At 43.4% G+C, this 123,536-nt stretch overlaps 5 protein-coding genes and 1 long non-coding RNA gene across 11 annotated transcripts; 3 read left to right on the top strand and 3 right to left on the bottom strand.

Annotated features, from left to right (window-relative positions):
- Positions 1-6,200: 6,200 nt before the first annotated feature.
- LOC110496588 (glycoprotein (transmembrane) nmb) lies at positions 6,201-22,740 on the top strand. Of its 3 annotated transcripts, none has more exons than XM_021572565.2 (12): positions 6,201-6,386; positions 7,134-7,271; positions 7,372-7,515; positions 7,644-7,817; positions 8,637-8,798; positions 13,082-13,393; positions 13,630-13,695; positions 13,824-14,066; positions 14,255-14,354; positions 14,511-14,728; positions 21,422-21,512; positions 21,634-22,740. In XM_021572565.2, the coding sequence occupies exons 1-12, from the start codon at positions 6,317-6,319 to the stop codon at positions 21,737-21,739; spliced, it is 1,824 nt and encodes a 607-aa protein (XP_021428240.2). In that variant the 5' UTR covers positions 6,201-6,316; the 3' UTR covers positions 21,740-22,740. The 3 variants fall into 3 exon arrangements, with proteins under 3 accessions (XP_021428240.2, XP_021428239.2, XP_021428241.2); XM_021572564.2 differs by having other exon boundaries at positions 7,372-7,536; XM_021572566.2 differs by having other exon boundaries at positions 6,232-6,386; positions 7,160-7,271; positions 7,372-7,536.
- A 4,248-nt stretch (positions 22,741-26,988) lies between these two features.
- Positions 26,989-64,789, bottom strand: LOC110496587 (insulin-like growth factor 2 mRNA-binding protein 3). 3 transcript variants are annotated; one of them, XM_036953345.1, is made up of 17 exons: positions 64,768-64,789; positions 60,888-60,948; positions 54,619-54,667; positions 50,141-50,192; positions 49,870-49,933; positions 49,056-49,337; positions 48,140-48,274; positions 37,186-37,308; positions 34,570-34,705; positions 34,060-34,191; positions 33,747-33,815; positions 32,108-32,233; positions 31,959-31,997; positions 31,663-31,737; positions 31,251-31,382; positions 30,954-31,067; positions 26,989-30,206 (listed from the first exon to the last, which is right to left on the bottom strand). In XM_036953345.1, exons 3-17 carry the CDS (start codon positions 54,628-54,630, stop codon positions 30,096-30,098), a joined length of 1,602 nt encoding a protein of 533 aa, XP_036809240.1. In that variant the 5' UTR covers positions 54,631-54,667; positions 60,888-60,948; positions 64,768-64,789; the 3' UTR covers positions 26,989-30,095. The 3 variants fall into 3 exon arrangements, with proteins under 3 accessions (XP_036809240.1, XP_036809238.1, XP_036809239.1); XM_036953343.1 differs by lacking the exon at positions 64,768-64,789 and adding an exon at positions 61,901-62,705; XM_036953344.1 differs by lacking the exons at positions 33,747-33,815; positions 64,768-64,789 and adding an exon at positions 61,901-62,700.
- Positions 64,790-65,038: 249 nt separating this feature from the next.
- LOC118941192 lies at positions 65,039-69,080 on the top strand. The gene is made up of 3 exons (XR_005037516.1): positions 65,039-65,862; positions 68,441-68,472; positions 68,593-69,080. It is a non-coding gene; the product is annotated as an uncharacterized LOC118941192 (long non-coding RNA).
- Positions 69,081-73,034: 3,954 nt separating this feature from the next.
- On the bottom strand, positions 73,035-79,169 carry tra2a (transformer 2 alpha homolog). Its single transcript, XM_021572562.2, has 9 exons — positions 78,978-79,169; positions 77,250-77,377; positions 76,938-77,082; positions 76,390-76,449; positions 75,929-76,117; positions 74,539-74,654; positions 74,054-74,248; positions 73,738-73,808; positions 73,035-73,630 (listed from the first exon to the last, which is right to left on the bottom strand). Exons 1-9 carry the CDS (start codon positions 79,011-79,013, stop codon positions 73,620-73,622), a joined length of 951 nt encoding a protein of 316 aa, XP_021428237.1. The 5' UTR covers positions 79,014-79,169; the 3' UTR covers positions 73,035-73,619.
- Positions 79,170-89,139: 9,970 nt separating this feature from the next.
- On the bottom strand, positions 89,140-93,417 carry LOC110496585 (coiled-coil domain-containing protein 126). 2 transcript variants are annotated; one of them, XM_021572560.2, is made up of 4 exons: positions 93,094-93,417; positions 90,236-91,012; positions 89,850-90,082; positions 89,140-89,719 (listed from the first exon to the last, which is right to left on the bottom strand). In XM_021572560.2, the coding sequence occupies exons 2-4, from the start codon at positions 90,459-90,461 to the stop codon at positions 89,708-89,710; spliced, it is 471 nt and encodes a 156-aa protein (XP_021428235.1). In that variant the 5' UTR covers positions 90,462-91,012; positions 93,094-93,417; the 3' UTR covers positions 89,140-89,707. The 2 variants fall into 2 exon arrangements, with proteins under 2 accessions (XP_021428235.1, XP_021428236.1); XM_021572561.2 differs by having other exon boundaries at positions 89,840-90,082; positions 93,094-93,415.
- A 127-nt stretch (positions 93,418-93,544) lies between these two features.
- fam221a (family with sequence similarity 221 member A) lies at positions 93,545-122,566 on the top strand. Its single transcript, XM_021572559.2, has 7 exons — positions 93,545-94,579; positions 95,212-95,385; positions 100,500-100,690; positions 100,853-101,059; positions 101,221-101,358; positions 101,787-101,884; positions 122,216-122,566. The coding sequence occupies exons 1-7, from the start codon at positions 94,515-94,517 to the stop codon at positions 122,354-122,356; spliced, it is 1,014 nt and encodes a 337-aa protein (XP_021428234.2). The 5' UTR covers positions 93,545-94,514; the 3' UTR covers positions 122,357-122,566.
- The last annotated feature ends 970 nt before the right edge of the window (positions 122,567-123,536 follow it).

Raw genomic sequence — 123,536 nt, 5'->3', positions numbered from 1 at the left:
TAATGAACACCATTCCAACTAGGCAGAAACGAATGGGTTGTGGATTAAGTAAGCAGATAAGGTAGTTAACCTATGGTTGAACCGACGAAACTTAGCTCTGGGGTGTTTTAGATAAGACAGTGAGTGCATTCTTAGGTTATGTTAATTAGAACTGTCAGCTAAGTGGTGATCGATAATGTTGAGGGGTCAAAAGTTAATTCAGTTGTGTTGTGTGTCCTGTGTATGTGCTAGGGGGGGTCAGAATGAACTTTTAAAGTTCCCTTTGTCCCGGTCGAGAGGAGGGGATTCTGTTAAGCAATGAAATGACGTCATGTTATTGTATATAAACTGTTGCTCGTGGTAACGTGGCAGCGCACTCCGAGAATAAATTCTGTTACCTATAATTGATAAGACTGGTCTCCGTCTATTTTATGCAAACAAGAATCTTACAAATTCTCATAAAATAGATTAAGGGAATTAAATTAATGAAAACACATTGGTATAATTAAATTACAGTAACAGTGGCCCAGCCAGAGCCCGGACTTGAACCCGATCAAACATCTCTGGAGAGACCTGAAAATAGCTGTGAAGAGATGCTCCCCCTCCAACCTGACAGAGCTTGAGAGGATCTGCAGAGAAAAATGGGAGAAATTCCCCAAATACAGGTGTGGCAAGCTTGTAGCGTCATACCCAAGAAGACTCGAGGCTATAATCACTGCCAAAAGTGCATCAACAAAGTATTGAGTAAAGGGTCTGAATACTTATGTAAATGTGATATTTCAGTTTTTTTGTTTGAATTCATTTGCTAAAATGTCTAAAAACCTGTTTTTGCATTGTCATTATGGGGTAGAGGGTGTAAATTGATGAGGGGAAAAAAACATTTAATCAATTTTAGAATAAGGCTGAAGGGGTCTGAATACTTTCTGAATGCACTGTATGTTGAAGAGGGTGTGGCTTAAGCTGCGTCCCTGTCTCAGCCCACAGTCCTGTGGAAATAAATGTTTTTTTTTGCCAATTTTAACCACACACTTGTTGTTTGTGTACATTGATTTTATAATGTCGTGTTTTTCCCCCAACACCACTTTCTATCAATTTGTATAGCAGACCCTCATGCCGAAGCTTTTTTGAAATCAACAAAGCATGACAAGACTTTGCCTTTGTTTTGGCTTGTTTGTTTGTCAATTAGGGTGTGCAGGGTGAATACGTGGTCTGTCGTAATTTGGTAAGTACATTGTTTTCACTGAGGAAATGTACACGTCTGCTGTTATTGATAATACAGATGATTTTGCTGCTGTTGACACATATCTCACGGTAGTTATTGGGGTAAAATGTGTCTCCACTTTTGTGGATTGGGGTGATCAGTCCTTGGTTCCAAATATTGGGGAAGCTGCCAGAGCTAAGGATGATGTTAAAGAGTTTAAGTATAGCCAATTGGAATTTGTCTGTATATTTTATCATTTAAATTAGGATACCATCAAACCCACAGGCCTTTTTGAGTATGAGGGTTTGTATTTTGTCCTGGTAGTTCATTCAATTTAATTGGAGAATCCAGTGGGTTCTGGTAGTCTTTAATAGTTGATTCTAAGGTTTGTATTTGATCATGTATATGTGTTTGCTGTTTGTTCTTTGTTAAAGAGCCAAAAATATTGGAGATGTGGTTTATCAATACATCCCCGTTTTGGATAGATAACTCTTTGTGTTTTTGTTTGTTTAGTGTTTTCCAATTTTCCCAGAAGTGGTTAGATTCTATGGATTCATCAATTACATTGAGCTGATTTCTGACGTGCTGTTCCTTCTTTTCCCGTAGTGTATTTCTGTATTGTTTTAGTGATTCACCATAGTGAAGGCGTAGGCTCATGTTTTCTGGGTCTCTATGTTTTTGTTTGGACAGGTTTCTCAAATTCTTTCTTAGGTTTTTGCATTCTTCTGTTACGGTGAGTGAATGAGGACCCAAAAGCGAACTAACTTAAACAGAGCTTCTTTAATAACCAAACTGTGGTAGGCTCAGATAGACCGGCAGATTCCGACAGGACAGGACAAGGTTACAGCAAACATGACGATAGTCTGGCTCAGGCATGAAACACAACAAACAAGAATCCGACAAGGACAGGAACAGAAACAGAGAGAGATATAGGGACCTAATCAGAGGGAAAAAGGGAACAGGTGGGAAACGGGGTGAATGGGTAGTCAGAGGAGACAAGGAACAGCTGGGGGAAAGCGGGGGAAAAAAGGTAACCTAATACGACCAGCAGAGGGAGACAGGGTGAAAGGAAAGGACAGAAAGACACAACATGACAATACATGACATCTTCATCACACCATTTGTCATTGTTGTTAATTTTCTTAGGTTGTCTGCTTGAAATGTTTAGATTTGATAGGGAAGCTGAAAGGTCAAATATACTGTTAAGATTTTCTACTGCCAAGTTTACACCTTCACTATTACAGTGAAACATTTTGTCCAGGAAGTTGTCTGTTTTTTGGTAGGTTTCCACACTACTTTCCTTCCAACAATAGAATTTCTTAATATAATTCTGTTCCCTTGGCTTTGATGCCTCATGATTGAGTATTGAAGCCAGAAGAGGACTGGCCACCCCTCATAACCTGGTTCCTCTCTAGGTTTCTTCCTAGGTTTTGGCCTTTCTAGGGAATTTTTCCTAACCACCGTGCTTCTACACCTGCATTGCTTGCTGTTTGGGGTTTTAGGCTGGGTTTCTGTACAGCACTTTGAGATATCAGCTGATGTAAGATGGACTATATAAATACATTTGATTTGATTTGATATTGCTCTGTTCAAGTAGACTGTGATTTTGCTGTGATTTGATAAGGGTGTCAGTGGGCTGACTGAATGCTCAGAGAACCTGGGTTGAGGTCAGTGATGAAATATTCTACACTACTACTGCCAAGAGACGAGCTATAGGTGTACCTACCATAGGAGTCACCTCGAAGCCGACTATGTACATACCCAGCGTATGACAGATCTGCAGGAATTGTGACCATTTTTTGTTGATTATGTTGTCGCAGTTGTGCCTAGGGGGGCATATGTGGGAGGGAATGCTGTCACCTCCAGGTAGGTGTTTGTCCTCCTGTGTGCTGAGGGTGTCAGGTTCTTGTCCAGTTCTAGAATTTAGGTTGGCACAGACTAGTACATGTCCCTGGGCCTGGAAATGATTGATTTCCCCCTCCAGGATGGAGAAGCTGTCTTCATTAAAGCATTGGGATTCTAGTGAGGGGATATAGGTAGCACTACAGGAGGACATTGTTCTCTGTTGAGATAATTTCCTTTAGAATTTCTAGCCAAATGTACAATGTTCCTGTTTTGATTTTCAATAGAGTGAGTTAAATCTACTCTATACCAAATTAGCACACCCCCTGAGTCCCTTCCCTGTTTCACACCTGGTCGTTTGGTGGATGGGACTACCAGCTCGATGTAACCTAGAGGGCAACCAGTGGGTCCATCTCCTCTATACCATGTTTCTTCCAGGATGACAACGTCTGTATTCCTGATTTTTTGGTGAAGTCCAGGTTCCTGCTTTTTCGACCAAACGCAGATGACATAGTGAAGGCTTTGAGTTCCATAAAGTGTACAATTTTGCTAGTCATGTGGTTTGGCCTTAGACCATTAAGTGTGCTCTCTCCCCCCTATCTCTACCCATCTCTGTCATTCTCTCTCCTTCTAGCTCTCTCAGGCACACCTCCTGACTATTTCTATTGATTTCTATTGAGTTATTTGTATTATTCTCTGAGATTTAATGTAGGGGATCATTAAATAAATGTACCTACATTAAATCTCAGAGAATAATACAAATAATATTTGTTTTTGGTCCTATACGATCCCAGGTCATATTTTGATTGATGAAGGATGACACATTGAGTCTGACTGAGAGGAAGGGTGATTAGATTGGATGCTTATCTTGTCAAAAACTATGTTAGTAGAGTATAATTTAAAGGTTCATCAGACACCACCACGTGATGGCTGGACTGTTGCCCAAATGATTGACTATATTGACGAGAACACGCATAGTAGGTAGCCTACTCAACTTCACTGGCCTACCAAATCATCGTCACCATCATCATTAATCAATCATAGACAATTTCTACTCCAAAACTGTCAGGAATTCAGGACTCTTTCTAGAGCTCTGACCTGAAGATCACGGACATCATGATTCAACCTTGTTTTTTTCAAAGTTCCCAGTTGTATTGAAAGCACCATAAATCAAGAGAATGCCAGACGTTGATGTCAAAGTTTGATGACAAAATATGTCCTCAAGAAGAATAGCCACGAGACCTTCCTGTTCAAGAGAGCACAGCACAAGGTAAGTACAAACATGTATTGAATGCTGTTGCATAAAGTATGTAATATGCCAGGGAGATACAGTTGAAGTCGGAAGTTTACATACACTTAGGTTGGAGTCATTAAAACTAGTTTTTCAACCACTCCACACATTTCTTGTTAACAAACTATAGTTTTGGCAAGTCGGTTAGGACATTTACTTTGTGCATGACACAAGTCATTTTTCCAACAAATGTTCACAGACAGATTATTTCACTTATAATTCACTGTATCACAATTCCAGTGGGTCAGAAGTTTACATACACTAAGTTGACTGTGCCTTTAAAAAGCTTGGAAAATTCCAGAAAATTATGTCATGGCTTTAGAAGCTTCTGATAGGCTAAGTGACATCATTTGAGTCAATTGGAGGTGTACCTGTGGATGTTTTTCAAGGTCTACCTTCAAACTCAGTGCCTCTTTGCTTGACATCATGGGAAAATCTAAATAAATCAGCAAAGACCTTTTTTTTATACCTCCACAAGTCTGATTCATCCTTGGGAGCAATTTCCAAATGCCTGAAGGTACCACGTTCATCTGTACAAACAATAGTACGCAAGTATAAACACCATGGGACCACGCAGTCGTCATACCGCTCAAGAAGAAGATGCGCTCTGTCTCCTAGAGATGAACGTACTTTGGTGCGAAAAGTGCAAATCAATCCCAGAACAACAGCAAAAGGACCTTGTGAAGATGCTGGAGGATACAGGTACAAAAGTATCTATATCCACAGTAAAATGAGTCCTATATCTACATAACCTGAAAGGCCGCTCAGCAAGGAAGAAGCCACTGCTCCAAAACCTCCATAAAAAAGCCAGACTACGGTATGCAACTGCACATGGGGACAAATATGGTACTTTTGGAGAAATGTCCTCTGGTCTGATGAAACTAAAATAGAACCGTTTGGCCATAATGACCATCGTTATGTTTGGAGGAAAAAGGGGGATGCTTGCAAGCCGAAAAACACAATCCCATCCGTGAAGCACAGAGGTGGCAGCATCATGTTGTGGGGGTGCCCCCCTCCTGACCTAAAACAATATTAAATGTCAGGGATTGTGAAAAACTGAGTTTAAATGTTTTTGGCTAAGGCGTATGTAAACTTGTGACTTCAACTGTATGTATACTGTAGCTAAGAAAGTAATACTAAATGTATGTTGTGTAATAAGTTGTTAGTACCCTATGTGCCTCACCCAAATAATTTGGTCCCTTTCCCCCTCATAACTTAGCCTACTGTTCTGACTTGGTGGTTCACATGTAGCCTATAGCCTGTTTTAGAGAAATGTAATGATTGAATATTGTAAGAGCTTTCATTGCCTGCTTATATGCCCCCTTTATTTACCATACTGTTCTGACATGTTGTACAGGGAGAATACTGTAAGAATGGTCCATATTCTGAATTCTGTTGCTGTATATTTCAAAAGTGCTGAACAAATAGTTATACTGATTACATCGGTCCTAGCTTGCTCATTAATGTCTTAATCGAAATTACCTCTTACCCGCTCGTCGTCCCCTTATGCCATACATCTCAATTGTCAGTAGAAAATACATTTGTTTAAGCAAGTCAGCCATATCAGCTATGTTTTTTTTAAAGGCAGTAAATGAGGCTGAATTAATTGTTTCCCTGCCAGACAAGGCTCTGCTGATAGCCAGGTGTGGTGCAAAAAATATATACATTTGGCATGCATCTACAACGTTGTTAATTTTTTCGCACTACTAAGATTTACATGCTAAAATCGCCACTGAACGGGACAGGACAGAGCAGAGGGGTGGGGACTGAGACGGTTCACATGAAGCGCGCGACCTGATGAAGGATGAGATGCATCTTGTTATTAACGTCATATGTTTGCGCGTGCATGCATCCCTCTATTAAATTATGGAACTCCGGGCACGCGGGGGAAGGAAGGGAGAATAGGTGCGCGTGGGAGCAGTTATGTGTTTGGGAGGGTCCGCGTGAGCAGCAATATCTTTGGGGTTGTGTGGATATAGTTGCAGCTTTTTCTCCAGGTAGAAATGGGACGTTTACATTATGTCTGTGTTCTGGCTTGTACTTTTTTCGTTTCTCAAGCCAATGGACTCAAAAGTAATTAAAGTTTTAGTTGCTTTTGGGGTCTCAGCTGTACCTATCAAACAGGTTTGTGGTATAGGATGCTTGGATGCAGATTAAGCATAATTTGTTGTCAAATGAAGAATTTAAATAACATAGGGATTATTGTAAACCTACAATCTTGTTGATAATTGTTATGCGGATCGTTGTATATTTTTTCCATTTAGCCTATAAAGGTTTAATAATGCAATCAGTCAACTCTTTCAAATGACTAGGCTATAGGTCGAAATAATTTCACATGGGCTATGCATGGAATTGAAATGTATTGTAATTTTTCTCCGTTTACAAATGACGTTTTTCAAGTAAAAATGAACGCTTCGGACTAATTGTTTTCATCTGACCTTGGTCATCCTCTAAGAATGTCAGAGAGGTGCGCGAGCTGTTATTGCGTTGCCAGTATCCACGCGCTTGTCTTGTCAGTCTCAGTCCCATGAGTCCAATTATGCCATTTACGCGCGTGCACTAGTAGATACGTCTTGTGAATATGGTTTCCTCGATAGGTTTTCCAACAGTATACAGAACATTTTTGAACACAATATCTATTGTAGTCTGTGTCTAGAATATGACCGTTTTTAATGGTTAGGGAAATAGGCTGGTTTCAACGAATTCATACAATAAGCTTACATTAGAGCGCTCACATTAGGCAGCATTTTCCAATATACGTTTTTAAAAGTACAATTTGAGTCTATAAATTTCAAAACAAACATTTACTTTCTCTCTCAGCTTACCGAGACATGTTCCCTCATAAGCATTCAGTTTCGATGAAGTTTCCACCAATCCCTGGCTGGAACCCAGACAGTAACCCATGGGATGACTATCTTTACCCACCCTTCAGTCCCAAGGAACTAACCCGGAGGAAAGGTGAGCACCACCACTGACCTTGTCAAATTATGCAAGGAAAGTTTATAACGTTCCTCCTTTAAAACATTTAGCTATCCACTATTTTCACACACCTATCCAGGTCAGCCCATCAAAGTTCGCCTGACCAGTGACAGTCCTGCGATCATTGGCTCTATGGTGTCATTTACGGCCAAGCTAGAGTACCCACCTTGTCAGAAGGAGGATGCCAATGGGGAGCTTGTGTGGGATGAGCATTGTCCGGATGGTGAGGAGCTGGAGGCCTCAGGTGCTTCCCACAAACCACTCTGTGTGCATGCACACACATTTGCGTGCCACAAAAATGACAATATCTGATAACTTCTGTATTGACTAACTCTCCCGTCTCCTGGTCAGCTAACGGTCAGCTGAAGCATGGCTATGTGTTTAACTGGACCTCCTGGCTGGATGACTACGGCTTTGGAAAGTGTACTGACCTGAAGAGATGTAACGTCTTCCCAGACGGGAAACCCTTCCCTCAGAGCAACGACTGGAGACACAAGGGCTACGTCTATGTATGGCACTCCATGGGTAAGTCTCACTCAAACACAATCAGTCACGGACATACTCATGCACACAGTCATAAAGTAACACACACATGCACGCACAATGTCTTCAATTATATGTGCTCTATCAAAGATGCACTATGCAGAACTCGCTCTGCCATTTCCTGGTTGCTAAAATTCTAATAGTTTGCCTAAGTTAGAGCATTGGGCCAGTAACCGAAAGATTGCTGGATCGAATCCCCGAGCTTACAAGGTAAAAATCTGTCGTTCTGCCCCTCATGCAAGGCAGTTAACCCACTGTTCCCTGGGCGCCGAAAACGTGGATGTCGATTAAGGCAGCCCCCTGCACCTCTCTGATTCAGAGCTGTTGGGTTAAATGCGGAAGACACGTTTCAGTTGAAGGCATTCAGTTGTACAACTGACTAGGTATCCCCCTTTCAATTAATGTGACAAATTAATTATTTCAATTAATGTGACAAAACAACAGTGTAGAGAATCATTGTACCATCTAAACCGTGGTGAAATATATTTTCCATAACCAATAATGTTGTGTTTTCAGCTGTTTGAAGCTGGTGTACAATACCAAAAGTAAAAGACGCAAAAACAAAGCATATAAATTGTGCACGTTGAACAAATCTGCTTCTTAGACTTGCTTTCAATAAGAATGACAGATCTGTAACTCACAGTTGTAAAAAGTATCATATTGCAGCTTTAAAGGTGGGGAAAGGTGAGGCTGCAGGTGCTGAGAGAGATGGAGATCTGCTATTGCTGTAACTCTCTCTGCCCTCCCTCTCCACCTCCCTCCCTCCATCTCTCTCTCTCCCTCACTCCCTCTCTCTCTCAGGTCAGTACTCTGAGACGTGCGATGGCTCCTCTTCCACCCTGACAGTGAACACCAGTGACATCACTCTGGGGCCGGAGCTGATAGAAGTCATGGTGTACAGGAAACGTGAGCGCAGGAAGTACAGCCCCCTGGCCACAGACAAGACCGTCTTCTTCGTCACAGGTGAGTCCCCTGTATACACTTCATGTCTACTCCCAAAGCATCAATGGGACAGGTCTCAATCCACAACCTTTCTTCCTCCCATCTACTATCGTTTCTTCCCGTTGTACATCTTATAGGACACCAAGCCCTTAGTCAGGTGGAGCTTTAGTGTTTTTTTGCTTTCGCTTATTCAAAAAAAAAATTGACAGTCAAGAACAAAGGCCGGCGGTGTGTCCCAAAAGGCACCATATTCCCTATATAGTGCACTAATTTTGACCAGACCCCTATGGCTGTAATGTACTATGTAGTGCACTACACTCTTAGAAAAAAGGGTTTCAGAGGGGTAAAATAATACATTTTTAAAAAGAATAAAGCGTATAAAGAACTTAAAAAGGTTATTTGGCTGTCCCCATAGGAGAACCCTTTTTGTTTCTAATTAAAACCCTTTTCGGTTCTAGGTAGGATCCTTCTGTGAGAAGGGTTCTATACGGAACCCAAAAGGTTTTTTTCTACCTAGGGTTCTTCAAAGGGTTCTCCTATGGGGACAGCCAAATAACCTTTTTAAGTTCTTTATATGCTACATTCTTTTTAAAAATGTATTATTTTACCCCTTTTTCTCCCCAATTTCATGATATCCAATCGGTAGTTACTGTCCTGTCCCATCGCTGCAACTCCCGTACAGCCTCGGGAGAGGTGAAGGTCGAGAGCCGTGTGTCCTCCGAAACACAACCCAGCCAAGCCACACTGCTTCTTGATACAACGCCCGCTTAACCTGGAAGCCAGCCGCACCAATGTGTGGGAGGAAGCACCGTACACCTGGCGACTGTGTCAGCATTGCGCCCTGGCTACCACAGGAGTCGCTAGTACGCAATTGGACAGGAACATCCCTGCCAGCCAAACCCTCCCCTGACCCGGACGACGCTGAGCCAATTGTGTGCCGTCCCATGGGTCTCCCGGTCGCGGCCGAGCCTGGACTCGAACCGAGCCTGGACTCGGTTCTCTAGTTGCACAGCTAGCACTGCAATGCAGTGCCTTAGACAACTGAGCCACTCAGGAGGCCACTACATTCTCAAAAGTATGTGGATACCCTTTTCAATTAGTGGTTTCAGCTATTTCAGCCACACCCGTTGTTGAGCACACAACCATGCAATCTCCATAGACAAAAATTGGCAGTAGAATGGCCCATACTGAAGGGCTCATACTGAAGAGCTGCCCCGGTCAACTGTAAGTGCTGTTATTGTGAAATGGAATCTTATAGGAGCAACAACGGCTCAGCCGCAAAGTGGTAGGCCACACAAGCACACAGAACGGGACCGCCGAGTGCTGAAGCTGAAAAAACGTCTCACCTCGGTAGCAACACTCATTTCGAGTTCCAAACTGTGTCTGCAAGCAACATCAGCACAATAACTGTTTTGTCTCATGAAATGGGTTTCCATGGCCGAGAAGCCGCACACAAACCTAAGATCATCATGCGCAATACCAAGTGTCGGTTGGAGTGCTGTAAAGCCTGCCGCCATTGGACTTTGCAGCAGTGGATAGGGCTGTTGCAGTGACCGTTTTACCACCACACCGGTGGTCACGTGTCATGAAGGCAATCAAATTCCAAGTGACTGTTTAGTCATGGTAATTAATTAGGCTTCTCCAAGCTCTGATGCTGCTGCTAGTCGTTAGTAACAAACTTAATAACTGCCTGGTACTCAGCACTCTATTGTCCCTCTAATTACCCTGATATCAAAGCAAATCTAATCAAAAATCTAATCAAACACTTCCTGAGAGCCCATGAGCTCATGTTGAGCATGAGTGATGGCCTCGACTAAAAATAGGAGGATCCCATCAGCTTTCTATACGCTAGACCTACTATATTTATTTCTCAACTTTCCTAATATTAAGCACATTGTTTATATTTACAACCGGAGTATAGCCTACCTGGCCGGCATAAAAATGAACCATATGAAAAGCATCCTCCATTCGCTATTTAAGTGTATAGATTACATGTATTTTTTCCTGCTGCCCCTGCTTCGAGACAGGTGCATGATAATGGTCCATTGTAAATCAAAATATATTTCACACATATATAATTTAATATATGTAAAGACTAGATTAAATCAAGAATAGTCTGATGGGTGACAATATTAGCCTATCACTTGGGAATTAAATATTATCACTTGTGAACAATGCCCAGCTTAAGAAACAATGCCTTTTTTTGGGCAACTTTTTCGAATCATAGTGGCACACCTCATGTAGCCTAGCCCATAAGCCTACATGTTTTGATAAGGTTTGTATCACAACTAAAGTGGCCAAATAACTTCTTAAAATGAAGCACATTCATCCACTTTACAAGGGGTGTAGAGCCTAACTGGCATGCATAAGCATCGTGTGAGTTTCAAGTTTGAGGAAGATCATTTTCACCATAAAAATGCACCTTTATAATGAAAGCATTACATGCATAATTGCATTTGTGGTCACCTTCGATAATGGTGTTTTCTGCTAATGGTACATCTGCCCTTATAGCCTACTACCATGTGCGTTATAATGTGAAGAATAGCCTAATAGTTAATCAACATTTTAAACTAAACGTTCGGATCTGTTGCGTCAGCCACATTGCATAAAAATTATTTTGAAGCTAGTAGTTGTATTAATTTGGGATCTATTGCATCCCTCAACTGTCCCAGACTATGTTTGGAATATTAATTTCTCGCACAGAGTAGAATAGGTTGACTTTTGTACTATGGGGGAATAGTAGATTGACATAGGCTAGTGTTTATTGCTTTTCGTTAGGCCTACTCATCTTGTTGGCTGAAGAAAAGTAAATGCTGACAGTTCTTCTAATATCTTCAATTTGCACCTCGGAATTGGATAAGGAAGCGCACAGTTGTATCCCCGATGTGTCTGTCTTCACTTGTAGCCTGTGAGAAAGACCCGATCATGTGATGGAGAGCCATATGAGTGGGAGGTGATTCGGAGCGCTCAGCACTCAGGGAGAAGGGCACAATGTCAACTGGCTGCAAAAGGCAAGGATTTTTTTAGGGTGCATTACGGCCACACAAAGGTGATAACGCCATGAAATTCGAGGCATTATCAAATCCTTGTCAAGTTGTGAATGAGTGACTGATGTAGTGTGTACAAAAAACAAAGCGGAGCTCATGCCTTTCAAGCAACTTTTTTCAAATCATCGTGCAGCCTTACAATGTATTAAAAATCTAAATATATAGCCTAATGTTTGTAGAACACCTAAAGTTACATTAATAACTATAAATTAACCGCTCAACACAGAATGTGCACACTCCCTCAAATCGTTTGGAGAAAATGTCCTTTCTATTTTATTCAGCTTTGTTCAATTGTATTCATACTATAAATTAATGCCATTATTCTTGTCTACTAAATTAACTAGTGTATCCCACAGCCATATGGCATAGCCAGATCAGGGCCTAACATTTAAATTTGACAAAATTTTGCGACCACCACAGCCCTAGCAGTGGAAACACGTTCTCTTGAGTGATGAATCACGCTTCACCATATGGCAGTCCAACAAACAAATCTGGGTTTGGCGGATGCCAGGAGAACGCTACCTGCTCCAATGCAAAGTGCCAACTGTAAAGTTTGGTGGATGAGGAATAATGGTTTGGGGATGTTTTTCATGGTTCGGGCTAGGTCGAATGAAGGGAAATCTTAACACTTCTACAGCATGCAATTACTTTCTAGGCAATTCTGTTCTTCCAAATTTGTGGCAACAGTTTGGGGAAAGCCCTTTCCTGTTTCAGCATGACAATGCTGACAATGCGCAAAGCGAGGTCCATACAGAAATGGTTTGTTGAGATTAGTGTGGAAGAACTTGACTGGCCTGCACAGAGCCCTGATCTCAACCCAATCGAACACCTTTGGGATGAATTATACCGCTGACTGCGAGCCAGGCCTAATCGTCGAACATCAGTACCCAACCTCACTAATACTCTTGTGGCTGGATGGAAGCAAATTCCTGCAGCAATGTTCCAACATCTAGTGGAAAGCCTTCCCAGAAGAGTGGAGGCTGTTATAGCAGCAAAGGAGGGACCAACTCTAATAAGGCCCATGATTTTGGAATGAGATGTTTGATGAGCAGGTATCCACATACATGTAGTGTAGCTCCTTTTTTCCCCCTAAAAGTGTACGTAGCGAAAAGGGTGCCATTTTGGAAGCAACCATAGCCTGTCTCTTACACATGAGATGGTCCTTCCTCAGAGGGACGCAGAAGTACAGAAGAGAATGTATAGCTGAACGGATGCGTCATGTCTGAGCGTTTCTCATTAACCCTTACCCCTTCACAGACAAGATCCCAGTGGCGGTGAATATTTCCCAGAAGGAAGCATCCAACCTGTCGGCGAGCGTGTTTGTGCGTGGCGAGGACGTGGTGTTCAGTGTGTCTGTTCACGACCCCAGTAACTACCTGAAGACTGCCGATGCCGTCGACTACATCTGGGACTTCAAGAACGGCAACCAGCTGGTCACCCATAGCAACGTGGCCACGCACGCCTACAGCGCGGTCGGCGAAGTTAACGTGAAGCTGATGGTGGAGGTGGCGATCAAGATCCCGTGCCCCCCGCCAAAACCGATGAGTGTTACTACGCCACAAACTACAGGTGCACTCGAGTCACACACCTCACTTCAGAGGATACTACAGGCACACAAATCTAGAAGAAGGTATGTACATAGTACACACAATAATGAGCTTCACCTGCACCGTACTACTGCCACACATGCCTGGAATAAGGTATGCACCGTTGGGGGATGGAGCATGTTTATTTTGGACTGATTGAGCAGCAGCCTCATGTCCATCTTTGGAGTGTTGTATCATATCTCTTTTTCTCTCCTTCAGCGGCTCCTACACCTCCCACTGGCACTCACTCCATCACTAGCAAAATGGAAACAACCCATGGTTATGGTAAGAGTTAACTCTACAATGTGTATTGAATAGAAGTGTCTGCCAGAGTGTATGAGGAAATGTTTTCTCGTGAGTTTAGTTCTATTCAGTTGACATAAACTGTCCAAATTCGACTGTCTCGTTTCCAGTGCCAGTCACCACTGCCAGACCCACCTCCAAGGGCCCCAACACACCTGTTCCCGGGACAACAGGCTTCCAGACGACAGAGCCCCTCCCCTCGACGGTGGCTGATTTGACCCAGGGGTTCAACCCGACCTCGCTGCTGCCTGCTGTCCCCACCCCTATGGCCCAGCTCCATCACAGACACCTGGCGGCCACCGACTGCTTCCGCTACCTCTACGGAACTTTCCAGACCAACATCACCATCATCGGTGGGTGCATAACAATGGGATGTCAAACTGATGACAATCAGTGAAGTTAGATAGTCAGTCAGTCAGTTAGCCCCTCAGTTAATCACTTATCAGTCTATACAAATATATAAAGCTTGTACATTACAGATTTGGCTGATGAGTTCATGCGCACTCGAAAATGACATCACTTGGGCTTTACCCTATCACAGAGCACCTAATCAACAGCCAGCCAGCCAATCGAATCGTGGACGTGTCTGCTGCCAAGGTGACCAACACTGACATCAGCTTCCTGGTCAAGTGCCTGGGCAGGTGAGTGGAATACAATTACACATTGCTAATGCAACCCTCAGAAATGTTTTGGGGACTAGTGAAAAATGTAATTTGTGAATATTAGCACACAAACCACTCCATAGTTTCCCCATCCATCTACCATAACCACCTCTCTACTTCTCCTCTCCCCCGTAGCACTCCCACCTCAGCCTGCACCATCGTGTCGGACCCCTCCTGCCGCCAGGTCAGGAACATCGTGTGTGACGACGTGCCTCCGTCTCTGGGGTGCGAGGTGCGCCTGCGGAGGACCTTCCTGGAGCCGGGGATCTACTGTGTCAACATCACCCTGGAGGATGCCAGCAGTATGGCCCTCGCCACCATCACCATCAGCAACACTGACCCTGACACACCCGGTAGGTCACAGGGAAAAACCCTGAGGTACTATTGGCAGTGTTGCAGGCGGACTACTTTACACACGTCTGTCAGATCTCACAATGTCTGGATAGGTATTTAGCATAATTAGCTAACCACATCTGATACAGCATTCTGATGCCAGACTGTACAATGTCTGCTGCAATGTTGTGAACATGTGGATAAGTCCAAGTCGTAGTTGGGGGTTTAAATAAATAAATACATTTATAGGGGACAATGCACAGTAATCAACATCAATATTACAATAATACAACATCCATGTCAATGTGCTGGGGTTAGCCAAAAGATCATTTGCACCTGTAGTCAAGGGCAGCTAAGGACAATTATACAGCCACAATACAAATACTCAGTAAAACAATACAAAATACAAGTATATTACATACAATAATATATCATTCTAACGACAACAACAACATTATTATCAACTGTCATCTCACATATGAGGTAGCACAGATAACTCATGCGCACAGGTTTGGATAGATTTTAGCCATGTTTTCAATTCAAATTTAAAAGTACAATAATCAGTGCAGCTTCTCAAGTCCATATTGTAGCTCTAACAGAGATGTTACTGTGTGGAAAAGGGACAACACAATTCCCTCTAGTTACTACCCTTGTTATCCTGGAGGTGCTTTCCTTGAGCAGGATATGCCGGCATAGGGGTGGAGGGGCAAGACCATGGAGCATCTTAAAGACAAGGCTTGCATCTAAGTGCTGCTTAAAGCTATTCAGACTAAATAAATTATGTTTGTAAATGACAATGGTGGGAACTGTTTGGTTTGTTATAAAAAATCGTAAGTGTTTGTTTGTAGAGTGATTCAATTGGTTTCAGACTAGTAGCTCCTGCTTGTGACCAGCATGTGAGGCAATATCTCAGGTGTGAGAAGATCACAGCATGCATATATAGTTTGGCATTCTCCAGAGGAAGGAAAGGTCTTATAAACCTAAAGTTGGATCATCCAAACTTGACCGTGTTGACCTTCTTCACATGTTTCTTAAATGTCCAAAATGACACCAAGATACCTGAAGTTAGACACAACTTTCAGATTCTCCCCATTAACAAGAACAGCTCGTTGGGAAAAATCTATGGATTTCTTAGAGAAGTACATACAAACAGTCTTAATATTTAAATGCAGGCAAGAATTAGTCATCCATTTAGAAACATGTACCATAGCTAAAGTTAACTTGTTAACAACCAGTTGTCAATTGTTTTGAGTGTACATACAGAACTGTATCGTCTGCATACATCTAATCAAAATCAAAAGTATTTATAAAACCCTTCGTACATCAGCTGATATCTCAAAGGTCTGTACAGAAACCCAGCCTAAAACCCCAAACAGCAAGCAATGCAGGTGTAGAAGCACGGTGGCTAGGAAACTCCCTAGAAAGGCCAAAACCTAGGAAGAAACCTAGAGAGGAACCAGGCTATGAGTGGTGGCCAGTCCTCTTCTGGCGGTGCCAGGTAGAGATTATAACAGAACATGGCCAAGATGTTCAAATGTTCATAAATGACCAGTATGGTCAAATAATAATAATCACAGGCAGAACAGTTGAAACTGGAGCAGCAGCACGGCCAGGTGGACTGGGGACAGCAAGGAGTCATCATGCCAGGTAGTCCTGAGGCATGGTCCTAGGGCTCAGGTCCTCCGAGAGAGAGAGAAAGAAAGAGAGAAAGAGAGAATTAGAGAGAGCATACTTAAATTCACACAGGACACTGGATAAGACAGGAGAAGTACTCCAGATATAACAAACTGACCCTAAACCCCCAACACAAACTACTGCAGCATAAATACTGGAGGCTGACACAGGAGGGGTCAGGAGACACTGTGGGCCCCATCCGATGATACCCCTGGACAGGGCCAAACAGGAAGGATATAACCCCACCCACTTTGCCAAAGCACAGCCCCCACACCACTAGAGGGATATCTTCAACCACCAACTTACCATCCTGAGACAAGGCCTAGTATAGCCCACAAAGATCTCCGCCACGGCACAACCCAAGGGGGGGCGCCAACCCAGACTGAAAGATCACATCAGTGACTTAATTAACCCACTCAAGTGATGCACCCCTCCTAAGGACGGCATGAAAGAGCCCCAGTAAGCCAGTGACTCAGCCCCTGTAATAGGGTTAGAGGCAGAGAATCCCAATGGAAAGAGGGGAACCGCAGAGACAACAAGGGCGGTTCTTTGCTCCAGAGCCTTTCCCTTCACCTTCACACTCCTGGGCCAGACTACAATCAATCATATGACCCACTGAAGACATGAGTCTTTTCTAAGACATGAGTCTTCAGTAAAGACTTAAAGGTTGAGACCGAGTTTGCGTGTCTCACATGGGTAGGCAGACCATTCCATAAAAATGGAGCTCTATAGGAGAAAGCCGTGCCTCCAGCTGTTTGCTTAGAAATTCTAGGGACAATTAGTAGGCCTGCGTCTTGTGACCGTAGCGTATGTGTAGGTATGTACAGCAGGACCAAATCAGAGAGATAGGTAGGAGCAAGCCCATGTAATGCTTTGTAGGTTAGCAGTAAAACCTTGAAATCAGCCCTTGCCTTGACAGGAAGCCAGTGTAGGGAGGCTAGCACTGGAGTAATATGATCAATTTTTTTGGTTCTAGTCAGGATTCTAGCAGCCGTTTTTAGCACTAACTGAAGTTTATTTAGTGCTTTATCCGGGTAGCCGGAAAGTAGAGCATTGTCTAACCTAGAAGTGACAAAAGCATGGATACATTTTTCTGCATCATTTTTGGACTGAAAGTTTCTGATTTTTGCAATGTTACGTAGATGGGAAAAAAGCTGTCCTTGAGACAGTCTTGATATGTTTGTCAAAAGAGAGACCAATCCCTCCCTAACCCGGACGACGCTAGGCCAATTGTGCGTCGCCCCACGGACCTCCCGGTCGGTTACGACAGAGCCTGGGCGCGAACCCAGGGACTCTGATGGCAGTACAGCGCCCTTAACCACTGCGCCACCCGGGAGGCCCTGAATTGTCAGATTCAACAGAAGATCTCTGTTTCTTGGGACCTAGAACAAGCATCTCTGTTTTGTCCGAGTTTAAAAGTGGAAAGTTTGCAGCCATCCACTTCCTTATGTCTGAAACACAGGCTTCTAGCGAGGGCAATTTTGGGGCTTCACCATGTTTCATTGAAATGTACATGTTTCATTGAAATGTGTGTCATCTGCATAGCAGTGGAAGTAAACATTGTGTTTTCAAATGACATCCCCAAGAGGTAAAATATATAGTGAAAACGATAGTGGTCCTAAAACGGAACCTTGAGGAACCTTTCGACTCTGTCCAGAGTCGAAAGCCTTGGCCAGGTCGATGAAGACGGCTGCACAGTACTGTCTTTTATCGATGGCGGTTATGATATTGTTTAGTACCTTGAGCGTGGCTGAGGTGCACCCGTGACCAGCTCGGAAACCGGATTGCACAGCGGAGATGGCAAAAATGCCGGCGAATAATTTTAAAAAGAGAGGGTCCAGATTGTCTAGCCCAACTGATATGTACGGGTCCAGGTTTTGCATCTCTTTCAGAACATCTGCAATCTGGATTTGGGTGAAGAGGAAGCTGGGGAGGCTTGGGCAAGTAGCTGCGGGGGGTGCGGAGCTGTTGGTTGGGGTAGCCAGGAGGAAGGCAAGGCCAGAGTCTTGTCTCATTGAGTCTTGTCTCATTGCTGCAACTCCTGTATGGACTCGGGAGATGCGAAGGTCGAGAGCCATGCTTCCTCGGAAGCCAGCCGCCCCAATGAGGAAACACCGTACACCTAGTGTCCTGCCCGGCCCGCCACAGGAGTCGCTAGTGCGCAATGAGACAAGGATATTCCTGCCGCCCAAACCCTCCCTAACCCGGACGACGCTAGGCCAATTGTGCGTTGCCCCATGGACCTCCCGGTCGCGGCCGGTTACGACAGAGCCTGGGCGCGAACCCAGAGTCTCTAATGGCACAGCTGGCACTGCAGTACAGCGCCCTTAACCACTGCGCCACCCGGGAGGCCTTCCCAGCTTCATTTTGAGCATTTTTCCTCTTATTCTTTTTCTTGGAATGAGAGGTCACTGTTGCAGACTCTGGCTCACCAGGTACCAACTCCAATGTTTCATTCACTCCGTCTTTGTTCTTGGGAGCCGAAGAATTACCGTCTTCAACCTCAGTCTCACGTTCAGTCATTTCAGCTGAGATATGTGATATGTCTGCCCTACTCATGGGGACAGGATTGTTCTCCTGCACATAGTGTGAAAAAGTTCTCTATGCACCTTATGTTGTCTAGTGTAGTAGGACTGTACTCTACCATCTCCTGACCCCCTCTAGTGTGGGATTGTGTCAGCCAGTCCTGTCTACACACAGGACCTTGTTCATCATAAAATATTTAGTGAGGGCCCACCCTTACAGACTGTGTTATAGGAATGATGGGTGCTGCTTCAACATATACAAAACGATCTCCATTGGAGCAGTTTGTAAATTGACCCTTGTATCTTATCATGCGCCTCATCACTCTCCACATCACCTTACATCCAGCTTTAGCCAGAAACTCAGTCATAACACTATCATCTGCTGATTCAGGTAGTTCTTTAATGTTGACTTGAATGGAGTTCTGGTCAGCCATGCGTGACTTCAAACTGAACAAATTATTCTCTTTGAACACAACATGTTTTCCTTTGACTGTTATTCCTCTGAACAAAAACGTTGCTCATCCTTACTGAGAATATACAGTGGGGAGAACAAGTATTTGATACACTGCCGATTTTGCAGGTTTTCCTACTTTCAAAGCATGTAGAGGTCTGTAATTTTTATCATACGTACACTTCAACTGTGAGAGACGGAATCTGAAACAAAAATCCAGAAAATCACATTGTATGATTTTTAAGTAATTAATTTGCACTTTATTGCATGACATAAGTATTTGATCACCGACCAACCAGTAAAAATTCCGGCTCTCACAGACCTGTTGGTTTTTCTTTAAGAATTCCTCCTGTTCTCCACTCATTACCTGTATTAAATGCACCTGTGAACTCGTTACCGGTATAAAAGACACCTGTCCACACACTCAATCAAACAGACTCCAACCTCTCCACAATGGCCAAGACCAAAGAGCTGTGTAAGGACATCAGGGTTAAATTGTAGACCTGCACAAGGCTGGGATGGGCTACAGGACAATAGGCAAGCAGCTTGGTGAGAAGGCAACAATTGTTGGCGCAATTATTAGAAAATGGAAGAAGTTCAAGATGACGGTCAATCACCCTCGGTCTGGGGCTCCATGCAAGATATCACCTCGTGGGGCATCAATGATCATGAGGAAGGTGAGGGATCAGCCCAGAACTACACGGCAGGACCTGGTCAATGACCTGGAGAGAGCTGGGACCACAGTCTCAAAGAAAACCTTTAGTAACACACTACACCGCCATGGATTAAAATCCTGCAGCGCACGCAAGGTCCCCCTGCTCAAGCCAGCGCATGTCCAGGCCCGTCTGAAGTTTGCCAATGACCATCTGGATGATCCAGAGGAGGAATGTGAGAAGGTCATGTGGTCTGATGAGACAAAAAATAGAGCTTTTTGGTCTAAACTCCACTCGCCGGTGTTTGGAGGAAGAAGAAGGATGAGTACAACCCCAAGAACACAATCCCAACCGTGAAGCATGGAGGTGGAAACATCATTCTTTGGGGATGCTTTTCTGCAAAGGGGACAGGACGACTGCACCGTATTGAGGGGAGGATGGATGGGGCCATGTATCGCGAGATCTTGGCCAACAACCTCCTTCCCTCAGTAAGAGCATTGAAGATGGGTCATGGCTAGGTCTTCCAGCATGACAACGACCCGAAACACACAGCCAGGCCTACTAAGGAGTGGCTCCGTAAGAAGCATCTCAAGGTCCTGGAGTGGCCTAGCCAGTCTCCAGTCCTGAACCCAATAGAAAATCTTTGGAGGGAGCTGAAAGTCTGTATTGCCCAGCGACAGCCCCGAAACCTGAAGGATCTGGAGAAGGTCTGTATGGAGGAGTGGGCCAAAATCCCTGCTGCAGTGTGTGCAAACCTGGTGAAGGACTACAAGAAACGTTTAATCTCTGTAATTGCAAACAAAGGTTTCTGTACCGAATATTAAGTTCTGCTTTTCTGATGTATCAAATACTTATGTCATGCAAATGAATTACTTAAAAATCATACAATGTGATTTTCTGGATTTTTGTTTTAGATTCCGTCTCTCACAGTTGAAGTGTACCTATGATAAAAATTACAGACCTCTACATGCTTTGTAAGTAGGAAAACCTGCAAAATCGGCAGTGTATCAAATACGTGTTCTCCCCACTGTATATACGCCAGAGTGCACATACTCCCTGTACTGACCTCAAGTGGTTTGGATGAATTTCCTGTATGAGAGTGTGGTAGAGCTCCTCCTCCTTATGGGGTTGGCTATATCCTCCTCCTTTGTCAGGATTTCCCTCTCCATGATAAAATAGGTAAAACAGTCTCCTTTGGGGCATTTCGACCCAAAGGAGTCTGTCTAGGTTTTGTTTAATAGTGCTTGTGCTAAGTTTGCACCTGATACTAAAGTACTTTCCTTCTCTCCTGGTCTCATACCTACATCTCTTCTTTGCACTCCTTTCTACTTCTTTCCCTTCCTCTCCTCGATCCAACTCTCTATCACTGTCCATTTCCCTTTGTTTTTCTTACCACCCTCCCTTTTGTAGTGTCTAAAGCTCCTCATGCTGCAGAGGTTGTCCTCTCCTCCAGTGCTATCCTGGTAGCCATCTTTGCCTTCATCGCCTTCATAGTCTACAAGTAAGTCAAGCCACAGTGTTCCACACACACGTCTATCACCAAGCTTCCCTTACTCATGATCTCTCTCCTCCCTCTCTATGCCATTTCTCTGTCCTCCTCTTTCCCTCCCTCTCTCCCCTAGGCGCTATAAGGTCTACAGACCTATAAGGTCTACAGACCTGAGGGAGATCATATTCCCCACCAACGAGGAGAGTCGCCGCCTGCTGACGGACAGACGCCCCGTGTAGACCCACCGTCGGTACTACAGAAGGGAAGCAGAACGAAATAAAACAAATAGAACTTACACTTGTCTGTCAGTTAGGATATTGAGTATCTGTTCTACATCATACATTTCTATCTGAATGTTCTGTAACATTATATAATCCTGAACAGGCGCAAGCGTTTTTACTTAGAGGTTCTTTAGTAACAAATTATACATTTAGCACATTTATAAATGCATCACAAAGATTATACATATACCAATAACCAAGAGAACTTCTTTACATTTAATTTTGTCAAAGTAACACTGTTAATAGGTAAGATGTGCTGGAAAATATTAATATATTTTCTGTTTAGTTCACTTTGTAGTAGAAAAGCACAAGTATGTGGCAAATGGCAAGAATTAAGAGAAGTTGAAGCATGTGGCAAATAGCAAGAATTAAGAAAAGTTTGCAATAAAGCTCAGTGTTTTGAAGTTGGGGCGGGGCAGTGTTTAAGGCAGTGCTGGAGTGTATTCATTCCACCGATTCTGTTGCAAAACGTTTCTTAAACTGGGGCTGGACCTACCTGAATTTGTCCAATAGACACTCGTTTTGCTCTGTTTGCTTCCATTTGGTTCTTAAACTGTAAACAGTTTCTGTAATGAATACACCCCTGGTGTGAGCGTGATAGTAAGGCCCTTTCCCATTTCAATCCCTAGCTTCTTCCCCTAGTCTTTTCAGATCTGTGAACTCCAAAGAGAAATGGGGCTAGGAACTCAAATGGAACTGGGCCAAATGGAACTGCTTTGAAGTTAAACGGGTCTAATGGTTTTGGAAATCAAATTTAGTAAATATCTTTGCAGACTTTTACAAGCCTAACAATGTGTTACTTTTAGAAAATGTTCAAATATTAGATTTATAAAAGTCTTTAACTGTACATCCCACTGCCCATTCTCTAATGTGCATATCATTTACATTTGTTGCACGAATGTACTGAATTGTAGTCATTTAGTTACTATAAAAGCCATCCTTTCAAACCAATCTAAAAATGTAATTTTGTTCTGGAAAGATTCAAATGAAGATTGTGAACTAACCACTGTTTGTGAATATACTGGTAACATCTGTAGCCTACCGATCTGCATGTGTCTTGGGAGTAGGGGGGGTAACAAGTGATGAAACGAGTAACCGGATTTAAATATAATTTAAAGTTGGATTTTTGACACTACTACACTGTTGCAGTAACTGACCACCGAACACAGTTGCACTGGGGCTAAAGTTAGCTGAAGTTTGTACTGGCTTTAGAGAACCGAACTACAGATTACAGTTCATCATGCTCCATAGACACATGACCAAAAGTATGTGGACATCAAATATGATACAACACTCCAAAGATGGACATGAGGCTGCTGCTCAATCAGTCCAAAATAAACATGCTCCATCCCCCAACGGTGCATACCTTATTCCAGGCATGTGTGGCAGTAGTACGGTGCAGGTGAAGCTCATTATTGTGTGTACTATGTACATACCTTCTTCTAGATTTGTGTGCCTGTAGTATCCTCTGAAGTGAGGTGTGTGACTCGAGTGCACCTGTAGTTTGTGGCGAAGTAACACTCATCGGTGTTGGCGGGGGGCACGGGATCTTGATCGCCACCTCCACCGTCAGCTTCACGTTAACTTCGCCGACCGCGCTGTAGGCATGCGTGGCCACGTTGCTATGGGTGACCAGCTGGTTGCCTTCCTTGGAGTGCCAGATGTAGTCGACAGCATTGGCAGTCTTCAGGTATTCTTCAGGTATTTACCGGGGTCGTGAACAGACACTGAACACCATGTCCTCGCCACGCACAAACACACTTTCCAACAGGTTGGCTGCTTCCTTCTGGGAAATAGTCACTGCCAAAGGGATCTTGTCTGTGAAGAGGTAAGGGTCCGTGGTGATTTTAGCATGTGAACTCTTGGTGGGGCATACTCCCAAAATATGTTTTATGCATGCCAGCAAAGCCACTACACTAAACAATACAGTGGGGCAAAAAAGTATTTAGTCAGTCACCAATTGTGCAAGTTCTCCCACTTAAAAATATGAGAGAGGCCTGTAATTGTAATCATAGGTACACTTCAACTATGACAGACACAATGAGAAAAATCACATTGTAGGATTTTTTATGAATTTATTTGCAAATGATGGTGGAAAATAAGTATTTGGTCAATAACAAAAGTTTCTCAATACTTTGTTATATACCCTTTGTTGGCAAGTCTTCACAAGGTTTTCACACACTGTTGCTGGTATTTTGGCCCATTCCTCCATGCAGATCTCCTCAAGAGCAGTGATGTTTTGTGGCTGTTGTTGGCAACACGGACTTTCAACTCCCTCCAAAGATTTTCTATGGGGTTGAGATTTGGAGACTGGCTAGGCCACTCCAGGACCTTGAAATGCTTCTTACGAAGCCACTCCTTCGTTGCCCGGGAGGTGTGTTTGGGATCACTGTCATGCTGAAAGACCCAGCCACGTTTCATCTTCAATGCCCTTGCTGATGGAAGGAGGTTTTTACTCAAAATCTCACGATACATGGCCCCATTCATTCTTTCCTTTACACGGAGTGAGATCTTGCGTGGAGCCGCAGATTGAGGGAGATTATCAGTGGTCTTGTATGTCTTCCATTTCCTAATAATTGCTCCCACAGTTGATTTCTTCAAACCAAGCTGTTTACCTATTGCAGATTCAGTCTTCCCAGCCTGGTGCAGGTCTACAATTTTGTTTCTGGTGTCCTTTGACAGCTCTTTGGTCTTGGCCATAGTGGAGTTTGGAGTGTGACTGTTTGAGGTTGTGGACAGGTGTCTTTTATACTGATAACAAGTTCAAACAGGTGCCATTAATACAGGTAACGAGTGGAGGACAGAGGAGCTTCTTAAAGAAGAAGTTACAGGTCTGTGAGAGCCAGAAATCTTGCTTGTTTGTAGGTGACCAAATACTTATTTTCCACCATAATTTGCAAATAAATTCATAAAAAATCCTACAATGTGATTTTCTGGATTTTGTTTTCTCTCATTTTGTCTGTCATTAGTTGAAGTGTACCTATGATGAAAATGACAGGCCTCTCATCTTTTTAAGTGGGAGAACTTGCACAATTGGTGGCTGACTAAATGCTTTTTTGCCCCACTGTATATTCATTGCACCGTAACGGTGACAAACGGTGCCCACAAACTGTTAGGGCCTACATAAAGCTGTCCCAATTGCAGTTCCAACACCTTACCACTGCTACAGCTAGCTATCAGCGGAGCATTGTCTGGCAGGGAAACAGTTCATTCAGCCTCATTTACTGCCTTTAAAAAAAACAGCTGATATGGCTGACTAGCTTAAACAAATATGGTTTCTACTGACAATTGAGATGTCGAAACTAATGGCAAAGGGGACGACGAGCGGGTAAGAGGCAATCCGTGATTTCGATTAAGACATCAATGAGCGAGCTCGGATGGACGTAGTAAATATAACTATTTCTTCAGCACTTCTGAAATGTACAGTGAGAGAATTCAGAACATGGGCCGTTCTTACAGTATTCTCCCTGTACACCAAGTCAGAACCGTAGGATAAATGAAGGGGGCATATAAGCAGACAATGAAAGCTCTTACAATATTCAATGACATTTCTCTAAAACAGGCTTTATAGGCTAAATGTGCACCACCAAGTCAGAACAATAGGCTTAGTTATGGGACCAAATTATTAGGGTGAGGCACATGGGCTACTAACAACTTACTACAAAACATACACTTAGTATTACTTTCTTAGCTACAGTAAACATATCTTCCTGTTATATTACGTAATTTATGCAGCAGAATACAAGACATTTTTGGACTCACCTTGTTTTGTTGTGCTCACTTGAACAGGAAGGTGGTGTGGCCGTCCTTCATGGGCAAATTTTGTCATCAAACTTTATCAAAGTCTGGCATTCTCTGGATTTATGGTGCTTTCAAGACAACTGGGAACTCAGAAAAAAACAAGATCTAATCGTGATGTCAGTGATCTTCAGGTCGGAGAGTACATTAACTCCTACCCTCCGTTTTTTCCACTGGCTGCCCCACCACCACAGAAAGCACTGAGCTAGGCTGAAACGCTTGCATTTTGGAGCTGCCTTACTCCAGAAAAAAAAAAATGTATGCCGCTTTATTAACTCAATGATAGTTTATTTTTTTTTACATTGTTTGCAAACTGATGTGATATGTATTAATGGCAAAATAACACGCAAAACAGGCTAACTTATATTTATTTGTTAAACAGGTGGAGCAGAGCCACTGGTAAGGATTAATGAGAAACACTCAGACATGATGCATCCGTTAAGCTTTACATTCTCTTCTGTGTCCCTCTGAGGAAGGACCGGCTGATGTACAAGAGACAAACGGATTGCTTCCCTAATGGCACCCTTTTCGCTACTTACACTTTTAGCGCATTAGTGAGGTCGATGACTGATGTTGGGCGATTAGGCCTGGCTCAGTCAGCATTCCAATTCATCCCAAAGGTGTTAGATTGGATTGAGGTCAGGGCTCTGTGCAGACTAGTCAAGTTCTTCCACTCCGAACTCAACCATTTTTTTGTATGAACCTCGCTTTGTTCACAGGGGCGTTGTCATGCTGCTTACTCCTGGCATCCGCCAAACCCAGATTCGTCCGTCAGCCTGAGACAATGAAATGTGATTCATCACTCCAGAGAAGGCTTTTCTACTGATTCAGTCCAATGGCGGCAAGCTTTACACCCCTCCAGTCTACGCTTTGCATTGCGCATGGGGATCTCAGACTTGTGTGCGGCTGCTAGGCCGTGAAAACCCATTTCATGAAGCTCCCGAAGAACAGTTATTGTGCTGATGTTGCTTCCAGAGTCAGTTTGGAACACTGTAGTGAGTGTTGCAACAGAAGACAGAATTACGGGAGCTTGTGTGGACTACCACGTCGCAGCTGAGCCGTTGTTGCTCCTAGAGGTTTCCACTTTACAATAACAGCTGACCGGGTCAGCTCGAGCAGGGCAGAAGTGTGAAGAACTGACTTGTTGAAAAGGTGGCATCCTATGAAGGTGCCATGTTGGAAGTCACTATGCTCTTCAGTATGGGCTATTCTGCCAAGTTTGGTGTGGCAGAAATAGCCGAATCCACTAATTTAACTTTTGTATATAGTGTTCTTTCAGGCTGAGGAACCAACTAGCATCAAGTTGTAGAATCCTGAACTTCCCCTTTAACAAATGTTAAGTTACATTTTATGGCACCTTACAGATTGAAAAACCATGAGGGAAAAAAAGACGAGTGAAAGACGTGGGAGCCAATTTCATTTTTTTGATTTATTCAGAGGCATTTGACAAGTTGAGCTGTGAGGGGGGTGAAGGGGCAGAAGCATGGTCGCAGGGAGGGGGGCATCATGCTTAAACCAGAACACTTTTCCAAAAACTGACTCCCAAACCCAGTCCCTCTTTCCCACACAAAAAATGATTTTCCACATTACACATCCAGGAAATGCTAACCGAACAAATCGTTATCAAATCAGTAGGCCAATGTAGCATCCGTAAAGACATAAAAAGGTAAGAAAGAAGACTGGCTTAGTATTTATTTTTAGTCTCAAACCAGAAACAAAGGCAGGTCCTTTTTTTAAACATTTGTTTGTTACTTATTGTCCAGTCATTGAATCCAAAAACTTCAAACCGGTGAATTTGACCTTTTTTTCCACGAAAAACCCAGGCAAGAAAGTTCAACACATGGAAGCCACACCATCAAAAAGAAAAGCAAAATCTTGAGGATTTACAATCAATTAAGCTAGAAGAGTGTGTGTGTGTGTGTAACATATATATATAATATATATATACACACACACTGGCAAAGGAAATATCTGATAACTTTTCCATTATTCGTTCAAATTCTAAAGAGTACATGATTTATTTATTTTCATTAATATCTTGGAAATCAGAAAGGGGACAGTGGGAGAATAACCCTAAATCTAACAAATAGAAGTTTGCCTCTAATTCAAAATGTATCTAAAGAGGTAGATAAAAAATAAAACGGGTGGAGAAAGGGAGGAGGAATAATAATCGTCACTTATGCCCCTCGTGGACATCAGCGCGAGGTTGAACCACGTGAGCACGCACGAGTCCATGCAGAGAAGTGTTCCTGGGGGGACTGAGGTATCGCAGCGAGCGCGTGGGCGCTAGGCGGGGTGAGGGCGCGTGCCACCACAAACCCCCCTCAGCTGAGGTAGACAGCGTTCTACTGTGGAAGCATGGATACACACGAGCACTTTTACCACAATCAAAACATATTTACATTCTGCATGAAATCAAAAAAAAGGAAAAACTTGGGTATTTTGTTATCGGTTTTTTGTAACTATTTTTTTTTTTTTTTTACTTATCTTTCCCATCCCAATCAAGGTCAATTTAGTACATTTTCTTGTGTGCATCTTGGATTTTTGTGATGAATAACAATTGAAACTCACTTCAATCAAGATTACAGCTGCTGGTTAAACAAAACTCAACCTTTAGTTAACATAGCTTCTATAGCAAAATAAGCATCCATCAGTGTGACTCCCCTTACTTTCACCATGCAGTGAATGACACTAACGTAGACCAACTGCGGCTACTGGGGCCACCACACATGGCCAAGCTTCCTCTATGAAAAAACCCTAGTCAGGCTGTGGACTGCACTTCAGCCTGTCACAAACCTGGGATGACTTCCAAATGGCACCCTATTTCCCCATGTAGTATACAACTTGGAGCACTATAAGGGAAATGGGGTACCATTTGAGACTAGGATGATGTAATAAAGCAGGTAAGGCCTAAGCAGGTAAAAGAAATACAACAGAACAGACAGTGCTGCTCTAACATGTCCATTTCTATGGCGGCTACAGAGAGAGAGAGAACTCAGTGTTCAGGCCCCTCCATTTGTGTGCTACCCATTGCACTTCCAGGAAGGCAAAAGGAAAAATCATTGTGTGAAAAATGTAACGTACCGTCAACAATAAGAATGTCAGAATCCCAAAACTAAACAGCATTGCTGCAATATGTACGGTTGGCATTATTCAGCATTACTCTAATATATTCGTTGTTTGTAGTTTTCATTAGATGGTGGATACACCTCAGGAAAACTGAGGCAATTTCTTCTCGATACTCCCGTCAGCAGCCAACAGTTTGGTGCCAACTCTGCCCTGGGCTCTATGTACAGAGACTTTATGAACAGGGCCACCGTCGACAGACACCTTGTACACGTTGCCGCCGCCGGAGAGCGATAGAGTTGAAGGCAAGGTCAGTTGGCAGCTGACCAAATTTTAAATTTTCTTAAAAAAATAAAAATGTTCAATAACTATTAGCTTTATAAAGTATACAAAATACCACAAAGCAAAATAAAAAAGAAAGGAACATTTTTTTCATATATATAATTATTTTCTTTTTCTCTTCATCTTCTTGAGGTACTAGAGATCCTGAGGTAGTTCAGTACAATGCATATTAAATTGGTTTTCCTGGCCAACACCATTCAACACGTCCCTTAAGTGTTAATGACAGTGTTATCCTCGCCTCTAAATATATTTTATATATCTATAAAATGCATCCGAATTTATAAAATGCCACTATCAATAGCAGGACAGGGGTGCCCTGTTAGACCACCACCGGGGCCCCTGTCCAATCAAACACCAGAGTATTACCCCGAGCCCCGCCCCTCCATCTAAACCCCTCCCCCTAACCTTTCTCCATCCTACAAGGACTCAGAGCAATGCCTTTTTCTTTCCAAAGAAAACTCAGGAGAGAGTTTCAACCAACTAAACAAACACTTCATCCAGGGCAACAAAAAAAAGTTAAAATAAAAAGGTAAAAACAAAAGTCTAAATTAACAGCCGTCATCAACATGTGAGGTGGTTGAGTGTGTTACCACACCAGGGAGGTGACAGGAGGGAGTTCATTATTATTTCTTCTTTGTGTTTTCTAGTGTACCAAAAAAACAACATTAAAACAAATAAGGAACTAATCAGGACCGAGGTGAGGGTGAGTGACAACGTTGGAACCCTCAAGTACATTCTCACAGAGATGCAGACAGGTGTGGCGATGGGTTGGGGGGGGTGTAAGGTCTCTTATCCACGCTGTGGTGTCGGCCCGGGGGGGGGGGGGGGGTTAGTGTTGGTCGAGGAGATCGTCGAGAGGGGGGGGGTGGGGGTGTAAGGTCGTCGAGAGTGGGGGTGGGTGTGTAAGGTCGAGGAGGTCATCGAGAGTGGGGGTGGGTGTGTAAGGTCGAGGAGGTCGTCGAGAGTGGAGGTGTACAGTTGGGTACCCATGACCCTTATCCCCTGAGATGAGCGCCTTGTCCCTGCCTGTGTTTCCCCTCCGGTCTCTGCTCTGGTCTGTCTGTCTTCGGGGGCGGTTCTGTCACTGGCCCCCCCTGGGCGCCCCCCTCTACTTCCGGGAGGGGCGGGGGAGAGGTGGTCCCTCCCCGCGGGGTGAGGGTTTGGGCTGCTGTTGCCGTCTCACCTGGGACAAGATCTCCTGGATCTTCCTCTGGGCCAGCTGGGGAGGGGTAAGAGGGCAGAGGTCAGGACATGTCATCTGACAATGACATGCACACATCCATTGCGTCTAAGGTGATGAGTAGAATTAAGAATTCATCAAGCAGCAAGGTTAACAACAGCTGCAACTGCAATAGCACCCCATTCCCTTTATTACAGAATGGCACCCTATTACTTATAAATACACAGGGTCCTGGTCAAAAGTAGTGCCCTATATAAGGAATAGGGTGCCCCTTCAGATGCAGCCATTGATTAATGCTACAAAGAAGTGAAGCAGTATGGTGGACAATCCTTACATAGCAAGCAGCCATTGTATACATTTTACACCCCCCATTCACCCTACAGTCCACAACCTTACACTCAGCTTCATTCATACTGTGCCTATAGCATGAACTAGCCTTTTGGCTCACTAATCAGAGCTGACTGGGATGAATATGAACTCATTCTCTCTCCCCGTCAGATAGAAGACACCGCCTTGCCCAGTGGCAGAGGGGGAGGAACATCCCGTAATCATAGCTCCTCCCATCTGATCCCTTCAGAACCACATGAAGTGCAGAGGGGTATATATGGAATTGGGCAACAGTATTAGTACTGTAGTGAAATTATTCCAGACAGATATTTTAATTAGTTTTACGCTCCGTTATTTAATTTCCTCATGTTTGTTTTTGATCTACTTCATTTGTTATTGTTTTACTGTAAAGTGAGTTGCAATTTAATTGCACTTTAAAGTTTGATTAGTGTAACATACCTGGCTTGCATAGAAGTGTCCAGTGATTTTGACGATGACCTGGTCGTTCTCGTCAGGTGTCTGGTCTCTGGGGACCACCACCTCAGCACTGGTCAGGTTCTGCAACTCATTCACCTGAGGGGGGGGGACGGAAGGAAAGTGAGAAACAGTAAGCGAGAGAGCGAGCGAGAAATTAACAAATTAATAAGTATTTTATATTATGGCCAAAGTAATAAGTGGTGTTTTCAATTATTCTGCAGCAGAACTTAGACATTTTGCAATAGCTAATTGATCACACACAGACCGGCCTCTGCCTACCGTTTTGCCTCCCTTGCCGATGACACGTCCAGCGGCGAAAGAAGGCACCTTGATGTGAGCCTCTAGCTTCACCTCCTCCTTCGGCCCAAAGAAGTTCTCCTCCTTTAGCTTCCCAAAGATACGACCCTGAGCCTGGAACAGGGCAAACATCACACACTGGAGTCAGAGGAAATTACACAACCCTTGATTGAAGCTGCAGAAGCATCTTTATCAAACTGTAAATATATGCTTTATTTGAGGTTATTTACTTGACATCAATCAACATTTCTGCAACTGTACCAGAATTAGCCAGCTAGCTAATTTTCAATTGTATAGACTGTGTTTTTGGGAAAAAGGACCACACTTTTCTCTGGTGCGGTGGGCATTGGACAGAAATAGCATGGCTGGAGAGCACAGTCCTGAGGGCTCCTACCTTGAACTGGGCCTCTGGTGGTCCAGCAATGATCACCATCCTCTGCTTGGTGTCCATACCTTCTGGAGGGGCTACCTGACAGGAGGAAAATGACATGTGTTAACACATCTGCACACACATTTTACTTGCTCTAATTACTGCCCACTGCGTCACTTCACCCCATCAGGGACGCATCACAACAGCCTGAAGGAGGCGCCACCCAATCCCAATCTGAACCCAATTTGCACTTCTGAGATGATTGATGGTATAAGCAACAAGACAAACTCATCTGAATGTTTGAAACAAAAATAAAATACCTGGTTTGCATCTACGACACTGACTTCATCTGCACTGATCTGAAATGGAGGGAGGGGGTGGGGATGGGTGAAGGAGAACAAATAAGACGAGAAGCTACTTTAAGTTATTGAGACGCAGCTCAAACCCTCCTGTGAGTTAAGTCCCTCACCTTGATGGAGGCTCCGGCGTAGCGCGACAGCTGCTTGATGTGTTGACCCTGTTTTCCGATGATCGCTCCGACCGCCAGCGCCGGGATGAACAGATGGACCGTCTCCGACTCCGGCTGCCCCTGGCCCTGTGGAACAGTAGAGGCCACAGGACAGTAATGAGATCCCAGTCAGACCACAACAGAGCAATTCTGACCGCAGGGATACCACAATCAGGCCTGGCAAACCGCGATAGGAGCCCAGATAGTGACCAAGCAACAGATGCAGCGGCACAGGAAGAAGGATCTCACAGTGGCTCGCATCCCAAACGGAACCCTATTCCTTATTTAGTGCACTACTTTTGACTATAGCCCTATAAGCCCTGGTCAAAAGTAGTGCACTATACAGGGATTGGGGTGCCATTTGGGACACAGTCATGGAGCCTAGAAGCAGAGCTGATGGGAAGTTTCCTAAGTGCTTTATTAACAAAGTTGTACCTCATATTTACCAGTCAAATCTAGGCCAATTCAAATCCCTTCAGTAGCATAGAGAATCACAATACACTGCATAACCATGAAAGAACTGAACATACAGTAATGAAGAGGTTGAACACAACTAAACAAATCACAACTTCCAATGGAGTGTGTCCCAATTATCTCTCCTTTCTCACCAAGTGAGATCTTGTTCACTTCCTGTTATGAATTAGAAAGAAAAAGACTGATATGGAAATTCCCTCCTGCCCATGACAATACCAATTCAATGCTTTTAAATTTGTGGGAAGTAGTGATCGAGTGCACATTTCAGGAGGAATGACAGATTATTGGGACGCACCCCGGGCATAAGAGAACCACCCCAACTCTAGAAAGATGCACAAATCTGTAGCATCCAGTGCCTAGTTCAGGTAAACACAGCATTCCCAGAGGGTTCTCCATTTCTCTGCAGCAACTGAGCACATCTAACTAATCCACACAGTATATGGATGTACCACTGATAATCCCTTTCAGATGGAAGTGAGTGAATGCTTGGCTCTGCTCAGTCACTCCTCAGCGCTTCCAAAAAGACACTGTAGAACAGACTGTATTGAAGAGAAGCTGTAGCAAACTGTCCGCTCACTTCGCATGGCTGGTGTTAGAGAAAAGTGGGTGAGATCTTTCAGATGAGGGGGCAGGAGGTATTAATATTATACATTTAGTGCACACATGGCTCTGGTTGAAAGTAGTGCACTATATAGGGAATAAGGTGACATGTGGGACAGAGCTGCTGGTTTTAATCTAGAGGATGTCATCAAATCATTACACTTCAGTCATCCAAATCATGGGTCACATTCAGAAGCCTGCAGATGGGAACAAACTTTTTCAAGAGGCAGGTCCAGATTAAACTGTTCAATAGACAGGTGTCCGCTTGAAAACAATTGCGCCCATTTGTAACCTTCTAAACACGCAAAGGTGTTCAATAACTGCTCTTTTGTCAGCTGAAGACTTGAGGGCCCAACTAAACCCAGCAGACACTGGGGCCCCCCTTCCCAGCAGGTTTCAGAGTAATGAACTTAAACGTGTTGTGCCCTCCCTAGAGGTCAAATGTTACTGCGAGCCCTACCTCGTTACCCTATCCGGCAGCGAGCAGCCAGAAGCCGTGCAAAGCACTGTGGGAAGGGAGACTTACAGAGACGGGCTGGCTGCTCCCCGACAGCACAGACGCCCAAAATGGCCCTTCACCCCCGAAGGAGCTGCTCTATAGGAGAGAATAACATGAAACCAAGTCACTGTCGTGCCCCCAAATGGCTTCACTAAGGAGAGAGGAACACAGACAGGGTCACTGAAAGATCCAAAATGGCTTCAGTCGGAGGTTGGTCTGTTTTAGGTTTCTTCTTGCAGAAAGTTCCAGTAAGGAGGGGGCCATCTTTAAGCGTCACCAAGAGGCCCTGTGGAGTAGACCCAGGGAGGTAGGCAAGGTGGGGAAAGGTCCAGACACTCACCCCGAATGAATAGCCACCCTGGGCACCGGGAGGTGGGACGTTGTGTCCCATGGAGGGGCCCATACCTGGAGCACCACCAGGGAACAAACCCAAGGCATTCAGGTTGAGTCCTGGAATCAGGTTAGACTGGAGCTGGGGATAGACAGAGAGAGAGATGGACAGAGGAAGAGAGAGACAGAGAGAGAGATGGACAGAGGAAGAGAGAGAGAGAGAGAGATGGACAGAGGAAGAGAGATTTACTACCAGACAAAAGGAACTAGAACAAAAACCGATCTCAGGGAAACCGCTCAAATACATTTAAAGGCTGAGGGACGGCACACGCAGGTCCGTAGCTAAACATCACGTTTCTATACCTTCACTGTCATTTCAGTGATAAGAAACAAATCTCCCAGGTTGCGTTCCAAACGGCACCCTATATAGTGCACAAAAGTAGAACACTGTAGGGACACTATGGATTCTTTGGTTCCACCAATACAGCGTGCCGTGCCCAGCGTGAGAACAAGGACCTACATTCATAGCGGCCACGTCGTTCTCATACGACTCCCTGACCTTCTTCATGACTTCCTCCTCGGCACGGGAGCAGGCCTCAATAGAACCCTTCACTGTGATGGTCCTCTCAGGGTTGTACAGGGTCAGGTCCTGGAGACTGAAGGAGAAGGACAGCCATTACCACCTTGATCTCTAGTGGATGTGTGTATTGTGATGGGAGACTGACCTTGTGTTCGTTATACCTTAGAGACATGAGGATTTTGTAATTGGTGTGTTAGTGGGATTATTTTAGAGGTGAATTTGACAAGACTAAAATGTACGCGTGTGGCATCCAGTCATTTTGATAACGTGATGACAATGGCTTGTGTGCATCAGTTAAGGGTGTACAATGGCGACCTGTCATTCAGGGCAGGTAGGTCAGTGTCATTGTTTGCAAACTATGTAAAAAAACAAAACAAACAAAGATCCTTGAGTTAATAAATCTGCATACGATCATGGTCTCTTAAGGCAGCTCCAAAATGCCTAGCTTAATGCTTTCTGTGGTGGAGGGGCAGCTGCCGAAAATACAGTGCATTGGATTTGGTAATGTTCCCTCGTTGCTCTGTAATTGGCTCAATGTTGTGTCACTCATGGGGATACTACGTCGCCGCAGAATCTACAGAATCTAGGCAGTTCAAGCCCCCTTGGGTGCAGCCCTAGACTTACATTAGAAGTGGCTATCCAAGATATCCAGGCATTGGTCACAGATAAAATGACATCAAATCATGTCATCTACCATAGCTTTGATTAGACTGATCAGGTCAACATCATACTTTCAGAACCTTAGCTAGCCAAGCAGTCATCATCATGAATCCTTGTCATATGAAGAGAAATTATAAAAATCGGTGCTCATTGGCCATAAACATTACACAGCAAGTCAGAAATCACAAATTCAACAATGAATGGTTTGGAAGGAATCAGCAGCTAACTGCCAACAAAGCAATCACTATTTTGCTTCCCTTGCCTGCTATGTCTAAGGATTTTAACTGTCCGAAATGGTCTCTTCTCCGAGGTTAAAAGGATAAACATTCACATGCAACACCATGGGCCAGAAAAGGTTGAATATATTAGCCATGCTGTCAATCCAGATTGACTTCTGCCGTGTTCAAAACTGGGAACCTGGGGGGGGGGGCGGGGTAGCAGCTCCGACTGGGAAAATACATTTTGAACGATCATTGAACACAGAATTCCAAGTGGGAACTCAGGTCTCGTTCTAGAGGTCTGACTTTCCAACCTGAAGAACACCGAAATCATGATTCAACCCCCCCACACACACAGACTGCTGCACACTGCACAAAGGTCGAGTCCAAAAAGTGGTCTTGTATGTTGCCGCATAAATTACGTAATGCCAGGGAGATACGTATACTGTAGCTAAGAAAGTAACACTAAGAATGGTGTAGTAAGCTGTTAGTAGTCCATGTGTCTCACCCTAAGAATTTGGTCCTCTCCACCTCAGAACTTAGCCAACACGGTTTTGACTTGGTGGTGCACATATAGCCTTGGCCAGTTTTACAGAAATGTCTTAGTTTACAATTGTAAAAGCTTTGTCTACTTACATACCCCCATTATTTATTATTTTCTGAATGTGTACAGGTAGAATATTGTAAGAACACCCCATGTTCTGAATTGTCGCTGTCCATTTCAAAAGGTGCTGAACAAATAGGCATAGGCTTATTGTAGTCCTTAGCTTGCTCAGTGTCATCAAAATTACAACTTGCCTCTTATCCACTCATCATTCCCTAATGCCATACTTTGTCCATCACAATTGTTATAGGTCTCATTAGTATATCTCATTTATTTGTCAATGTTGGAATTATATATTTCTTTGTGTATTATAAAAAGCTCATGTGCTTTTCTAAACGAGGGGGGAATACTATAATGTTGTTGGGTCTGTAACCATGTTTGCCAGTGAGTTCAGTAATAGACCCATGTAATTCCAGTTGATATTGCTAGGGTTATTTGTTTTGTACAATGCGCTGTCTATTAAAGTGGATCCTTGTGATTGTATTGTCCTTCTGACCACATAGGCCTAATAAAATACTTAAAACAGTAAGCTAGGTAAAGTTAAATTCAGCAAGATGGAGGCCTTATCTGAACGAACACCTGAATTTCTGTCTGTGTCCATCGCAGCTCGTTTGCTTGCACTTGCTTATAGCGTACTTAAAAGTGTTAATGATAATAATCATAATTTACTGAACAAATGTAATGTTTGTGTATGGTTCAAAAGTCAACTCATGTCAGCATTCGTTATTAAAGGAGAATGCAGTTTTATGGCGTTACATATCTCCAAGGAGTCAGACACCATAATTTAAGCAAGTCTGCCATATCAGCTATGATATATATATATATATAGGCAGTAAATGAGGCTGAATGAACTGTTTCGCTGCCAGACAAGGCTCCGCTGATAGCCAGGTGTAGCGGTGGTAAGGATTCCCTCCATGGTGCTGAAAAGAAAGCTCTGCTGTTGGGACAGTTTTATGTAGGCCCTAACAGTTTGTGGGCACCGTGTCATGTTATAGTACATGCTAAACACGCCATTATTATTTCAGTAGTCAGAGAAATTAGAAATTCTGATTCTGGGACGTGTGGTCTTCTTACGGGGAGATGGTGATCTTGGTCTCTGTGTCCACTTCAATTTTTTTTAGGTTACGTCCTTCCTTCCCGATCAGTCGGCCCACAAAGTTGTTGTGAGCCAGAATCTTCAGTGGAATCTCCTCAGTACTGTTGATAGAGAGGAGAGGGAGAGCGAGAGAAAGACAACAGGAGTCAATTGTTCAAGTCGAAGAATAATTAAGTGGAACTGACGTTTTAGCAACATGAAATCTTATTCAAATCTGATCATATACTTGGTTAACATTCTGACAAGTGAGCAAATCGTCATTTTCACATTTTCATAAATTCATCGAATGTTTGGGAATGACAGAGCAAGGCATTTGTGAAAATTCCATAGCAATATAGAGGGAAAGTAGCCCTGCGGTTAGACAATGAATAGACACTGCAGTAAATAAAACCATCCGTCTTGTCCAGGACCGGAGTCTATGTAGACTGGTAGGCCACAGCCAATCGTGACTTTAGATTAGAACACAGTCGCCAAAAACCACAATATCACAAGTCCTCTTACATTTGGGAACTTCACAGTCCTATTGATCAAACAATGAAAAGGTAGTCTCTCTCCCTCAGAACAGGTGTTTTTAAAGCTGCCCAAAGAGGACATTTATGGGCAGAGGCAACTCATTCCACTCTGAGGTTCCAGTATACAAGAAAGTACCTTTCCCAGCATTACTCCTGAACCTGTATAAGCACATATCAGCAACACCTGATCTGGTGCTGTGATTGTGTGCATCCCTAACATGGGGAAGTAATCAGATATCTGGGCGCGGAACCATAAATAATTCTGTAAACCAAACCCAGTCTAATCTGGGACACCCTGGCCTCAGGCAGCCAGTTGAGTTCCTGAACGCAGCTGTATCTGGAGCTTCAGCTTAGATAAACCCCCAAACCAGGAAGTACTTGCATAGTCAAAATGGCATAGAATGAAGGCAGTAGCTAGCACTCTCATGGAGTCCTTATCAAGCAGCTTGGACCTTGTAGCCAAAAACGTAGTCCTGGCATTAACCTTCCCCGTCCTACTGCAGCTTCCCTGGCAATGCATGCAAATTGTCCCACGGTTTGACAACTGAATGGGAACTTGCCAGCTCTCCCACTTGATCGACCACTGCTAACTCTGGATAAGTCGTTCAGGGTCAGCATAGCTACTGTAGATAGCAAAGTGATTCAGATGTCTTACTAGCAACCCAATTGACATCTGCATCCCTTCCTGTAGCCACCGAAAAACAATGAGGGGGGAAAAGTTGGTCACACCCCCACTACGTATTTTTAGCTTGCTAAATAAATAATGAATGCAAAATTGCTGTATAGTGCACTCAATATATCTTGTAGTTGAGTAGCCAGCCTACTGTAGTAGCCAGCCTACTGTAGTAGCCAGGCTATAATATGCGGCTGTAATATGTAACAGGTTTCTCCTTTGCGGTGTTTTGTTGCAGGTCTAGTTCTTTGCTTATTCATCTTCAAGCTGTAAAAACTGAATCCAGGCAGCAACATTTTAATAGCCTAGCAAGGACTGTGGCATGTATCTGTACACCTTACCTCCGCTGCATGCTAGAAACCGGACACACGAAAGCAGCGCAATTGAAGTTGCCGATGCGAGCGAATCAGGCTGTAATTTCATAAAGTATATGACTCAACTGTTGACTAACTTATACTCGCTTATGTGTCCTATTGTCCTTTAGTAGTAATTTAAACTCGCATGTGAATCCTAAATCTTTCAAAGTGTCGGCAACCAATATGAAATTGTTCTGGCTGCATTTTCTGCATGCTACAGTAGTGACCCTTTGGCACAGAACCTCGTCATGGACATTTAGCCTACAACACGTTTAAACATTTGGTCCGGTAGAAGAGTCAGTTAGTGCTCTGGCTGGCTCGTGTGTGTCTGGGAAGAGGGTTGTGTGTGGCAACGCAATGCCCATTGGTGTGCAACAGGTTGGCAGTGCTTGCTGTGACTTGTAGTGCAGTGCAGCGCAATGGTAGCGGGCCAAAATGAATTAACCAAAATCATTGCCGGTGTTGTGCCGAAGACCGAGTAACCAAGACTAAGGAGATGATTGTGGACTACAGGAAAAGGGCCGAGCACACCCCCATTCTCATCGACGGGGCAGTAGTAGAGCAGTTTGAGAGCTTCAAGTTCCTTGGTGTCCACATCAAACTAGAATGAACCAAACACACCAAGACAGTTGTGAAGAGGGCACGACAAAGCCTATTCCCCCTCAGGAAACTAAAAGGATTTGGCATGGATCCTGAGATCAAATCAAATTTATTTTATATAGCCCTTCGTACATCAGCTGATATCTCAAAGTGCTGTACAGAAACCCAGCCTAAAACCCCAAACAGCAAGCAATGCAGGTGAAGAAGCACGAAAGGCTCTACAGCTGCAACATCGAGAGCATCCTGATTGGTTCCAGCACTGCCTGGTACAGCAATTGCTCGGCCTCTGACCGCAAGGCACTACAGAGGGTATTGCATAAGGCCCCAGTACATCACTGGGGCCAAGCTGCCTGCCATCCAGAACCTCTACCCCAGACAGTGTCAGAGGAAGCCCCTAAAAATGGTCAAAGACCCCAGCCACCCCAGCCAGACTGTTCACTATACTACAGCATTGCAAGCTGTAACGGAGTACCAAGTCTAGGACAAAAAGGCTTCAACAGTTTTTACCCCCAATCCATAAGACTCCTGAACAGGTCATTCAATGGCTACCCGGACTATTTGCACCTCAATTGGCCCGACCAACCAGTGTCCCGCACATTGTTTAACCAGGCTATCTGCATTGTGTCCGGCCACCCACCACCCCCTCCTCCTCTCTGTTCATAATATATGCAGTCACTTTGTACATGTAGATATGGTTATACTACCTCAGCCAGACTGACTAACCGGTGTCTGTAGCCTCGCTATTGTTATTCACTGTCTTTTTACTGTTTTTATTTCTTTACTTACCCATTGTTCACCTAATACCTTTTTTGCACTATTGGTTAGAGCCTGTAAGTAAGCACTTCACTGTTGTATTCGGCGCACGTGACAAACATTGATTTGATTACTTTAAGACATGGTCAGTCAATGCGGAAAACTTCAAGATCTTTTAAAGTTGTTTCAAGTCGCAAAAACCATTAAGCACTATGAAACTGGTTCTCCGGAGGATAAGTTCATTAGAGTTACAAGCCCCAGAAAATGCTTCAGAGTTCAACTCTATGAATCAGGTCTACATGGTCAAATTGCTGCAATGAAACCACTACTAAAGGACACCAATAAGAAGACACATGCTTGGGCCAAGTAACACGCAATGGACATTAGACCGGTGGAAATCCGTCCTTTGGTCTGAGTCCAAATTAGATTTTCCAACCACCGTGTCTTTGTGAGATGCAGCGTAGGTGAAAGGATAATCTCTGCATGTGTGGTTCCCTCGGTGAAGCATGGAGGTGGTGGTGTGATGGTGCTTTGCTGGTAACACAGTCCGATCTAAAAAAAATATTCAAGGCACACTTAACCAGCATGGCTACCACAGCATTCTGCAGCGATACGCCATCCTATCTGGTTTGTGCTTACTGGGACCATCATTTGTTTTTAAACAGGACAATGACCCAGCAGACCTCCAGGCTGTATGGGCTATTTGACCAAGGAGGAGTGATTGAGTGCTGCATCAGTTCACCCGACCTCAACCCAATTGAGATGGTTTGGACTGCAGTGAAGGAAAATCAGCCAACAAGTGCTCAGCATATGTGTGAACTCCTTCAAGAATGTTGGAAAAGCATTCCAGGTGAAGCTGGTTAAGAGAATGTCAAGAGTGTGCACAGCTGTCATTGGGGCAAGAGGTGGCTTCTTTGAAGAATCTCAAATATTTTCATTTAACACTTTTTTGGTACTACGTGAATCAATGTTTGTTATTTCATAGTTTTGATGTCTTCACTATTATTCTACAATGTAGAAATTAGTAAAAAGAAAGAAAGAAAAAGCCTTGAATGAGTAGTTGTTTAAACGTGTCACTGGTATTGTATATTAATCATGCATTGAACTGCATCCATCTATTCTACCAAGAATGCCTGATTATTTTTTTTAACTCTTGTGAAGTAGGTTTTGAAGCATCAACTGGAATTTGATATTTTTGACATAGTGGGGAAAGTAGTCAGAACCTTTGACTTTCTCCACATTTTGTTAGATTATAGCTTTAATCTAATGTATTTATTTATTATTTTAAATCCCCTCAATCTACACACAATGAAAAAGCTAAAAACAGGTGTTGATACATTTAAAAAAGCAATCACATTCAAATCAAATTGTATTAGTCACATGCACCAAATACAAACAGTGAAATGCTTACTTATGAGCCCCTAACTGACAGTGCAGTTTCAAAAAATACAGATAAGAATAAGATAAGTAACATAATTAAAGAGAAGCAGTAAAAACATTCTACATTGTAGAGTCGTGCCGGTAAAGAGTCAATGTGCGGGGGCACCGGTTAGTCGAGGTAGTATGTATGTAGAGTTAATTAAAGTGACTATGCATAGATGACAGCAGAGAGTGGCAGTGGTGTGGAGGGGGGGGGGGGGGGAGGGGGGGGGAGGGGGGGGGGGCAGTGTGAATAGTTTTGGGTAGCAATTTGACTAGATGTTCTAGAGTCTTCTGGCTTGGGGGTAGAAGCTGTTTAGAAGCCTCTTGGGACCTAGACTTGGCACTTCTTGCCGTGTGGTAGCAGAGAAAACAGTCCATAACTAGGATAGCTGGAGTCTAGCAATTTTCAGGGCCTTCCAGATACTGCCTGGTATAGAGGTCCTGGATGGCAGGAAGCTTGGCCCCAGTGATGTACTGGGCCGTACGCACTACCCTCTGTAGTGCCTTGTGGTCAGAGGCCGAGCAGTTGCCATACCAGGCAGTGATGCAACCAATCAGTATGCTCTCGATGTTGCAGCTGTAGAACCTTTTAAGGATCTCAGGACCCATGCCAAATCTTCAGTCTCCTGAGGGGGAATACGTTTTGTCATGCCCGCTTCACCACTGTCTTGGTGTGTTTGGACCACGTTTGTTGGTGATGTGAACACCAAGGAACTTGAAGCTCTCAACCTACTCCACTCCCAGTCGATGAGAATGGGGGTGTGCTCGGTCCTCTTTTTCCTGTAGTCCCCAATCATCTCCTTAGTCTTGATCATGTTGAGGGAGGGGTTGTTGTCAGTGAGCAGGCCTACCACTGCTGTCTCAACTGCAAATGTAATGGTGTTGGAGTCGTGCAGCCATGAGTGACGAGGAAGTACAGGAGGTCCTGCCATCCAGGACCTCTATACCAGGCGGTATCAGGAAGGCCCTGAAAATTGCTAGACTCCAGCTATCCTAGTTATGGACTGTTGAGGATCAGCGTGGCGGATGTGTTACCTACTCTTACCACCTGGGTGCGGCCCATCAGGAAGTCCAGGATCCAGTTGCAGAGGGAGGCGTGTAGTCCCAGGACCCTTAGCTTATTGATGAGCTTTGAGGGCACTATGGTGTTGAATGCTGCGCTGTAGTCAATGAATAGCATTCTCACATAGGTGTTCCTTCTGTCCAGGTGGGAAAGGGCAGTGTGGACCGCATCTGTGGATCTGTTGGGGCCGTATGCAAATTGAGGTGGGTCTAGGGTTTTTGGGATGATGGTGTTGATGTGAGCCATGACCAGCCTTTCAAAGCACTTAATGGCTACAGACGTGAGTGCTACGGGTCGGTAGTCATTTAGGCAGGTTACCTTGGTGTTCTTGGGCACTACGGTGGTCTGCTTAAAATAGGTTGGTATTACAGACTCGGACAGGGAGAGGTTGAACATGTCAGTGAACACTTGCTAGTTGGTCAGCACATGCTCGCAGTACACGTCCCTCTGGGCCCTGCGAATGTTGACTTGTTTAAAGGTCTTCCATTGGCTGCGGAGAGCGTGATCCCAGTCTTCCGGTACGGCTTGTGCTCACATGCATGTTTGTGTTATTTGCCTTGAAGCGAGTACAAGTAGTTTAGCTCGTCCAGTAGGCTCATGTCACTGAGGAGCTCTCAGCTGTGCCTCCCTTTGTTGTCTAATGGTCTGCAGGCCCTGCCACATCCGACGAGCGTCAGAGCCGGTGTAGTATGACTCAATCTTAGTCCAGTATTCATTCACGCTTTGCCTGTTTGATGGTCCGGCGGGCATAGCAGCATTTCTTATAAATTCCCAGGTTCCACACCTTGAAAGCGGCAGCTCTAGCCTTTAACTCAGCACGGACGCTGCCTGTGATCCATGGTTTCTTGTTGGGGTATGTATGTACGGTCACTGTGGGGACGACGTCATCGATGCACTTATTGATGAAGCCAATGACTGATGTGGTGTACTCAATGCCATTGGAGGAACCCCGGAACATATTCGTCTGTGCTAGCAAAAAAAAACAAAAAGTCCTTTAGCTTAGAATCTGCTTCATCTGACCACTTTTTTTATTGATCTAGTCAGTCAGTGGTGCTTCCTGCTTTAATTTTTGCTTGTAAGCTGGAATGAGGATAGAATTATGGTCAGATTTGCCAAATGGAGGCCAAGGGAGTTCTTTTCCCTCTGGTTGCATTTACATAAGTATTCAGACCCTTTACTCAGTACATTATTGAAGCACCTTTGGCAGCGATTAGTCTTCTTGGCACACCTGTATTTGGGGAGTTTCTCCCATTCTTCTCTGCAGAGCCTCATGCTCTGTAGGGTTGGATGTGAGCGTTGCTGCACAGCTATTTTCAGGTCTCTCCAGAGATGTTCGATTGGGTTCAAGTCCGGGCTCTGGCTGGGCCACTCAAGAACATTGAGACTTGTCCCGAAGCCACTCCTGCATTGTCTTGGCTGTGTGCTTAGGGTCCTTTCCTGTTGGAAGGTGAACTTATCCCCCAGTCTGAGGTCCTGAGAGCTCTGGAGCAGATTTTCATCAAGGCTCTCTATACTTTGCACTGTTCATCTTTCCCTCGGCCCTGACAAGCCTCACAGTACCTGCCACTGGAAAAACATCCCCACAGCATGATGCTGCCACCACGTTTCACTGTAGGGATGGTGCCAGGTTTCCTCCAGACGTGACGCTTGGCATTCAGGGCAACGACTTCAATCTTGGTTTCATCAGACCAGTGAGACTCTAAAGGTTCCCTTTGGCAAACTCCTAGAAGGCTGTCGTGTGCCTTTTACTGAAGAGAGGCTTCCGTCTGGCCACACTACCATAAGGGCCTGATTGGTGGAGTGATCCATTTAAGAATGATGAAGGCCACTATGCTCTTGGGGACATTCAAAGCTGCAGACATTTTTTGGTACCCTTTCTCAGATCTGTGCTTCGACACAATCCTGTATCGGAGCTCTACGAACAATTCCTTCGACATCATGGCTTGGTTTTTGCTCTGATGTACACAGGGAACAGTGGGACCTTATATAGACAGGTGTGCGTCTTTCCAAATCATGTCCAATCAATTGAATTTACCACAGGTGGACTCCAAGTTGTAGAAACATCAGGGATGATCAATGGAAACAGGACGCACCACAGCTCAATAAGGCTCCATGGATTGACTAGGAATTGAAAGACTATGGTTGAAAGAGAAGGGGCAAAAGGAGTGGCTAATAAGTCTGGCTGCATATCGAGATATGTAACTAACAAAACAAAAATAAGAATATTATGAAGCCAAGATCAATGATATAATGGAAAAAAAACTTGCCTACTTTAAATGAAATGTGCAAAAAGACAAATTCAACTCATTCTTTCATCGAAACAGATGGCTTATTCATTACAACACCATTTGATGTTGCCTATTATTTTAATGATTACTTCATTGGCAAAGTGGGCAAATGTAGGCAGGAAATGCCAACGAACAGTGAGCCATCGTATTCATGCATCAAAAAAAGAATGAAAGAAAATCATTGAAAGTTTGAATTTTGTAAAGTTAGTGTGGGAGAGTTGGAAAAATTATCAATAATAACAAACCTCCTGGCATTGACAACTGAGACAGAAAGCTACTGAGAATGGTAACTGACTATAGCCACTCCGGTCATATCTTTAATCTGAGCCTAGAGGAAAGTCTTTGTCCTCAGGCCTGGAGGGAAGCCAAAGTAAATCCAGTTATCCTAGAGTGGTAAAGCGGCCTTTACTTGTTCTAACAGCAGACCTATAAAGCTTCCTGCCAGCTCTTAGTAAACTGTTAGAAAAAAATGTTTTTGGACCAAATAAACTCAGCAAAAAAAGAAACGTCCCCTTTTCAGGACCCCATCTTCCAAAGAATTAGTGAAAATCAAAATAACTTCACAGAGCTTTGTTGTAAGGTTTAAACACTGTTTCCCATGCTTGTTCAATTAACCATAAACAATGAACATGCACCTGTGGAACAGTCATTAAGATACTAACAGCTTACAGACGGTAGACAATTAAGGTCACAGTTCTGAAAACTTACTACACTAAGAGGCCTTTCTACTGACTCTGAAAAACAACAAAAAGATGCCCTGGGTCTCTGCTCATCTGCGTGAATGTGCCTTAGGCATGCTGCAAGGAAGCATGAGGACTGCAGATATGGCCAGGGAAATAAATTGCAATGTCCGTCCTGTGAGACGCCTGAAACAGCACTACAGGGAGACAGGACGGACAGCTGATCGTCCTCGCAGTGGCAGACCACGTGTAACAAATGCACAGGATTGGTACATCCAAACATCACACCTGCGGGATAGGTACAGGATGGCAACAACTGCCCAAGTTACACCAGAAACGTACAATACCTCCATCAGTGCTCAGACTGTCCGCAATAGGCTGAGAGGCTGGACTGAGGGCTTGTAGGCCTGTCCTCACCAGACATCACTGGCAACAACATCGCCTATGGGCACAAACCCACCGTCGTTGGACCAGACAGGACTGGCAAAAAGTGCTCTTTACCGACAAGTTGCGGTTTTGTCTCACCAGGGGTGATGGTCAGATTTGAGTTTATTATCGAAGGAATGAGAGTTACACCGAGGCCTGAACTCTGGAGCAGGATCGATTTGGAGGTGGATGGTCATCATGGTCTGGAGAGATGTGTCACAGCATCATCGCACTGAGCTTGTCGTCATTGCAGGCAATCTCAACACTGTGCGTTACAGGGAAGACATCCTCCTCCCTCGTGGTACCCTTCCTGCAGGCTCATCCTGACATGACCCGCCAGCATGACAATGCCACCAGCCATACTGCTAGTTCTGTGTGTGATTTCCTGCAAGACAGGAATGTCAGTGTTCTGCCATGACCAGCGAAGAGCCCGGATCTCATTCCCATTGAGCACATTTGGGACCTGTTGGATCAGAGGGTGAGGGCTAGGGCCATTCTCCCCAGAAATGTCTGGGAACTTGCAGGTTCCTTGGTGGTAGAGTGGGGTAACATCTACAGCAAGAACTGGTAAATCTGGTGCAGTCCATGAGGAGGAGATGCATTGCAGTACTTAATGCAGCTGGTGGCCAAACCAGATACTGACTGACTTTTGATTTTGACCCCCCTTTGTTCAGGGACACATTGTTCCATTTCTGTTAGTCAAACGTCTGTGGAACTTGTTCAGTTCATGTCTCAGATGTTGAATCTTATGAGTTCGCAATGCTATTTCTCTGGAAACAAATGAACAGACTTTCAGCATGCTTATAAAGAAGGGAACTCAACATGTACTGCACTGACAAATGACATTGGTTGAAAGAAATTGATATGAAGATTGTGGGAGCTGTACTGTTAGATTTTATAATATTGATTAGAATATTCCGCAACAGTACCGCCGGGCAACTCTCTTGGCCCTCAACTCTTTTCACCATTGACCTGCTACTGGCAATAAACAAAGCCTGCGTGTCCATGTGTGCTTCAACCATATATGCATCAGCAACCACAAGAGTTGGTCAGTTTTGTAATGGGTGGCCAGTAATAAACTGGTCCTGAACATCTCTAAAACTAAGACATTGGATTTGGTACAAATCATACTTTATGTTCTAGACCTCAGCTGAATCTGGTAATGAATGGTGTGGCTGTTGAACAAGTTGAGGAGACTAAATTACTTGGCGTTACCTTAGATTGTAAACGGTCATTGTCAAAACACCCAGATTCAATGGTTGTAAAAATGGGGAGAAGTCTGTCTGTAATAAAGACATGCTCAGCTTTTTTTAACACCACACTTCAAAAAGCTCAGAAGGCTCTGGTTTTGTATCATCTTGGTACTTGTCCAGTCGTGTGGTAGAGTGCTGCAAGGAAAGATCTAGTTACACTACACCTGGCCCAGAACAGAGCGACACGTCTTGCTCGTTATTGTAATAAGGCTGATAAACACAATGCATGTCAGTCTCTCTTGGCTAAGAGTTGAGGAGAGCCTGACTGCATCACTTCTTTTTAGAAATCCCAAATTGTTTGCATTGTCATCTTGCTCAGATACACACTTACCCCAACCAGATATGCCACCAGGGGTCTTTTCAGAACAATTTCAACAGAGTACAGTATTATATAGAGCCATTTTTGCATGGAAATGTTTTATTAACCCCAGATAAAGCACCACCTCACAACGCCTCTCCTCTATTTGACCTAGATAGTTTGTTTGTACGTATTGATATGTAGGCTACATGTGCCTTTAAAAACACATATGCAGTTCTGTCCTCAAGCTGTTCTTGTCTATTAATGTTCTGTATAATGGCATGTTTCATGTTTTGTGTGAACCCCAGGAGTAGCTGCTGCCTTTACAGCTAATGGGGATCCTAATAAAATACCAAAAATGTTGAGTCACATAGAAAAGGGTCTGAATACCCATTTTCGCTTTGTCAATATGGGGTAGTGCGTGTAGAATAATAAGTCATTTTTTGTATAAAAAAAAATAATCAGTTTTAGAATAAGACTGTAAAGAAACAAAATGTGGATAAAGTTAAGGAGTCTGAATACTTTCCGAATGCACTGAGTTGTGATTGTTTCATATTGCCAAAGTAATTAAAAGGCTGTCACGTGTCTATGCGCATGTGTGAACTCACAACTTGGTGTCGAGGGCCTCCTTTTGCATGATCTCCATGATGGTTCTGCAGGCGTTGGAGCAGCCCTCTGGGGTGGAGTGGACCGTGATGGGCTTCTCTGCCGCTCCCGCATTCTCCTTCCTGTGGATGTCGATCCTGGTGAGGTGCAAGAGAAAGATGAGGAACTAGGCAAGTCAGTTAACAGATTCTTATTTACAATGACGGCCTACCTCAGCCAAACCCAGATGACGCTGGGCCAAATGTACACCGCCCTATGGGACTCCCAATCACGGCCGGATGTGATACAGCCTGGATTCGAACCAGGGACTGCAGTGACGCCTGTTGCACTGACATGCAGTGCCTTAGACTGCTGCGTCACTCGGGAGCCCAAGTTTAGAAGGGAAGAAACGCATTGTTTTTGTCACCTTCTAAACAGCTAGAGTGTGCACAGCCCGTCTCGATATCAGCCGGTCTCATACTATTCCCTACCCGAGATTGGGGTTCAATCCCAGCGTCCACCCTTCCTACTGGCTTAATCTCACAGATTCACTGAAGATGGGTGGAACTGTTAAAGTCCATCTTTTTCAACTTGAAATGCCTTAAGAGTCACATCAATTGGTAGGCTGAGCCTAAATCAATAGAGTATGATTATTTATGTGAGAGTGAGCTTTATATTGCCAAGCCAAGGGAATCATAAAATGTATTTACATATGGTCATAAATCAGGGCCAAGTTCAGTAGCCAAATATTGTGGAAAGTTGCAGATAGAAACGTATTGAAAAGTGCCAACATAATTCCTAATTCTACATGTAAAAGAGGGGTGTTTGACCTACATGCTGTATTTCTATGTGAACATTGCACAACATTGTGTCCTGCGGAACGCACCCCAGCATACTGTTGGGTGTATACTGTGTACATGATCAGGGACGTAGTCCTACTTTGAGTGCGTCTGTTTGGTGATGTTGCGAATGGTGGCTCCCTCCTTGCCGATGATGGCTCCTACAAATTGCGTTGGGACGAGTATCCGCAAGGGAACTTCCGACTGCAGTTTGGGGCGCGCCCCCATGCCCGGAGAACCTGAGCGGGGAGGGCCACGGGGGACAAAGCCCCTCCTACCCCCTCCCAGAGGTGGGGCGTCAGCGGTGGCCATCTCGTCGGGGATGTACGACACCTTCAGGGCAAAGTTCTCCATCAGGAAGCCATTCAGCTTCTCCATCGCCCTGGCAATCAAACAAAGAAACAGCAGTCAGTCACTGTCACAGCATTGATAATAGAAAGCTTTCCGTCACAGAAAAGGAGAAACTTGCTTGACCCCTGTAGATACTGACGCAAGTTTGAGATGTTATTTTCTCTCTATACCACTACTGAAACAAGATCTTGATTAAGGCATTACAAGAATCAGGTGTATTATTGCAGGGCTGGAACAAAACTTGCTCTACAAGGCCAGGACTGACTGTTCTGTGAACTGCTCTGAAGGGTCATATTCATTTTCATACACCGGCCACGCCCACTTTATCAGGAAAGGCCGGCGTTCCACACACACCAGAGGGCAGCAGTGAGCTAGCATCTCTCTGCCAGCACGTTACTCCTATATCAGCAACTAATTAGGCGTGACTGCTTTAGAGGGTGAGGAATCAGGTGAACTAACAAAAAGGGAATCAATACAAATGCAGTGTGGGGAAATAGTGTAAACCACTCATACAAATTTAGTTTGACTGCACTTGCAGAATGACAAAGAAAAGGTGTGCTTACTGTCTAGCCTGGTCCTTAGCACCATATCTGACGTTGACCACTGCAGTGTCTGTGTCTGTATTTACTGTAAGGAGAGAAAGCATGGACTCAACACCCAAAAACACACAAGGCGATACAACTTTATACACTAAACAATCCGACTTGAACAAATACCTACTAGTCACATGCGCTCACACACACACTGCAGAGACAGAAGACAAACAGACATGCTGAGGAGTGTGTGTGTGCGTACGCACGTACGTGTTGTGCGTGCGTTTACATGTGCGCGTACCTTGCTCACAGTTCTCCACTGTGCCATATTGGGCCAACATGCCATCCAGAACCTGACCCAGAACCACAGGAAAGAGTGATTAGAACCAGAGCAGAGTTTTGTTAGTGTCTTTTTTACACCATCACAGAGGCCCAAACTGGCTTTCTGGTGAGTACAGTTCAGAAAGTAAATAAGAGATGGTTACATACACCAGATAGGTGCAGTGAAATGTGTTGTTTTATAGTGTCAGCCAATGGTACGGCGCTCAAGGAGCAAATTAGGGTAAGTGCCTTGCTCAAGGGCACAGATTTTTCACCTTGTTGGCTAGGGGTATTTGATCCAGCGACCTTTCACTTACTGACAACGCTGTAAACGCCAGGCTATCTGTTGCTCTTGTCCGAGCCAGAACAGCCAATAGGGCAGGAGCCTCTCTCCGTTTTCTGTAGCGTGAGGCAACTTGATGTACAAGTGGCCAAGAAACAGCAAAGCAACGGACAGCCGTCCTATCATCTCTGACCAGAACATCGGCCATCAATTTCAGTTAACTTCTACATGTTGAATCACCACCGTTAGTGATCACCTGCTGGGTGTTGTTCACCCCAGGGTGTGTGTTGGTCTTTTCCATAGGTACAGATCTAGGGTCAGATTCCCCAATCCTAATCTTAACCATTAGTGGGGGGAAATAAAGTGACCCAATATCCGTGTCTAGGGACAATCTCACTCCAACACACCACATCCCAATGGACAGCCCATGGGTCCATCATGATCATTTACCAGAGGGTTTTACCTAAAGCAACTCACAAAGGGCAAGTCCACAGTAACAGATTGATGCAGAGAATAATAAGTGTCAAACAAAAACAATTGCAAAGGTAAACAAACCATACAACCAAGGACTACCTTTAACAAATTCCACGGAGCATTTTACAAAAACATTTACTTAGAGTGCAGATGCAAAGTTAGTTAACAGAATGGCAGTTGGTGTCATTGTTACCAAACTTTGCAACTAAACTGTTCAACGCCTGGTGTCATTGGTCCTGTGATTCAACTAACTGGCCCATCAATACCACTCAACCAGAGACCTGGGGCTGTACGCATCAAGCATCTCAATAGGAGCGCTGATTTAGGATCAGTGTAACCTTTAGATCACAATTAATACGATTACATGGACAGGAGGTACCTGATCCTAGATCAGCACTACTTCCTCAGACGCAAGGCCATTCAATTACATTCTCAAACAGGAGAAAGAACATCCTAAATTGTGTTCATGATATTTGATTTCCCCACATTATCAAGCTGAACAACTGATCTCTTCACTTGTGAGTACATAGAGAAAGTTGGGGGGATTGATTTGCTTTTTATTAGAGGGCCAAAATCAATGTCAGAGCCAAACCAAATCTGGCAACCTGCCCAAATCTGGCAAGCACAGGATTTTAATTCTACAACGAGATAAAATGTTCTTCTTCCAAGCGCAGTCATGAGGGAGGGAATGAGAGGGCGAGGCATCCAAACGCAGCATACAGACTGAGGACATCCAATCATGCCCAGGCTTACTGGAAGTCACACCCACAAGAGCTCAACCCCCCTTTCTGACCAATCAGCTTCCCTCCTGGTCCTCTTTTTCTCCCAACCCACATATCCCCTTCCCACCCGCCCCTGAGCCATCTCAAAGTCCTTCCATTGGCTGTTCCCAGCACTGATACAACATTCCCAGTGGGGAGTAGCAGCTCTATGCTCACTGGCTGCCACGTCTGTCTCCAGGGTCCAGCCAATGAGAATCCAGGCCATTCAGGAAAGGGTGGAGTGCATTCCTGCAGGAAGCGGTGGTTGGATTGGGGGAGGGGCGGAACAGGAGTAATGCTACACATTCTGTGAGTGTCTGTCCGTGGCACATGTAGGTGAAACAGAGCAGTCCCACCCACCCAAAGCAAGCTAGAGCTAGCCTAGCGAACATGCTACCATTGTTCTCTGCCTGCATGGCTTTGTGCTGAGGCACACGTTATCTCCCTAATAAAATACAAGGTCTCCTTTACAGCAAAGACTTTGTTCGGTGTGTCCCCCCCCCCTCCATTCCAACCCTACCACAACCGTAGGTTGAAGTTCATTGTCATGATTCTGGTCCTGGAGGCAGAACAGAGCAATTTCCCCCCCAGCTGCCAAGTCAAAATTGGATAGATTGTAAAAATATGGTAACTACAATTAGCTTTTTGGGCTTAATTTAAAGGTTAGAATAGCATTTGGGTTAGCAGTGACGTTAAGGATAAAATCGGATTGAGTTTGTGGCTGTCTCAGCCAGTGACCACTATATACAGAGCTGCCTCCAGAACAAGATTCGTGACAGAAAAATCTAACCTGCACCCTAACCCCCTCTGGTCCAAAAGCCATCAGCTAGCCAGCATGCTATATACATGCTACCAACCACAAAAGGTTGTCTTTTTGTTGTAGAAATCAGTCCTACTTTAGCCTATACACTGAGTTTTGAAAGTTAGAATAGCCTTTGTACATCAACAGCCCTTTGTTAAAGTAGATTTTGCCCGTGACACAGGCCCACTCCAGAGGGGTTAGGTTAAATGCCGAAGACATTTCAGTTGTTCAACTGACTAGGTATGCCCTTTCCCTTGCTCTTATTTAGATTGCAAGCAGAAAGGATCAAGGATTCAGAGGTCAATAACTGATATGACTCACTATGAATGTGCCAGCTTGTCAGATGTTTTTCTGTGTGCTCTCCAAACAAGACAATTGAAGGCCAGTTTAAATCCCCTTCTGAAGGCACTAGTGCAGGTCATCTTATATTATCCAATCGACACATTGAAAATGAATGGGGTGCAAGTGGTGGCCATGTAATAAAATTACGCCAAATCTGTATTGTTCCCATGTCCGGCAGAGTACATTCCTTTTGTTGTTGTAAGTGCCCTTTAATGTCGCAGCCTTCCATCTGCTTCGCATTCCCCTCAAAAATCCCCTGTACCTCTACCCTGTCTAGTGTAACTATGTGACAGAGGTACTGTAAAATTGTCCATGAAAATCATAATCAATCCTATATGTTAAAACAATGAGTTCATGTTCACTGACAGTGCTTTTATAATAGTATCCCACCAATACTTTTGGGATATTCATGCATTTGTAATTTATCAACATTCGATCTGTTGATTTGTGAATACTGTACATGCTTGCATGGCTATTCATGTCTCTTCCAGAAGAAGATGGCATATAAAGGGCAGCACAGCATCTGTAGGGACCTTTCTCCTGACATTATCAGGTATGTCATGGGCTGCAGTTCACTAGTAGGTCACTGGCCTAAAAGGCAATCCTCTGGAGTAACACTGACTATCACAGCTCCATTGATTACATACATACCATGACAACCAACATGTCTCTAGCAATGAAACAGATTTGAGCTTTAAAGCCTGTCCTATGCTTGCTTTATGAAGGTACTCGCTCACTCCCTTAATGAGTTGTTCTGACCGAAATAGTCCCCTTAAAAATCGACTGCTAAATGACTAACGGTAGACTATACTGAACAAAAATATAGAATGCAAGATGCAACAACTTCAAAGATTTTACTGAGTTAGTTCATGTAAGAAAATCAGTCAATTGAAATAAAGTCATTAGGCTCTAATCTATGTATTTCACATGACTGGGCATAGGCCCACCCACTGTGGAGCCAGGCCCAGCCAAGCAGACGATCCCGCAGGTGAAGACGGATGTGTAGGTCCTGGGCTGGCGTGGTCTGCGGTTGTGAGGCCAGCTGGACGTACTGCCAAATTCCCTAAAACGGTGTTGGCGGCAGCTTATGGTAGAGCGATGAACATTCAAATCCGTTAACAGCTCTGTTGGACATTCCTGCCGTCAGCATGTCAATTGCACGCTCCCTCAACTTCAGACATCTGTGGCATTGTATTGTGACAAAACTGCACATTTTAGAGTGGCCTTCTATTGTCCCCAGCACAAGGTGCATCTCTGTAATGATCTTGCTGTTTAAATAGCTTCTTGATATGCCACACCTGTCAAGTGAATAAATTATCTTGGCAAAAAAGAAATGCTCCCTAACAGGGATTTCTCACAATTTCAGAGAAATAAGCTTTGTGCATATGGAACACTTCTGGGATCTTTTATTTCAACTCATGAAACCAACACTTTTACGTGTTACGATTATATTTTTGTTCAGTATAAATATGTGTCCTAAATGGCACCCTATGGAACTCTTCAAAAGTAGTGCACTGTAAAGGGCCATTTGGGGCGCAGCCTAATTAACGTACCACAATGAGACGGCCAGGAGAAAACGGAGACCTGTAATATCAGCCTCTGTTCTTAAGAACTAACTAGCGGATACAAAACTAAAAAATGACCCAAAGGTGGCAAAGAACCTGTTCAGTGGACTTAGTAAAAGGGCTTACTTGCACTTCCTGTTTCAAGGCATTTAAAAAAAATAAATTCCTATTGAACAGGACCCAGTATAGTGAGAGAACCAAAGCTTTACCAACGGACCAATTAACACTTACCTCCCACTGCATATGAGGCGGGATGTTCCTGATCTGCAGCTTACAGCTCCTGCATGATGGGAGAGAAAGAGGGAGATAAAGCAAGACGGTTAGCATCAGTTGGTTGGGCTAAAGGACAAGGTGTCCCATTGAAAAAAGCCAGCAGGCTAGTAGGTGCCTCCTTCCATCACCCTGTGCTCTGAGATGAGAGGTGTACAAGCTATGGGCATGACTAATGTTTAATACCACTCCCAAAACCAGCGGGTGTGCACCAGAGGGAGGGATGCAGTTCCATTGTTGGACGGGTAGCTCAATGTGGAGAAAATGGTATGATCTTGTTTGAAAATTAAAAAATGAGACGGATTGGGACAGAGGGAGCGCATGGCAAGGAGAGGTAGGGAGGAAGAGGAGGAAGGTAAAGGAAGAGACAGGAAAGATGTGAGAAGTGGGGGGAAGAGCGAGGAACAGAAAGGAAAGGAGATAGAAGGACCGAGAGCGAGAAGAGAGAAAAGGTGAAAGGCAGAGGAGAGCCTAAAGAAAGAGAGTGAGCGAGGGAGTGCAGAAAAGGGAGGGATGCCATGCCCAGGGAAGAGGGAACCTCCACTTGTGGTACCTTAGCAGAGCGAACAGATGACGGGGATTCAGAGTGGAAGGAGCGCTGACATCAGGCAACAGCAGCACAGACTCACTGCTACCAATTACTGCACTGTAAAACTCTGGTTAAAGGCACAGCCAAACTGGTCTGTTGAATGTATCCGTATTTCCTATGCCTTCTGAATGGCAGTCGTACGCTGACGGTCCCTATCCATACAATTTCCATCCACGCACAAAAAGATCAGACGAAGTTAACTTTTGATGGGCCGATGGAAAAGAGGAGCACACGCACGGACCAAAATTAATCCGTTCTAATTTGGTGTCCCTTCTCCAGGGATCAGTCTGGCCAAAGCCTTGGCATCCAGAATGCCCTGCGTTTCAAACTCCAGAGCCAATTGTTTTCACATTTTGAAGACTTTCGGATCCACAATGAAACATTGAATACCAAGGACCCAAATATTTTAAGAACTCAGATGCTTGGTTGGACTTGTGAATCATAACACACTAACTAGTCTGTGGACATACACACTTCAAGACTAATTTGGTGTACTTGTGACATGTTCCATTAAGGTGTTGGTTTAGACCTGGGAGATTATATCAATGTGGGAAAAGTGGCCAGGCTGCTCCAAAGTCCACTGCCTATTTACACACACACACAATGTACATGCAGCTGGGAGATCCAGTGCAAACTATGACCCCTACACACACAGCGTCTACCGAACGCACTCCGAACATAAACCTAACCCTTTCTGGAAACTTCCCCAACAAACATCTGCACGAGAGATAATCTACACCACAAAACACAACTAACCCCTTCCACTAGGAGCAGTCAGTGGGTTAAAGCACAATGTTGACCGGGAAATGAAGATGTCTCCTGTTAAATCATCCCACGTTAGAAACCTTTTGACCTGACGAAGACTTCGGTTGAAGTGGAAACATTGTGTTTTTGGGGTCAGGACTAAAGCATTGCGGCCCATCAACCTTCCTGTTAAATAGACTATACATTTGAAATACAATGATTTTGCATTCAAATTGAGCGCAAGCTCTTCAACTTCAAGAGCTGAAAATTAACTGGCAGCCATTTATGCTGTGCAAGTCAATGGCCTTTTTCGCCATTAGATTCGCGCAACTTCTGCATCCTCTCTGGCCTGTTGAGGAGAAGGAAAGTGGACAAAAATGCATAAATTGTGCAAAAGTACTCCTTCAAATCACACCTCGTCAGGCAAAGGACATTTACAGGGTGGAATCCCAAAATAAATGTAGAAAGTGATAAAAAATGATTTGCTAGTTGTGCAAGACATTTGATAGATAAAAACTATATGCTACTATCCTTTTATAGTTTCATAGCTTTTCTCCTTTGAGTAAACATCCGATTAAAAAGAGGGTGTAGCAGATAAAAAAAACTTCCATGAAGGACTCGGGTAAGATACACTTCTGCTTTCTAGCCAAAAGGAGGCTAGAGAGGGGAGGACCGTCTTTTGTTTGCTTACTAACGAATTGACACTCCTTGACCACTTATTTGTTTCCGGGTCATGGAGGAGGACAGACTTTCTCCCAAATTAGGAAAGGCCAATCAGTGAGACAAGTGTGTGCATTTTGAACAGGCTGGTTGGTCTCAGGTGCCAAAGAGCATCCTTAAATATATATTTTTTCTCAGCCCACCACCCACACGCAGGCATGGTCCAGCTCACACCAAGGCCAGCAATACGCATGAAAGCACGCTTAACATTGGAGCATATTTTTTTTATTCTTTATGTCTAATACCTCAAACACACATCTGCAGGTTAGGTGAGAGCTTCCATGCATGCAGCACTAAACTGCAGTGAAAACACATAGTAGGGGAAAGTTCAATGACATTTACACATTCTTTAACACCTACACTCGATCTGGAGGACCTCTCAACATGGTCACGACATCCCGGCCTCAAATCAATTTTATTAATTTATTTGGACCATAATGATATGAATACATTCTAAAATGGTGAATAAAATAAAAACAATCCCAAAGAGCTTCCGAGAGGAATTCCAGCCCTTTCCGGTCTACTGTGCCATTCCTGGCTGATCCTGCCCCCTTTCTCCCTGTGTGTTTCGCTCTGCAATGCAGCGGGAACACCGTGCTAAATGTGCAAATGCACCAAGCACTTCCAGGCGGATTAACCTATAGCTCCACACATGGAGGAAGTCGGCCAGGGTATGGAGAAGAGGGAGGAGAGGGGGTGGGGTGCATTCCCCGGTCCCGCCTTAGATTTAGGAAGGGGGGGTGGGGGGGGGGGGGGTTGTAGGGGAAGTAGCCCTGTTACAGGGAAGGGTAACAAGGGCCCTTCTCTGCCCTGTGGGGGTGGGGCTCCCGTTGCCATGGACACAAAGTCCACTGACAGAAATATGTAGGGGGGAGGGGATAAGGGAGGGGGACCATGAGGGCTGGGTTTGCTTGTCATGTGACAGAGGCGGCCAAGGTTCCTTATTTACTTTTAAATTCAACTAACATTCTACACATTCAACGGCTCCATCCCCCTCCGAATGATCACATCCCAGCTGAGATCTATGGGCCTCTGCACCACCGTAGTGTGTGTAAAGCCCATAGGAGTAATCCCATGTCGAGCAACATGACACTGCACCACATTCATGCTCATTCACGTCACTACACCCCCCTCCCCCCCAGAACCCATCTTATCATCCTACAATACTCAACAGAAACACTGACATCCAGACTAAAAACCCATCCATGTCAGCACACACACTCCCAGGGCTGTGTTCAACACCCATCCATCCACACACATTGACTTCAGTATGCAGGGGTTCTGAATGACTGAACTCAAAGCTACTCACTTTCCACTGCACTCTTATATAGAGCCTCACATAGCAGAGTCCATTTTGCAGCAAATATTGCTCTAATGTATAAGTTGATAGCTTAAAAACACACAAAATTGGTTCACTCAAGACACTTAATTTTAATCTGTGAAATCTTCCACACGTAAAAAAAGCTAACAGCTTAATCTCCCTACAGCATGCTATCCAATGGTTCTCTAGCAAAATAAGTCCACACTACCAGTGAGCGAGTTGAGACATCTATTACCGCAAGCTAGATGGGACAAGGGGCCACATTGAGAATTTCAGGCAACCCCGTGCTTCCATCCAAAATCCCTTCTTTACAGGTTAGGCCCCACAATGACCCCCTGGCCCCAAATTCTTTAATAAGAGCTGGGAGGTACTCTTCACAAAGCCACAGTTATGGGTTAGAATGGCCACGGAAGCAAGCTTTGTTTTTACAACTACACGTTTTTTGGGGCTGTTAAAGGAAGAGAGCATTGGGTGTATTTTTAGTTTAAATGACAATGTTCAGGATTTCTTGACCTACCCCCCCCCCATTTGGTGAGGAGAATATTGCAATTTTAGAACGTGTAAAAAAGATTGTGCCAAATAACTTGATTTTTTTTGTCTGGTGTAAAAAAAATATATATAAAAAAGGTCCCAAGACTAATAGTAAACTAGGTTCAAGTTGAATCATCCTCAAAAGCCAGACTGAGTTTAAATGTAATAACCCTGATGCATCAAGCAAACTTCCAGCAGCTTCCTCCTCGGCCCTCGACCTGCCTGATTTCCCCCCCATCCCCCACACACCAGAGTTCAAGCACAAACTTTGACCGCTACACACACACTCCTTTAGAGTGCGTACATACAAAATGACACCGATTGGCACACTGGACCACCTCTCAAACCATATTTTATTATACAGATTTTGGGGGGGGGGGGGGGGGGCACTCACTAGTGCAGCTAAGAGTTAAACATGAAGGCTCAGTAAATATAAGCAATTAGTGCACCAATTATAAATAGCCAAAATATACCTATAGCCTACATGTCGCAGGCCTGACAATAATTACTCCCTTTTCAACTCGTCATGATCAAGCTACCGTTTTTACAATATGTAGGCAAAAGATGAATACAGAAGTAGTACTATAATACAAATGGCACACTTGCACCAAAGCCTAGCCCTCTCCCACCATCTGCACCCCACCCCCACATCCCACCCTGGAACCCTGTGGAGGACTCTGGGAGCCTTTGCCTCCCTGCTCACACTTCCCCCGCCAGTTCAAAGGTTAAGTCGTGGTGATGGCCGAGCCTCCAGCTGACACTCAGCAGGCTGGAATGTAAAGACGGGCCCCAGTGGACACCCCAGTGTGTGTAATGGACAGGATACTGTTCCCAGTTGTGCCTATAACCTTTCCTGTGGCAAAAGGGGGACATCACCTTTATGTCCCCCCCCACTCACAGTTTTTTGTAGGTGGAGGCTTATGGTGAAATGTAAGACCTACTACTAAAAAAATTAAAAATCGCCAGTGTGTGTAAACCTACACATGTCAAAGACTAATAATTTAGCAAAAAATAACTAGCACCACTTTGGGAAGAGAAAGGTCAGCAAATTGACCAGAGTGATTTTATTTTAATTTTATTTTTAATACCGCCATGATGATTCCATACCAATAATGAGCACGCTAAAGGCATTCAATGCATTCAGGTGAAGGCCCTTGTCCAACATCAATAGGCCTAACCTTGACAATTCAATGCATGGTGATTTCAAACCACGCAAATAAATATGTCCACTATAATAAATTATTGAATGTCAAATATGTTCAGCCATTTTGTGCAGAACGTCAATAAAACATATTCTTTGATTTTAGCAGGCCTAAATGGTCACATTGGCAATTATAAAAATCAATTCACTCAAACCTCAATTCCATTGTTCATTTTTGAAACGTGGTTATCACATGCTTCATTCTAATTCCATACCAACCTAGCAGTAGCCATTATGGACTGCATATAGCCCACTAACTAATTAAAATGCATATTCATTTATAACTCATCAAAGTGCAATTTGGCGCCAAATCCTCTTCCTCCAAATTACACTAATTTAGTTACTAATTTAAAATGATAGCAATTAAAATCTAAGAAGTTTAATAAATGGCCAAAATGTGTAAAGTGGCGGAAATCCTACACGCCATGCCGAATTGGTGCATTTCTTGTCCCGCTTCCACGTAATTCAGCACAGTATAATCCGTTCGACTGTGTACATGGAGCTACGTGTTTTTTTTTTTTTTTTATCAGACCGTGTTTTTTTCCGTGACTGGGACCCAGCGCCCATTCCTATTGCGTTTGGGAGTCCATCTCGTGCACAACCTCAATATTCGAGCGAAGGAGGGCGGAAGCGTGGGGCAGGCAGAGAATGACGGGCAGATCCTTCTCAAATGGACGACTCCTGAGTGCCTACCCCTCAGCACACACATCCACATCTAAGGAGGCCCAGTAGGCCATTGCTGCATAAATAGCCCTACAACACTGGAGATGTGCACTAAGCAGCCTAACCTCTTCCACAGATGGGTATGATGTGTAAAATATATATTTTTTAAGTGGCATCATTTTAGGTTGCCATAGGCGTGACGAGGTGACATCCCTCATGCCCTTATAACTCAACCCCTACACACTCAGCCTATTAATTTCTGCTTTTTCCACAAAAGAACAGACATTCCGCCCCTTCACTTCCTGCTGACGCTCCAAACCCACTGACTACACAATCACAAGACACAATCAGACATAACGTTAACAAGTTTCCATAAAAGGGTCATGGAAATAAATACAATTGAGGACAGCAGCAGCATAAATTAACAATTTGGACATTAGGAGATTATAATCAGAATTTACCTTTGACGTTTAGGGACAGAGTGCTCCACCTCTAGGAGTTTTCCATGTAGGTCAACTTTACCTATAGTGAGGAGAATAAAAGCAATTTTAGTTCACAATTATTTTATTGCTCTTCAACTGTTCCCACAGGCAGCCAAAAGTAGGCCTCAACTAGCCTAGTTAATGTCCAAAAAGTCCTTGCACGTAATCTCTTTAAAATGAAATCGGTGGCACAATTGTATGACCATAAAAATGACAAATGTTCACTAACTTAATATCAGCCAACGTGAATGCCAATTTTAAAAAGGTTAAATATGGTAACTGTGACAAGTCCACGACACCTGAGCTAAATACGATTACATTTCGTAAAATGTTAATTTATTTCTAGAATGTGGCCTGCAGAATACCAATGTTTCCTCTCACATTTCGTACAGTTGTAGTTTCTAAATGTTACATATAACGTAGTTTGGCAATGGTCTTACATTTCGTTGGCCTACATTTTACCAATACACAATGAAACCACCTGGTGTGTCAGTATACGCAAATCCACTGTGTTGTGTGCTACAATTTAACAAGTTAGGCCATACTCCCATTGCAACTTTTACTTGGTTCGTCATCGGAGAACGTGCAAGTTCAAAGGCGGCGACAGAAGTAGCAATACAACAGTTATATTTAGTTAATTTAACCTAAGTGATCCATGTTACACACAAGTCTACATTGAGCGGCCAATGCCTGTGCGCCCCATTTCTGAATGGCGCTACAATGGATAGGCGTTCTCTTCCTTCGTTCAGAAACAAGTTTCTTCACCGTTTTTGTACTAGATTAAATTAGTGGTAACACTCTGAATTAATCAAAGGCATGGACTTTCCCTATACGGTGTCAGGTGCCAAGTGAGAGGCAAGACCAGCCTGGATGCATGGAGCCCAATTGGACGGAGGTGTATACATCTAAAGAGGTTAAAGCAAACCCGTAGCAATTTCCACAATTAGAGCACTCTTTACGCACCGCTCGAACGGCTTTTTAAAATGTCTCACCTGAAAGAATGTCGATGGCCTTCATTGCAATCTTTTCATCGGGGCAATCCACGAACGCATAACCAGTTTTGACGAGAAACGGACCACTGTGCGGAATCTTCCACTGCTCAAATATAGTTTCCAAGTCCTCCGCACTCGCCTCTTCACTCACGTTTCCAATGTACAGCTTGTTCATGTTCTGCGCTGAAATTGACAACCTTTACGCAGAAGGTTAACCGTTATTTAATATATCGGGTGTGCAGGGTTTGGAGTCGCCAAAATCGCCTTACTACTGAACGGAGTGGCGGTGGCGTGCTTCCCCCGGTCGTTCTAGCCACAGATATATTTGACGGGCTACCTCGTCGGTGTTTGCGCTTCCTCGCCCCTCTATTGCGTACAAAAAAAATAATTCTTAATTATTTATCCCTTCTCTCCAAAACGATGGCTGGGTGAAAAGGAAGAAACTACTTTTTTGTCTTCATCAAAACCCCTTGGCCTAGAGAATGTCACACGTTAAGGTTCGCACCCGCCTCTGAATAAAACCAAGAAAGAGAAGAGGTAAGAAAAAAAACGGATATTCCGGCTAATTTGAATGAGCCACGTGTTCAAACTACAAATCAACCACGCACGTGAAGAATCTCAGTTGCTCAATTAAGTGTTGTATTGGAAAAATGTCACGGGAATCCGGGGTGGGGACCATGGAGAGGGTAAGAGTGGATTGGTGTTGGGGGAAAACCTGGCGAGCTACGTGCGTTAAGGGATTCCGTGAGAACCCAGTGTATCTTTTACTAGAATCACATTTGTGTGCCTTTCTCTGTAAACGCTCGCTTCCCATTGGTCGCTGGTCGAAATAGTAAAACGGCAGTGGGCTCACGCACGCCCATAGCAGGCGAACAGCAGTGTTGCGGGGGCTTGCGCGCACGCATGTGAGCCTGTGGTGGGTGTCGGCCTACTGTATGGAACAAGTATCTTGGGGGAGGTGCCATTCATAAATTATATCGTACGATGTTGTTACAATGTATGCATGTGAAACACATTGGATTGAATCAATGAAAGTCTAGAATGCGTCCACCCCTACTAGGCCCATGGCCCGGTCAACATGGGAATGACACGTTTCCTACCATCCACATGACGGCATCCATCTTCTCTACGAAGATTGAAGTGGTTCACTGCTCTACAATACAGTGACATGCCTGATCTGTCCATGTCCACACGAAATGGCAGAGAGGGGAATAAGGTGTCTGGGGCAAGATTGCTTGTTTTCGAAAACACTTCTCTGGAGAAGAAACCTATAGAAGAACTAGAAATATTCAGCTTGCTACTACCAAGATGGTGAATAAATGAAGATAGTTCACTCAAGCTTTTTACCATAGAAAAGAAACCGTCCGTTCCAGTCTACTTGACCGGGTGTGTCTCCCATAGACAACAATGCAATGGCAGCTGGGTCTGGTCTACTTAGTTAATTAATTGACATTCATTGAACCAGAAAAAAAACAGCGAGTGGGTGTCTCGCTTCCTCTTCCGTCTCTGCTATTACTGCATATGGTGAACCTGTTATTACATTTTGGGCGTGGGTATATAGGCAACGATGACCATTATATGTTCCTAGGCCGTCATTGAAAATAATAATTTGTTCTTAACTGACTTGCCTAGTTAAATAAAGGTAAAATAAAATAAATATATTGACAAGATAGTAGAGTGACCGCTCTAACAATGGAAACACGTGCTCAATGATTGAAAGCAGGCGAGATCAGGTGGAACCATTCTAGCCAATAAGAGGGCAAACACAGGTGTGAACAAACGGCACAACTAAGTTGTTTTTCTTAAAGTTGACAGAATGCCACGTGCGTCCACTTATATCAGTACATTTTGTAACAGCCTAAACATTACGAAACTTCAATTTGATCAAATAAGCTTTACGTAATTCGACACTCACTCTCATAGACCTCCAAACAAAAAGGGACTTATCTCATGTGGACAGATTTTAGGAGGAGTAAATCCTCTCGCTTCGCCTCTTCCTCTCTGATATAGGCAACGTGCAGCGAGGGAGGGGTATCTTCATAGAGAAGTGACCCTACCGAACTGGCGACAAATGTAACAAGCAAGCAAGTTTCATTCAAGTGCAGACTGGCTGGGCCTAGCACATGTCTTCAGACAATTAAACTTGTCAATATGTATTGTGTAAAATTATTGTAGTTTCGGGTAGATGAAATTCACAACAGTTCAAACATGGACTCATTCCCAAGCAGTTTTACTAAATTAGAATGCTACATTTAGCATAGCCTAGGGATGATCTCAGCCCCTTATCCATTCTGATAGCCATACTTCGTTAATTTGTTACTTCATTGGTCCCCGGAGAGTTCAAAGGCGTGCAAGTTCAAAGGCGCCAACAAAAGTAGCAATGCAACGTTATTTAGTTAAGTTAATTGAATCGAAGTGATCCATGTTACACACAAGCCTACAATGTGCGACACTGCCTATGCGCCTCGTTGCTCTGAATGGTGCTACAATGGATAGACTTCCATTCCTTCCTAAAAACGTTCTGAAACAAGTTTATTCTCCATTTGTGTTCTAGATTCAATTAGTGTTAACATTCATCAAAAGCATGGACTTTCATTTTATGGTGAAAATAAAAAAAGGTATGAAGAAATTTGAATGGAATAATAATAGAATGAAAGTGTACTCCATTCAATTTAATTTGAAACACATGGATGGCCACTGTTGAATAGTGTCTTACACATACCAGTGCAGGATAGCCCATATCTATACCATTTGTGCATGCATATAGTTTATTCAACTTTTAAATCGTGTGTAGGCATTGCCAACACGTCATGGCATACTGCTAAAATACCTTCTTCAAATGTATAACTGCAGGAAAAGTTACTTACTCGTTTCTAGACAACATAAGAACAAGTGAGTTTCATGGACATGTTCATGTTAGGCAAAAAGAAGCGAACTGGAATTGCCAAAGCCTAAAACGGTAGGCCCTCTGCTTTGGCACTGGCAGCACCTTAAATTGACATACTCTATGCTGGCCAAACATAGAGTGCGCTCCTATTGGTTGGAAAGACTGACCAATCAGAGAGCTCATTCTCGCTCTCTACTACTCTCGCTGGATCGAGCTCAGCGTGTTCATTCATTGGCTCTTCTGTACGGCTGTTCTATATGAATCAGCGCGCGAAGAAAACTGTTTTTTCACTGTTAATGGAAAAAGGTAATAGCACGTTCCTAATCTAACGATGCGGCTAGATACATGTTAGGCTACTCCACAAGAACAGTCCCATTATTTGTGTTGGTCAATGAGAAAGTTGGAGATGGAAATTATCTTATATAAAAGAAAAAGGTAAAAGAGGTAAATTAGATGGTTTCAAACACCTCTATTAGGCCTACATGTTCGTCTGCTTCGCAAATTCACCTGTAATGTATTACATGGTAAAAATAAGGATGTCATCTTTTCCTCAACATAAAAGTATACTTGCCTTTCAACAAACAATAAACAACCGTGTAATTAATTCGTTTAGTTCAATAGTCTAGCTTATTCGTTCAGTAAACCCGCACAATTTAGTCGATTTGTTCAATGAGCCCAACTCTAATTCTGTTTGTTGTGAAATAACACAATGTTTATTTAAGACACTTTTCTGGAAATGTGAAATATACTGTGTTCATATATATATATATATATATAGATAAAATATTGGACTATCAGTGTGACTTAGATTCTATACTTTGTTTACATCCAACCAATGTACGCATTCCTTCTCTTCGCTACCATTCCAGGCTTGTACAATGAGCTCAGAAACTGCAAAGTTGTGAATATATCCGAGAAGAATGTACAGAAAAAGACCCCGCCCACATTCTTTGAGGAAAACTTTATTCCTTAGGGCTAAACAGGCTTAAATAAAGAAAGATTCATATACCAAAGACTGCGTCTTGCATGGAATGATTTGAGATTTTTAAGAATGGAAAGCACACGGGGACCATCGGTGAGATTTTAAGACCAAATACGATTATATTTAATTCCATAATTACGCAATGTTTAAGTTTAAACAATAGGCTATGTATTTCTGTGTCGTGATGTGGAGGATAAATGTCTCATTCGTTCCCGTCTTTTAGTGAAAAAGGGGAACCGTTTCTATTTATTTATACTTCAGTCGAATATCTCGAATCATCTCTTGTAAGTCTCAATGCATTCCATTGGCTGACTGTTTAAGCTAGAATGTATGGTGCATTCTTGTCGTGAACGCCATGTTGTACTGAATATTGAAAAAACGTGTGTGAGAACTTTTCTCCGAAGATTTATGTAATCGATATGGTACGGATAAATAACTTATTGCGACCAGCATTCATAGATTACACTTAAATTGCATTAAATGTGCCTTACATTTTAACGTTTTTTCGAAATAGATTTGGTCTTTTCCCCTGTGAGGTCACCCTATAGACTTTCACTAATGTCTTCTGCACAGAAAATGGCGGTGTTCTGCCTAGGTCTACTTCAATGATCATTCTAAAAACAATATATATTATTGATAACGAAAGGTTCTAAGTGAATGACAAAATGAAATAAATGAACATTTAAGTTCAGAACACTGTTTGTGCCCTTTATATAGTTATTTATCAAACGTTTTATGTTGAAGACATTTTTGCTTTGGATTCTATCCATTCAAATTGTTGTTCAAGACCCTTTTTGCCAGTCTCTGGATCTAGGCCTATTTTATGTGAATGTAAGTGTGATCTTTTCAATTAGTGAAGCATAGTATAGCTGGTGAAGATGTTCACCAATGTTTATTGTAATAAACTTACAAATAGCTTAGGAAATGTGACTTTTAGGAATGTTATAAGAATTCAATATTTGTTTGATAACAGCAGTTAACTTGTTGTTAGAAACCTTTCCAGAAAATAGTATTTCAGACACTGTACAATATTACATGAAACAACAAATCCACTGATTTTATTTATACGTCAGCTAATTTTCTTGATATAAATTATTTCTAGTATCAAGTTGCAGTATATCGTCATTTCATGGTAGATTTTTTTTTTTACTCCAATTCAATACAGAAAACACATTTATGAACGAAACCCTCAGAGAATATTATGCATATTCATTTAATTTCTGTTCAAGTAACCCCATGAGTTGAAAATTAATCTAAATATTGTTTATTAATTCAATGATATCAAATTAGTTCCTGAGTGGACTTAAGGTGACATGGAACTGACCTAAGCTCTGATGCAAACTACACTTCAAGTCACTTAATCTGAACACTTCCAAGCATACATTACTTATATATTACAATAGGCTGTGTTAATTTATTAACTCATTTCCAGTTAATTTTGGAATTGACATATCATTCATTTGTGATCAATGTTTGATTTTGTTGTATTTTGAAACAGTTATTTATTGGTGTTGTATTTAACAACTGTACCTAGTGCCTCTTGTAAAATGTACTATATAACACACTCGTTCATTTATAAGAAGATAACACAAAAAACTTCCGAGATATAGTTTTCTGAAGTTCAGACCAAGCCTCTGCATGCTAAGTTTGAAAAGCAAACATATTGAAACACATCTCACCAATAAAACCAATCCTGGCCTGCACGCTGGTAATTATTTTTTATTAACAATAAGTGGGAATTTAGCAGAGTGCAACATTCAGAATGTTGCAGATAGAAGTGTGATGACTAGTGTGTAATAACTTACATATTGCATGATAGTGGATCATGTCTGTTCTATATTCTAGAATGTACATCATGTTTTAAACTGACATGGTGTGAAATTTGCACCCAGAATCAGAATCACGTTTATTGTCCTACAAGAGGAAAATCTTGAATTGGCCTTTGGTAATTGGAAAATGGATATTGTCTGATTAATTTAGGTACTACATAATCATACTGAATAATAACACTGAGTAAAAGTATCTACTTCTTTGGTGTTTACAGATCTGAAAGAGACAGATAGGTTTAAGCAATATGGCAGAGAATACATTAGATTGCTTTCACCATGTTGCTTACACCTTTCAAATTTGAAAACACAGAAGCGGTAGGAGCTTGGGTTGTTTTGGAACCGGACAGAACTACTCATTAGGAATGCACTATATAGGGATTATGGCTGCTCTTTGAGACCCAATTTATGCCTCTGACCATGAGGTCAGGGAATAGCCTATCAACTCATCTTGACTGTGAGGCAGAGGCAAATATGGTGGATAAATATAGATAGTTCACTCAGGCCGTTTGCCATTGGAAAAAAATGGTCAGTTCCAGCCTACTTAACTGGGTGTCTCCCATAGACACCAATGCAATAGCAGCTGGGTCTGGTCTACTTCATTGACTTTCATCTTCCGTCTCTGGCAGAGGTTATCCTTGCTCCACTGTTTCTCCTTGCAGACATATAGCAGAGATAGCCGTGCAGTTATTGGGGTTCAACCTCAAGGGCCACTCATTTGGTTTCCACTCATGTTAAAGTAACTTTTACATTTCCTTAAACAAATTTGTTTTATTGGTTTAAGCTCAGCATGTTTGATTCACCAGTGTTTGGATATTATTTAATTGGCTATGATGTTTCCCCAGTCTCATCCAGTGAAAGCCTTACCATCCTGCAGGTAAAACTTTCAAGTCACTTAATCTGAACACTTCCAAGCATTCAGTACTTATATATTACAATAGGCTGTGTTTGTCCCCTATAATGAATTTTCAACCATGTTTGCATTACTATTCACCAGCAGGTGGTGGTGCTGATAAAGGCGGTCAAAGAAAGGTGAAAGTGGTTTTATGTCATGTGTTTACCCTCTTTCAAACATGTGCATCTCTACTGTAATTCAACGATTTATTTTCAAAGATAGCCTCAAAATATTACCTCATTCCCTGTAGCCATTCCCCTTGCAAGGGGAAGATGAAACTCTATTGGTCAACATAAACTAGTAGGGCTGGTCAGTTTATTAATATTTTCCCTTGTAACTGTATCTTGGATTAAAAATAATTTGCTCTTAAAACAAACTATAGCATTATTTTCGAATGTTTATGTTCCTGACCCTATAGTAACCACAGTGTCGTCAGTGGTGTGATGGTAGCCATTACCCACTTCAGTGGGCTCCGGTATCATTAGTTTCAAGGTCTCCCGATACTCCAGATAAACGTTGTGGTTTCCACCCCACCCCTCTATTACGGCTTCTGATCAGTCAACTAGCCTGCTGAATCACAAATGCTCTTAATTTGCACATCTTCTTTACCCTTCCTCCTCTCCATACCAATATGTGTGTTAATTAGATTGATGGTCCCCCCAACTGATCACACTGTGTGGATCACACCCATTCTGTTGAGCATTTTCTCAGACAAGGTGTGTCACTCTCTGTCTGATTGGATTATTCAGCGTGGCAGATAGAAATGCAATTCATAGAGCTGAGCTGAAACACAATCCCTGTGGTCTATTCTACATGACAGAGAAATGATCTGTTTCACACCACGCATTTCAATCTGAACTTCCTGTAGTTGTGCCCTCTTGAGGATTGAAGACAGAAAACTGAAAATAGAGCAGTAATTTCCATTTCATGTGGACAACAGATTATTTCTGTGGAGTGTATTGCATAGATACATAGGTGTCTGGTTAGACTGTAAAATCTCCTTCCAGACTCACATTAAGCATCTCCAATCCAAAATTAAATCTAGAATTGGCTTCCTATACCGCAACAAAGCCTCCTTCACTCATGCTGCCAAACATACCCTCGTAAAACTGACCATCCTACCGATCCTCGACTTTGGTGATGTCATCTATAAAAATGCCTCCAACACTCTACTCAACAAACTGGATGCAGTCTATCACAGTGCCGTCTGTTTTGTCACCAAAGCCCCATACACTACCCACCATTGCGACCTGTACGCTCTCGTTGGTTGGCCCTCGCTTCATACTCGTCGCCAAACCCACTGGCTACAGGTTATCTACAAGTCTCTGCTAGGTAAAGCCCCACCTTATCTCAGCTCACTGGTCACCATAGCAGCACCCACTCGTAGCACGCACTCCAGCAGGTACAGTGGGGCAAAAAAGTATTTAGTCAGCCACCAATTGTGCAAGTTCTCCCACTTAAAAAAGATAAGAGAGGCCTGTAATTTTCATCATAGGTACAGTGCCTTGCGAAAGTATTCGGCCCTCTTGAACTTTGCGACCTTTTGCCACATTTCAGGCTTCAAACATAAAGATATAAAACTGTATTTTTTTGTGAAGAATCAACAACAAGTGGGACACAATCATGAAGTGGAACGACATTTATTGGATATTTCAAACTTTTTTAACAAATCAAAAACTGAAAAATTGGGCGTGCAAAATTATTCAGCCCCCTTAAGTTAATACTTTGTAGCGCCACCTTTTGCTGCGATTACAGCTGTAAGTCGCTTGGGGTATGTCTCTATCAGTTTTGCACATTGAGAGACTGACATTTTTTCCCATTCCTCCTTGCAAAACAGCTCGAGCTCAGTGAGGTTGGATGGAGAGCATTTGTGAGCAGCAGTTTTCAGTTCTTTCCACAGATTCTCGATTGGATTCAGGTCTGGACTTTGACTTGGCCATTCTAACACCTGGATATGTTTATTTTTGAACCATTCCATTGTAGATTTTGCTTTATGTTTTGGATCATTGTCTTGTTGGAAGACAAATCTCCGTCCCAGTCTCAGGTCTTTTGCAGACTCCATCAGGTTCTTCCAGAATGGTCCTGTATTTGGCTCCATCCATCTTCCCATCAATTTTAACCATCTTCCCTGTCCCTGCTGAAGAAAAGCAGGCCCAAACCATGAGGCTGCCACCACCATGTTTGACAGTGGGGATGGTGTTGCCACTCTTCCATAAAGGCCAGATTTGTGCAATATACGACTGATTGTTGTCCTATGGACAGAGTCTCCCACCTCAGCTGTAGATCTCTGCAGTTCATCCAGAGTGATCATGGGCCTCTTGGCTGCATCTCTGATCAGTCTTCTCCTTGTATGAGCTGAAAGTTTAGAGGGACGGCCAGGTCTTGGTAGATTTGCAGTGGTCTGATACTCCTTCCATTTCAATATTATCGCTTGCACAGTGCTCCTTGGGATGTTTAAAGCTTGGGAAATCTTTTTGTATCCAAATCCGGCTTTAAACTTCTTCACAACAGTATCTCGGACCTGCCTGGTGTGTTCCTTGTTCTTCATGATGCTCTCTGCGCTTTTAACGGACCTCTGAGACTATCACAGTGCAAGTGCATTTATACGGAGACTTGATTACACACAGGTGGATTTTATTTATCATCATTAGTCATTTAGGTCAACATTGGATCATTCAGAGATCCTCACTGAACTTCTGGAGAGAGTTTGCTGCACTGAAAGTAAAGGGGCTGAATAATTTTGCACGCCCAATTTTTCAGTTTTTGATTTGTTCAAAAAGTTTGAAATATCCAATTAATGTCGTTCCACTTCATGATTGTGTCCCACTTGTTGTTGATTCTGCACAAAAAAATACAGTTTTACATCTTTATGTTTGAAGCCTGAAATGTGGCAAAAGGTCGCAAAGTTCAAGGGGGCCGAATACTTTCGCAAGGCACTGTACACTTAAACTATGACAAACAAAATGAGAATACTTTTTTGCACCACTGTATATTTCAGTGGTCACCCCCAAAGCCAATTCCTTCTTTGGTCATCTTTCCTTCCAATTCTCTGCTGCCATTGACTGGAATGAACTGCAAAAATCTCTGAAGCTGGAGACTCATATCTCCCTCACTAGCTTTAAGCGCCAGCTGTCAGAGCAGCTCACAGATCACTGCACCTGTACATAGCCCATCTGTAAACAGCCCATCTACCTACCTCATCCCCATACAGTATTTTTTTTATCTTGCTCCTTTGCACCCCAGTATCTCTACTTGCACATTCATCTTCTGCACATCTACCATTCCAGTATGTAAATTCTATATTGTAATTACTTCACCACCATGGCCTATTTATTGCCTTAACTCCCTTATCTTACCTCATTTCCACTCACTGTATATAGACTTGTTTTCTTTTGTTCTACTGTATTATTGACTATGTTTTGTTTATTCCATGTGTAACTGTGTTCTTGTATGTGTCGAATTGTTATGCTTTATCTTGACAGTATCCTACCTAGTTAAATAAAAAAAAATAGAGCAGACTCTAATGCCCAAAAAAGTTTTAAAATGGGCAGCACCATTAAAATCTTTCACAAATTTAAAGTAATCAACTGGGGAGTCTTGCTATGGGTTAAGGAAGGATCACATAATTCCATCAAGGTCATCAGTAGGTATCAGCCAATGAAGTCTACTCATGAAGCAACATTCCATAACTGCAAATCGTCAACCTTTCCCTATTCAAACACACTCCAGGTGGCAGTATGCACCCTTTGTTTACCAACTCAGAATTGAAGAAACTTGACTACTTCAAAATGGAGATGGCCTCAATGGCACCATAATGGGGCACAAACAATGCTGTGTCCTCTATCTCTATAGTGTATTGCTATCTGCAGTGTTGTGAATGCTTCACAGTGCTGAACACACCCTATAAAAAGGAGTTGGACTAGTGTATCATTACATAGTAAAACAGAGGGGCTAATAGGAAGCGTGATTTTTCAATCTGAACAGAGATTATTTTTTTTACATTTATTTAACTAGGCAAGTCAGTTAAGAACAAATTCTTATTTTCAATGATGGCCTAGGAACAGTGGGTTAACTGCCTGTTCAGGGGCAGCTCGGGAATTTGAACTTGCAACCTTCCGGTTACTAGTCCACCGCTCTAACCACTAGGCTACCCTGCCACTGAATACAATGAAAAACAGGAAAGAGGATATAAGCTTGAGAAGGTATATTTCTGTAAAATGATAAATGTCAAAAGCAATGGCCACATTTATCAATCATGAGCAGCACAAATGTTTGTACCATTCTTATGAGCATTTCTTTCGCATGTTATCACATTTCTGTTGCTCCAACAGGAAAACAGAAATCTTGTGGGTTTTGGTATTTCTCCACAGAAGATATTTGAAATTGTATACATGTTGATTAGGATGTGCATTGTGGTCTAGAAGTTCTTAATATCAATATAAACAAAACATCTGTAATGACTAATGCATATCTATGAGACATTTTTAGTGGTACCCCCACGGCTTCACTTTCATATCAGAATCAAGCTCAATCACCATCACACATCAAGATTTGGGTTTTTATTTTCATTAAAATAAAAAAATCATACATCTAAATAAAAATCTCCGGAGGTATCCCGACAATAAACAAGCAACTCAAAAACGAAGACCCTTCTCAATCCACTGATTCATTTCACATTTCCTCCTACTAAAACCAAAAAGCCTGTTTGAATACTTTGAATATTAAATACATATTTTCTTCCCTTGAGGTAATCACTGATCTGTCAAGGCTGGATTGGTGAAAGCAATAAAATGTATACCATGCTTCCACTTATACAGTCACTTACAGATCAGTGATGGAGAAGGGTACGTTCTAAAGACACTCAAAACAGGCTCAATTAGTTTCATTACCACCCTCTAGATCTTTAGCAAACACTACATGGATGCATCGAAAAGTTTTTTAAAAATTAAGACATCTACAGCACGTAAACAAACGACTGACTCTCTGTCCGAACTCTGACTTCCGTGCTAAGTCACAGAGGAGATTCTGTCTGTTGATAAACACTTCAGTTAGCGTGACAAAGCTCCCAAACGGCTCCGTTCCAATGTGGGTCACGAAGAAAAGGAAAACTTAATCTTGATGGAAGTCTGTTAGTATCGTCCTGCAAAGAGACAATGACGCATGTTAGTGTCTAAGGCTCTCTCAGACATCAAACACCAGAGTATGGTTTAAAAAGTTTACAAAAGCTGTTGAGGTGTTTGTACTTACGTGGGCTGTATGAGCGAGACCTGGAGCGTGACCTGTATCGACTGTAGTAGGGAGAGGGAGAGCGCCTGCGACTGTAAGAGGGAGAGAGAGAACAAAAAGATGTACACTAGCCTAAGAAGGAATAACTCACAATATTAGCCAGCATTGGACAAGTAACCCCATTCATCCCCTCAAATTTAACATGAACACCAGCAATGTTGAGTTAGCCCTGGGGGGAAAAAATAGAATATTTTTATTCCAAATATATTCGTAGCTACTTAAGGTTATCGCCAATGTGAATCTCTTGAATAAAGTCAACATCCTGAGTATAACTCACCTGTACTTGTCGTACTCGTCATATCTGTCATATCCCCGGTCTCCACCTCGGTCTCCCCGATCGTATCCACGGTCATATCCACGGTCGTAGCCGCCGCCCCGTCGATCATCGTATCGGTCGTACGAGTCCCGGCCCCTCCTCCCTCCACCACTGCTGCCACTGTTTCGCTCTCCTCCACCACCACCACCACCATTACTGAAGAAGGGACAAGTTCATGTTTACTGAGAGTTACAAGATTCCCTAAAACAATCCTTGTCTGCATCTGATATGGCACCAGGTTCCCTATATAAGGGACAGGGCGCCATTTCAGACACAACCCATAACTACCAATAAGCTAAGTAATACTATCCCCCAGTATCACTACTTCACACAACGACATCCAAGAAAGAAAAAACAGACACACAATACCCACAGGAGACAGAACACTGGCAGCAAGACATCTGTAAAATTACACAATGAGCAGAGATGAACCATCCTATACTTACTGTGTGGGTCGGCCCATGTAGATGCCAGGCGTAGGGGTGTGGGCCCTCTTGGTGATGGAAAAGTCCACTCTGATACGTCTCCCGTCCAGCTCCATACCGTTGGCACGCTCCATCGCCTAGAAGAAAAAAAAAGAGACGAGGAACCAAATGATAGGAGTTTAAAATCAGTTACTCTGAAAATGAGCTTCTCTCCATCTCAACTCTGGGTTCTACTTGCCCAGGGATAGTTTTGGGGTGAAGGGTAAAGACACGGTTTAATGCGTGCGCATACTGAGCACGGCTTGCACTGTCCCATTGAGGCAGCACAGCCGTTGAAACTGCTTCTCCGATAGAAATCCCAGATCACGCTTGTAGGCGATGTCATGGTGACGTTGGCTAGCTAAGCTCATATGCAGAAACACGTCATTGGGTCTAACGTATCACACCGAACTGCGCATGTGCAGGCCTTCAAATGAAATGCATTCCTTCGATATAAAGTTGTCACTGTCACGAGGTTTGAGTAACATTTTCAGTTACTTAAGACAGTGGCGCAAATCCAAGCTGTGCCTTTAGAGTTCAAGAAAATGAAGGAAGAATGACTTCTCAAACCCCGTCTACAGAGTCTGCTTCGCAAGCAATCCTCAAAGTCTTGCGATAATGGGCCTCTGGGTTTAGAACCTTCATTACAGTGAAGAGTCCCATGTGACTGGTACCACAGCGAACTTTGAGTGGCAGGCCTGACACCTGCTGGTGCTTATGAGTAGTCACACCCAACAGATACAATATGAAAGCTAATGCATAGACTAGTCAGTGTACAATATCAATTGTTCAAGATTAATTAGCAAATTAAAAGGATTTTGAACCTTTTAGATATTCAAGGATTGAGGAATAAGGCGTTTGACACCACAAGTTACCGTCGACTCTTAGGTATTACTGTATTACCCAATGATTAACAGCACTTCTTATGACGATAAAATTGGTTCTGAATAAGACATCACCTTTTTCCCCAAACTCTCTCTCTCAATGAATCTTTCCTAGATTACCCTTTCCTTTAATCTTTATTAAAACCCATTGGACAAGAAGGTTTGAGGGCAGGGACTTAGACCTCTACTCCAATAGGGGCGTCAGGTAGCCTAGTGGTTAGTGTTGGGCCAGTAACCGAAAGGTTGCTAGATCGAATCCCCGAGCTGACACGGTATAATTCTGTATTTCTGCCCCTGAACAAAGCAGTTAACCCACTGTTCCTAGGCCGTCATTGTGAATAATAATTTGTTCTTAACTGACTTGCCTAGTTAAATAAAGGTTAATTAAAAACATTTTTAAAATAGGCTGAGGAGCAAGGAGAGAGGATGCAATAATCGAGGAAAGACAAATTGCGAAAGAGGCCCAGACTGCTACGTTTGTTCCATACCTCCTTGGAGTCGTCAATCCTCTCGAAGTAGACGAAGGCAAAGCCTCGGGAGCGCCCGGTGCGCTGGTCATACACCACGTTAACCCCGGCCAGCGGGCCATACCGGCCAAACACTTCCCTCAGGTCCTTCTCCGTGGTGTACAGGCTCAGCCCAAACACCCCCAGGCACTGGTTGGGGTCAGGGTTCGCCTGGAGGTCAAAGGGGTCAGATTTCACAGCAGCTGATAGGAACAAGTAGATTACCAGCCACTGGGAGTAGCATGTGAGTTACCAGTAAATCACTCATCATCTCAGTCCCTCTCGCTCACTTACACACAACCCCTGATCTGAGTCATACATGGGACGGTATTCAGGAGCGTTACTGCTAGACCACAGGATTTGCATGTTGAGGCCCCCCTTCACATTAAAATACTCCAATGCTCTTTTAATGTAGAAGATAAAAGGTAAGAATGTCTACATACCCTGGCATCCTCATCACCTCCTGCTCCCTGACCGAATGTCTCTTTTCTGAAGTCATGGCTCTATTGACATAAAGAGAGGGAGGGTTAAATAAAAGGGTTATTAAATAAGTCACAGCATTCTGTTTCCTGTAACAGACAATACAGCTTTGGTATTTTCTATACCATACTGAGCTGTAAATTAACACTACCTACAATTAACTATGTACACACATCCTAATAAAGTTCCACAATTACATAAAGCAGCTGCAAGCCCTTAACAAATGTGACAATTTGGTATTTTCTACACCCTACTGAGCTGTTCCTCCACCACAGGGTTTCCCAACCCGCTTCTTGGTAACTGTCATGTTTCACATACTAAAAACTGGAACACTTGCTGTAACTAGTTCACTAATAATCAAGCCCACGACTAGTTGAACCAGATGTGACAATTTAGGATTACAATAAATGTGAAACGTCTGGTGGTTACCCAGGAGAGGGTTGCGAAGTACTGCTCTACTCATTCAGCAGTCAGACCCTGACCTGTGACCTGTCAGCAATGTGATACTCACTCTGCTGCTGGTATGGCGGCGGTTAGGTGACTCGCTTTGGCTCTTCTTCTTCCGGTATTCCGGGCTGTAGGAACGGGACTTCTTCCGGTTGGAGGGGGAGCGAGAGCGGCTGTACCTGCGGTTGGAGTGCCTCCGAGAGCGAGACCTGGAGAGAGGTTGGAGGAGAGAGGGCCATAGGAAGGAATGAGGAAAAGGGGAGAGCAAGATAATTGTCAACTTGACCCACAGCACATTGAAACATCACCCTCCACAAATAGAATGGAAATCAATTAGTTATTTCTGCTAAGAGAAATAACAGGAGGACAGACTCACCTGGACTTAGAGCGGGACCGAGACTCTGAGTGTTTGGCGGCCCTTGATGGGCTCGCGGAGCCGGATCTGCTCTCTGACTTGACCCGGACAGGACTGCCACGGTCCGATTTGGATGGGGAGCGAGAGCCCTAATGTTACAGTAGCCGCGTGTTAAAGAGACCCCCTCTTATACTTAACACACACATTACTCAGAAGGAACACACACAAGCAACTTTTCAAAGCCAGACATAAATCACTAGAGCTCATACACTGTGGAGGAAAGGGTTAGCGCTCCACCACGTCTATTACATATGATAGAGAAGATTAACAAAAAAAACCTTCACTTGGATTAATAATATGTTTGAACCCTGTCAATGTTAACATATCCCATGTCTCATTTCTTCTACCTGGGTCAAACTAAAGTCAACATGCATTTTTAAACTATAGAAATGGAGCATAGAAGTGTAAAGACACTTGGAACATATACTGTACATTTACTTAACCTAGGGATACATTCATTCTTTCTTCCAGATTCTTTATATACTCTACTTCCTTCTCTCAGGAATTCTACTGTTCTTCGTCGTTCTTCTTTTTTCCATTTTCTGATTCCGGGTTCTCTTCCCCAAATAGAAACCATTTTCACCTTTAGCCATACACACTGCAAGCGCTTCTATATCTGACCACCAATCTTCCAGTTTCATTCATTTTCCCCTTCCCACTTCTATGTTCTGCTCTGTAACTGTTTTTCAAAAAAGCCTTCGTTTATTCTTGGATATTTTCTTCCACATTCTTGGATAAAACTCTTCACATCCTTCACGATCAATAACCTTAATGAAAAAAGAACATTCAATACAATTAAAGATCATGAATTTATAGAAAAATTTAAAATATTTCGTGAAATGAATATCTACAGCATCTCTAGTATAGCAGGACAAACTATACTTGCAAAAATTGTTTAGTTATTACCCATCATCTCATAAGGGTTTAGTGATGAGTACAACTTTTCAATAGAGCAACATTGTAATACATTGTTGCAGCATAACACTGAGTAAGTGAACATTGTGAGAGGACTTTAGAAAACGGCTTCACTTTCACCATTAGCTACAATGTGGGATGTTACGTTACTTTGACCGCTAATTGATTTAGCTACAAGATTATAATGAAAGATTGCTGTAAACAGGAAAGGAAGAGCGGCTTGAAGCTCAGATTGCCTGACTGCAACTGGTACGACAAAGGCACCAAACTTACCTGAGAGCTATCGAATAGCGAACTCGCTCATTTCTGTGTCACGTGCATAAAGTTACGTTTATGCTACCGGTAGCATCATGTACGATAACCAAAGATAGCGATAACATTAGCCAGTTAGCTAGCTAGAAACGTCACCTAGCTAGCTTGCGACGTAGCTAGTATTGTATTGTTCGGCTGGCAACTAGCGAAAGGTAACGTTACGTAGCTACTACTATACTAGCTAACAGTAACGAACCAGTGTATCCTAGTAAGATTACAATAGTGTGCAGAACCTCTTGTTTCTGTCTAACTACCTTTTTTAAATTACGAATTTTGTTGCGTTAATTAACGTTAGCTGCTCAAACCGCTAATTAGCCTACTAAGCTAGCTTGCCAGAACGTTGCTAACAAAGATAGCAGGTTATTAATTTACCCTGTTAGTTAGCTAGCTAGAGTACTGTATGTAAGCAAGGGAGGAAAGACAGGACATTGTTTTGGGTTGCGTTGCAACGTTAATACTTACTCGTCCATCGAAGTTTCCATCCTCAATGTCACTCATTTTGCAAAGAGATTAACGATATAGCTAGTGAGCTAGCTAACGTTTCCAGACAAAATACAGTGTCCTCCTTTGCGCTTCTCTGCTCTTTCTCGTGGTGGAAGATGGCGGAGGAGGACGGAAGTTTTTAGTTTGTTTATCAACTGCAAATTTTGTGCCGACGTCATCTTGATTCCTGCCACGCCTGCTTAATATTACGGTTCCACAGTCCATCCATTTATTGATTCAATTCAAATGCGGATCTTGTAGGCCTATGTCTGAATAACAAACTAAGATTCTTGACCAGATGTAGCTACGGTATTACAATAGTGTTCCTTGCCATTTCTGTATAGGGTCCCCAAACATGTGTACCCCAATAAGCCATTGTAACTCTACCCATTTGCCATATGAACATTGTTGGATACTGACCACCCATACCCAGCCATGGCTATTTGTCTCTTAGTTGATCAACTGCTTTGTGAATACAGAACCCATGAAATAGGAAAATGTTATCTACGATAATCAATAACTTCAATGATCGATTATCCTTCACCCAAATCCAGACAGCTGATGTTCTGAAAGAGCTGCAAAATCTGGATCCTAGACAATCAGGACCCTCTCTTTCTAAAATTATCCGCAGAAATTGTTGCAACCCCTATTACTAGCCTATTCAACCTCTTTCATATCGTCTGAGATCCCCAAAGATTGGAAAGCTGCCGGGGTCATCCCCCTCTTCAAAGGGGGATCACCGACCATTTCGAATCGAACCGTACCTTCTCCACTATGCCATCTGGTTTCCGAGCTAGTCATGGGTGCACCTCTGCCACGCTCAAGGTCCTAAACGATATCATAACCGCCATCAATAAAAGACAGTACTCTGCAGCCGTCTTCATTGACCTGGCCAAGGCTTTCGACTCTGTCAATCACTGCATTCTTATTGGCAGACTCAATAGCTTTGGCTTCTCAAACGACTGCCTCGCCTGGTTCACCAACTACTTCTCAGATAGAGTTCAGTGGGTCAAATCGGAGGGCCTGTTGTCCGGACCTCTGGCAGTCTCTATGGGGGTGCCACAGGGTTAAATTCTCAGGCCGACTCTTTTCTCTGTATATATCCATGATGTCGCTCTTGCTGCTGGTGATTATCTGATCCACCTCTACGCAGACGACACCATTCTGTATACATCTGGCCCTTTTTTGGACACTGTACTAACAAACCTCCAAACGAGCTTCAACGCCATACAACTCTCCTTCCGTGGCATCCAACTGCTTTTAAATGCTAGTAAAACTAAGTGCATGCTCTTCAACCGATTGCTGCCCGCACCCTCCCGCACGACTAGCATCACTACTCTGTCACCTAGAGATGAATGTACTTTGGTGCGAAAAGTGCAAATCAATCCCAGAACAACAGCAAAGGACCTTGTAAAGATGCTGGTGGAAACTGGTACAAAAGTATCTATATCCACAGTAAAACGAGTCCTATATCGACATAACCTGAAAGGCCGCTCAGCAAGGAAGAAGCCACCGTTCCAAAACCGCCATAAAAAAGCCAGACTACGGTTTGCAACTGCACATGCGGACAAAGATGGTACTTTTTGGAGAAATGTCCTCTGGTCTGATGAAACGAAAATAGAACTGTTAGGCCATAATGACCATCGTTATGTTTGGAGGAAAAAGGGGGTGGCTTGCAACCCGAAGAACACCATCCCAACCGTGAAGCACTAGGGTGGAAGCATCATGTTGTGGGGGTGCTTTGCTGCAGGAGGGACTGGACAATTTCGGCTTAATGTGAGTCTGGAAGGAGAGTTTACAGTATAACCAGACTCCTACAGTTGAAGTCAGAAGTTTACATACACCTTTGCCAAATATATTTAAACTCAGTTTTTCACAATTCCAGACATTTAATCCTAGTAAAAATTCCCTGTCTTAGGTCAGTTAGGATCACCACTTTATTTTAAGAATGTGAAATGTCAGAATAATAGAGATAATGATTTATTTCAGCTTTTATTTATTGAATCACATACCCAGTGGGTCAGAAGTTTACATACACTCAATTAGTATTTGGTAGCATTGCCTTAAAATTGTTTAACTTGGGTCAAACATTTCAGGTAGCCTTCCACAAGCTTCCCACAATAAGTTGGGTGAACTTTGGCCCATTCCTCCTGACAGAGCTGGTGTAACTGAGACAGGTTTGTAGGCCTCCTTGCTCGCACACGCTTTTTCAATTCTGCCCACAAATGTTCTATAGGATTGAGGTCAGGGCTTTGTGATGGCCACTCCAATACCTTGACTTTGTTGTCCTTAAGCCGTTTTGCCACAATTTTGGAAGTATGCTTGGGGTCATTGTCCATTTGGAAGACCCATTTGCGACCAAGTTTTCACTTCCTGACTGATGTCTTGAGATGTTGCTTCAATATATCCACATAATTTTCCATTCTCATGATGCAATCTATTTTGTGAAGTGCACCAGTCCCTCAGGCAGCAAATCACCCCCACAACATGATGCTGCCACCCTCGTGCTTCATGGTTGGGATGGTATTCTTCCCCTTTTCCTCCAAACATAACAATGGTCATTATGGCCAAACAGTTCTATTTTTGTTTCATCAGACATTTCTCCAAAAAGTACTATCTTTGCCCCATGTGCAGTTGCAAACTGTAGTCTGGCTTTTTTATGGCGGTTTTGCAGCATTGGCTTCTTCCTTGCTGAGCGGCCTTTCAGGTTATATCGATATAGGACTCGTTTTTACTGTGGATATAGATACATTTGTACCTGTTTCCTCCAGCATCTTCACAATGTCCTTTGCTGTTGTTCTGCGATTGATTTGCACTTTTCGCACCAAAGTACGTTCATCTCTAGGAGACAGAACACGTCTCCTTCCTGAGCGATATGACGGCTGCGTGGTCCCATGGTGTTTATAGTTGCGTACTGTTGTTTGGACAGATGAACGTGGTACCTTCAGGCATTTGGAAATTGCTCCCAAGGATGAACCAGACTTGTGGAGGTCTACTATTTTTTTTCTGAGGTCTTGGCTGATTTCTTTTGATTTTCCCATGATGTCAAGCAAAGAGGCACTGAGTTTGAAGGTAGGCCTTGAAATACATCCACAGGTAAACCTCCAATTGACTCAAATTATGTCAATTAGCTTATCAGAATCTTCTAAAGCCATGACATCATTTTCTGGAATTTTCCAAGCTGTTTAAAGGCACAGTCAACTTAGTATATGTAAACTTCTGACCCACTAGAATTGTGATACAGTGAATGAAAAGTCTGTAAACAATTCTTGGAAAAATTACTTGTGTCATGCACAAAGTAGATGTCCTAACCAACTTGCCCAAACTATAGTTTGTTAACAAGAAATGTGTGGAGTGGTTGAAAAACGAGTTTTAATGACTCCAACTTAAGTGTATGTAAACTTCCAACTTCAACTGTATATTGCACTGGTCTCCCCCAAAGCCAACACTTACTTTGGCCGCCTTTCCTTCCAGTTCTGTGCTGCCAATGACTGGAACGAATTGCAAAACTCTCTGAAGTTGGAGTCTTATATCTCCCTCTCTAACTTTAAGCATCAGCTGTCAGAGCAGCTTACCGAATACTGTACCTGTACACAGCCAATTTGTAAATAGCACATCCAACTACCTCATCCCCATATTATTACTTACCCTCTTGCACCCCCAGTATCTCTACTTGCACATCATCATCTGCACATCTATCACTCCAGTGTTAATTGCTAAATTGTAATTATTTCGCCTCTATGGCCTATTTATTGCTTGACCTCCCTAATTTTCTACATTTGCACACGCTATACATAGATTGTTCAATTGTGTTATTGACCTTATGTTTGTTTGTGTAACTCTGTTGTTTTTGTCGCACTTCTTTGCTTTATCTTGGCCAGGTCGCAGTTGTAAATGAGAACTTGTTATCAACTGGCCTACCTGGTTAAATAAAGGTTACATTTAAAAAATATAATTTGGGTTCCAGTCAACTTGCCCTTCCTTGTCTTGGGTGAAGTTGCTGCTGAACGCTGATCTTGGGTCAGTTTTGCATTTCCAAACCAATCCTTAAACCCTTCACTCAAACTTATTGATTCTCTTGCACAGATCTAACAGCATGTGTTTCATCCAAATTCTCCACCCTTCTCCAAAAAAGTGTGCACTTGCACACTTACTATAGCAATGTTGGACTGTATAAGGAGGGTTTGACTGGTTCAGAGTTCAAAGTGCCACATCGATAAGAAAGCAGATGAAATTAGATAAAGCGGGAATCCAAATAGTGGGGTTTAATTGCGAACACAGCAGCACATGGGGAAAGGTTGCAGGATAATGTTATGGTTTACTAGGGAAATACAAGCGGGATATACAGTGCCTTTGGAAAGTATTCAGACCCCTTGACTTTTTCCACATTTTGTTAGGTTACAGTCTTATTCTAAAATTGATTAAATCGTTTTTTCCCCCTCATCAATCTACTCACAATAACCCACAATGACAAAGCAAAAAGAGGTTTACAAATGTTTGCTAATTTATGAAAAAAAAAAAAATGGAAATATCACAATTACATAAGTATTCAGACCTTCTACTCCATACTTTGTTGAAGCACGTTTGGCAGTGATTACAGCCTCAAGTCTTCTTGGGTATGACGCTACAAGCTTGGCACAACTGTATTTGGGGAGTTTCTCTGCAGATCCTCTCAAGCTCTGCCTGGTTGGATGGGGAGCGTTGCTTCACAGCTATTTTCAGGTCTTTCCAGAGATGTTCGATCGGGTTAAAGTCTGGGCTCTGACTGGGCCACTCAAGGACATTGAGACTCGTCCCAAAGCCACACCTGCGTTGTCTTGGCTGTGTGCTTAGGGTCATTGTCCTGTTGGAAGGTGAACCGTCGTCCCAGTCTGAGGTCCTGAGAGCTCTGGAGCAGATTTTCATCAAGGATCCCACTGTACTTTGCTCTGTTCATCTTTGCCTCGATCCTAACTAGTCTCCCAGTCCCTGCCACTGAAAAACATCCCCACAGCATGATGCTGCCACCACCATGCTTCACCATAGGGATGGTGCCAGGTTTCCTCCAGACGTGGTGCTTGGCATTCAGGCCAAAGAGTTCAATCTTGGTTTCATCCGACCAGAGAATCTTGTTTCTCAGGGTCTGAGAGTCCTTTAGGTATTGTGTCGAGGCACAGATCTGGGGAAGGGTACCCAAACATTTCTGCAACATTGAACGTCATCCAATAACACAGTGGCCTCCATCTTTCTTAAATGGAAGAAATTTGGAACCACCAAGACTCAAACTGAGTAATTGGGGGAGAAGGGTCTTGGTCAGGGAGGTGACCTTGCACAATTTTCTGCAAAGGGACCAGGACGACTGATCCGTGTAAAGGAAAGAATGAATGGGGCCATGTATCGTGAGATTTTGAGTGAAAACCTCCTTCCACCAGCAAGGGCATTGAAGATGAAACGTGGCCGGGTCTTTCAGCATGACAATGATCCCAAACACACCACCCGGGCAACGAAGGAGTGGCTTCGTAATAAGCATTTCAAGGTCCTGGAGTGGCCTAGCCAGTCTTCAGATCTCAACCCCATAGAAAATCTTTGAAGGGAGTTGAAAGTCTGTGTTGCCCAGCAACAGCCCCAAAACATCACTGCTCTAGAGAATATCTGCATGGAGGAATGGGCCAAATTACCAGCAACAGTGTGTGAAAACATGGTGAGGACTTACAGAAAACGTTTGACCTCTGTCATTGCCAACAAAGGGTATATAACAAAGTATTGAGATAAACTTTTGTTATTGACCAAATACTTATTTTCCACCATATTTTGCAAATAAATTCATTAAAAATCCTACAATGTGATTTTCTGGATTTTTTTCTCTCATTTTGTCTGTCATGGTTGAAGTGTACCTATGATGAAAATTACAGGCCTCTCATCTTTTTAAGTGAGAGAACTTGCACAATTGGTGGCTGACTAAGTACTTTTTTGCCCCACTGTATATGTATTCACCCCCTTTGCTATGAAGCCACTAAATAAGATCTGGTGCAACCACTTACCTTCAGAAGTCACATAATTAGTTAAATAAAGTCCACCTGTGTGCAATCTAAGTGTCACATGATCTCAGTATACATACACCTGTTCTGAAAGGCCCCTGAGTCTGCAACACCACTGAGCAAGGGGCACCACCAAGCAGCACCATGAAGACCAAGAAGCTCTCCAAACAGGTCAGGGACAAAGTTGTGGAGAAGTACAGATCGGGGTTGGGTTATAAAAAAATATCAGAAACTTTGAACATCCCACGGAGCACCATTAAATCAATTATAAAACAATGGAAAGAATATGGCAACACAACAAACCTTCCAAGAGAGTGCCGCCCACCAAAACTCACAGACCAGGCAAAGGCATTAATCAGAGGCAACAAAGAGACCAAAGATAACCCTGAAGGAGCTGCAAAGCTCCACAGCGGAGATTGGAGTATCTGTCCTTAGGACCACTTTAAGCCGTACACTCCACAGAGCTGGGCTTTACGGAAGAGTGGCCAGAAAAAAGCCATTGCTTAAGAAAAAAAATAAGCAAAAACGTTTGGTGTTCACCAAAAGGCATGTGGGAGATTCCCCAAACATATGGAAGAAGGTACTCTGGTTAGATGAGACTAAAATTTAGATTTTTGGCCATCAAGGAAAATGCTATGTCTGGCGCAAACCCAACACCTCTCATCGCCCTGAGAAAACCACCCCCACAGTGAAGCATGGTGGTGGCAGCATCATGCTGTGGGTATGGACTAGGAAACTGGTCAGAATTGAAGGAATGATAGATGCCGCTAAATACAGGGAAATTCTTGAGGGAAACTTGTTTCAATCTTAAAGAGATTTGAGACTGGGACAGAGGTTCACCTTCCAGCAGGACAATGACCCTAAGCATACTGCTAAAGCAACACTTGAGTGGTTTAAGAGGACACAGCCTCTCAGCCTCCAGTATTTATGCTGCAGTAGTTTATGTGTCGGGGGGCTAGGGTCAGTCTGTTATATCTGGAGTACTTCTGTCTTATCCTGTGTCCTGTGTGAATTTAAGAATGCTCTCTCTAATTCTCTCTCTCGGAGGACCTGAGCCCTAGGACCATGCCTCAGGAGTATATAAATACATTTGATTTGACACATTTAAATGTCTTGGAATGGCCTAGTCAAAGCCCAGACCTCAATCCAATTGAGAATCTGTGGTATGACTTAAAGATTGCTGTACACCAGCAGAACCCATCCAACTTGAAGGAGCTGGAGCAGTTTTGCGGTGAATAGCTATGCACACTCAAGTTAATTTTTCTGGTCTTATTTCTTGTTTGTTTCACAATAAAAAATATTTTGCATCTTTAAAGTGGTAGGCATGTTGTGTAATTCAAATGATACAACCCCCCCCCCCCCCCAACCAAATAGGAAAAATGCCAAGGGGGGCGAATATTTTTGCAAGCCACTGTATGTAAATAAGGTATCTATTTTGTATGTGTGTAGATTGCTAAGGATTTAAAATATATATTTAAGAATAAGGCTGTAATGTAACAAAATGTGGAAAAGTCAAGGGGTCTGAATAGTTTCTGAAAGCACTGTACAAACATGTTAACATACAAGCATGACTCACAAATAACTGAAATGCATCTCACATGCTGGACTGACAGGAAATATCCAGTCATTTGGCAGCAGCAAATTAACTTTAAAATCAACTTAAAAGGATCTTAAAACTAACATTTATAGACAATAATGGAAAGTCAGTCACACACAACATGGAAACGAAAACATAAATTGGCCGTCCCATGCATTCACCAACAGGAATAAGCAAGACTGGAGGGAGAAACTGCTGCTTAAATATTCAAGGGTGCGAGTGAGCAGAGTTGAGAAACTTGATGCGAGTGGCAAGGGAGGGCCGTGGCCAGAGGTTATAGGCGAGGACATGAGCCTTAACACTTAGACATTAATTTAAATCTTGAATCCTTAGTTGCTACATCCATTTTGGGACTTATAAATGAATGATATATAGCCATTGATTCTTGAATAATATAACTTGTAAATTACTCATGAGTTTAGGTCAACTGTCGTACCCTATCGGAATCCATAATATTAGCTTGTTTTACTCCAATGTTTGGAAACAATGTACATGTAAACAAACATGTATAGCCTCAAAACATGGTTCGTACTATACTTTTGATATCATGTATGGTCAGTCCTTGCATCCATACCTCGGTCTATGAATTTGAGAGTGGTTACATTTCGCTGGCCCATCCTTTAACGTTGTTACCAAAACAGGAGCAGAGACAGCTTGTTGTTTCAATTAAGGATTCTAGGTTTATCAAATGATGGAAACACCCTCCAGCCAATGCTTAAACCAATCAAATGCTTTAAATGCATGCCGGTAAGGGTAGGCAACAACACATCTGCCACACTGATCCTCAACACGGGGGCCCCTCAGGGGTGCGTGCTTAGTCCCCTCCTGTACTCCGTATTCACCCACTACTGCGTTAACACGCACAACTTCAACACCATCATTAAGTTTGATGGGCGACACATCGGTGGTAGGCCTGATCACCAATGATGTGACATCCTACATGGAGGAGGTTAGAGACCTGGCAGTCTGGTGCTAGGAAGACAACCTCTTCCTCACCGTGAGCATGGCAAAAGAGCTGATCGTGGACCACAGGAAAAGGGGGGCCGAGAACGCCCCCATTCACATCGACAGGGTTGTAGTGGAGCGGGTTGCGAGCTTCAAGTTCCTTGGCGTCCACATCACTAAGAAACTATCATGGTCCATACACACCAAGACAGTCGTGACGAGGGCGCGACAATGCCTATTCCCCCTCAGGAGACTGAAAAGATTTGCCATGGGTCCTCAGATCCTCAAAAAGTTCTACAGCTGCACCATCGAGAACATCCTGACCGGTTGCATCACCACTTGGTATGGCAACTGCTTGGTATGGCATTCCGACCATAAGGCGCTACAGAGTGTATTGCGTATGGCCCAGTACATCACTGGGGCCAAGCTTCCTGCCATCCAGGACCTCTATACCAGACGGTGTCAGAGGATGGCCCTAAAAATTGTCAAAGACTCCAGCCACCCTAGTCATAGACTGTTCTCTCTGCTACCTACAGCAAGCAGTACCGGAGCACCAAGTCTCAGTCCGAAAGGCTCCTTAACAGCTTCTAACCCCAAGCCATTAGACTGCTAAACAGTCCATCAAATGGCTAACTGGACTATTTGCATTGACTCCCTTTTTTATGCTGCTGCTACTCACTGTTTTATCTATGCATAGTCACTTTACCCCTACCTACATGTACATTTTACCTCGACTAATCTGTACCCCTGCACATTCACCCGGTACCAGTACCCCCTGTCTATAGCCTCTTTATTGTTGTTGTGTTACATTATTTTGTTTAAATATTTTCTTACTTAAAAAGAAAATGGGCATTGTTGGTTAAGGGCTTGATAGTAAGCATTTCACAGTAAGGTCCTATACCGGTTGTATTCGGGGCATGTGACAAATAAACTTTGATTTGAAAGATCATGCTTAAGTGCACATTTCTGTAAGGGTGGAGAATCAGGATGCAGCCAATGGTTTGTAGTAAAGGGGGTAAGGGTGTTCCATAGACAGGCAGTCCCATAAGTTAAAAGTATAAACATTGCGTTAGCCCACTATTTTTAGGACATCCCCCAACAATCGCTGTGTAATGTGAGCTCAGACTGATATGTGGAAGAAATAGACAAGCAACTTCATCAGAGGGCTAAACTGAGACAAAAAACAGGTTGTACATTGATTGGGATAAGATTTTTTACTGGTCCGTCAGGAAAAAGTCCTGGCCCTAACCATTCGTATCTGCAAGGTGAATCAACAAGGACTAACAGTCTGGGTACTGACAAAGAGGATAGAGATGAAGTTGGAATTGATCAATTGTAACCACTTGGTAATCATCTGCTTATTGACAGTTACATTCGACTTGTTATACACCATCTAAAATCAAAGTAAAAATACATTTTTGAAGCCTTCAAGGAGAGTGCAAATAAAATTCTTTGGATTATCACTTGTATCCTTTAAAAAAAAAGTATACTGTACAACAGCTAAATAGTTTTTTATATCATATATATATATACACACATATATATATATATATAAAACAGCTAAATAGTTTTTTATATCATATATATATATATATATATATACACATATATATATATAAAACAGCTAAAAAGGGACTCTTCAAATCTACATATTAACACCAGGAGCTTCTGCAAACTCAAATACATAATTTCCAAAACTACCATGAGTGCATTGTTTAGTTGAGCAACTTCTGATATGGATGAGATTTAAAGAAGCAGTACAGCAAATTCGTAGTCGGTCTGTCCAAGGGATAAAATATCGGGGTGGCTGTGCCATTCATATTCATCATCAGCTTCCTTGAAGACTCCACAGAGTACAAACATTTGTTCATTTCCTCTACTGTTGTTGATGCTTTGTTGTTGCCCATAGACATCCTCAAAGACAGCCGCAGTTTGTAGACCCTTTCATGAAAAAACAATTAGGGAATCTAAAATGTATGCCTAAGAGTCCATGACTGAGAGTATTAAAAAAGATGCTCAAATGTCTATGTAAAAAAATGTCAATCAGCCAAGTAGTTATTGGAAAGGTACAGGCAGTCAGTCCTTTCTCAGGGTTAGGTTAGTTTTAAATGATCTAGAATACATCCTCACTCTTTTCTTCCTCCCATGAGCTAATCACTGATCTGTAAATGAATGGATAAGCAAAAGGAAAGTTACCACCTGACCATCCTTATTAGATCAGTGACTACCTAAAGAAGAAAGGATGCACTTTTTACTTGAACAAGGCCTCAATCACTACCCACACTACTATACCCCTGGGCGAGGTCTGTTGGGTGTTTGTGGAGGGAGGCGAGGTGTTTCCAGGCGGTGGTTGCCTGGCGTGTCCTGCTTGTGTAAGGCAACTGGAGCTGAGGCCAGGGAGCCTGCTGCAGGATGGGAGGAGTTAGTGGCTGAAGTGTTGGCGACCAGCTCCATCTTCCCCTCCAGCTTGACCAGGCGCGTCAGGATGTCGTCCAGCAACACTGCTATGGTCCTCTTCAGATCAGCTGTGTGTGTGTGTGTGTGTGAGAGAGAGAGAGCAAGAGAAAAAAATAAAACAATCCATTTTTGTTCAAGTAGTAAATTAGCGGTCCCTTTCATTTCCAGAGCCATAACCAGAGAAAAGTGTAGCTTCAGGTTCTCTCTAAAACAGCCCTTACCATAACCGGCCATGGAGGGGCCCTGCGGTCCTCCCAGTGTGTTCTGGTTCTCCTCGTTGAGCACCTTGACATATCGCCGGCTCAGCTCCAGGATCTGTTGGCGTAGCTCGCCACTGCTCTTGTGGCGCGGCTGCTGCACGGTGTAGCGCAGCAACATGAGCCCCCACGCCAGCCCCAAGATTATCAGCAGCCCACTCAGCTTCTGGGACATGTTTCTCCCCAGCATGGTATGGAGGCTGGACGTGGGCTGGAGATAGATGGTGGTGGGCCAGGAGAGAGGGGTAGGGGATAGAGTGTTGGGCTGGCGGATAGAGTGTGCGGCTGGGGGAACAGGGTTGGGAGTGGGGCTGGTGCTAGGTCTGGAAGTGGGTGATTTGAATTGAATGGGCAAGGGGGCTGGTGTGAGGAAAGGAAGGAGAAGGATCTAGGGGAAAACGGGCACGGGTTTGGAGCTGGGGCTAGGACGTAGACAGGGGATAGTTCAAGCAAAATACTCTGATACAGGGTTAAGCGGGCTGGGGCTAGGACTGGGGGATATGGGGCTGGGGTTTTGGACTGGGGGATATGGGGCAAGGGTTTTGGACTGGGGGATATGGGGCTAGGGTTTTGGACTGGGGGATATGGGGCTAGGGCTTTGGACTGGGGGATATGGGGCTGGGGGATATTGGGCTGGGGTTGGCTATGGAGGAGCACGGGGAATAAAAACACTACACACACCTGGCAGTCAACCATGGGGCCCAAACACATACATAGCTGCGTCACTCAGAGACGGAGGATCTGAAGGAGAGAGACAGACAGACAGGCGAGTCATCCATGACACGTTTCACTCTGTGGGGAATGACACAGACACAATTAATCATGAACTTGGGCTGGGGTCAGACAGGCACAACAATGTTGTAGAACATACTTCGGTCTTCAGATAGAAAAGCATTGTGTAGAACTGACATTTCTCTCATAAATATAAAAATCATGAGTGAAGATGAATCATGTCAGCTCTATCATGACATTTCTATCTACAATGTTCATTATTGCATCATTCGGAAGGCTGTTTAGAAAGAAAAGCATGGAGTAGAACTGAAATTATGCTCTGTTGTGCATATTAAGAATTCATGAAAGTTGCTATATAAATTATATTTAGCAAATATCCTATGTTTCTCTGCATTGTTTAAATCCCTGGCATGGATTATAAACAGGGCCAAATTGCCTATCCCAGTAGTAGGCCTATTTTCTATTTATAAAATAATATATTTTAAAAAACGTTTTATTTAACTTTTATTTAACTAGGCAAGTCAGTTAAGAATTTGTTCTTATTTATAATGACAGCCTACCCCAGCCAAACCCGGACGACACTGGGCTAATTGCGCTGTCCTATGGGATGTGATCCAGCCTGGATTTGAACCAGGGACTGTAGTGACGCCTCTTGCTCTGAGATGCAGAGCCTTTGACCGCTGCGTCACTCAGGAGTAGTCAGTGCTTTCCAGGATTCTCAGGACATCCCTACCCTAAACCATCATTTCAACTTCAATGGGGAAGTAGGGACGTCCCAAGGATTTCACAGACCATGTTCTAATACAGACAACGATATATAGGCTACCTTCATTTTCTAATCAAGGCTGCATAATACATGCAGGTAAAAAAACAAATCAAATTATCATATTTCGCTTTTCACAGCAGCTCTGTCAATGCTTAAATTATTTCTCTGAGATCTCATGAGTGTGGGAGTGGCATACCCTATTGAGAGCAGATATGCATTGGAATAGCCATGGCATAAGCCTATAAGCACAGAATGCTTGGAGACTAGCATAGCATTTTGTGAATCTATGACATGGCTATTCGAATGCATGGCCATTCTTGAAGACGTTAGATAAGAGTGCAAAGGCTCTCATCTATCTCTTACTGCTTTCATGAGAGGATCTAGTTTGCTGCATAAAAGCAGAAACTTGGTGTTTGACATCAAGGCCTAATTGTGTCATCACTAAAAGGTCTACTGAAGAAGTGAATGCAGAAACAAACACCTAGGCTATCCTACTTGCACAGGGCTGAGATGACAATGGAAAGAACCACTGTCCACAGGACTTTTGTGCTTATTCAGTGTATCATTGTTCTTTACAAAAGTACACTATCAACTTCGGACAGTGACTTCCTGTTCCACGTATGTTAGTGTTCAAACAAAAAGGGCGTGTGCAGGGAATGATGTGATAAGATATGCTGTCCACTTCACCCAATCATCTGTCAAGCATTGTTATACACAGCACAAGTTGGGGCAACAAATCCATCAGTTAAACATGTGTGATAAACAATACAGATCAAACAAATACATAAAAACGGTGTGCAGGTGTGGTTGGAAGCCCGAGGGTTTGTATAAAAAAACAATATAGAATACATAAGTACAAAAATAAAACACGGTAGTGTCATCACCTCAACTAGGCAACGCAGCAAGGTTTGGCTCAGGTTTGTGGAAGAAAAAGTTAGCTAGCTAGTGCATGACAGAACAGTTAGTGGAACACTAAGTAAGCTAGCCAATAAGACATAACTAGCTATGTTAGCAAATAAGTCATACTTTAATAGTTTCTTAAACACACATTTAAGCTTGATGGTAGCAGAGACATGTAGCGAAACTGTTAGCTAGGTTTCTAGAAAACTGGCTGACTATAGGCTCTTGCAGTGCTGAGTTTGTTAGCTAGCTGCTAGACTAGCTTGTTTATAGAGTGCATGATGTAGAAATGCTAGCTAGTCTTTATAGCTTATCGAACATGATAACTTGGCCAGTAAGACATCCACAAAGTTGTCTCACACCTCGAACAGTACTTCATTGACTTGTATCAAACCCATCTAAAAGCAAACTAACGTTATATTACCTGGATTTGTTCGTTTGAATCACTAAGCTGTTCGGAACATCAGTCTGCGATCCCATTCCAAGAAGGAGAACACAGCACAAGGCAGAGACAAATGTCACTGTCAGAAGATGCTTGATAGATAGCTAGCTAGCTCACTGCTGACACGGAATCTAATATCTCAATAATATTAAGCATTACAACTGAAATAAATGGCCTGTCCTTAAATTGAGTAGCAATGCATAATTGTTCGCATGCCTAGGCGAAATTTGTTCATAATGCAATCGGTCTCGAGCACAGTCCGTTTCCTGAGCGACGAATAGCGGTCTTGTGTGTACTGCGTCACCGCTTTTTTTCTGTATGGATTGAAGGGAAATGTATTGCGCATAAACACAGAATATCAGAGAGTAAAAGGAAGAGAGAGGCCCAACTCGGCGGAAAATCTGTCTCCCTCCAGCAGGTGGCGGTTTTTCATTGTTTCGCCCATCAAGCAAGGAGTTAGGGGGTAAACAGAGGACAAAAGGGTGGACAATCTCGAAGAAATTCGTTTTTGTATGGAGGTCAGTGAGTTTAGAATTTGGTCAACGAAAAAAACTGTTGCTACGTGAGATTTATATGATCGATTAGAAGTTTCACACGGCTTAAGCTGTTACAAGTTACTGATATATGTAGGACACGTGACATCCCGGGCAACTTTTAGAAAAAAACACTTTATTTTGGAGTTGTCTTGAGTTGGCTATGCATATTCATGTCATGAGGCCAGCATCTCTGTCCATTGTTTACAGGTGGTTAACGTTAACAACCCTCATCGAATATTTACAATACAGAAGTTACCACCAAACCAAAGAAAGGATAGGCGGGTGCTGGACAGGCCGCCGTGCCGCTTTGTGAACAACGACTCCCTAGGGCGGAGCGACGGTTTATAACCTTTGGTGAAATTGACCAAATACTATAGCGGCCGCTCTTAACAATGAAAATAATGGAAGACAGTTTGGAGGAGGCAAGATCAGGTGGGACCATTCCAGCCAATGAGAGGGCAGATACGCAGGACCACGACGGTTTCCACTAGTTACCACAGCCACAAAGTAGAACATATTTAAATTTCACGAAAACAAAAATTAATTCATCCTCGTGGCAATATTGGGGAAAACAACTAAAACAATATCTTACAAACATTATTTTTTATTTGCTGATTGTAATAATTTTGGAAAGGAATGAATGGATGGCATATGTCCCACTGAAAGAATAAACCAAGGACAAGGTTCCCGCCCACCAGCCTAAAGCAAGGGAGAGAGAAAGGGAAGGGGGAGAATGGTGCAGATCGCTTAGCAACGTGGACGCTTGGTCCTCAACCGGATACGAGCACAGGACTTCAGTCGAAAAGCTGAAGGATTTTACAACATCTAGCTAAAACCTAGCTAAAACAGTATCTCAAAACTTGAGCGATGGAGAGAATATGTCTTGACAAGACTGCATCTAAGGCAGTGGACGACTATCTGGAGTACAGGAGGTTTGTCTAGCTTGCCAATGAAAATGTTTTCTAGGATTATATTCAATCTGGAGCACTTCTGAAAATGTCCTCTGTCACCTGACTGACTTTATAGGTCTATTTGCTTTGTTATGTTTGCCTTCAGACAATTTAGAAAGTGCACACATCCCTTGTATGTAGAATGTCACCAATGGCATTTTTTTGGAGTCAGTTTATTTTACACTAGCCTTCCTTCCTTTCCTTTCTCAGCAGATCAATCTAATGGTACTACATAGGTGGAACTGTAATGAAGTTGAAAGTATAAGCTTTGGAGTGTGAATGTCTTTCACCATACTACTTGTGTATCAGTGTTATATTTGAGGAGGAAATGGGAAATTAATAATTTGCAGAATGAGGCTACTCTATGATCAGAACTACTAATCATGAACACCATTAACTTGGAAAAGATTTGTTGTAACTGTCACTGTTGCTCTATTCTTGTCCCATGTCTTGTTTATGCAATACTTTATTTCATATGTCTGGCAGCTGTGTTTTTGTGTTATTTTTTTGTGTTCTTGTTTTGAACTAAATTGCAAAAGAAAATCCTTAAAATTAAATAAAAAGTTTACTTCTAATCATACCCCTGTGCTGTGGCGCCTGTTGTTGTGTGTCAGGATCGTGGGTGAAGACGATGGCGGCAGACTATTCTCCCCAGAGGAATATGAAGAGTACAAGAGAGCAGTGTTTCCCCAGAGACTACACAACAGGCTGTATGTGAGCTTTGGAGTGCCAGGGGGAATAGACTGTAAACTCATCGGCCCAGAGACACCTTGCTTCTGCACACACAGGTACGCTTTAGCAACATCCTCCATCGCTAATACAACACTGTGATTAGTTCATCCTTCTCCAAGATCGCATAGCAGTTCAGACGTCTTTTGTCCTCGTCTTGTCGTGTCCTGTATATATATATATATATATATATATATATATATATATATATATATATATATATATATATATATATATATATATATATATATATATATATATATATATATATATATATATATATATATATTTACAACTTTTTTCACATACATTTTATTTTTATTTTCCATCAACTCATCTTCTAAACACTCTCCTGCAACCAGCCTCACCAATTTATATTTATAAAAAATTATTATTTACCTCAGATCTGTAATCCTCCAAGAAGCTAGCCAGAAACTCCAAGAAGTTAGCCAGAAACTAGCCAGAAGCTAGCCAGGAGCTAGCCCAGAAGCTAATCCAGAAGCTAATCAGAAGCTAGTTAGCTTCTTTACTGGCAAATCGTTAGTATTCAGCTAACCACGGTTTGTGGTCATCAGCTATCCTTTAGCTCGAAAATCTATCGCCAGTTTTGTACGGCGCAGCGCGGCTCGGAACGGAACATACCGGACCAATTTTTCTCTCCATGTCCCTGGATTTCAACTGCTCTCTGGACATTCATACCCGGATCTCACAGCTAGCTAGCTGCTATCCGTGTGACAGTCGGCTTTCGTCGATTCCGGAGCAAACATCGATTGTTCCGGTGCTAGCCAGCTCCGTCAATCACTCCTGAGTTCCATCATTCACTCCTGGGCTGCAGTCACCTATCCGGACCCGTTTCACTGCCTACGCGGAGCCCCACCGGGCCTTCACTACTGGACTGCCGACGTTATCTACCTGAAGGAGATCCGGCTGGCTCCTCTGTCGCGACGTTACCTGAACGCCCATCTGCGGCCCGCTAACCGTTAGCTGTCTTACCGGCTGCTATCTGAATAGACAATCGGACAATTTATTTATTTTTATTATTATTATGTTTTCTTCTCGGGCCTCTATAACTATATCTATTGTTCTTATTTTTGTTGTTGTTGTGTGATTTGGATTAATCCCCTCTACCTCACGGAACCCCACTAATCTACTGACCGAACGCAAGAGGTGGCTAACAACAGACTCCATCCTATGCTAGCTTGCTACCGGTTGGCTTGGCTAGCTGTCTAAATCGCCGTGACCCTCAACCAACCTCTCCACTCACTGGACCCTTTTGATCACTCGACTAAGCATGCCTCTCCTTAATGTCAATATGTCTTGTCCATTGCTGTTCTGGTTAGTGTTTATTGGCTTATTTCACTGTAGAGCCTCTAGTCCTGCTCACTATACCTTATCCAACCTATTAGTTCCACCACCCACACATGCAATGACATCTCCTGGTTTCAATGATGTTTCTAGAGACAATATCTCTCTCTTCATCACTCAATACCTAGGTTTACCTCCACTGTATTCACTTCCTACCTTACCTTTGTCTGTACATTATACCTTGATGCTATTTTATCGCCCCCAGAAACCTCCTTTTACTCTCTGTTCCAGACGTTCTAGACGACCAATTCTTATTGCTTTTAGTCGCACCCTTATTCTACTCCTCCTATGTTCCTCTGGCGATGTAGAGGTGAATCCAGGCCCTGCAGTGCCTAGCTCCACTCCTATTCCCCAGGCGCTCTCTTTTGACGACTTCTGTAACCGTAATAGCCTTGGTTTCATGCATGTTAACATTAGAAGCCTCCTCCCTAAGTTTGTTCTATTCACTGCTTTAGCACACTCTGCCAACCCGGATGTTCTAGCTGTGTCTGAATCCTGGCTTAGGAAGACCACCAAAAATTCAGACATTTTAATTCCAAACTACAACATTTTCAGACAAGATAGAACTGCCAAAGGGGGCGGTGTTGCAATCTACTGCAAAGATAGCCTGCAGAGTTCTGTCCTACTATCCAGGTCTGTACCCAAACAATTTGAACTTCTACTTTTAAAAATCCACCTCTCTAAAAACAAGTCTCTCACCGTTGCCGCCTGCTATAGACCACCCTCTGCCCCCAGCTGTGCTCTGGACACCATATGTGAACTGATTGCCCCCCATCTATCTTCAGAGCTCGTGCTGCTAGGCGTCCTAAACTGGAACATGCTTAACACCCCAGCCATCCTACAATCTAAACTTGATGCCCTCAATCTCACACAAATTATCAATGAACCTACCAGGTACCTCCCCAAAGCCTTAAACATGGGCACCCTCATAGATATCATCCTAACCAACTTCCCCTCTAAATACACCTCTGCTGTCTTCAACCAAGATCTCAGCGATCACTGCCTCATTGCCTGCATCCGTAATGGGTCAGCGGTCAAACGACCTCCTCTCATCACTGTAAAACGCTCCCTGAAACACTTCAGCGAGCAGGCCTTTCTAATCGACCTGGCCGGGGTATCCTGGAAGGATATTGACCTCATCCCGTCAGTAGAGGATGCCTGGATATTTTTTTTAAATGCCTTCCTAACCATCTTAAATAAACATGCCCCATTCAAGAAATTTAGAACCAGGAACAGATATAGACCTGACTGCCCTTAACCAACACAAAAACATCCTATGGCGTTCTGCATTAGCATCGAACAGCCCCCGTGATATGCAGCTGTTCAGGGAAGCTAGAAACCATTATGCACAGGCAGTTAGAAAAGCCAAGGCTAGCTTTTTCAAGCAGAAATTTGCTTCTTGCAACACTAACTCAAAAAGTTCTGGGACACTGTAAAGTCCATGGAGAATAAGAACACCTCCTCCCAGCTGCCCACTGCACTGAAGATAGGAAACACTGTCACCACTGATAAAGCCACCATAATTGAAAATTTCAATAAGCATTTTTCTACTGCTGGCCATGCTTTCCACCTGGCTACTCCTACCCCTGTCAACAGCACTGCACCCCCAACAGCAACTCGCCCAAGCCTTCCCCATTTCTCCTTCTCCCAAATCCATTCAGCTGATGTTCTGAAAGAGCTGCAAAATCTGGACCCCTACAAATCAGCCGGGCTAGACAATCTGGACCCTTTCTTTCTAAAATTATCTGCCGAAATTGTTGCCACCCCTATTACTAGCCTGTTCAACCTCTCTTTCGTGTCGTCTGAGATTCCCAAAGATTGTAAAGCAGCTGCGGTCATCCCCCTCTTCAAAGGGGGGGACACTCTTGACCCAAACTGCTACAGACCTATATCTATCCTACCATGCCTTTCTAAGGTCTTCGAAAGCCAAGTCAACAAACAGATTACCGACCATTTTGAATCTCACCATACCTTCTCTGCTATGCAATCTGGTTTCAGAGCTGGTCATGGGTGCACCTCAGCCACGCTCAAGGTCCTAAACGATATCTTAACCGCCATCGATAAGAAACATTACTGTGCAGCCGTATTCATTGATCTGGCCAAGGCTTTCGACTCTGTCAATCACCACATCCTCATCGGCAGACTCAACAGCCTTGGTTTCTCAAATGATTGCCTCGCCTGGTTCACCAACTACTTCTCTGATAGAGTTCAGTGTGTCAAATCGGAGGGTCTGTTGTCCGGACCTCTGGCAGTCTCTATGGGGGTGCCACAGGGTTCAATTCTTGGACCGACTCTCTTCTCTGTATACATCAATGAGGTCGCTCTTGCTGCTGGTGAGTCTCTGATCCACCTCTACGCAGACGACACCATTCTGTATACTTCCGGCCCTTCTTTGGACACTGTGTTAACAACCCTCCAGGCAAGCTTCAATGCCATACAACTCTCCTTCCGTGGCCTCCAATTGCTCTTAAATACAAGTAAAACTAAATGCATGCTCTTCAACCGATCGCTACCTGCACCTACCCGCCTGTCCAACATCACTACTCTGGACGGCTCTGACTTAGAATACGTGGACAACTACAAATACTTAGGTGTCTGGTTAGACTGTAAACTCTCCTTCCAGACCCATATCAAACATCTCCAATCCAAAGTTAAATCTAGAATTGGCTTCCTATTTCGCAACAAAGCATCCTTCACTCATGCTGCCAAACATACCCTTGTAAAACTGACCATCCTACCAATCCTCGACTTTGGCGATGTAATTTACAAAATAGCCTCCAATACCCTACTCAACAAATTGGATGCAGTCTATCACAGTGCAATCCGTTTTGTCACCAAAGCCCCATATACTACCCACCATTGCGACCTGTACGCTCTCGTTGGCTGGCCCTCGCTTCATACTCATCGCCAAACCCACTGGCTCCATGTCATCTACAAGACCCTGCTAGGTAAAGTCCCCCCTTATCTCAGCTCGCTGGTCACCATAGCATCTCCCACCTGTAGCACACGCTCCAGCAGGTATATCTCTCTAGTCACCCCCAAAACCAATTCTTTCTTTGGCCGCCTCTCTTTCCAGTTCTCTGCTGCCAATGACTGGAACGAACTACAAAAATCTCTGAAACTGGAAACACTTATCTCCCTCACTAGCTTTAAGCACCAACTGTCAGAGCAGCTCACAGATTACTGCACCTGTACATAGCCCACCTATAATTTAGCCCTATCAACTACCTCTTTCCCAACTGTATTTCATTTATTTATTTATTTTGCTCCTTTGCAACCCATTATTTTTATTTCTACTTTGCACATTCTTCCATTGCAAAACTACCATTCCAGTGTTTTACTTGCTATATTGTATTTACCTTGCCACCAAGGCCTTTTTTGCCTTTACCTCCCTTCTCACCTCATTTGCTCACATTGTATATAGACTTGTTTATACTTTATTATTGACTGTCTGTTTGTTTTACTCCATGTGTAACTCTGTGTTGTTGTATCTGTCGAACTGCTTTGCTTTATCTTGGCCAGGTCGCAATTGTAAATGAGAACTTGTTCTCAACTTGCCTACCTGGTTAAATAAAGGTGTTCTCAACTAGCCTACCTGGTTAAATAAAAGGTAAAATAAAAAAATAAAAAAAATAAAATTAGTTGTGTGCCTCCAAAATGGAAGTGCACTATGACCTCTGCAAAGTGGTCTGAACCTTTATGGCTGAGGAGGAAGCATGGTTTCCCAGGAACTGCATGGTCACTGATTCAAGCATCACTCCAGCTATCCTTCTTAATCGCTACACTTGTCTTGGTTGAATCCCTCCAGGTACAAACAGCATCAGACAGACTTTGAGGAGGTTCCTTCGGAGCGCCCGATAGCACTACCATGCCGAGTTCAAGGGTGTCGGTGTTTGGCCTTTCAGTACGTGCACCTGAACGGGTCGCAGCCTGTACGTTGCAGGTGCAAACACTCTGCCTATGACCACAGTGAGACCTCAGAACACCTCTGTGGGAAATGTGAGTCTCAGTTGTCCCCTCGCTGAAGCACTGAGGTATTGTTATAATACTCCTTCTATACTCCCTGACTTCCAATTTGTTGTGTTGAAAGTAGTGTCAGTGTTGTATAGGGTATGGTTGAGGCCACATTGACCTACCTCCCTTTTTACTCTCTGTCCTCAGGCTCATCCTGCTCTGGGTTCCGGAGCCCCTACAGCTGTGGGTGTGGCCAGCCTAGCTTCGCCCACCAGACGCTGGTCGAGACGAAGGCAGAACGGGAGGCCCGGGGTTGTCCGGTGGGCAGAGACGTTCCATACGCAGCCATGGGGGGTCTGACAGGGTTCAGCTCCCTGGCTGACGGGTACCTGAGACTGGACGATAGCGGGGCAGGTGAGACCTCCAGGCTGCATCACAGACTCCCTGACAAGAGACAGCCACAAGATGAATTACAGCAAAGGCATCCCAGTCATTCTAATGAGTCTAATTTCAGCCTTTAGATATGAGATATCTAATTGTTACCCTTGACCTTGTGCATGCGTGTGCCTGCGTAGGTGCCCCTCACCTGTCTGTTCTGTCATCTCAACAACCAAGAGCTTTCCAGGAGCATGTGTTTGAGAAAGCCTCAGGACCAGCAGCAGCCTCAGGACCAGCAGCAGCCTCAGGACCAGCAGCAGCCTCCGGACATACAGGTCAGAACCCAACCAAGCTATAGGAGGCTTTGGGGGGCATAATTATGACTGTGCTTTGAAGTCTAGCCTGGGAAGCACATGCTTGTCACGTACAATCTTTGGAAGGGTGGCCAGGAGAGACTATGAAATGCCTAATCTGAGTGTAACTGAGGATGCAATTTATCCTGTAGGTCAGCATTTCCCAAACTCGGTCCTGCCCCCCCAAGTTGCCCTAGTACTACACAGCTGATTCAAATAATCTAAGCCTGAGTATGAGGTGGCTATTTTAATCAGCTGTGTAGTGCTAGGGGAAAAACCTGAAGCGGGGGGGGGGCAGGACCGAGTTAGGGAAACCCTGCTATGGCTCATATAGAAATCCTAAACAGAGATGATATTTGTCTCATAATATATGTATTGCGTTAATTTAATAGTTTCCCTCTGATATGTAGAGGAGAGTTCAGTGACGTCCGTGACCAGGGCTCTGTCTGACCTCAGCACCAGAGAGGAAGAAGACATGGCGTACTTGGAGAGACGCTACCAGGACAGGGTGAGGAGGACAGTTCTCTAACGAAACACTGGAGGCCAGCAAAGAGCAGTAGAAACAGAATTGTACAGATGAAAAATAAGTGAGATCAAGGAAGCAGAGCGACACATACTGTGCATTCAGAAAGTATTCACACACCTTGACTTATTTCACATTTTGTTGTGTTACAGCTTGAACGCTGCTCCAGTTTCAACTGTTCTGCCTATGATTATTATTATTCGACCATGCTGGTCATTTATGAACATTTGAACATCTTGGCCATGTTCTGTTATAATCTCCACCCGGCACAGCCAGAAGAGGACTGGCCACCCCACATAGCCTGGTTCCTCTCTAGGTTTCTTCCTAGGTTTTGGCCTTTCTAGGGAGTTTTTCCTAGCCACCGTGCTTCTACACCTGCATTGCTTGCTGTTTGGGGTTTTAGGCTGGGTTTCTGTACAGCACTTTGAGATATCAGCTGATGTACGAAGGGCTATATAAATACATTTGATTTGATTGGATTTGAATTCAAAATTGATTAAATATTTTTTTTCTCTGACCCATCTACAAACAATAGCCCCGTAATGACAAAGTGAAAACATGTTTTTAGAAACTGTTGCAAATTTATTGAAAATGAAATACAGAAGTATTTTGTATTTATTAAGGATCCCCCTTTAGTTGCTGCCAAGGCAGCAGCTACTCTTCATGGGGTCCAGCAAAATTAAGACAGTTATTAAGACAGTTATATCCAATTTAAAATATTATATGACATTTCATAACACTTTTCACAACACATTAAGTATGTTCCCTCAGGCCACTACTCTACTACCACATATCTACAATACACAATCCATGTGTACTTGCAGGGGCGGCCTGAAACAATAATTCAGGCTGGGAATCTGACTCCATCCCAGGCCAACCTGTTCATGCAAACCACCAGACCGCAAATTTTGTAGGCTAAACCCTATTTGTTGATGTAACGGGTACGAAACACCATATGTGTACATGGTTAGGAGACTCTCCTGTGAGCAATGCAGAGAAGCCCCTGTAATGTCCCTGCATATTAGCTGCTCCGTCTGTTGCATTACCAACACACTGTTTGATATCTATATCCATCTTCTCAAGAGTCTGTTTCACAAGGTCCACAAAGTACTATCTAGTCGATGACTCACAGTCAATGACCGCAATGAGTCTCTCGTGGACAACATCAGTGACATATCGCAGAACTACTGCACACTGGTCTTTGGATGTTAAATCCTGTGTTGTGCCCATTTGTATTGAGAACATCCCTGCTTTTCTCATTTCAACAGCAACTGTCTGCTGAATCAACATTCTGATGACTTCAATTACTTTATTTGCTGTTGTTTTGGACATCATAGTTACCAAGGACCCTCTTCCTTTACTTCCCATCTGCTTCTTGCTCTACTCAATGCTCCACCAACATGCTCTTGTAGGCAGACATCATATTTGCTTAGCAACAATATAAGCTCAAGAAACTTGCCATGATTGACAGCCATGTTTTCCATGTTATATGCAGCTTCGTGTCTGTGTCCTCTGTAGCTAAGCCCACATTTACCAATAACTTTAACTACATCAATCACACGTTCCATGACCTGTCTCCTCTTTCTGACCTGGTCTAGTTGAACTGACATTTGCTTATCACTCAGAAGGGTACAGATGTCTGCTTTGCTGGCTCTGAGGAAAAAGGTGTCTGCACTTTCTCTATTGGTCTTGCTTCTCTCATGTTCCTGTACTCTCTGATGAGCATGTTTCCAGGCCTGCATGCCTCCTTTGACAAATGCACTATCACTGGCTGAAGGATTTGCAAATGCAAGACATACTGAGCAGAACAAGGAGGGAGTTACTTCATTGTATATCAGCCATTTTGTGTTTGTGCAGTCTTTGGAGTGGAATACATTGGGAACTACTCTTTTAAAGGTTTGTTTTGGGTGGTACTGAAAAAATAAGTCAAAATCCTTGAACTGAGGACGTGCAAAATACATGGATTTTCAGTGCTTTTGCTGTCCCTTTCTGTTGTCCCTGTACTGGGCTCTAAACCTCTCTCTCTCTCTCTCTCTCTCTCTCTAAACATCTGGTTGCTCTGCAGAATGAGATTAACATTGTAAGTAACCTAAACTTAAACTTGTATTACTTGTGCAGTCATTGATCGTATGTCCCCGATTACAGTCCTACTGATAATCTCATAAATAAAGCACATATTCATCTAAAATCATAGCCTACATGTATGTTTAGGTTTGTGCTCTTAAGTTGTTCCTGCTCTGAGTCTGACTCTGAGCTGACCACCATCTCCAGTTTTGCAGGAGCACCTGAAGCTCTAGTGCTGCTTCCTTCTCCACCTTTGCAAAGAAAATACTCTATTATCATACTCACAATCATTAGTGCTACATTAATACAGCTCTGGGAAAAATTAAGTGTTCTCTTAATTTGGAGGGGTCTCTTAATTTTTCCCAGAGCTGTTTATTATTGTAGTAACTTGTAATGTTGGTACTAATGGCGCCAATGATCTTTGTCATTGCCTGTGCTGTGTCACACAGGCTACTGTGTTACTGTGTTACACAGGCTACTGTGTTACACAGGCTACTGTGTTACACAGGCTACTGTGTTACTGTGTCACACAGGCTACTGTGTTACACAGGCTACTGTGTTACTGTGTTACACAGGCTACTGTGATACACAGGCTACGTTCATGGATGTATTGTGGTCAGGTTACTGTAGCCTGTTTCGCTGTACAGTGTATGTGCACTTTCCCTAGCTTATGTGGCATGAGTCATGTCCTAATGCTGGCAAGTCCATAGTCTAGGTTTACAGTTTTTTACTAGTTGAAACATATTGCCTTCAATGTCGTGCACATTGTTTAGCCTACCGGCCGTTGTGTCACTATTGTTAGCTAGGCTACTTAGCTAGCCATGCTGGGTGTCGTGTGTGTGTCTTAGTAATGTTGCTTATTTTGCAGCATTTAGCTGCGTCTGTGGCAAGGGCCCTTCTTTTTTATTCTCTCCCTCTCTGCTCCATCTTTTCTGACCGTCCATTTCCCCGTACGACTTGTCTAAAATGTTTTCGGTAGAGAAGACGGTCGTTATGTGCGTCGCGGAGAGACATTTTTGGTGTGCAAGGGGACACTGCAGCAAGAGTGAGATTCTCAGTCAACTCATTCCTGCTTGCCATATTATCGCTGGTCAAGTTGACTATTCACCACAGGAGTGAGTTACCTCAGGCCACCGGAAATGTCCCGGTGCTCCGGACGGCCAGGGTATAGTGTATCTAGTGCACGTCTTATCATGTGTATGTATAAGCGTGTGTGTGTGTGTGTGTGTGTGTCTTCACAGTCCCCACTGTAACATAAGGTGTATTTTTATCTGTTTTTAAATGTGGAATATAATTCCATGTAGTCATTACTCTATGTAGTACTGTGTGCCTCCCATAGTCTGTTCTTGACTTGGGGATTGTGAAGAGGCCTCTGGTGGCATGTGTTGTGGGGTATGTATGGGTGTCCAAGCTGTGTGCTAGTAGTTTAAACAGACACCTCTGTGTATTCAGCATGTCAATGTAACCGATGTGAAATGGCTAGCTAGTTAGCGGGGTGCACACTAACAGCGTTTCAATTGGTGACATCACTCGCTCTGAGACCTTGAAGTAGTTGTTCCCCTTGCTCTGCAAGGGCCGATTTTGTGGAGCGATTGGTAACGATACTTTGTGGGAGGCAGTTCTTGATATGTGCAGAACCAGTCCCTGGTTCGAGCCCAGGTAGGGGTGAGGAGAAGGATGGAAGCAAAACTGTTACATCAACACATCTTACAAAAACAAGTAGTGATGAAGTCAATCTCTCCTCCACTTTGAGCAATGGGAGATTTACATGCTAATTATTAATGTTAGCTCTCCATGTACATGGAGGGGCCTGCCGTGCGGCCCCCTTTCTGAGCCAATTGTCATTTTCCGAGGCCCCTTTTCATGGCACCTGACCACACGACTGAACAGTAGTCCAGGTGCAACAAACCTAGGGCCTGTAGAACCTGCTTTGTTGATAGTGTTGTTAAGAAGGTAGAGCAGTGCTTTATTATGGACAGACTTCTACCCATCTTAGCTACTATTGTATCAACATGTTTTGACCATGACGGTTTACAATCCAGGGTTACTCCAAGCAGTTTAGTCACCTCAACATTCTCAATTTCATGCTATTTTTTTTTAATGCTTAACATGCTCAATATGCTCAATTTACTTAAAGCCAGTGGCATGTGATTAGTAAAACACATTTTTAAGTAAGGGGCCGAGACAGCTGCTTTAAGGAATTCCTGATTCTACCTGGATTATGTTGGAGAGGCTTACATTAAAGAACACCCTTTGTGTTCTGTTAGACCGGTAACTCTTTATCCACAATATAGCAGGGGGTGTAAAGCCATAACACGTATGTTTTTCCAGCAGCAGACTATGATCGATAATGTAAAAAGCCTCACTGAAGTCTAACAAAACAGCTCCCACAATCTTTGTATCATCAATTTCTCTCAGCCAATCATCAGTCATTTGTGTAAGTGCCGTTCTTTTTATCCTTCCCTATGTCGTGACGTTGTATTGGTTAATGTGACGACTGTTGCTCATCGAATGATTACAAGTTTTTAATTACGTGATTAACTGAATCAAGCAATTATTAACTCATTAACCTGGGGCACCATGGGAAAACTAGTTTATATTGAGTTTCTATTTCCCAAATTAACTCAAAGAATATCAGAATATCGATTTTACAACAGCCGCTAATTAACCAGTTTCCTCTATCAGTCTCACAGTCTGATCGTCGTATAGCCCTTGAATCTGCACGGACCCGGGTCCTACTAATGAATTCGTACCACATCAATCTTAATTGAATATTTATTTACTAAAAACTTAAAATGATGATAAAAGATGCACATAGACAAAACACATTATAGGCTATTGATTAGAACTTATATAACGGGCCAACATACTGTGGCGCGTGTTACCCGCAATGGGAATTTCAAAAGAGAGAGAAAAAGAAGTACACTAGAGAAATATACATTTGGGTGAATTTGTCAGCTATGCTATTCTAACCCTAGCCATGCCTCAAACTGCCGCTCTTATGGGTCAGAATATAATGATGTAATTACGTGGGGGTGATCTCCGGGGATTCTCGGCGTGGACCGTTCCGTTGTTCGATGACGCACTTCTCCTGCGCACCTCGTTGCTCGTCCTCCCGGTGTCACTGTCCCTTTTGGCTTAGGAGTCTGTTTCCCCCCCTTTTCTCTGGAAGGGGTCTTCTGAGGACAGACAGCTCTGTAGCTCAGAGCTCACAGCATAGGAATGAAACCCTTTAGATACCACGATTCGATGGGAGATGGAGGCTAGGCGGTTCGACTTGAATTCACCCGCTTAGACACTGCTACTCATCCGTAGCTTGGGTAGAAAATGATTTCTTTGTCCTCAAACTTGCATTGCGTTCTGGGTTGGTTGACTTTTTCAGACCCTGCTGCAGCTGGGGTCACTAGTCTTGTCGTAAATTCTATACTCACAGGTTTTATACCCTTGGATCAGAAGTGGGCGTAACCGCATTTAGGGCAATTCTCTGGGTGTACCAAGTTAATGAGGCAAGGCTAGATTTTCTCAAATCCCATTTTAGACAACTAACTTAACATTTCATCTTCCCCAAAACATTTGGATATTTTCCATACAACGTACAATGTGTAAACATCAAACATATATTGGGAAAACCCTTCACATTACAATGTTTTCGTAATAATGTAATCTATTAACTTTTAATAACAGAACAAAAATGACATACATTTTCATAATCCACCTATCGTCATGACCACCAAATGACATACATTTTCATAGTCCACCTATCGTCATGACCACCATTGTGGCTAACGGAAACCATTGTTCCAAAGTCCCTTTATTTCATGTTTAATGTTCTGAAGCTGGTTCTCCATAGTGACAGGACAAAGGAATTTGTCTGTGGCCTGAGATTTACCAGGGGCGTGAGGGTCAATAAAACCCCCCACGTCTTCAGACCCACAGATCTCTCCTCCTCTGTTGTGGTTGAGAGATAATCTGTAGGGTTGTGGTCTCCTGTAACCTGACCTGATCAAGACAGTCACGACACCTATAAGTGTCCTGAAAGTCTGTTGTCAATTATTTTTTACAGTAAAATAGAAATATACATTTTTTTCTGAGAGTTTACTAAGGGCAGGTAAAAGGTTGATTGATTGATCTGCTATTTGAGCCAGTAAAGGGGGCTTTATTATTCTTGGATGTGCAGTGTCAGCGTTTGTTGCTGGCATGTCATGCTTAAATTTGCTAATCTTGTCAATGAAAAAACATTTAAGTAATTGGCAATATCAGTGGGTTTTGTGATGAATGAGCCATCTGATTCAATGAATGATGAAGCTGAGTTAGTCTTTTTCCCTAAAATGTCATTTAAAGTGCCGCAAAGCTTTTTACTATAATTATTTAAATAATTTATCTTTGTTTCATACTATAGTTTGTACTACTTATTTAAATAGAAATTTATTTTTTTGAATTTGACCCCCTTTTCTCCCCAATTGTATTGGTATCCAATTGTTAGTAGTTACTATCTTGTCTCATCGCTACAACTCCCGTACGGGCTCGGGAGAGACGAAGCTTGAAAGCCATGCGTCCTCCGAAACACAACCCAACAAAGCCGCACTGCTTCTTAACACAGCGCGCATACAACCCGGAAGCCAGCCTCACCAATGTGTCGGAGGAAACACTGTGCACCTGGCGACCTGGTTAGTATGCATTGCGCCCGGCCCGCCACAGGAGTCGCTAGTGCGCGGTGAGACAAGGATATCCCTACCGGCCAAACCCTCCCTAACCCGGACGACACTAGGCCAATTGTGTGTCGCCCCACGGACCTCCCGGTCGCGGCCAACCATACCATTTTTCAATTCCTCATCAATCCATGAGGATTTAAGTTTTGCAGTCATTTTTTAAATGGGTGCATGCTTATTAGTAACTGGAATAAGCACTTTCATAAATGTGTCAAGTGCAGTGTCTGGTTTCTTTACATCAACAACATAGGAATCACTACAAAACGTATTGTATGACCTCTTATATTAGGCACAGCCTTTGGAACTTTGGTTTTCCTATATATGGCTACTATATTGTGATCACTACATCCGATGGATTTGGATACTGCTTTAAAGCTAATTTCTGCTGCATTAGTAAAGATGTGATTAATACATGTTGATCATTTCATTCCTGTGCTGTTTGTAACTACCCTTGTAGGTTGACTGACAACCTGAGCCAGGTTGCAGCCACTGGTTACAGTTTGAAGCTTTTTCTTGAGTGGGCAGCTTGATGAAAATAGGTCAATATTTAAATCACCCAGAAAATATAGCTCTCTGTTGATAACACATACATTATCAAGCATTTCACACGTTATCCAGATACGGAGTGTTAGCACTTGGTCGCGGACCAGGATGTCTTGCTCCCAGACAGACTAAACAACTTCGTTGCTCGTTTTGAGGACAATACAGTGCCACTGACACGGCCCGCTAACAAAACCTGCGGACTCTCCTTCACTGCAGCCGACGTGAGAAAAAGATTTAAACGTGTTAACCCTCGCAAGGCTGCAGGCCAAGACGGCATCCCCAGCCGCGTCCTCAGAGCATGCGCAGACCAGCTGACTGGTGTGTTTTACGGACATATTCAATCAATCCTTATCCCAGTCTGCTGTTCCCACATGCTTCAAGAGAGCCACCATTGTTCCTGTTCCCAAGAAAGCTAAGGTAACTGAGCTAAACGACTACCGCCCCATAGCACTCACTTCCGTCATCATGAAGTGCTTTGAGAGATTAGTCAAGGACCATATCACCTCCACCCTACCTGACACCCTAGACCCACTCCACTTGCTTACCGCCCCAATAGGTCCACAGACGACGCAATCGCAATCGCAACCACACTGCACACTGCACTAACCCATCTGGACAAGAGGAATACCTATGTGAGAATGCTGTTCATCGACTACAGCTCAGCATTTAACACCATAGTACCCTCCAAACTCGTCATCAAGCTCGAGACCCTGGGTCTCGACCCCGCCCTGTGCAACTGGGTACTGGACTTCCTGACGAGCCGCCCCCAGGTGGTGAGGGTAGGTAGCAACATCTCCACCCCGCTGATCCTCAACACTGGGGCACCACAAGGGGGCGTTCTGAGCCTTCTCCTGTACTCCCTGTTCACCCATGACTGCGTGGCCATGCACGCCTCCAACTCAATCATCAAGTTTGCAGACGACACTACAGTGGTAGGCTTGATTACCAACAAAAGACGAGACGGCCTACAGGGAGGAGATGAGGGCCCTCGGAGTGTGGTGTCAGGAAAATAACCTCTTACCCAACGTCAACAAATCAAAGAAGATGATCGTGGACTTCTATTCACATCGACGGGACAGTAGTGGAGAGGGTAGAAAGTTTTGGTCCACCCACACAGACAGCATGGTGAAGAAGGCGCAGCAGCGCCTCTTCAACCTTGGGAGGCGTTAGAAATTCGACTTGTCACCAAAAGCACTCACAAACTTTTACAGATCATCCTGTCGGGCTGTATCACCGCCTGGTACGGCAACTGCTCCCAACACAACCGTAAGGCTCTCCAGAGGGTAGTGAGATCTGCACAACGCATCACCGGGGGAAAACTACCTGCCCTCCAGGACACCTACACCACCCGATGTCACAGGAAGGCCATAAAGATCATCAAGGACAACAACCACCCGAGCCTCTGCCTGTTCACCCCGCTATCATCCAGAAGGCGAGGTCAGTACAGGTGCATCAAAGCAGGGACTGAGAGACTGAAAAACAGCTTCTATCTCAAGGCCATCAGACTGTTAAACAGCCACCACTAACATTGAGGGGCTGCTGCCATACATGTCATGTTTTTTATCACTAGCCACTTTAAACAATGCCACTTAATATAATGTTTACATACCCTACATTACTCATCTCATATGTATATACTGTACTCGATACCATCTACTGCATCTTGCCTATGCCGTTCTGTACCATCACTCATTCATATATCTTTATGTACATATTTTTCATCCCTTTACACGTGTATAAGGTAGCTGTTGTGAAATTGTTACGTTAGATTACTCGTTGGTTATTACTGCATTGTCGGAAGTAGAGGCACAAGCATTTCACTACACTCGCATTAACAACTGCTAACCACTCCAAATAAAATTTGTTTTGATTTGGTGGTCTATAGCAGTTTCCCACCAGAATGGGCTTTAGGTGAGGCATATAAAGCTGTAGCAACATTACTTCAACAGTATTTAACATGAGCTCTCTAAGCTTTCCTGGAATGTGGTTCTGAATATAAACAGCAACACCTCCACCATTGGCATTTCTGTCTTTTCTGTAGATGTTATAATCATGTATTGTTATCACTGTATCATAAAAACTATTATCTAAGTGAGTTTGAGAGATTAGTCAGAATATGATTGTCATCTATTACTAGCAAGTTATTGATTTCACGAAACCTATTTATTAAGCTACATGTGTTAATGTGGGCTATTTTTAGCACTTTTCTCGGATGCTTGATTGTTTTCATTGATTTTCTGGGAAGCTTATTTTATTTATTTATTTTTTATTTCACCATTATTTAACCAGGTAGGCTTAGCAGAAGATTAGATTCAACTTTATTGTCATTGAACAAGTACAAGTACAGTACAATGAAATGCAGTTAGCATCTGACTAGAAGTGCAAATAAAAGAATGCAAAAAATGTACAAGAGAAACAATTAAATACAATGTATGTTATTAAATGGGATGTATAAATGTACAATGAAGGCAAATGACAAGTACAAATGGCAAGTCTAAATGTGCAATGAAGGCAAATTGAAAGTGCAAGGAGGCATGCAACTGAAATGCAGCAATGAGGTTACCGAGGTAGACATGTACAGTTGAAGTCGGAAGTTAACACACACCTTAGCCAAATACATTTAAATCCAGTTTTTCATAATTCCAGACATTTAATCCTAGTAAAAAGTCCCTGTGTTAGGTCAGTTAGGATCACCACTTTATTTTAAGAATGTGAAATGTCAGAATAATAGAGAGAATGATTTATTTCAGCTTTATTTTCTTTTATCACATACCAAGTGGGTCAGAAGTTTAAATAAGCCCAATTAGTATTTGGTAGCATTGCCTTTTAATTGTTTAACTTGGGTAAAATGTTTCGGGTAGCCTTCCACAAGCTTCCCTCAATAAGTTGGGTGAATTTTGGCCCATTCCTCCTGACAGAGCTAGTGTAACTGAGTCAGGTTTGTAGGCCTCCTTGCTCGCACACACTTTTTCAGCTCTGCCTACAAATTTTCTATAGGATTGAGGTCAGGACTTTGTGATGGCCACTCCAATACCTTGACTTTGTTAACCTTAAGCCATTTTCCACAACTTTGGAAGTAAGCTTGGGGTCAATGTCCATTTGGAAGACCCATTTGCGACCAAGCTTTAACTGATGTCCTGCGATGTTGCTTCAATATATCCACATCATTTTCCTACCTCATGAAGCCATCTATTTTGTGAAGTGCAACAGGCCCTCCTGCAGCAAGCCTTCCCACAACATGATGCTGCCACCCCCGTGCTTCATGGTTATTATGGTGTTCTTCAGCTTGCAAGCCTCCCCCTTTTTCCTCCAAACATAATGATGGTCATTATGGCCAAACAGTTATATTTTTGTTTCATCAGACCAGAGCACTTTTCTCCAAAATGTACGTTTTTTTGTCTCCATGTACAGTTGCATACCGTAGTCTGGCTTTTTTATGGCGGTTTTGGAGCAGTGGCATCTTCCTTGCTGAGTGGCCTTTCAGGTTATGTCGAAATAGGACTTGTTTTACTGTGGATATAGATACATTTGTACCTGTTTCCTCCAGCATCTTCACAAGGTCCTTTGCTGTTAATCTGGGATTGATTTGCACTTCTTGCACCAAAGTACGTTCATCTCCAGGAGACAGAACGCGTCTCCTTCCTGAGCTGTATGATGGCTCCGTGGTGCCATGGTGTTTATACTTACGTATATATTGCTCCCAAGGATGAACCCGACTTGTAGAGGTCTACAGAAAAAAATCTGAGGTCTTTGCTGATTTCTTTTGAATTTCCCATGATGTCAAGCAAAGAGGCACTGAGTTTGAAGGTAGGCCTTGAAATACATCCACAGGTACACTTCGAATTGACTCAAATTATGTCAATTAGCCTATCAGAAGCTTCTAAAGCCATGACATCATTTTCTGGAATTTTCCAAGCTGTTTAAAGGCACAAACTTAGTGTATGTAAACTTCTGACCCACTGCAATTGTGATACAGTGAATTATGAGTGAAATAATCTGTCTGTAAACGGCAGCGTAGCATAGTGGTTAGAGCGTTGGACTAGTAACTGAAAGATTGTCAGGTCGGGCATTCGACCTTGCAAAGTTACAAACCTGTCGTTCTACCTCTGAACAAGGCAGTTAACCCACTGTTCCTAGGCCGTCATTGAAAATAAGAATTTGTTCTTAACTGACTTGCCTAGTTAAATAAAGGTAAAATAAAAAAAACAATTGTTGGAAAAATGACTTGTGTTATGCACAAAGTAGATGTCCTAACCAACTTGCCAAAACTATAGTTTGTTAACAAGAAATGTGTGGAGTGGTCGAAACACTTAGTTTGGAGTCATTAAAACTAGTTTATGTAAACTTCCGACTTCAGCTGTACATGTACAATTGAATGTCCTTAATCAGACTTTACAAAGCAATGTCAGAGTCCAGTAGCACAGTGAAGAGTGCAAAGAGAGTAATGCAAGAGGGAGGCAGTACTAAGCGGTGGGCGGGTGGATATGGCTAATGCCGTGTCACAGAGTTCATCAGGGTTATAGTAGCTGGAAAGAAACTGTTCTTGAGCCTGCTAGTGTGGGAACGTAGATACCAGTAGCGCCTGCCTGGTGGTAGGAGGGAAAACAGTTTTTTAGCATGAATGTGAAGGGTCCCTGATGATGCCGCGCTCCCTACACAGACACAGCATGCGCTGGAGGTCTACGATGGCACCAGTGATGTGCTGGGCGGTTTTCGCCACCCGTTGCAGGGCCTTCCGGTCGGCCACGGAGCATCCGCCAAACCACACTGTGGAACAGTTATTCAGAATGCTCTTGACCGTACAGCGGTAAAAGTTCACCAGGATCTTGGGAGACAGGAGGGCCTTCTCCTCAAAAAGTACAGGCGCTGCTGTGCCTTTTTGACCAGGGTTGAGGTGTTGAGCGTCCAGGAGAGGTCCTCGGTCATGTAGAAACCCAGGAATTTGAAGCTGGACACACACTCCACCTCCTTGCCATCAATGAGAACTGGGGCGTGGCTGCAGCTTTTAGCTTCCTATAATCCACAATGAGCTCCTTGTTTTTCTTTGCATTGAGGGCCAGGTTGCTGTCAGCGCAACATGTAGCCAGGTGCTTGACCTCCTCCTTCTAGGCTGACTCCCTCTAGGAAGTCCAAAGTCCAGTTACAGAGACAGGGGCTGATCCCTAGATAATGGAGTTTGGTGACCAGCCTAGAGGGAATGACTGTATTGAATGCTGAGCTAAAGTCTATGAACAGCATTCTCACATAGGTGTTGATTTTGTCCAGTTGGGTCAGGGCAGAGTGTAAAGCTGTGGAGATGGCATCCTCTGTAGACATGTTCAGTCGGTAGGCAAACCAAAACCATACTTTCGAAGCACTTCATGATCGTGGGGGTGAGTGCAACAGGTCGGAAGACATTCAGGCTTGATGCGGTCAACTGCTTTGGCACTGGCACAATGGTTGTGGTCTTAAAGCAAGTGGGGATAACCGCCTGGGCCAGTCACAGGTTGAAAATGTCAGTGAAGACCTCGGCCAGCTGCCCAGCACATGCTCTGAGCACACGACTGGGGATGCCATCAGGACCAGCAGCCCTGCGTGCATTCACCCTGCTCAGTGCAGATGACACATCTGTGATGGATAGTCTGAGGTGGAGGTCGTCTGGGGGATGCTCAGCTTTGATGGCTGGATTTTTGTTGTCCCTGTCGAAGCAAGCATAGAACCTGTTTAACTCGTTGGCGATGGAGACGTCGCTGGCTGTGGGGGTAGGGTTTTTTGGCCATTAGTCTGTGATGGCTTGGATGTTGTTGTTGAAGTGCTCCTCAATCCGCAGTTGGTGGTCATGTTTAACCATCTTGATGCCCTTTTTCAGGTTGGCCCTGGATGAGCTGTAGGCTTCCGCAACGCAGTGCCTTTAGAAGTAGTCGGACCTCTCTGTTCATCCAAGGCTTCTGTTGGGGAAGGTCTTTATTAGTTTATGGGTGGTGACATTGTTGATGCAGATGTTGATGTAATCCAGAACGGAAGAAGCATATGTTTCAATGTCCGTATGAGAGTCAAGGGCGGCCTGAGTGGCAAACAATCTGTGTGTTGAAACTGGTGCTGTAGTAATGAGTCTGACCCCCCTGGCCACACTTTGACTGTGCTCACTGATGGTTTCATGCGTTTAATGAGGGGTAAGTTCTTGGGGAGTAAGAACAATGAAAGGTGAGCAGACTGTCCCATGTGGGGGAGGGGAATGGCTTTGTAAGCCTCTGAAATGTTTGTATACACGTGGTCTAGTGTATTGTGTCCTCTAGTGGGGCAGGAAACATTTTGGTGAAATTTGGGAAAACAAATTTGCTAATAGCAACCTGCAGTTCCTTCATTGCTCGTTTAGCATTAGCATCCGGAGGTATATAGGCTGCAGTAACAACAATGGATGTAAGCTCCCGAGGCAAGTAGAAAGGCCTGCACCTAATCATCGGGTACTCCAGATTGGTTGAGCAGTGACACCCAGTTTTGTTACTGTCTGTACACCATGCTTTGTTCATATAATTGCACAGACCACCTCCTCTGGTCTTATCAGAGTCCTCTGCCATACGACCAGCCCTGAAGACCCCGCGCCCCTCTAGCACAATAGCGTTATCAGATATGCTGTTGTTTAGCCACAAATCCGTGAAAATCATGACGCTGCAATCCATAATCCCGTTTTGTGAGATGATTCTTAGTCGTATTTCGTCCATTTTGTTCGCCAGTGACCGAACGTTAGCGAGGAAAAGGCTAGGGAGTGAAAGCCAATATGGGGTTGGCTTTCTCCTAGCCCGGGGGCCACCCCGCTTCTCTTGCCTTTGTTTACGATTTCGACGCTGCCGCCGGGCACTTCTTCTCGCCAATGTTTCAGTCTCCCGGGGCATCTTCGCGATCTCCAGTGGAAGTTATAAATTGTCAAAGACTCTCTTTGTGCATTGTGTTCCAATATCCAGGAGTTCTTATCAGCTATATAGAGTGTACGTCATGCTGTAAGTGAATAAACTAAGAACTATTAAGTAAATGTATTGCTAATTCGCAAAATCTGGGAAGACGCAGAGCCTCTCGTTGTACACTCGCCGCCATTAGACATGCTCATGTTATTGGTGTTAGTGCAGGGTAAGCTGCACACAGTGGACTTCCTACTAGGGGACACCGCCTCAGTGCTAACAGTATGGAAAGGGGGATACCTAGTCAGTTGTACAACTGAATGCCTTCAACTGAAATGTGTCTTCCGCATTTAACCCAACAGCTCTGAATCAGAGAGGTGCAGGGGGCTGCCTTAATCGACATCCAAATTTTCGGCGCCCGGGGAACAGTGGGTTAACTGCCTTGCTCAGGGGCAGAACAACATATTTTTACCTTGTCAGCTTGGGGATTTGATCCAGCAACCTTTCGGTTTCTGGCCCAAAGCTCTAATAACTCTGGTTCATAGGCACATGATTACTGCAAACAATAGCTGTAGGATTAGAAGAGGCATTCAGTGCAGTTAGAGGGACATAAATTAGGTTACTTACATTGTGTCTACCAACGCACCTGGGATAATGTACATTTGCTGAAGCATTATTACAACTCCGCAACACAATGGTAGGGATTAACTGAGCTGGGCTTGGGTCATTGATAAGTCCTTGTCTCAACGCAGCCATATAATGCTGTGAAAGGATCCGGGAAACCCAATTATTCAGGTGGATCCCATCCTCCTTATAAAATGTGTTTTGTTTCCAAAAGGTATCAAAATGATCAACAAAAGTTACACCCTGCAATTATCATGTAGCCAGTTGTGAAGAGAAAGCGTCCTGCTAAAGTGTTCAATGCCATGATTCAGAGAGGGCACATGGCCAGATATGATGGGTATGTTATTAGTGTCTAGCAGAGAATCAATCAGCCCCTTTGCTGTCATACACCCCTTTGCTATGAGACTCCAAATTGAGCTCAGGTGCATCCAATTTCCAGTGATCATCGTTGAGATGTCACTACAACTTGGAGTCCACTTGTGGCCAATTCAATTGTTTGGACCTGATTTAGAAAGAAACACACCTGTCTATATAAGGTCCCACAGTTGGCAGTGCATGTGAAGGAGGAGCTACGGAAAGACCTTGGGAAAGGAAGATGGTGGAATTTGATGAGTTTGAATTAAGCAGCGTGTCGAGTAAATGTGAAGACAAATATTCTGAATGGACAACAGTAATATTGAAAACTGGAACAAAACAGGAAATTGTCTACAATTGGAGTGGAGGACACGTGTGTAAATAGTAATGAATCGCTTCTTTTTGGGATGCGGTTGTTGAGTAAGGATGGAGGTGTTGAAAATGTTGAAGTATGTGCTTGGAAAAGTGGAGTCTGTCAGAGTGACCAGAAGTGATCTTATTTTGATTAATTGTATTTCTGACGAGCCGACTGACGATTGGGAGCCTCAAAAGAATCCGGACAACAGAAGTTTTGTGTTTGGAACTTCGGAGAAGAGCACCCGTCAAAGGTGTCATCTCATGGTGACGACAGATGTTCAGGTTGAATTCCTGGTGTGGCTGGTGCCCGGCGTCTGACCCGCTGTGTGAATAGGGGAAAAAAAGAAAGTCTGTCAGTCCTGTTGTTTTTTGATAAAGAGCAATTATCGACATGTGAAGCTTTGTTACGTAAGATGCGCTGTAAGAGCTTTCATTCCCAAACCACTGCAGTGTAAGAATTGTAAAGGATTTGGCCATGTTTCAAGTGTGTGCAGACAGAGTATACTGAAGAACGGTGTGTAGAAGGACGATGGTGTTGCAATTGTAGTGGGGATCATTATCCTGAGTTCCAGTAAAGGTGAAGGAAATTGAGCTGGCAAACGTTAGAACGGTCAATTGAATCTCCTATGGGGAGGCGATCAAAATAATTGAGGAAACAAGTGATGCCATTGAAGAGATGGTAGTGGATATACCTACCACTGCTTGTAGTAAGTGTTTTCTGCCAGACAAAAGGTGGATTTTGTTGTGTTCATTGCCACAGTTATAAACTGAACAGCACAAGTCTCAAAGAAGTCGAAGAAACTAGACTATATTGTGGCTCCAGCAGAAATGTTTTTTGGACTCAAGACTTGCAGGTTCCCCTTGAGTTCAGGTTCCCCTTGAGCCTGTGTAGGGATCAGATCTGTTTTATTTATTTTTAACAGAAGTTGTTTGATTTATATACACAGTTGAAGTCGAAAGTTTACATACACTTAGGTTGGCGTCATTAAAACTAGTTGTTCAACTACTCCACAAATTTCTTGTTAACAAACTAGGATTTGGCACTTTGTGCATGACACAAGTCATTTTCCAACAATTGTTTACAGACAGATTATTTCACTTATAATTCACTGTATCATAATAACAGTGGGTCAGAAGTTTACATACACTAAATTGACTACCTTTAAACAGCTTGGAAAATTCCTTAAAATTATGTCATGGCTTTAGAAGCTTCTGATAGGCTAATTGACATCATTTGAGTCAATTGGAGGTTTACCTGTGGATGTATTTCACGGCCATCCTTAAAACTCAGTGCCTCTTTGCTTGACATCATGGGAAAATCAAAAGAAATCAGCCAAGACCTCATAAAAAAAATTGTAGACCTCTACAAGTCTGGATCATCCTCGGGAGCAATTTCCAAATGGCTGAAGGTGCCACGTTCATCTGTACAAACAATAGTACGCAAGTATAAACGCCATGGGACCACGCAGCCGTCATACCGCTCAGGAAGGAGATGCATTCCATCTCCTAGAGATGAACATACTTTGGTGCGAAAAGTGCAAATCAATCCCAGAACAACAGCAAAGGACCTTGTGAAGATGCTGGAGGAAACAGGTACAAATGTATCTACAAGCTTGTGGAAACATTTGACCCAAGTTAAATAATTAAAAGGCGATGCTTCCAAATACTAATTGAGCGCATGTAAACTTCTGACCCACTGGGAATGTGATTAAAGAAATAAAAGCTGAAATAAATAATTCTCTCTACTAATTATTCTGAAATTCCACATTAGTAAAATAAAGTGGTGATCATAACTGACCTAAGACAGGGAATTTCTACTAGGATTAAATGTCAGGAATGGTGAAAAACTGAGTTTAAATGTATTTGGCTAAGGTGTATGTAAACTTCCAACTTCGACTGTATATATAGTATATATATAGTGGCAGACCAGGGGGTTGGCCAAAACGTTTACACAGATCAGACACGGACAGAGTAGGATTAGCTCAGTTTCAAAGGTGTTTATTCAAATAATAGTCCAAAAGAAAAGAGACCCTCTCCGGGACACCGTCTTCTGGGCTCTGGTACCATCAGCAACTATATGGGAGTCCTTTCCTCCCCCAGTCTCTCCCCTGTGTGCTGCCCTTCTGGCAGCTTTGTGGGATTTGTACAGCTGGTAAGCAATCAGCCCCAATTATTCCTGGTCGGAGATCCCGTCGAGACCTGGCTCGTCCAGCAGATGGAGCCATCACCTCGTGATGTATACTCCGTCTGTCACCAGGCCTCGACGAGTCTCCCCCTGGTGGCTGACCTGCTGTATGTCACAATATATATTTATTTTTTTGGTGTTTCATTTTTTGGGTGCATAGTAGGTGGTGGGATGCACATTAAATTGTGTAATTGCCAATAAATCATAGAAGAAGTGCATGTTAGAGCAGAAACTATACCATGAAGTCCAAGAAACTGTCTGAAAATCGCCAAGATAGAATTGTGGTGAGGCATATATCTGGGGAAGTGTATAAAACTATTTCTAGAGTGTTGAAAGTTTCCAAGAGCACAGTAGTCTCCATCAATAGGAAATTGAAAAAAATATGGAACTACCCAGACTCTGCCTAGCTCTGTCCGTCAGAGATCCTACAGAGTTCCTTGGCTGAGATGGAAGAACCTGCCAGAAGGACAACGGTCTCTACAGCACTTGACCAATCTGGGCTTTATGGGAGAGTGGCCAGATGGAAGCCACTCCTAAGGAAAGAGGCACATGACAGCACGCCTGGAGTTTGTAAAACGGCACATGAAAGACAGAGCACAAGGAAAATGTAAGATAAGACAAAAATGTAACTATTTGGCCTGAATGCAAAGTGCCATGTCTGGAGAAAACAGGCACAACTCATCACCCGTCTAACACCATCCCAACGGTGAAGCATGTTGGTGGCAGCATCCTGCTATGGGGATGCTGTTCAGCGGCAGGGACTGGGAGACTGGTACGGATAGAGGGAACAATGAATGGTGCCAAATTACAAGCAAATCCTTAATGAGAACCTGCTTCAGAGTGCAAACAACCTTAGACTAGTGCAGAGATTTATGTTCCAACAGGACAATGACCCCAAGTATACAGCCAAAGCAACACGAATGGCTTCAGAACAAGAACGTGAAAGTCACTGAGTGGCCCAGCCAAAGCCCAGGCATGAATACCATTGAAAAACTTGAAGATTGCTGTTCACCACCGCTCCCCATCTAACTTAAAAGAGCTTGACATAATCTGCAAGGAAGAATGAGAGAAAATTCTCAAATCCCGATGTGCAAAGCTGATACATACCCAAGACAACTCATAGCTGTAATCGCCTACAAAGGTGCTTCTACAAAGTATTGACTCAGGGGTGTGAATACTTATGTAAATGAGATATTTCTGTATTTCATTTTCAATACATTTGCTAAAATGTATAAACATGTTTTCACTTTGTGATTATGGGGTGTTGTGTGTAGATGGGTGAGAATATTATTATAATTTTTTCTATACTTTCAGGCTGCAACACAATGTGGAATAAGTCAAGGGGTATGAATACTTTCAGACAGCACTGTATGTAGTTTAATGTAGAGCAACCAGTGCAGCAAATAAGATAACAATTCATTGACAATATATTTACTGCGAAACTTAGGGAGGAGGCTTCTAATGTTAACATGCATGAAACCAAGGCTTTTACGGTTGCAGAAGTCAACAAATGAGAGAGCCTGGGGGATGGGAGTGGGGGTAGACACTGCAGGGCCTGGATTAACCTCTACATCATCAACTATAAGCACTGTTATTGTGAAGTGGAAACATCTAGGAGCACCAACGACTCAGCCCCGAAGTGGTAGGCCACACAAGCTCACGTAACAGGGCCGCCAAGTGCTGAAGCGCGTAGCGCAAAAAATCGTCTGTCCCCGGTTACAGCACTCACTACAGAGTTCCAAACTTCTTCTGGAAGCAAAGTCAGCACAAGAACTGTTCGTTATGAGATTCATGAAATGGGTTTCCATGGCCGAGCAGCAGCACACAAGCCTAAGATCACCATGCACAAGTGTAAAGCTCGTGGACTTTGGAGAAGTGGAAACGCCTTCTCCGGAGTGATGACTCAAGCTTCACCGTCTGGCAGTCTGATGGACGATTCAGGATTTGGCGGATGCCAGGAGAACACTACCTTTCCAATGCATAGTGCCAAATGTTTGATGGAGGAGGAATAATGGTCAGGGCTGTTATTCCGTTTGGGCTAGGCCCCTTAGTTCCAGTAAAGGGAAATCTTAATGCTACAGCATACAATGACATTCTAGACAATTCTATTTTGTGGTCACAGTTTGGGGAAGGCCCTTCCCTGTTTTAGCTTGACAATGCCCTGTGCACAAAGCGAGGTCCATACATAATGGTTTGTTGAGATCATTGTGGAAGAACTTGACTGGCCTGCACAGAGCCCTGACCTCAACCCTATTGAACATCTTTGGGATGAATTGGAACACCGACTGTGAGCCAGGCCTAATCCCCCAACATCAGTGTCCGACCTCACTAATACTCTTGTGGCTGAATGTAAACAAGTCCCCACAGGAATGTTCCAACATCTAGTGGAAAGCCTTCCCAGAAGAGTGGAGGCTGTTATAGCAGCAAAGGGGGGACCGACTTCATATTAATGCCCATGATTTTGTAATGAATGTTCGATGAGCAGGTGTCCACATACTTGGTAGTGTATATTTATGTGTGAATGTGGTACTCAAATGAGCACGTGACATGACATGTAAATGAATGACTGGAAACCTGAATGCCATAATCATAGTTTCTGTTTCAGATGAAGGCTGAGAAAATGGCAGTCAAACAGAAGGCATCATCATCAAGAGGAAGACCATCCACCAAACCAGCCAGCCTACCATCCACCAAACCAACCACCTCCCTATGCAGTAAGCAACCTACCAAACAGCCTACCAAATAATTGACCAAACTGGAGAAGAGGACGAACAGTTAGCTAACACACTTAGTTTAATGAGGCATTCCATTCCACACAGATAATGATATAATTGCACTATGGATAATAGATAATCAAACAGTCCCACCTGGGAAAATGATCATTAGATCATAAACATCAAGGCTTTTGTGATGTTTCCAAGATCAATTGACAATAAATGTTCAAATCCACCTTCCACTCGGACCTCATTCTCAGCGTTTCTTTTGCTTTAATTTGTTGATAGTTTCACCTCACTAAATAACACTGGTTCTACCTGCACTGTACCATTCAAAAACAGGATATGGAAAATGCGTTCATTTTATTGATCAGGATGCCCTTACTGTAATCAACTACAGATAAAGACATGGAAAGCCAAAGGGCCAATCAGTGTCATGCCAGCAATTGAATTAACAAAAAGCCAAGGATGAACACACACACACAGACTGGCAGAGGACTGAGGATGTGTCTATATAACAGTGCATCCTAGTACTCACTAAAAATCGACTAATGTGGTCAATAAATCAACTAAGTTCCTCATCAATTAACTGATCGATCCAATCAGTGCACTAGTTTGAGTGTGGACGTTTAGCACAGGGTCGGTCACAGTTATTAACAGTTTTGTTACAACCCAAATTGTTATAACCCAAATGGCACCCTATTCCCTATATAGTGCACTACTTTTGACCAGGCCCTATGGGGATCCATAGGGGCCTATGGGCTCTTGTCAAAAGTAGTGCACTATATAGGGAATAGGGTGCCATTTGGGACGTAGGCTTTGGAATATTGATTTGCTCAGTCCTTTGGACGTTTCTAAACTCAGAAAAAAAAGAAACGTCCTCTCAGTCCGATGATGCTGTGACACACCGCCCCAGACCATGACAGACCCTCCACCTCCATATCGATCTCACTCCAGAGTACAGGCCTCGGTGTAACGCTCATTCCTTTGACGATAAACGCAAATCTGACCATCACCCCTGGTGAGACAAAACCACGATACGTCAGTGAAGATCACTTTTTGGCAGTCCTGTCTGGTCCAACGACGGTGGGTTTGTGCCCATAGACGACGTTGTTGCCGGTAATGTCTGGTAAGGACCTGCCTTACAACAGGCCTAAAAGCCCTCAGTCCAGCCTCTCTCAGCCTATTGCGGACAGTCTGAGCAGTGATGGA

The sequence above is a fragment of the Oncorhynchus mykiss genome, chromosome 18 (genome assembly GCF_013265735.2).
Source record: "Oncorhynchus mykiss isolate Arlee chromosome 18, USDA_OmykA_1.1, whole genome shotgun sequence".
Lineage (NCBI taxonomy): Eukaryota > Metazoa > Chordata > Actinopteri > Salmoniformes > Salmonidae > Oncorhynchus > Oncorhynchus mykiss.
Note: the sequence above shows the minus strand (reverse complement) of the source record. Positions and strands in the feature narration are given on the sequence as shown.

Bases quoted from the DNA above. Each gene is read 5' to 3' on its own strand.
- tra2a (XM_021572562.2), bottom strand. From the start codon at position 79,013: ATGAGTGACATTGAGGATGGAAACTTCGATGGACGA. The intron at 76,118-76,389 runs GTATGTAGACAT...TTTGACCTCCAG, and splicing joins GAGGTGATGAGGATGCCAGG to GCGAACCCTGACCCCAACCA. The intron at 74,249-74,538 runs GTAAGTATAGGA...TCCCTTCTTCAG, and splicing joins TACATGGGCCGACCCACACA to TAATGGTGGTGGTGGTGGTG.
- LOC110496588 (XM_021572564.2), top strand. From the start codon at position 6,317: ATGGGACGTTTACATTATGTCTGTGTTCTGGCTTGTACTTTTTTCGTT. The intron at 13,394-13,629 runs GTGCACTCGAGT...TCTCTCCTTCAG, and splicing joins TACTACGCCACAAACTACAG to CGGCTCCTACACCTCCCACT. The intron at 21,513-21,633 runs GTAAGTCAAGCC...TCTCTCCCCTAG, and splicing joins ATCGCCTTCATAGTCTACAA to GCGCTATAAGGTCTACAGAC.
- LOC110496587 (XM_036953343.1), bottom strand. From the start codon at position 62,075: ATGAACAAGCTGTACATTGGAAACGTGAGTGAAGAGGCGAGTGCGGAG. The intron at 49,338-49,869 runs GTAAGCACACCT...TTTGATTGCCAG, and splicing joins GCTAAGGACCAGGCTAGACA to GGCGATGGAGAAGCTGAATG. The intron at 34,706-37,185 runs GTAAGAAGACCA...CTTCTCCTTCAG, and splicing joins ACCAAGATCACCATCTCCCC to TCTCCAGGACCTGACCCTGT.
- fam221a (XM_021572559.2), top strand. From the start codon at position 94,515: ATGGAGAGAATATGTCTTGACAAGACTGCATCTAAGGCAGTGGACGAC. The intron at 95,386-100,499 runs GTACGCTTTAGC...GAATCCCTCCAG, and splicing joins CCTTGCTTCTGCACACACAG to GTACAAACAGCATCAGACAG. The intron at 101,359-101,786 runs GTCAGAACCCAA...TCTGATATGTAG, and splicing joins AGCAGCCTCCGGACATACAG to AGGAGAGTTCAGTGACGTCC.
- LOC110496585 (XM_021572560.2), bottom strand. From the start codon at position 90,461: ATGCTGGGGAGAAACATGTCCCAGAAGCTGAGTGGGCTGCTGATAATC. The intron at 90,083-90,235 runs GTAAGGGCTGTT...ACACACACACAG, and splicing joins CCCCTCCATGGCCGGTTATG to CTGATCTGAAGAGGACCATA.